At 43.4% G+C, this 119,075-nt stretch overlaps 1 protein-coding gene across 1 annotated transcript; it reads right to left on the reverse strand.

The window, feature by feature from the left end:
• Positions 1-48,587: 48,587 nt before the first annotated feature.
• ESRRB (estrogen related receptor beta) lies at positions 48,588-118,643 on the reverse strand. Its single transcript, XM_033952697.1, has 7 exons — positions 118,529-118,643; positions 90,401-90,798; positions 64,482-64,598; positions 60,676-60,789; positions 57,152-57,313; positions 49,341-49,610; positions 48,588-48,832 (listed from the first exon to the last, which is right to left on the reverse strand). Exons 1-7 carry the CDS (start codon positions 118,576-118,578, stop codon positions 48,588-48,590), a joined length of 1,356 nt encoding a protein of 451 aa, XP_033808588.1. The 5' UTR covers positions 118,579-118,643.
• Between the last annotated feature and the right edge of the window lie 432 nt (positions 118,644-119,075).

Here is a 119,075-nt window from a genome sequence, read left to right on the forward strand (position 1 = left end):
TTGTTGTTGAAACATGGTTCCACCACTATAATCCTGAGACAAAACAACAGTCCATGCAATGGCGGCAGTCAGGTTCTCCAAGGCCAAGGAAATTCAAGACCCAAAAGTCAGCAGGAAAGGTCATGGCCACAGTGTTTTGGGATCAGGAAGGTGTTGTAATGACTGACTATCTGCCAAGATAATGCAGAATACTACTGTAACTTGCTGTGCTAATGAACGAAGACAATGAAAGAAAACAAGGAGAAGGAAGTTGCAGAAAGGAGTTCTCTTTTTGCAAGACAATGCATTTGCTCATAAAGTTGGCAAAACGATGGATGTTTTGATGCAGTTGGACCATCCACTCTACTCACCAGATCCTGCTCCATCTATTTTCTGTTCCAAACCTTAAAAAGTTTGAAAGGGTGACAATTTTGAAGTGATTCGGCAGCAGCGGAGCAATATTTCAGTGACCAGGTATCAGAATATTTTTTGGAAGTGTTACAGAAACTTCAGACACAATGTGCCAAGTATGTTGAACTTAGGGGTGTGTTGAACTAAGCTTCATGGCTTCACATCATTCCCTTCTTGGTTGGGCTGAGAACTTTTCAGCAGCCCCTCGTAGGTCTGTGTCTATCACTCCAAATCTTCATCAAATCATGAGCTTGCCTCTGGTCTGTCTCTTTGGGCAGCCCCAGTCCTTGAAAGTTGATATCACAGGTTGATTTACAACAAATATCCATACCTTACTATAAAAACTCCACTTAATTTACCTAATGGGACTCATTAATGAGTCTGGGATTCGAGCGAGCAGAGTTGCCTAATTTTGACTTTGGTTCCTGGTGATCTTGCAAGTTTGAGGCTTTGATTGTCACACATCATTTCCACCTCTCCCTTTTCTCTCTCCCAATGTACCCCTCCATCATTTAAGATCCTAATTGAAAAGGTTTGACTCATTATTTTGATTAATCATATTAATTTGTACTAATTAAGAGATGGGTTTAAACCATGCCAGTGAGATTAATGGCATTTGTTTCTTGGTTTGCCCAGGAGCAGAGGTGGGGGCACAGTGGGTTCAGGAGAACTTAGTGGAAGAACCTGCATAGGCTGCGAGGGAGCAATCAGAACTTTGCTAATAATTAAATGTCTAATGTTATTAATGACAGAATTTACTGAGCTTTTGAGTTCTGCCTCTTCAGCGGAAAAAGGAACAGAGTGTGAATAGAGTCCTTCAGCTGGAAACATCCAGCGTCCATCCACCACCACCGGAGCTATCAAAGCAGGGGTCGTCGTCGTCCAGAAAACCAGCCCCAGCTCTCCAAACCCTCCAGGGTCAAAGGTTCCTTTGCTTTTATCACCTGGACTCTCCAACAGGCCAATAGTGAGACAGAGATGCCATTGGGCATCATCCTTCTAACCCTGTCAGTCTTCTTAAGAGATGACAACATTACGACTTTGGATCTAGCTAAGTACTCGGGACCTGGGTTGGCCACGTTTGGAAACAGGATTCTGGACTTGATGGACCTTCGGTCTAATGGAATCTAATCTAACTCTTAGATTCATATATCGTATCATCTCCTGAAGTTTACATAAGACTTCAATAAACAGGGAATCAGTTTAACTAACATGAATTACTAAACAAAAGACAAATTAACAGTACCATTTCCACGATGGAGATATACTAGGAATTTCATTCCAGTTCGTTGTAAACCTTTATGAAAAGGAGCGAGAGATATTACCATCAAGTTCTGTCCCAGTACTGTAATTCTTATGTTCTTAAGTTCATTTAGGAGTGGACGGAGTATGTACAGCCTCTTCTTCATTCTTCAGTGTGTGTGTATCCCTATCCTTGTTCTCTTTTTTCTTTGCACACCTCCCCTCTCGCCCCATTGTCTGCTTTGCATTCTCTTTCATGGTCTCATTCATTTTCATAACGGCTTTTTGTCGCGGTACAATATTAATGGGAATATCAGTGGCAGAAGACAGGAGGAGCTTTTTGAATATTTATCTGACAGGTGCAAATTTCTCTTCAGGTTGATTACTGGGCTCTGATAGTTGCTGGAGAGGCGGCAGGCGAGGCTGAGAGATTAATGGGGGCCAGGGTTGGCAGCTTGCTTCCTCAGGCTCCTACTACCCCCTCTCCAGAGAAGTCTCAAACTTTTGAACAGATTTCTTTAAGAAGGTAGGACGCAGAGCTTCTAATGCCAGTGGGGGTGTGCTTCTCTTGTTGTCCAGGCTCTGAAATTCTGTGGAGTTTTTTCCCGGTGAGAGGAAGGAATTGAGTCCTGGGATGGAAGCCGGGGCGTCACTAATTACTCACATTGCCACATGAGACATTCTCCAGCATTAAAACGCAGCGAGGCCAGGATTCAGAGATTAGCCTTGGAAACCTACAGATTAAAAGTTCTGTGAAGGGCCCATCAGACTAATGTGGTTAGAATTAAACTTCAAATAACACTTACTTCTATTCACTCAAAACATGCAATAAAGGAGTGATTAAACATACTATTATATTACCTAGAAGACCAGTAATACAATTGCATTGTGCATCGCTTGTAAAAATCAAAAGTGGGAGGAAAAACCCCCAGATCCCAGGTAGCTTTGGAGTGCAGGAACCTCATGGACATAAAAAACCTCCACACTTATAAATTCTCAAGCCTTATGCAATGCATTTGAACTTGACCTTAGTTTTAATTTAGTTTCAAAACACTTTCTCAGTCTTGAAGACAGCCAACACCAATGGTGGCCAGCATTTCGCCATCAAGGCTACCTCAGGGTGCGCCAAAGTCGATCCAATTCTGGGAACAAGTAAAAGGAGAAAAAAATTGTCTCAAAGATCTGCTCCACAAAGAAAAATACTGAACCAAACTTCAAAAAATCACACCTAATACATTTCATCCAGACCACTAGCAGCGTTTCTGTGTCACAAAGATGGCCGCGGTACTTTGCTCCCCACTTATAGGCAATCACAAATGTACGTGATGATATTATTGTGATGTGAGAGGCTCCATGGTAACTTCAAGCTCTCTTACATATTAAACGCTTTGGCACGTTGTCCTGAAAAGCTCATCATTACTGATGTCACGAACCGTTACTTGAATTGATTCCATTCCAACTGTACGGATTAAGGACTGAATCCAAAAGGTCTCACATTGTAATAGAAGTTGTTGGCGATTATGTAACGTTGTTGGAACAACATCTTAGATCACTAAACATATGATCACATTCTAATATTCTTTCTCACCACATTCTATTGAGTGGTCTTCCCTCCTTTTTACATAGTCTCCTGGTTCCATACTCGTCACAAAGAACCCTACGCTCTTCACAACAGTTATTCGTCATTCCTTCATTCTGACAACTTTTCCTTGATTTTCATAGGAATTCTTCATTTTCTGTCATGGCTTCTACTCTCTGGAATTCTTTCTTTTTATCTCTGTTCAGAAAAATCATTTACGACCATCAAGATACAATTAAAGGCCTATTATTTCTCTTGGCCTTCTGCTCTGAATTTACCTTTCCTAAAAGTTGCCTTCCTGGCTTTATCAAATCAGTGTGGGCAGAACCAATTCTCTGTTTCCTCCCATACCATATTGTTCATCCCTTTCACCAATCTTTTTATTTTTATTGTAACCACTGATTCCTTCTTTCTTCATGTTCTGAATTATTTTTTACGTTTTGTTTAATTTTTTTATCTCCTTCCCTATTTCATTTTTACCTTGTTTATTTTAAATTTTTATTGTAAACTGCTTAGATTTACATTTGGTTTTATATTTGCGGTATATTAAATAAATAGAACTTGAACTTGAGCTCTATTAGACGTGTCTTCAACGGGCGGGTAGTTTGTCCTAGATAGATTTTTAAACATGGACATGCAATCATATATGATTACGATTATGTTTATTGAGAGTCAATTCAGAGTGGTCTACATGAGCCTCTGCAAAGGCACTACAATACAGGAGCTTCTGTAGAGATGTTACAATACATAGGCTTCATAGAGTTGCCTTGAGCTTCTGTGAGGTGTTACAATGCATGGGCGCTATACTGAAATACACGGAGCTCTGTGGTGGTATTACAGAGTTATTAATACCGGCATGATTATGCCATAATCCATCATCCTACTTATATGCACGTTTATACCAACTCAGTTGTCCTCTGTATGTACACATGTAATACTCGGTTTCCTATTGCTGCTACACTTTCACATACCTCTTAAGGAGGTTGGCCATTTCATACTCTAAATGCTGCACATCTTATTTTATACCTATGAGCCAAGTGGCACAGGACTTTAACATCCATAAGCATGCACTATGCTTTAGCAAAGGATCCAAGATGGTGCCTCTGCCAGGATCCAAAGCAACTCCTTTGTCTTCTAGCACAGAGGCATCCTCTTAGCACCTCCACAGGCAGCAGCAGTGCCATGACCCTGTTACAACTTAGGTAGGTCTTGGCTGTTGGGAGAGGGGATTGAGGATTATGAAATGGTAGGATATTAAATAGGGTTAAATAATCTATTTACATGCATCCCTCAAAGATCTGGTTTCCTCTCTCTGTCAACTTCATAGTTTTAGTTGAAGTAGTTTGAGGAAAGGATCATCTTTATCCCTTTCTTCACTACAAATGAAGTTGTCCATGTAGCTTTATAGTGAGAACAATACCTTCTGCCCATCAAAGGATCTATAAAGTATCCTTCAAACTCAATAGGAACCTCACAAACTGAACACGCATGATCGCCTTGATTGTCAATCCCCTCGCTCGTTCTACCGACATCAGGAGGGCTGATCAATTCTTTAAGGTTCTGTTGTCTTGTAAAAAGGTGGTTAGAATTCAAACCACAGAAGTTCATCTGAGTACTGAAGTACATTCCTGAGGCCAGGGTTCAAAAGCTTTCAGTGCTATGGATCCCTTGAAAGTCTGACGAAACCCTGCAGCCTCGGTCTCAACACTTCAAATAAATTACTTAAGGTGTAGATTGTATTAGAAAGGAAGCCAATTATGCTCAAATACAATTATCAAAATATATTTAAAACCCAACAAATATGTGTTCATTATTAGGAATTATACACATTTGGAGAAAAATATACTCTATATGCCATCAATAATGTAATTTGGTTTCACTTTTTTAGGGTAAAACAATTTTAGGGAGTGAGATGCATTGAACTTAACCAACATTTTTGGAGTCTGCAGTCCTAAAATTCTTTGTTGTACACATTCATTAATGAATGAAGAGCTATATTTCAGTTAGAGGTCAGCGAAAATAAAGTTGTAATTTGTTGATGAGTTATCCAAATGTGTCCCTCAATAAGAAGGGTTTTAGTGTTGTCTTAAATTTGTAGAGGAAGTTCTTCCAAAGTGTGAACATAAGAACATAAGCAATGCCTCTGCTGGGTCAGACCTGAGGTCCATCATGCCCAGCAGTCTGCTCACGCGGCGGCCCAACAGGTCCAGGACCTGTGCAGTAATCCTCTATCTATACCCCTCTATCCCCTTTTCCAGCAGGAAATTGTCCAATCCTTTCTTGAACCCCAGTACCGTACTCTGTCCTATTACGCCCTCTGGAAGCACATTCCAGGTGTCCACCACACGCTGGGTAAAGAAGAACTTCCTAGCATTCGTTTTGAATCTGTCCCTTCAACTTTTCCGAATGCCCTCTTGTTCTTTTATTATTCGAAAGTTTGAAGAATCTGTCCCTCTCTACTCTCTCTATGCCCTTCATGATCTTATAAGTCTCTATCATATCCCCTCTAAGTCTCCTCTTCTCCAGGGAAAAGAGCCCCAATTTCTCCAATCTTTCTCTATCTATCTCTCTCTCTCGTTCTTTCTCTCCCTTTCTCTCTCTCTCCCTTTCTCTCTGTCTCACTTTCTCTCTCTCTTTCTGTCCCTCTCTACTCTCTCTATGCCCTTCATGATCTTATAAGTCTCTATCATATCCCCTCTAAGTCTCCTCTTCTCCAGGGAAAAGAGCCCCAATTTCTCCAATCTTTCTCTATCTATCTATCTCTCTCGTTCTTTCTCTCCCTTTCTCTCTGTCTCACTTTCTCTCTCTCTTTCTGTCCCTCTCTACTTTCTCTATGCCCTTCATGATCTTATAAGTTTCTATCATATCCCCTCTAAATCTCCTCTTCTCCAGGGAAAAGAGACCCAGTTTCTCCAGTCTCTCAGCGTATGAAAGGTTTTCCATCCCCTTTATCAAATGCGTCGCTCTCCTCTGAACCCTCTCGAGTAACGCCATGTCCTTCTTAAGGTACGGCGACCAATATTGGACGCAGCATTCCAGATGCGGACGCACCATCGCCCGATACAAGGGCAGGATAACTTCTTTTGTTCTGGTTGTAATACCCTTCTTGATTATGCCTAGCATTCTGTTTTCCTTCTTAGTGGCCGCTGCGCACTGTGCCGTCGGCTGCATTGTCATGTCCACCATTACCCCCAAGTCCCTTTCTTGGGTACTCTCATTCAATAACATCCCTCCCATCGTATAGTTGTACTTCGGGTTTCTGCTTCCCACATGCAATACTTTACACTTCTCAACGTTGAACTTCATCTGCCATCTCGTCGCCCATTCCCCCAGTTTGTTCAAATCCCTTTGTAATTCTTCGCTCTTTGTGGTGTGCAGTGCAAGTCGTAGATTTTAAATCCGTGTGTACTGGGAGGCGACTGCAGGTGGAGCTGGACTCAGAACATGAAGAGAATCTATATGTGGTTTTCTTGTGATTGCAATTATTGTGTTATATTTAATTATCTATATTTTTGAAATCAATATTTACTTCTTCTTGTATTAGATATGGGGGGGAGGGGGGAGGAAATTATTGTATTCTGAATTGTTTGAGTATTTAAAGTGCTTTTCTCTAGTGTTTATATTTAAATTATTTGCATTGCACTATTAACGTTTGAAAATCAATAAAGAATTTTTTTTTAAAAAGGGTTTGATCTACCGCTTACCAGTCCTAAGCGGTTTACAAAAACCAACTTTTCAAAATAATTGGGGGTACTGATCCCAACATAAATTACCCCTCCCTTGACACTGTCAGACTTTGCTCAATATTGGGGATGCTCAAGCACCCACAGAGCTGGTTTCTATGAATCTAGTGATTTCATTGGTTGAAAGATGCTCAGTGCAGGGGTCTGGCAGAGAATCTAGTGATTTCATTGGTTGAAAGTGGCTCTGCAGGGGTGTGGCAGAGAATCTAGTGATTTCATTGGTAGACAGTGGCTCAGTGCAGGGAGATGGCAGAGAATCTAGTGATTTCATTGGTTGAAAGTGGCAGTGCAGGGATGTGGCATAGAATCTAATGATTTTATTAGTTGAAACTGACTCAGTACAGAGGTGTGGCAGAGAATTTAGTGATTCCATTGGTTGAAAGTGGCTCAGTGAAGGGTGTGGCAGATAGTGACTGGTGCAGATAGGTGTCAGCCGTCTGGTATGTCAGCCAAAGGGTAAGTTGGTGCAGCCACTGGCTTTCTCCCATCGTTCTCTAATATTGTGGCTTTCGGGTCATTGCCCAGACTACCGGTAAGTATTTATGGTGAGTCTGTCTGATGTTCTGGATACAGCAAGTAAAAGGATGTCCACCTAGAGGGCAGCTTCTGGGCTTAGCTTTGCCTAAGTGCTCTCAGTCAGGACTTCAGAGGCTCTGGCTCTGTTCTCAATCAAGGTCCTGAGGACCTGAGGGCCCACCTATTCTGAGGGGCTGTAGTTAAACAGTGCTACAGTATATTTACATACACACAGGGGGACGCTTATACTTCCTGTCCTACCTCTGAAAGGGAAGTCTCCTGTGCTGCTCTTTATTCATCAATCAGCCTGCTCTAGGCTCCCTAGCACAGGGCCTAGGACCTTCTCCTCCTGCCAAGGCCTAGAAGAGTAATCACCAGCACCCAACCCTCTTCCCCTCTAGCGCTGATGAATGGACAGAGCGAGGTGACTCCCTCAGACTGGCACCTGATAATCTCCCCGGGAAGCATAAGGCTGCCTCTGTCCACCTATGACAAATGAATGAGATAGAGACCCAGATACAGGGCCAGGCTTTTCTCTGTATGCGTAGAATAGATATCTGATTGCATAGAAATGATCACTTAGTAGTGAAGAATTAGGTCTCTGCTGGCTGGCTCTCTCCCAGACACAGATGTCAGCATCAAAACTTTCTCACAAAGAGGTATTTAGTGCAAGTCCAAGACTTGCTATGATGTGTATGTGTTTGTGTGTGTGTGTGTGGGGTAATCTCCCCTAGTGCTATTACCCGGGGGGGGGGTGATAATTTCTCCTACTGTTATTACACAGTGGGAGGGGGTGATAATTTCTCCTACTGTTATTACACAGTGGGGGTGGGGATGTATAATCTTCCCTAGTGCTATTACACAGTGGGGGGGGGGGAGTGATAATTTCTCCTACTGTCATTACACAGTGGGGGTGGGGGTGTATAATCTCCCTTTGTGCTATGACACAGTGGGGGGGGTGATAATTTCTTCTACTATTATTACACAGTAGGGGTGTGGGTGTATAATCTCCCCTAATGTTATTACACAGTTGGGGGGGTGATAATTTCTCCTACTATTATTACACAGTGGGGGTGGGGGTGTATAATCTCCCCTAATTCTATTACACAGTGGGGGGGTGATAATTTCTCCTACTGTTATTACACAGTGGGGGGGGGGGTGATAATTTCTCCTACTGTTATTACACAGTGGGGGTGGGGATGTATAATCTTTGCTAGTGCTATTACACAGTGGGGGGGGGGGGTGATAATTTCTTCTACTATTATTACACAGTAGGGGGGGTGTATAATCTCCCCTAATGTTATTACACAGTTGGGGGGTGATAATTTCTTCTACTATTATTACACAGTAGGGGGGGTGTATAATCTCCCCTAATGTTATTACACAGTTGGGGGGGGGTGATAATTTCTCTTACTATTATTACACAGTGGGGGTGGGGATGTATAATCTCCCCTAGTGCTATTACACAGTGGGGGTGTGTGATAATTTCTCCTACTGTTATTACACAGTAGGGGTGCGGGTGTATAATCTCCCCTAATGTTATTACACAGTTGGGGGGTAATAATTTCTCCTACTGTCATTACACAGTGGGGGTGGGGGTGTATAATCTCCCCTAATTCTATTACACTGGGGGGTGATAATTTCTCCTACTGTTATTACACAGTGGGGTGGGGATGTATAATCTTCCCTAGTGCTATTACACAGTGGGGGGGGAGTGATAATTTCTCCTACTGTCTTTACACAGTGGGGGTGGGGGTGTATAATCTCCCCTAATGCTATTACACAGTGGGGGTGTGTGATAATTTCTCCTACTGTTATTACACAGTGGTGGGGGGTGATAATTTTTCCTACTGTTATTATACAGTGGGGGGGGGGGTGATAATTTCTCCTACTGTCATTACACAGTGGGGGTGGGGGTGTATAATCTCCCCTAATGTTATTACACAGTTGGGGGGGGTGATAATTTTTCCTACTGTTATTACACAGTTGGGGGGGGGTGATAATTTTTCCTACTGTTATTACACAGTGGGGGGGTGTATAATCTCCCCTAGTGCTATTACACAGTGGGGGGGGGTGTGTGATAATTTCTCCTACTGTTATTACACAGTGGGGGGGTGATAATTTCTCCTACTGTCATTACACAGTGGGGGTGGAGGTGTATAATCTCCCCTTGTGCTATGACACAGTGGGGGGGGGGTGATAATTTTTTCTACTATTATTACACAGTAGGGGTGGAGGTGTATAATCTCCCCTAATGTTATTACACAGTTGGGGGGGTGATAATTTCTCCTACTGTTATTACACAGTGGGGGGGTGATAATTTCTCCTACTGTCATTACACAGTGGGGGTGGGGGTGTATAATCTCCCCTTGTGCTATGACACAGTGGGGGGGGGTGATAATTTTTTCTACTATTATTACACAGTAGGGGTGGAGGTGTATAATCTCCCCTAATGCTATTACACAGTGGGGGTGTGTGATAATTTCTCCTACTGTTATTACACAGTGGTGGGGGGTGATAATTTTTCCTACTGTTATTATACAGTGGGGGGGTGATAATTTCTCCTACTGTCATTACACAGTGGGGGTGGGGGTGTATAATCTCCCCTTGTGCTATGACACAGTGGGGGGGGGGTGATAATTTTTTCTACTATTATTACACAGTAGGGGTGGAGGTGTATAATCTCCCCTAATGTTATTACACAGTTGGGGGGGGGGGTGATAATTTCTCCTGCTGTTATTACACAGTAGGGGTGGAGGTGTATAATCTCCCCTACTGTTATTACACAGTTGGGGGGGGGTGATAATTTTTCCTACTGTTATTACACAGTTGGGGGGGATGATAATTTTTCCTACTGTTATTACACAGTGGGGGGGTGTATAATCTCCCCTAGTGCTATTACACAGTGGGGGGGGGTGTGATAATTTCTCCTACTGTTATTACACAGTGGGGGGGTGTATAATCTCCCCTAGTGCTATTACACAGTGGGGGGGGGTGATAATTTCTCCTACTGTTATTACACAGTGGGGGTGTGGGGGTAGAAACAGGATGTTGGGCTTGATGGACCTTTGGTCTGTCCCAGTATGGCATTAAGCTTTAGGATTACTTTGGAGGTTTTAGCCTTTGAGATCAAGATTAGAGTTTAGTTAGTATTCAAGGGTCGATATTCAGCCAGCAACACTCAGGCTCTATCATTGAACTTCTGGGTGTCCAGAGCCACTTAAGTTGGATGTTCAGCACTTAAACCTGCTATGAGTTACTGCATAAAGTTAAGACTTCTATGCAATTAACCTGGCTACTTAAGTCCATGGAACGGCCCCCATATAGCTGGTTTCAATTTAGCGCTCAGTGATTATTTTCAGCAGCTTTAGCCCCAAACAGGCGATTCTGGTTAGGATTCACTCTTTACCTCTCAGCAGACGTTGAATCCGTCTGTGTTGAGATCGTCTACTCATGTCATTGTGTTCTCTTTCCTATATGTTATTGGATGTATGTTAGTGATTTACAGTTTTTTGCTTTGAACTTTTTCACAAGTCAAGGTGGTATATAAAGATCTAATGAACATAAACATATGCCACCTCTCCCCCCCCCCCCTTCAATAAGGGACTTAAAATGCCTACGATATAGAGAAAATGGAAATACATCAACAAATACAATATTGTCCATTAGAATAGAAGGCCAGAAGCCATTCAGCAGCTCTTTCCCTGCTCCCGGTGGGCTCAGGTTTGGAAAATGTAAGAGGTGATGTCTTGAGAGAGAGGCAGAAGCTTTTGCTGTCCTCCAAAACCTGGACATTTAAAACATTGGCGGCAGGGTCAATATTTCATACAGAGAAAAGCAAAGCAGCCGTCCCACCACGCAAACAACCTTCTCTTAACAGGGTGAGTTCAGCTGGATTACGGGGATGGGAACCTTCTTCATTTGGTAGTGGTATATTTCTTTCTTTCTTTTTAGTCTAAGTGCTCAAACAACTTAAGCCTGACCCAAACCCTACAGCTATATGGGGTGGGAAGGAACTGCAATTTCCAGGCATATGGGTGATCTCTTCCTTTGCCCTACAGACCACGTGTCCACTTGGAGATTTCTATCTCTCTGTATTAGATTTTATATAAACTGCCTTATTCCAAGGTGGCATACGTGCTGTATATACATCCATAATTAAAACTGGTAGCACAAAACGTACTTCCTTCCTTAACAAGCAGGTCAATGGCTCAACCCTTCCTCTGTATTCGGAGGATTTCTGGTCCTGGGCACCCTATTTGTCACTTAGTGCAAGAGATTTTGTTCCTACATCAAGGAAGCCATGAATTCCCCCCTCACTCCCCCCCCCCTGTCACTTTACTTCTCCCTTCTATCCATACAAGATTGATAATGGGAGAAATACCTTTTACTAGTGTAATTTTCATATTTAACGAGCGTGACTTAGAAACTGTTCTATTAATTAGTCATATTCCCACAAACCGTTTGTGGTCTAGGGGTAATTATTATGCTATTCAATTAAGAGAGTGTATGTTTTCAGGAGCTATTCCTGACTTTGACCTGTCCTCGGCTTCTGATCTGGGGGGGGGGGGCTATTTTAAGAGGGCTGAGCTGGGGGACCTAGGCTTTTTTCCTCCCTTGTGACACATGTCACACTCTCTTTTATTCGCAGTGTAACAAGCTGTTGGCCGTGATTTATGGGTTACCCAGTGCTGGGCTCATGGACTGGAAAATTTCCAGTTTACTCAAGAACTCCCTCAAAAATGAGCTCAGCTCATTCATTTTTTCCCAATTGTGAGCAAGAATCTCGCTGTGCTGCTCGGTCCCTTCGCCTGCCTTTGCGATAGATGGGAAGATGCGCTGATTGGGCTAGAGTGGGCAGGCCAGTGTCTGGATGGATGGAGATGAGCTGTGATCCACTAAAGACCCTTTGAATAGGAAGGCAGCCCTGACATGGGAGCAGTGGGGCTGTCACTTGAAATCAATGTCAGCCAATAGGGCACCCTATTGGGAAAGACGGCAATCTGTCTGCTGGTTCTATAAATGGCATCGAATGGCACTTAGATTGTACCACTGAGACAGAATCCGATCAATTGGGGAAAACATTTGAATATATATCTAACTTAGGGACTCATCAAAGGCATCAGAACTTCAATGGACTAGTGGATCACAGGGGCTCTTATAAGGCACTTATTTTAGGTCCTGGTCAAAGTGTTCCCAGCCATTCATCATTTTATGTATTCAAGGTTTTTTCTATACTATTCTCCCAATAGTTTACATGAATCTATTCAGGTGCTCACGCATTTTTCCCTGTCTGTCCTGGGGGACTCACAATCTATCTAATGTATCGGGGGCAATGGGGGGATTAAGTGACTTGCCCAGGGTCACAAGGAGCAGTGTGGGATTTGAACCCACAACCTCAGGGTGCTGAGGCTGTAGCTTTAACCACTGCACCACTCTAAAAACCATAATGTAGTAAAAGTGAGTCAAATCTAGAACAATGAAGCCATTGTGACATCACTGATGATGTTGGCTCTTAGGCATTGGTGGAATGAGGCATTATGATGTCACAATACCAGATCTGGTTATCAGAGGCTGACACTTTTCACACTATCTATCTATTCAATTTTCTATACCATTCTCCCAGAGGAGCTCAGAACGGTTTACATGAATTTATTCAGGTACTCAAGCTTTTTTCCCTGTCTGTCCCAGTGGGCTCACAATCTATCTAATGTACCTGGGGGCAATGGGGGGATTGCCCAGGGTCACAAGGTCACAAGGAGCCGAACGGGATTTAAACCCACAACCTCAGGGTGCTGAGGCTGCAGCTTTAACCACTGCACCACACTGTCCTCCAAGGATCCCTGCAGACTCCATGCCATGGCCACTTCCTTTTATAAAATTATATGGAAGACATCCACTAGGTCCATGGGGTCTATGGGACCCTCGTTTAGAGGTCTGTCAGAGATAAACTGAAATCACAAACCACAGCTGTCAAAGTTGAGGTAAGCAGATTTTTAAGGCTGTGCAGTTGAGATCCACATTTTACCCTCTCCCCTATAAGCTCAGACAACAGTGTCACTGACAGGGAGTGTTCACTGATGATTTGGGAATTCAGGGGACAGACACAAGGATGCAGAGCCTGTCACCTTTAGGACTGGGGGAGTCAGGAAATGGGCACAGAAATGGAGATCCTGCCAGGAAGTTATGTGACAGGGTCAGGGAGTCTGTAAATGGGCCTTTTGTCCCTTGAAAAGAGGAGACTGAGAGGGGACATGATCGAAACATTCAAAATACTGAAGGGAATAGGCTTAGCAGATAAAGACAGGTTGCTCACACTCTCTAAAGTTAAAAGGGGAACGTAAGGAAGTTCTTCTTCACCCAGAGAGTGGTGGAAAACTGGAACTCTCTTCCGGAGGCTGTTATAGAAGAAAACACCCTCCAGGGATTCAAGACAAAGTTGGAGTGGTTCATGCAGGTGAGGCTGGGCTCATTTAGAGCACTGGTCTTTGACCTGGGGGCCGCCTGAGCGGGCTGCTGGGCACGATGGACCACTGGCCTGACCCAGATGTTCTTATGCAGTGATATCCTGCACCCAAAGGATTCTCTTCAGATGCAGGCATGGATGAGAGTCTGGCTTGCTTTTGTTCCCCCAGTGCAGAGTCCATAATGATATTTCATAGATTGAGGGGGTGATCGGAGGAGCGGCTCTCTTGGTGGTGATAGTGGACTTGTGCTGGAAGCAGTGAAGTACATAATTGGCAAAGTGAGAAATTATCGGGAAGCCAGGCTGCTCCCTGTCTGCCGACATCCACTTCTCCCCCTTCTTCTCGCTGCCATCTGTCACCATCTAATGTGACAAAGATTTTATCAGCCACTGATGCAGAGGAGATGAAAAGTAAATAGCGCAGCTGGGGGTAAAGTGTAGCAGATTTCACCGCAAGAGCCAGGGAAGAGGGTGGTGTAGGCAGTGCCGCACTTGGGCCTGGGAATGTGGCAGGGATTCTGGGGACTGCTCAGTCTAAAAGCACGCCAAGAGCTTTCGCCCAGGTCCTGGAATGAAGATGAGCACGAAAGATTCTCCACTAAAGGGGAAATAAAGAGTTTAATATCAGCAGCATTGTCTGACTTGGCAAATGCGAACGCAATGTGCATCGCCAACGGTTTTCCATGCTAAAACTGTTACCACAGCAGGAGTAAGAATATTTATTTTAAAAATTTCTGTACCGTTTCTAACAGAGTTACATGAATAATTTAAAAGCAAAATCATCATTACATACAAAAAATCCTAAAATGTATTTATTCATTCAATTTTCTCTACCGTTCTCCCAGCGGGCTCACAATCTGGGGCAATGAGGGGATTAAGTGACTTGCCCAGGGTCACAAGGAGCAGCATGGGATTTGAACCCACAACTTCAGGGTGCTGAGGCCGGAGCTCTAATCACGACACCACTCTAGGAATCAAAATGTAGTAAAAGTGAGCCATGTATAGGACAACAAGCCATTGTGACATCACTGATGAGGTTGGCTCTTATTGGTGGAATGAGGCATTATGACGTCACAATACCAGCTCTGGTTTTCTCTACCTTTCTCCCAGAGGAGCCCAGAACGGTTTACATGAATTTATTCAGATACTCGAGCATTTTTCCCTTTCTGTCCTTGGGGGGGGGGGCTCACAATCTATCTAACGTACCTGGGGCAATGGGGGGATTAAGTGACTTGCTCAGTGTCACAAGGAGCAGCATAGGTTTGAACCCACAACCTCAGGGTGCTGAGGCTGTAGCTTTAACCACTGTGCCATACACTTCCCTGTCATGGTAAAACATTATTAAAAACTAAAACCATAATAAGAATGATTGTGAACAGTTCATCAGCTTGGCCAAAAAAGGCAATTATTAACTGGAAGAGTCATTTCCTGAACATGCCTTTTACATGGCAGTTTCGTATCTGGCCCACACGGGAGTCCCATTTTTTGACTCCTGCACAGCAAAAAAACATTGTGCCAGTCTCCACAAGCCTTGGGTTTACATTCGTCTTCAGTAAAGCTGAATTTTCCGAACGTAATGATCTGTTTGGGTGGGTAACTGGATATATTAGTTTTAAACAATTCTGGGATGTTTCCATAACTGTTTTGTATTGTATTCTGAAGGCGACTGGATATGGCAAAATATGATCATATTTGGACAGTCCCATAATCAATCTTGCCGCTGAAGGATAGTGCGGCAGACATGAGACGAGAGGTGCCGTTCTCTTCTGCCGATGGGGCCAGGCCCGGCCCTGCAACCCAACAGGAGCGCCTGCGGTTCACTGGGAAATACCTCTGAGTGCAGCAAAGTGACTCCCCACCCTCCCCTGTACATCACCAACTCTTCCCTAGGATATGAAACTGAATAATATAGGACAACGCAGAAGCTAAGCCAGAGTGGTCAACCTTTATACACAGAAGGCCGCACGAAGTACAATCCCTAGCAGGCCACATAGAGAAAATGAACAAATGCACCACATAATTCGCTGTGAACGAAGCTCAAAGCAATTTCTGAATGAACATAAATTGTTGCAAGAAAGAGCTGTTACCGTATTCTTGTGTCCTTCCAAAGCGTTGCTGACACACTCAAACAAGTCTTGACCCGTTGTGTTATCCTTCGATGGTTCCGATGATGACACAACTCTAATGGATGACGTTTGAATGGCTTTTCTGTATATTTTAATTACATATGTAGATATTATATTTGCGTTTTGGGATATAATGTTTTTTTATGCGTATAAAATGGGATGTATCTGTGTGTGTGTGTATGTATGCTCCATCATATCTCTGAAACGCATGGAGAGATTTCATCCAAACTTGGTATACATATGACTTACTATCTGGGAAAAAATACTGTGGGGGTAGGAAGAGAGTGACGTAAAACTTATCGAAAACGACAGATGATTGGGATAAATAAATATCCTGGCAACACCGGGTAATAAATTTCTCTGTAGACTGTGGAGGAAAATGCGTCGAAACAATGTCAGTGTTGGGTCTTGTGAAAGTGATGTCATCACGAATAAAGCATCTCAGTTTCTTCCACTTCCTTTTGACTGTATTTCTTGCCTTTGTCGCTACTTCTTGTGGGCTCATGAGCTGTAGGTTGCCCAAACCTGAGCTAATGTGTTCACTTTCACAAAGAGATCCAGCATGCTCTATGAGCAGTAAAGGATAATCGAAGTATGGAGCAAACAAAGAGGGAAAGAAACTGAAACTCCCTCAGTTAACCTCTGGAGGGCTTAAGCTCGCGGCTGCTTCTGTTCCACTTTCAGAAACGCCTCTCCCTCTTTTAGTGGATCACAGAGTCCTCTCATAAATTTGGGTTGTCACTAACAGAAATGCGTCTCTGAATGAATCAGTAGCAGTAATAGATGCAAATGAAGGGAGCAGCGGCAGATTCCTCTGTGTTGGGATTCCTGTAAACAGAATGGACATTGGACACCAAAGAGATGCTTCACTCACCAGAAAGAGCCCCTGCCAACTCTTCACCAGCACCAGGAGTTTATAGAAACTTGATGGCAGATAAAGGCCAAATATCCCAACCAGTCTGCCCATCCCCAGCATCCACTATCTCCTCTCTCTAAGAGATCCTACGTGCTTATCCCAGGCCCTCTTGAACTCAGACACAGTCTCTGTCACCACTTCTTCCGGGAGACTGTTCCATGCATCTACCACCCTTTGTGTAAAAAAGTATTTCCTTAGATTACTCCGGAGCCTATCATCTCTTAACTTCATCCTAAGCCCTCTCATTGCAGACTTTCCTTTCAAACGACAGAGATTCGACTCATGCGCATTTACATTATGTAGGTATTTAAACATCTCTATCATATCTCCCCTCTCCCGCTTTTCCTCCTAAGTATAGAGATTGAGATCTTTAAGTCTGTCCCCATACGCCTTATGATGAAGACCACGCACCATTTTTGTAGCCTTCCTCTGGACCGAATCCATCCTTTTTATATCTTTTGGAAGGTGCGGCCTCCAGAATTGTACACAATATTTTAAATGAGGTCTCATCAAAGTCTTATACAGGGGCATCAATACCTCCTTTTTCCTACTGGCCATACCTCTCCCTATGCAACCTAGCATCCTTCCAGCTTTCGCTGTCACCTTTTCAACCTATTTGGCCACCTTAAGATCATCACATACAATCACACCCAAGTCCCACTCTTCTGTCGTGCACATAAGTTCTTCACCCCCTCTGGTTTTTGCATACCAAATACATGACCTTGCATTTCTTAGCATTAAATTTTAGCTACCAAATTCCAGACCATTCTTCTAGCTTTGCCAGGTCTTTCTTCATGTTATTCACACCATCCGGCTTGTCTACTGTATTGCAGATTTTGGTATCATCCGCAAAAAGGCAAATCTTACCCGACAGCCCTTCAGAAATGTCATTTATAAAAATGTTAACAAGAACAGGCCCAACAACAGAACCTTGAGGTACACCACTGCTAACATCCCTTTCCTCTGAGCAATCTCCATTGATCACTACCTTCTGTCGCCTTCCACTCAACCAGTTCTTGACCCAGCCCGTCACTGTTCAAAATTCTGCTGCATCCCTCATATTCTTCCAGGTTCATTATGCTCATGTTATCCCTCTACTCAAATCGCTTCACTGGCTCCCTGTCCATTTCCAAATACAGTTCAAACTCCTTTTACTCACAAGTGTATTCATTTTGCAACTACTCAGTATCTCTCCTCTCTTGTCTCTCCCTATACTCCACCCTGAAGTTCTGTTCATTGGGTGAATCTCTCTTGTCGTTGCCCTTCTCCTCCATTGCCAACTCCCAACTCTATTCCTTCTGCCTTGCTGCGCCATATGCCTGGAATATCCTACCTGGCTCTTTGCGTCATGCCCCGTCTCTGGTGGTGTTCAAATCCAGACTTAAAACCCAATTTTTTGAAACCTCGTTTATATCCGACCCTACCAACTTGTAAAGGCACCCATATCTGTTTTTTTCAAATTAATCTTTATTCATTTTTAAAACTCATAATAAGTGTAACATAAAATACAATCATTTTTATATTTTAACATCAATTAATATATTATCAAATTCTAACTCTCATCAAATATTCCTCCTCCTTTATACCCAACAATTATTCATAAGCAAAAGAAATCATGAAATATTTCCACACACCCCACCCCACCCTGGATGTGTATGAATAAAAGGGAAAAAATTAATATTTATTCTATGCAGTAATTTCAATCTTTACAGTATTTTGTTAATGGCTCCCAAATAACCTGAAATTTCTTAAAATTTCCCTGCTGCATGGCAATTACCCTTTCCATTTTGAATATGTGACACAAAGAGTTCCACCAAATTCAGCCTATCCCAATTTTTCCAATTATTCGTAATCTGTTGTATGGCAACCCCTGTCATAATGAGTAGAAGCTTATTGTTATTAGAGGATATTTGGCTTTTTGCCCTCATTGACATGCCAAACAATATGGTGTCATAGGATAATGCTACCGGATTATTTAGCAAACTATTTATTTGACCCCATATTGATTTCCAAAAAGCAAGTATTAATGAGTTTCAAGTTTATTCAAGTTTATTCAAAATTTGTTGAATCGCTTATTTAAATTTACTAAGCGATTTACAAAAACAAGAAAAATAATACAAATACAAGGTTAGTTAAACTTTAATACAATGTTAAAAAACATAAAATTGAAATTATACAGACTAACGGAAATATAAGGAAGGAAGGGTAAAATTACATATGTATAAAAAAAAAAAACAAAAAGGTATGAGGTAAGAAACATGAGGTAAGGGAAGGTAATGAGGAAAAATATAAGTTAAGGAAGGAGTAGGAAAATTGGTTTCATACGTTAAATGCGTCCTTAAAAAGGAAACTTTTTAAGCTACTTTTAAACTGCTTTAAATCTTTTTCAGTTCTAAGATACAGGGGTAAGTTATTCCACAATTGTGGGGCTATGACAGAAAAAATATCAGTACGACGGGTTCCAATAATTTTTAATGAAGGAACCGTTAAGAGATTTTGGTTGGTTGATCTTAATGTGCGAGAGGTACAGTAGGGGATAAGTAGTCTGTTAATGAATTGAGGTTCGTTTGTGCTTAATGTTTTAAAAACTAAAAGTAGTATTTTAAAAGTAAAACGATGAGAGATAGGGAGCCAATGAGATTTAATAAAAAGCGGTGTGACATGGTCAAATTTTTTACAGTTATGTATTAATTTAATTGCTGTATTTTGGACTATCTGGACAATAGAATAACAAATGATCTAATGTCCCAGCTCCCATATCTGTTGTCATTCTCTCTTTACTCCCCTACCTCTAAGTCCTTTGTGTTTTCCCACCTGAGTTGCATGTTTAAATCACTTGTCACCTGTTTTGTAATATGATATATGGGAATTGACGTTCTGTATGGATATAAGCACTGGTTGTTTGTCTGTTTATGTTTTAAATGTATATAATTTGTATTGTGTATGAGTAAGCTCTTTGAGCAGGGACTGTCTCTTGCATGTTCGTTGTAGCTGCTTCCCAGGCTCTGTCCATGGTGCTGAGACAGTGTGTAGGGTATTCAGCGATGCTCGTGCCATGGACACTTCAGCCAGTGCTAATATTTGGATCTTGTTTGTAGAAAGAGAGAAAAGAGGGAGATACACTGGAAGGGGGATGAGAGAGAGAGACATGCAGAAAGAGGGACAGTGCGGCTGCAGGAAGTCTCTCTTAGACCTGCTCTTTAATGGGAGCTGCTGAAGAGCATGAAATATTGAAGTGGGAGCGAGCCTTCATCCATCTCCAGGGCTCGGATCCCTCCTATCTTAGCTCTGCACAAAGCTATTACACTTTGATGAATTATTTGGGCTAATAGCCAAGATATTACACTTTTTTGAGTGAAGGGAGAATCTTTGCCTGACATGGGCATTCATCACGCAGTCGCCTTTCGGCTGCGTCCTCTTGGGTGAGTGGGCACAGGTACCGCCTGCGCTGAGACCCGCTGACCACAGGGTTCTGATGGACCGTGTGACAAGTTCATTTTTCAGAAAAGATATTCACTCACCTGTGCCTGGAAGGGGCAGGGTAAAAGACAGAGATAGGAGGAACTGCGAACGCTTAAAAAATAGATCAATCATGGAGCTCTTTATCGCCTCCTTGTTCGTCACTTGAATACAATATGAACGGCCAGGAAGGAACACCGCTATGAAGTGGGAAAAGCACAAGAGTTGGGCCCTGAACTTCTCATCCCAGCTTCCAGCCCCTGAATGCCATGCTATATAGAACGATAACACAAGAGCTCATGAGTGCCTGCTTCAAAGAGCTTACATTCTATCCCTTGCATCTAGAACGTTAGCCACCCAATTTCTAACTAGTTTACAAATTTGGATGCATCACTTCCTTGCCTAACTTGTTAAATTAGGTGTCATTAATTGGTGCCGAGTGGCCGTATTTTACCCCTGAACACCCCCAGCACAGATGGCTTCAAGAGCAGTACTAACTGGTCATTTTAAGTGCTGCGGAAAGTGACCTTCTGGGCTGTACTTGGGCCACTGGCCCGTTCACTTTGACCGTGAATTTGATAAGTGTGAGTGGCGAGTGTGGACCTAGTCCAGAACCAAACATCCTAGCAGCTGATACTTTTGCACAAATGTATTTTCTTTTAGTTCAATCAATAATTTAACTGCATATCCAATACTCCGTATTGTATATGTGGATATTCAATTAGGTTTTGTAATGGATTGCCATTTCTACAGAATGCAGCAAGGTTGATGCCTGAAAATTGGATCGAACAACCCTGAAGATGTTGAAATTACGTACAATGGTTCTCAGGAGAAAAAGACTTCAGAGAATATCTAGAAATGAGCCAACAAATTAGCTATAATAGACCATGAAATATTTTCCAAAATGTATCGAATTTCCCAATTTATATAAAGTGTTTTGCAAAATGTATAAAGAAGCGAGACTGTCACCACTGAATCCAGATATTCAGTGCTGGACCTTTCCAGATACAGGTGATAAATATCTGGATTTATTTCAGCTGCAATGGCTTCTTTGCCACTGAGAGGCCTGGTCACCTCCTCATGATGTCATTCGCTGTCCCTGGTTAAGGATGGAGTGGCTTGGACTTCTGTATAATGAGAGATTGTCATCATTCAGTGATTCCCCCCCCCGTCTCTGGTTCAGGGCTTTCAGTTTGGGCTAAAGATTTAGAAACGATTCCTGTGGTGACAGGCCATGCTGTAGAGCAGGGCTGCCCAAGTCCGGTCCTCGAGATGTACTGGCAGGCCAGGTTTTCAGGATATCCAGAATGAATATGCATGAGAGAGATTTGCATACCAAGAAGGCAGTGCAGGCAAATCTCTCTCATGCATATTCATTGTGGATATCCAGAAAACCTGGCCTGCCAGTAGATCTCAAGGACCGGACTTGGGCAGCCCTGCTGTAGAGACTGGTCCTGGGAACTCATTGCTCTATATTAATTGGGATGTAAAATTATTTCCATATTTCACAGTTTTTGTTGGGGCCAGTCACAGGGCCTGAAATTTACAGAAACTGTTCCCTTGAAAAGAAGTTCTAGAAGCTATTACCAAATTAGCCCCACCCCCTCCCTTTTTTTTTTTTTTTTTTTTAGAAAACCGTTGCATATTTATAAAATGGAGAGACTTATTGCAATACAACAGGGTTGTTTCAAGAAATTTCAAGCTATTTGGGAGCCATTAACAAAGTATTGTAATGATTAGAAAAATCTTGTTTCCCTTAAATTTACAAGTTCAATTATGGGGTGGGAGGGAGGGTATTTTTATTATTACATGTTGTATAAGTATTGATTATATGATAAATAAGGGTGGGGGGAGATAAGAGAATATTATATGTATCATTGTTGATTATTAAATGATATATTTATGGTTATTTGTATGGATATGTTATCACACTTATTATAAGTTTAAAAATGAATAAAGATTTTTTTTTTAAAAAGAAAACCATTGCACGGTTTTTAATGCTGGCTGCGGCGGTATCACTCCGATGCTCATGGGTTTTTCCAGTGCTGAAAAACACACTATGGTTTTGTAAAAAAGGGGGGAGGGTAGATTTGGATAATTTCTTTAAAAAGTTCCTAAGCTGTTCTTAAGATGGACTTGGGGAAACCCGTTGCTTAGTCCTAGGAGAAGCAGCCTAAAATCTGCTTTTTTCTCAGATGAGAGGAGTCCGGTATAAACGAAAGCTGCCATTACAATTTGGAATCATCTACCTCTTTACATTAGGACTTAAGTGTTCGTAAAAATTTGAAAACTTGTTATATGAATCTTATGATGATATTTTAATTTTTGATTCCTTTTGTATTTTCCCATCGATTTTATGGCCTCTTTGAATGTAAATTACCTTGAACCTTTTTGCTATAGTCTGATTAATCAATTGTGGATTAGATTAGATTTTACTACTCGGGATCTAGTTAGGTACTTGGGACCTGGGATGGCCACTGTTGGAAACAGGATACTGGGTTTGATGGACCTTTGATCTGTCCCAGTAAGGCAATTCTTATGTGAGCTGAGTATAGGAAAATGAAGCCATTGTGACATCACAGCTCTTAGGCATTGGTGGAATGAGGCATTATGACATCACAATCTCAGCTCTGGAATGTTGCTACTCTTTGGGTTTCTGTCTGGTACTTGGGACCTGGGTTGGCCACTGTTGGAAACAGGAGACTGGACATGATGTCCCATTATGGCAACTCTTAGGACAATGAAGCCATTGTGACATCACTGATGAGGTTAACTCTTATTGGTGGAATGAGGCATTATGACATCACAATCTCAGCTCTGGAATGTTGCTATTCTTTGGGTTTCTGCCAGGTACTTGGGACCTGGGTTGGCCACTGTTGGAAACAGGTTACTGGACATGATGGACCTGCTATCTGTCCCATTATGGCTACTCTTATGTTCTTATGTTCTAATGTAAGCCAAGCATAGGGCAGTCAAGCCATTGAGACATCACTGGTGAGGTTGGCTCTTACAGAATGGTGGAATGAGGCATTATGACATCACTATCTTTGCTCTGGAATGTTGCTACTCTTTGAGTTTCTGCCAGGTACTTGGGACCTGGGTTGACCACTGTTGGAAACAGGATACTGGGCTTGATGGACCTTCTGTCTGTCCCAGTAAGGCAATTCTTATGTTCTTATGTGAGCTGAGTATAGGACAATGAAGCCATTGTGACATCACCGCTGAGGTTGGCTCTTAGGCATTGGTGGAATGAGGCTTTATGACATCACAATCTCAGCTCTGGAATGTTGCTACTCTTTGGGTTTCTGTCTGGTACTTGGAACTTGGGTTGGCCATTGTTGGAAACAGGATACTAGACATGATGGCCCTGCTGTCTGTCCCATTATGGCAACTCTTATGTTCTAAAATCCAGGAAAATGCCAAGCCGAGATAAAATCCCTAGTGAATTCGGTAAATTATTTAAGTCTGAGCTGTTACCTCATTTATCAAAACTTTACTTAACACTTAATCCAGATAAAAATAATATCAGAAAATTTTCAGAAGATCCAAAAATAGAAAATTTTTGACCTCCTTCTCTACAGAATGTAGATGATAAAATTTATGCTAAGATTTCTATCCCATTTTCTAATCCAGTCAAGTGAGCTTCATGCCTGGCAGATTCATAGCAGATAAGGCCCTTATATTTGACTCCACCCTGTCATGGCTTGGACATTGATGTTGAGGAGGCTTTTGACAGGGTGGAATGGAATTATCTTTTTCGTGCCAACCTAATACTTATATAGCCAGTAAAAATAATGTGTGCTAATCATTCTGCATATGACTAAGATATGCTAAACAATTAAGCATGTAGTAAATGCTGGTTGGTTTTTTTTATTTTTATCTTTGTCTGTTTTATGAAATTTTATCTATTTTCCCCTTTCTTCTCCACCCTGAATTGTAATAATAAAACCCTAAGTTCGCATGCGTACTTCTCCCTGCGCGATCCCTGCTTCTGTGATCCGTAGCTCCATGGCCAAGAAATGTTAAAGCGTGCGTTGCGTGTTCGTGCGGTGCGTTCAGCACATGTGGCCCGTGGCAGTTTGCAGTGCATGTGGCGCTGTTCTCACCTTCCTCCAGGCTGCTGGGATGCCTCTTCTTCCATCCCCGATGCCAGCTGACTTCCTGCCACTGCCACTGCCAGGATGCCTCTTCTTATCACTCCTGGACCAGCAGCGGCAGCAGCCATGATCTCCTCAAGCAGCCACGGAACATTTACTAGGCCAGCCCACTTCCATATTGTGAGTTGGACCAGCCTAGCAAAAGGCCCAAGGCTGCACGGCCTAGCAGATGCTGGACAGGGGGAGCAGGTAAGGAAAAAAGTGTACTACAAGGCTATTGCTGCACAGGGAGAGCAGGGAAGGGGTGCTGCTAGACAGGGGGGAGGTAAAAGGAAGGGAGAAGGGTTGCTGCTGGACAGGGGGAGCAGGCAAGGAGTGGTGGTGGACAGCCGAGGACAGAGACAGAAAGAAAGACAGACAGGCACACAGCGGCCAAGGAGGAAGAGAGACAGAAAGACAGACAAACAGCGGCCAAGGAGGGAGAGAGACAGAAAGAAAGAAAGACAGACAGACAGCGGCCAAGGAGGGAGAGAGACAGAAAGAAAGACAGACAGAAAGCAGCCAAGGAGAGAGAGAGAAAGAAGAAAGACAGCGGCCAAGGAGGGAGAGAGACAGAAAGAAAGAAAGATAGACAGACAGCGGCCAAGGAGGGAAAGAGACAGAAAGAAAGACAGACAGAAAGCAGCCAAGGAGAGAGAGAGAAAGAAGAAAGACAGACAGAAAGCAGTCAAGGAGAGAGAGAGAAAGACAGACACATCTATTCTAGCACCCGTTAATGTAACGGGCTTAAAGACTAGTATTTTTAATAAATACATCATGCTATTTCTTTTTAACTCAGTCTTTACTTCCTGTTGTTTTCATTTCATTGATATTTTCACTGGATTTTCTGGATATAAAATTAATAAGCAAAATCCAGAGTGCTGCCTATGAATCTTCATGCCACCCCGGAAGTAATCTTACCATTCCAATTGGTCTGGTCTCCTTTGACTAAAACTGTGGCCTTAACGTGCCCCTTAAGTGGGTCTTTCTCGCGTGCCATGGGTGGAGAATGACCGATGTTCCCATTTTCTGAATTAATGGCCACATGTTAATTTTGCCATTAGTGCAGGGCCATTAATAAACTTTATCGTGTGAATTCCTACAGACACCTATTTTGTAAGCGGTAAGGAAGCCCCTGTTAACCCCTTGCAAGTGTGATCTGATTAATGCTGTCAAACTCACTCCACCCCTTTACAAGCTCTTCCAAGAGAATGAAAAATATTTTTTAGCACCCGGCGTGTGTGCACAGATTGGCCATTTCAGTGCGCGATGCCAGCCCACACCCGGCCTTAAGCTTTTCTGATATGTGGTAAGTGCGTTCTAGTGCTATCTGCAGTTGAATTGACATCCTAAAATGACAACGAGAGCACTAAAAGGACAGGATTTTGTTTTAAGCATGATCCCTGTCATTTTAAAAAAAAAAATCATTTTATTAACAGATAGATAATCTCTTAACCCACCTTCTTTGAATCAATAAAACTCTTGCGCAGGGCAGGATTAATTTGTCAAGGGCCCCTAGGCCACCTACCCCACCCCACCCTGTGCCCAGGCGGAAACAGGAAGCTGCGTCAGAGGGAAGCTTTGGACAAGCAGTACCGTTGCCTTTCTTACCCCCATTGCTTGCTTCCGTCGATGGGGGGGCCGCATTGTTGATCGGGGAGGGGAGCCCGCGTTGCCAATCGATGCTGGAGGGGCCCATCGCCGTTTGGAAAAAACAATGTTGATGCCCTCCTTCATCTGGCCCCCTGACCATTTCGGGCCCTAGGCACGTGCCTACTGCCCTGCTCCCGCGATTGCTTTAAAGATCCTGAAATCTGGAAAAGGAAATTGAGAAGTCGTGTTTCCAGATGCTTATTTCTCTCCTGAAACTTTTATTTTGTAGCAGGGCTGTAAGTGGTTACACTCTGATACATAATATTGTCCAATGTTGAGCAAGAAATATTAAATCCAGTTTTTACATTATTACTGCCACAAATAAAGTCAAATTCTATATTTGCTCCCCTCCTCCCTTTATATAAAGCCGCAGTAGTGATTTCCGTTTGACAAATGCTCGAACCCTGTGGGCGTCAGAGCGATTACCACATCTTTGCAAAAGGAGCCCTTAAATCTTTGCATGATTGCTCCTTAGAAATTGATAAGAAGATGGACAGTCCCTGGACAGAGTCTAAGGATAAACCCACAAGGAATTGGATGGACTGTGAGCCAAAGGAATCTAGACACTGAGTGGAGGAGGGGCCTAGTGGCAAGAGGGCGTGGCCTGGGAGCTGGATTCAATACCCACAGTAGCTCCTTTTAACTCTGGGCAAGTCACTTAACTCTTCATTGCCCCAGATATAAAATTACCACTTGGCTGTAACCATAGCAAGTCCTATCTAGAGAATGACACAGGACAAATTTGTCCCTGCCCCATTCCTGTAAACTCTGCCTTAACCACTTGTGAGTTTTAAGTGTTTGAGGCTTGTGCAGATGAGGACAGAGCTTGCAGGAAAAGAACTTGCTGGGACAGGATGGGAAAACTTTGTCCCTGTGTCGTTCTCTAGTCTTAGCCCCTGTCCCTAGATTCGAACCCTCTTCATTCACTTCATCTCCATTTCTTCCACAATTCTCCTGACCCCCCAATCCATTTTTTCATTGCCTTCAGTTAAAGCTCAGGAAAAATACACCACACGCTTTCATGTAACACTGTAACCAAAATTCAAAACAGGTTTCTACTACATACTCTCATATGTGGAAAGGTTGTTCTCAGAGACCTGGAGGAAACCCCCCAAAACCTCACATAGAAACATAGAAATAGACGGCAGATAAGGGCCACGGCCCATCTAGTCTGCCCACCTCAATGACCCACCCTCAACCTTTCTCTGTGAATAGATCCCACGTGTCTATCCCATTTGGCCTTAAAATCAGGCACGCTGCTGGCCTCAATAACCTGAAGTGGAAGACTATTCCAGCGATCAGCCACCCTTTCAGTGAAAAAGAATTTCCTGGTGTCCCCGTGCAGTTTCCCACCCCTGATTTTCCACGGATGCCACCTTGTTGCCGCGAGACCCTTCCGTCTGTCCCAGTATGGTAATTCTTATGTGAGCCAGGTATAAGACAGTCAAGCCATTGAGACATCACTGATGAGGTTAGCTCTTATTGGTGGAATGAGGCATTATGACATCACAATCTGAGTTCTGGAATGTTGCTGCTCTTTGGGTTTCTGTCTGGTTGGCCACTGAGGAAAGAGGATACTGGTCTTGATGGACCTTCGGTCTGTCCCAGTATGATAATTCTTATGCGAGCCAGGTATAAGACAGTCAAGCCATTGTGACATCACTAATGAGGTTAGCTCTTATTGGTGGAATGAGGCATTATGACATCACAATCTCAGCTCTGGAATGTTGCTGCTCTTTGGGTTTCTGTCTGGTTGGCCACTGAGGAAAGAGGATACTGGTCTTGATGGACCTTCGGTCTGTCCCAGTATGGTAATTCTTATATGAGCCAGGAATAAGACAGTCAAGCCATTGTGACATCACTGATGAGGTTAGCTCTTATTGGTGGAATGAGGCATTATGACATCACAATCTCAGCTCTGGAATGTTGCTGCTCTTTGGGTTTCTGTCTGGTTGGCCACTGAGGAAAGAGGATACTGGTCTTGATGGACCTTCGGTCTGTCCCAGTATGGTAATTCTTATGTGAGCCAGGTATAAGACAGTCAATCAAGCCATTGTGACATCACTGATGAGGTTAGCTCTTATTGGTGGAATGAGGCATTATGACATCACAATCTCAGCTCTGGAATGTTGCTGCTCTTTGGGTTTCTGTCTGGTTGGCCACTGAGGAAAGAGGATACTGGTCTTGATGGACCTTCGGTCTGTCCCAGTATGATAATTCTTATGCGAGCCAGGTATAAGACAGTCAAGCCATTGTGACATCACTGATGAGGTTAGCTCTTATTGGTGGTATGAGGCATTATGACATCACAATCTCAGCTCTGGAATGTTGCTGCTCTTTGGGTTTCTGTCTGGTTGGCCACTGAGGAAAGAGGATACTGGTCTTGATGGACCTTCGGTCTGTCCCAGTATGATAATTCTTATGCGAGCCAGGTATAAGACAGTCAATCAAGCCATTGTGACATCACTGATGAGGTTAGCTCTTATTGGTGGAATGAGGCATTATGACATCACAATCTCAGCTCTGGAATGTTGCTGCTCTTTGGGTTTCTGTCTGGTTGGCCACTGAGGAAAGAGGATACTGATCTTGATGGACCTTCGGTCTGTCCCAGTATGATAATTCTTATGTGAGCCAGGTATAAGACAGTCAAGCCATTGTGACATCACTGATGAGGTTAGCTCTTATTTGTGGAATGAGGCATTATGACATCACAATCTCAGCTCTGGAATGTTGCTTTTCTTTGGGTTTCTGTCTGGTTGGCCACTGAGGAAAGAGGATACTGATCTTGATGGACCTTCGGTCTGTCCCAGTATGATAATTCTTATGTGAGCCAGGTATAAGACAGTCAAGCCATTGTGACATCACTGATGAGGTTAGCTCTTATTTGTGGAATGAGGCATTATGACATCACAATCTCAGCTCTGGAATGTTGCTTTTCTTTGGGTTTCTGTCTGGTTGGCCACTGAGGAAAGAGGATACTGGTCTTGATGGACCTTCGGTCTGTCCCAGTATGGTAATTCTTATGTGAGCCAGGTATAAGACAGTCAATCAAGCCATTGTGACATCACTGATGAGGTTAGCTCTTATTGGTGGAATGAGGCATTATGACATCACAATCTCAGCTCTGGAATGTTGCTGCTCTTTGGGTTTCTGTCTGGTTGGCCACTGAGGAAAGAGGATACTGGTCTTGATGGACCTTCGGTCTGTCCCAGTATGATAATTCTTATGCGAGCCAGGTATAAGACAGTCAAGCCATTGTGACATCACTGATGAGGTTAGCTCTTATTGGTGGTATGAGGCATTATGACATCACAATCTCAGCTCTGGAATGTTGCTGCTCTTTGGGTTTCTGTCTGGTTGGCCACTGAGGAAAGAGGATACTGGTCTTGATGGACCTTCGGTCTGTCCCAGTATGATAATTCTTATGCGAGCCAGGTATAAGACAGTCAATCAAGCCATTGTGACATCACTGATGAGGTTAGCTCTTATTGGTGGAATGAGGCATTATGACATCACAATCTCAGCTCTGGAATGTTGCTGCTCTTTGGGTTTCTGTCTGGTTGGCCACTGAGGAAAGAGGATACTGATCTTGATGGACCTTCGGTCTGTCCCAGTATGATAATTCTTATGTGAGCCAGGTATAAGACAGTCAAGCCATTGTGACATCACTGATGAGGTTAGCTCTTATTTGTGGAATGAGGCATTATGACATCACAATCTCAGCTCTGGAATGTTGCTTTTCTTTGGGTTTCTGTCTGGTTGGCCACTGAGGAAAGAGGATACTGATCTTGATGGACCTTCGGTCTGTCCCAGTATGATAATTCTTATGTGAGCCAGGTATAAGACAGTCAAGCCATTGTGACATCACTGATGAGGTTAGCTCTTATTGGTGGAATGAGGCATTATGACATCACAATCTCAGCTCTGGAATGTTGCTGCTCTTTGGGTTTCTGTCTGGTTGGCCACTGAGGAAAGAGGATACTGATCTTGATGGACCTTCGGTCTGTCCCAGTATGATAATTCTTATGTGAGCCAGGTATAAGACAGTCAAGCCATTGTGACATCACTGATGAGGTTAGCTCTTATTTGTGGAATGAGGCATTATGACATCACAATCTCAGCTCTGGAATGTTGCTTTTCTTTGGGTTTCTGTCTGGTTGGCCACTGAGGAAAGAGGATACTGGTCTTGATGGACCTTCGGTCTGTCCCAGTATGATAATTGTACTTGGTACTATGGTACTTGGGTTGGCTACTGTGGAAAGCGGATATTGGGCTTGATAGACATAGAAACATAGAAATAGACGGCAGATAAGGGCCACGGCCCATCTAGTCTGCCCACCCCAATAACCCTCCCCTACCTTTCTCTGTGAATAGATCCCACATGTCTATCCCATTTGGTCTTAAAATCAGGCACGCTGCTGGCCTCAATCACCTGAAGTGGAAAACTATTCCAGCGATCAACCACTCTTTCATTGTAATCTTCCACTTGACAAGACAGCAATATAGCACAAAGCATCAAAACTTAATGTCACTTCGCATGTTAAATACAATTCTTTGGCCCAACATTTCTTCGTTTCTTCAGGAAGCCAAATGAAGCATTCAAAAGAGAAAAGTCTCTGAAACACAAACTTTGTTTTCCTTTTTCCTCCATGTCTCTGAGCACATATGAGAGTTACATGAAAGCGTGTGGTGTATTTTTCACGCTTCCTTTCTGTTTTTGATTCAGATGAGCTTCCCACAATTAGACATTTCCCACAATCACTGCTTTCACGCTTTGATGAATTTTTTTTACTAGCAAGTAGGAGAGTGAAGACAAAGGCCTCCATCGTCTGTTTCTTCCGTGAGCTGAATCCAGTCAATGGACTTCACAAGGAATGCAACTGGCTGGACGACTGTCACCCTCTGACATATGCTGGTCTTGCAAAATGCTTATGATACCTCAATGTGCATGGTCAAATACTTTTTGGAGAGATGGTTGGTCTGTAATAACAAGAATTTTTCCAATCACTGTAAATCTGGAATCAGCTGCTTTTGCTAAGGTGAGCAAACAGATTTAGACCCCCTTATAGGAAGCCGTGTTGGGCTTTTTGATTGCCGGCCATAGCGGTATTAGCTCTGACACAGGAAGTCTATGAGCGTCACAGCTTATACTGCCATGGCCCATGATTTTAAAAAAGCCGAATGGGGGGGGGGGGGGGTAGTGTGCACTGAAGACCATACAACCCGCTGTACGCCTGTGGACTGCAGGGCACTTAACACACACTCATTTATTTGCAGCCACTAAATGTGTTAGCGCAGCTTAAATATTTCCAGGTTTCTTTAGTTTTGGTATATGTCATATGAACATAAGAAATGCCGCTGCTGGGTCCATCGTGCCCAGCAGTCCACTCCCGCGGCGGCCCCTAGCTCAAGGACTTGAGCCCTAACTGAGTCTAGCCTTACCTGTGTACGTTCTGATCTAGCAGGAACTTGTCTGACTTTGTCTTGAATCCCTGGAGGGTGTTTTCCCCTATGACAGCCTCCGGAAGAGCGTTCCAGCTTTCTACCACTCTCTGGGTGAAGAAGAACTTTGTACAGAATCCATCCCCTTTCAACTTTAGAGAGTGTCCTCTCGTTCTCCCTACCTTGGAGAGGGTGAACAACCTGTCCTTTTCCACCAAGTCTATTCCCTTCAGTACCTTGAATGTTTCAATCATGTCCCCTCTCAATCTCCTCTGTTCGAGAGAGAAGAGGCCCAGTACGGCAGCTCCTTCAACAGCAAAAGATTAGAGAAACTGGACCTCTTCTCCCTCGAACAGAGGAGACTGGTCTTGTTAATGTTTGTTGGATTTTGTTAACTTGTTTTTGAAACTAAAATTCAATAAAGTATTTTGGGCAAAAATCAAACGACCAAATAAAACCCCCAAATGCCTTCTTCATGGAATAGGTGGTGATTCTGTAGAATGGCACTAGAGAGAAATATTGTCCCATCTTTTCACCCCCTCCCCCTCCCCCTCAGGGTTACCAGTCAGAGAGATCACCTCCTCTTCTGCCCCCCTCAGGGTCACTAGTGAGAGACGTCACCTCTTCTTCCCCCCCCCCCCCCTTGTCAGTTGTGAGGGAGATTATCCCTCCCCCTCTAAGTGTGGCATTAGTGCCTATATAAAGCTATCCAGCGGAAGGGAACTTATTTTCATACCAGAAAAAGAAATTATTGAAATAATGGAGTGGAGGGGAGGGGGGGGAGCCTACGAATAGCCTTACTGGGTCAGACCAATGGTCCATCAAGCCAAGTAGCCCATTCTCACAGTGGCCAATCCAGGTCCCTAGTACCTGACTAAAACCCAAAGAGTAACAGCAAGATTCCAGAATCCCAAAGAGTAACAAAAGATTCCGGAACCCCAAGGAGTAACAACATTCCATGCTACCGATCCAGGGCAACCAGTGGCTTCCCCGTGTCTTTCTCAATAACAGACTATGGACTTTTCCTCCAGGAACTTGTCTAAACCTTTCTTAAAACCAGCAAATAAGAAAGTGACGGATAATGAGGTTGGGTTTGGGGCTGAAAACACTGCACCAATTTCTGCTGCGCTGGAGGGGACCAGAGTTCTGATGCATTTCTCCTGAAAGTGATTGCTTAACATTTCTTTTCATAGCTTTTTAATTGATTTTTCAGTCTTGTAATTAGAAACTGTCAGTGACTGGATAAAAGGAAATGGATAATGTGTCAAGAAATCTGATTGAAAAGTGAATCACTTTACACATGCCTGAGAAGCTTAGAGATCAGGGTGTGGAAGGTGAGAGACCAAGGGTGGGGTTCAGGAGGCAGGACAGGTGCAACCATCAATCGTGATCACCCCCAACTCTGTCCTTCCCTTTGCACCTAAATAAAGATGTTTAGAAGCTTCCGGTGTCTCTCCTGTATAGTGTCGCAGGTTAGAGATGTGGAGGAGTGGCCTAGTGGTCAGAGCGGCTGCCTCAACACCCTGAGGTTGTGGGTTCAATCCCAGCACTGCTCCTTGTGACCTTGGGCAAGTCCTTCAACCCTCGATTGCCCCTGCCACAAAATAAGTCCCTACATACAATATGTAAACCTCTTTGTTACCACAGAAAAGTAGAATATCAAATCCCATCCCCTATAATTTAGGAGCAGGTATTGCCATTGAGCGGCACAAAGTGTAAATGTCATGCAGACAGCTCCTGCGTGCCTGATGACCTCTCAGATACATATTAGGTATGATACGCACATATTTACAGAATAGCTCAGAGACAGAATTCTGGCATTACATCCATATTTGCACACACAAGTAACTGCCATTACTCAAGTGAAAGTAAACCAGAGAAACTATTTCTTCACTCAATGTGTAATTAAACTCTGGAATTGGCTTGGCAGGGTTTAAAAAGGTTTTGGATAGTTTCCTAAATGGAAGGACCATGGGCTGTTGTTGAGATGGGCTTGGGGAGATCCACTGGTTGTTTTGGTGATAAGCAGCATGGAATCTGTTTGACTCTTTTGGGATCTTGCCAAGTATTTGCGACTGGTATGGCCAATGTTGGAGGCAGGATACTGAGGTTGATGGACCTTCAGTCTGTCTCAGAATGGTAACTCTTATGAGGGGCATTCAATATTTACCTGAGTATGAAAGAAAGTAGCAAACGTGTTGAAATAAGTCTTGCACAGCTGTGGCTCAGTGTGAGTCTGACATTCCAAGAGACAGGATCTCAGGAGAGTCCTCGTGTGAATCAAGTAAGAAACTGCTAGATATGGAGCACCATTCAGTGATAAAATTTCTCAAAAAAGAAGGGGAAAAGCCAAAGGAGATCCATGAACACATGATTGCAGTTTATGGTGAGTCTGCCCCTCATCCTACAAAGTAAAATTCTGGAGCAAGTCGTTTAAGTGGGGTAGAGAGTCCATTGAAGATGACCCTCACACTGGATGGCCTGTAGAAGCAACTTCCACAGAAACGTGCAACAAAAACAAGGATTTAAATGTTGTCAGACAGGCAAATTAGGGTATCCTGAATAGCAGAAGAAATGGGCTTCTCGGTAGGTACAGTTTGGAAAATAATTCATGAAAAGTTGGGCATGTGCAAGATGGGTTCCAGGAATGCTGATGCCATGTTAGAAAGCCACAAGGCTTGGAGATGCTCTGTGAAGACCAAGTGAGGTTTTTTTCATCGTTTGGTGACTGGAGATGAGACTTGGGTCTATCACAGAGATCCTGAGTCCAAAATGAAGTCATTGCAGTGGAAGCACAAGTCATCCCCCACCCAAAAACAATTCGACAGAAAAATCTGCAGGTAAAGTCATGGCAATTGTCTTCTGGGATGATGAAGGACTTTTGCTTCTGGAGTTCATGCCACACAAGACAACCATAACCGAGGAGAAATACACCAACACAATAACTGCTTTGCGGGAGTCAATCAAGGAGAAAAGATGAGGAAAACTCACAGCAGGCATGCTGCTTCTTCACAACAATACACCAGTGCACATGTCACGACAATCACAGGCTGCCATCCGAAAATGTGGCTTTCAGCAGCTGAACCATCTACCCTGTAGTCCTGACCTGGCTTCCTCATATTATTTCCTGTTCTGAGTTTTGAAGAAATCTCTCCATGGTTTTCAAGTGGTGAAGACGTCCTGGTTTGAGGGTCAAACAGAAGAATTCTTTTCAAAGGGGTTAAGGTCATTGCAGGAAAAGTAGATGAAGTGTATGGAGCTATCAGAGGACTATATTGATAAATGAAACTTTTTTTTTAAACTCTTTTCTTTCCTACTGAGGTAAATAAATTCTTGAAAACCCCTCATATGTTCTTATTTCATTTATAGATGTGGTTTGCAAGTTTTATGCACAAATACTTTCAATGCAGCTTTCAAAATTTCTACCCCTTCTCAATGTGGATCAGAATGGATTTACTCAGGAAAAGCATACTAGTGATAACTCATGTCGATTTTGGATGGTACTTTCACTTGCTCTTGGTTTGCCTGATCCTTTGATGGCTTTGTCGTTGGACGCGGAAAAAGCTTTTGATTGAACAGAGTAGAGTTATTTGTTTAAAGGGTTGAAGTAGTTTGCCGTAGGGATGTTTGTGTTTGTGAATGACATTTTGTCGGAGGCTTTCTGTCTTTGCCATGGCACGAAGCAGAGTTACCCTTTGTCGCTCTTGTTTAATCTAGCCCTGGAACCTTTGGCTTTCGCTGTTTGGGGTAATGATCTGATTGAGGGTTTGTGGTGTGGATTGTAAGTTGCCCACTTATGTGGATGGTTTGATGTTTTACTTGGAGACTGAGTCCTTGCCTTATTCTCCTTGGAGAAGTTTTCAGCTGTGTTAGGATATAAAGTGAACTGAAGAAAGTCAGAAGTGATGCCACTTAATGTCCATACTCATCGGTAACATGTTGCTAGACTTCCTAAGTTGAAGTGTTTGGGAGTTTGGTTTGGTAGTACAGTAGAGAGTTCTTTAGAATTAAACCGAGAGGCTTTGAATTCCGCTGTGGATAAGGTAGTTACAGATTGGTTGGACCCTGTTATATTTGTCATGGAGGAGCAGATTGGAAGCTGTAAAAATTGAAATGGTCCCTCAAATTAGTTATACAGTATTTTGATTATGGTACTGATACCATTTTCTAATTCTATGAGGATCTAGAGGTTAAGATTTTGTGTTTTCTTTGGATTGCCTATAGAAACTGAAGCTAGGTTTATTGAGAGCTTCTATACCGCTACCAATGGCTATTGAGTCAATCCAGAGTGGTTTACATGAGCTTCTGTAGAGGTGTTACAATGCAATGGCTCTACACAGAGTTACAAGGGCCTTCTATAGAGGTATTATGATACAGAGTTATTGGTTTGTTTGTTTTTAATGCTGGCATAATTATGCCATAATCAATCTTCCTACTTATGTGTAATCTTCCCTGATTTTCGGTTATATCATGTCTGTTTGGCGGCAGCAGTTGTGGCCTGGTTTTTGCCCGAGGGGGATGGGCATAGTCCTCGGTGGTTGCAGTTGGAGCTGATTTTGGTGTCTCCATTTCCCTTAGGTGGATTGTTGGTGATGAGGGTGGAGAGTATGGTCCCTTCTAATGTGGTGATGGATGCAGTTGTGTGGATGCTTAAATTTGTAGAAGAGAGTCTAGATTTGGTGTGGCCAATTTCTGATCTTGTTTGCATTTGGCACAATCCTGAAGAATTCAGGGTGCTGTGGTTAATTACATTACATTATTACATTACTGATTTCTATTCTGCCATTACCTTGCGGTTCAATGCGGATTACAAAAGACGATATCTGGCAATTTCCAGGGGAGATAAAGAATAGATTAGGTTGCTTTGGGAAAATGGGAAGGTGCTTGCGATATTAAGTCGATTTCAGGAATTTCTTGAAAAGTAGCGTCTTTATTTCTTTTCTGAATGTTTTGTATTCTGGGGTCATAATTAGTAGATTGGAGATTTGGTTGTCTAGTTTTGCTGCTTTTGTGGCTAGGAGGCCATCATACAGTTTTTTCCGTTTAACTTCTTTGATTGGAGGGTGCGTGAATGGAGTGTGGATTTTCCTATGTTTAGTTGATGTAGTTTGGATGAAGCGGTTGTTCAGGTAGGTTGGGCTGTCACCGTTTATTGTTTTAAATAGTAGACAGTAGAATTTGAATAGAATTCTTGCCGGAATTGGAAGCCAGTGTGAGTTGAGGGTATGCCTCTGTGATGTGGTCGTGTTTCCTCAATGAATAGATAAGTCTCAGTGCTGTGTTTTGGATAGTTTGTAGTTGTTTTGTCATTATTGCTGGGCAGGGGAGATAGAGAATGTTGCAATAGTCTAGAAGATTTAGGATTAGAGTTTGTACTAAGAGCTGGAAATGTGGTCAGTTGAAGAATTTTCGAACTTGTTTTAAGTTTCTCATAACCGCAAATGATTTCTGTATTGCTTTATTGATTTGTGGTTGCATGGTGCAGCATCTGTCTGTCGTCATTCCTAGTAGTTTTAGGGTTGGTTGAATGGGGTAATTGATTGAGTTAATTTCTATATTGGTTATGGTTGGGACTTTATTATTTTCGAGGAGAATGAATTTTGTTTTGTCTGGGTTTAGTTTCAGTTTGTGATCTTTCATCCATGTTGCTACTGTTTCTAGTGTTCGGTGTAGTGTGTCTGTCATGGAGGGTTTTGGTTGATCAAAAGGTATGAGAATGGTGATGTCGTCTGCATAGCTATAGGAAGTTAGGCCTAGTTTGTCCAGGCAGGTGCCGAGGGAGGCAGTGTAGAGATTGAAAAGAGCAGGGGATAGTGGGGAACCCTGGGGTATGCCACAGGGGTTGGACCAGGGTTCTGATTTTTCTTTGTTCGACTTTTTCTCTATAGGTTCTGGATTTTAGGAATCCTTCAAACCATGAGTATACCTTATCAGTGATTCCTATTGTGTCCAAAATTTTTAGTAGGATGTTATGGTCCACTAGGTCAAATGCTGCGGTAAGATCCAGTTGTATGAGCAACATTTTTTTGCCTGTGCTGAGGTGTTGTCTAGCTGTGTCAATAACGGAGCCTATTAGTGTCTCTGTGCTGAAGTTGGTTCTGAAGCCCGATTGCATGGAGTGGTTGTATGTTGTGGTCTTCCAGATAGTTGGTGAGGAGTTTGGCTACAAGCCCTTCTGTTAGTTTGACATAGAGAGGTATTGAGGCGATGGGTCTGTAGTTGGATGGTTGATCTGTTGCTCCTGTAGGGTGTTTTAGGATCGGGGTGACGATGATTTTGCTGAGGTCAGTTGGGAAGAGGCCGTCTGTAAGCATGGTTTGTATCCATTGTAGGAGTAGGGCACGGAAATTTGTGCTGGAGGTTTTTAAGAGATATGATGGGCAGTGGTTGAGGTCACATGATCCGTGGCTGTACTTTCTATAGAGTTTGTTAAGGTCGGACCATTGTATAGTGGGGAAGTGGGACCAAGTTCTGTCTGCTGCAGTTGAGCAGTGGTGTACCAAGGGGGGGCGGTCCGCCCCAGGTGAAAGGCCCGAGGGGGTGTTCAGCTGGCCACTTTCCGGGGAATAGGCTGCCGCCGGGGAAAGAAAGAAGCCGGCGCCAAATTCTCCCTCCCTGCTGCTTCTCTTCCCTGAGCCAAGCAACTCTAGCTGTCCGACGTCAATTCTGACGTCGGAGAGGACATTCTGGGCGCCAGCTGGCTGGCCCGGAACGTCCTCTCCGACGTTAGAATTGACGTCGGACAGCCAGAGTTGGTCGGCCCGCAGAAAAAGAAGGAGGGCGAATTCGGCGCCGGCCTGTTTCCGATGGCCAGTGGCAGCCTTTCCCTGGCGGTGGTGGCAGCATGGTGGTGGTAGTGGCGGTGGCATGGGGAAGGGAAGGTAGAAAGAAAGAAGGGGGGGAGCCAGAAAGAAAGCAAGGGGGGGACAGGGATCCAGAAAGAAAGGGGGCAGGGTGAAAGAAAGAAAAAAATGGGGCATGGGGAAAGAGAGAGAAAGACAGACATAGAGAAAGAAATGGGGCATGGAGAGAGAAAGAAAGAAGGGGCAGGATGAAACAAAGAAAAAGTTGGGGGAGGGAATGAAGTCTGGAGGAGAGGAAGCATACAGGAGGCTGAAAGAAGGGAAGAAATATTGGATGCACAGTCAGAAGAATAAAGTGCAACAAGAGACTGATGAAATTACCAAACATAAAGGTAGGAAAAATGATTTTATTTTCAATTTAGTGATCAAAATGTGTCTGTGTTGAGAATTTATATATGCTGTCTATATTTTGCACTATGGGCCCCTTTTATTAAACTGCAATATCAGTTTTTAGCGCAGGGAGCGTCAAGAGCAGCGTGGGGCATTCAGCGCAGCTCCCTGCACTAAAAAACGCTATCGCGGTTTAATAAAAAGGGAGGGGGTATATTTGTCTATTTTTGTATAGTTGTTACTGAGGTGACATTGCATAAAGTCATCTGCCTTAACCTCTTTGAAAACCCGCGGAATATAAATGATAATTAACATTTTCTCTGCGTACAATGTGCTTTGTGTTTTTAAATTTTTATTGTTGGTAGATCATTTTGACATGGCCACGAAGGTAACAGGGAGGGAGGGAGGGGAGCTGCTGAAAGACATCTAGTAATCCTTGCAGGCTTGACTGCAGGGAATTATTTTTGTAAAATCATGTTTTGTTATGACTGGCATTATTTAGACTTTAATTTCTATGAATGAATAGAATGAAAATGATATAAAATTACTTGCTTGTTTTTATGTGTGTGCGCTGAAGGAAAGTGGAGAGAGAGTGGGCTGAGGACGCTGAAGGGAAATGGAGAAGAGAGAGTGGGGAGAAGACGCTGATTTATAAATTGACAATTGTACAGAATATTGTTTCTTTTCATACTTTAATATAATAAGTTCAATATAAAACAATTCAAGGCTTGTGTGGATGGAATCAGGTGGTTTGTGGGGATGAGGACCGAGCTTACGGGGATTAGTCCAATAAAATGGTATTTTCATATTTCTCATTATTTGTTTTATTTTTATTTGTTAATTTGTAAAGTGGTGATTGTTATATATCAGTTTTTCAAATTTACATCTACTGTCTTTATATTTTGCACAGTATTAGAGGACATGTATTACTGTTTTTGTGGTGTTGTGGTGTTGCATTGTATGCAGAGTCTGGTTTCTTGGCAGTTCAGTTTAACTTTTGTCTACATATTTCTATTTTTAGTTTGTGATTATTCCATATTGGGCAAAGGTGTATCTTCTGTGTGTATGAAAGGGGCATGGCTTTCTGATAGCATCGACTGTACTGGATCAATTGACTGTGCAGGATCTGGTTTGTTTAGTTTTACAATGTATGTGTTGGTGTTCTAGTGCTCACTGCAGTGTTTAAGATGCTGCCTTTTCCTAGGTACACTCTTGTTGTGCGATATGTAGATTGTTACTAAAAATCATATTTTTCATATAGATGGGGGTGTCAAAAAATGATGTCACATATGCTAGGTACGCCACTGCAGTTGAATCTTTTTCGGGGGGGGGGGGTATTGTGATTTCTTATAGGTGGGTTGGGGTACCGTTGAGAGTAGCTCTGGTATTTGTAATTTTGTCCTTGAAGTGTTCTGCTAAGAGGGTGGCTGGGGGGGTTATCGTTAGTGGTCAGGTAGGGTTTGGTGTCAGTTAGATCTTTTAGTATTTGAAATAGTTTTTTGGTGTCTTGGGTTTCTGTGCCTATTAGGTTGGTGTAATGTGCTTTTTTCTTATCCTATAATTGTAGCTTGTATTGTTTGTTTAGTTTTTTCCAGGCGGTTTTCGTATGTTCTAGGTTAGTATTTCTCTATTTTCTTTCTAGTTGTCTACATTGTCTTGTGAGTAGAAGCAGTTCGTTGTCAAACCATTTGTCTGATTGTCTGCTGGTTTTGGTTTTGGTTTGTAAGTCAAGAGTATTTGGTTTGTTTCTCAGCTTCTGACTAGGGATGAGTTTAAGGCGTTTGAGGAGTTGAAAATGGAGTTTGGATTAGGGGTGTCTCAATTTTACCATTGGTTGCAGCTTCGGCATTGTTAAGGCTTGTTCAGAGGGGTGATACTGGTTTGTGAGATTTCTGTGAGAGGTTAATTGGGCAGTGAAAAAAAAATATCCTCAACTGTGTATCGCGAGTTTAAGTTCAAGGAGGCTAATCGGTGTGTGACTTTAGAATAAACCTGGGAGCATGATTATGGGGAATCAGTGGGAGAGGATGAATGGGTAAGGGTCTGTAGATCTACCATTTCAGCCTCAGTGACACATGTGGCTCATCGGGCCCTTTGGACACCTTATAAGGTTGTTGAGGGGGGAGGTCGGATGTCTGTTGGCCATGTCCCTTGGATGTGGGAATTTTTCAACATATGTTATTTGCATGTTCATGTGTGCAATTGCTTTGGATGCCAGTATGGGGAAAATTCTAGCCATTTTTAATTTTCATGTTCCACTAACTTATAGATTGTTTGTTTTGCAGTCTGTAGAAGCCAAGTTATTTGATGCATTAACGGGGTTAGCAATCCAACAAAGTTTGGCTTGCTAGAATAGTTCTGCTGATTCAGAATGTGGAGGTGGAGGTTGCTGGTATGAACATAGTAACATAACATAGTAGATGACGGCAGATAAAGACCCGAATGGTCCATCCAGTCTGCCGAGGCGTTTACCATATTTTCAAAAGTCGGGGGTTTGTTGGATTCCTATTGCCTAATGTTTTACCACTCCCCATTTACCTTCCTTTTTTACTAATTTTACTTTGATATATTTTAAACAACATTTCCCTCCCCAACTTCCCTTTTGTTCCATGGACGTCAATGTGAATCCATCTAGTATTTTTAATATTTGATAAAATATTGCTTTTATTTACCTATTTTAATTGTTTTCTTCAATCTTTTTATATTGTACACCTTTTAGACATGTGTTTTGATAGATGGTATATCAAAAATAAAGAAACTTGAAACTTGGCTCTTGGTGGTGCCTTGGTGGGTGGGGATGTTTCCGTTCTTTGTAATTTAAATGTCAATAAACATTCTTGAACTATAAAAAATTGGAACAGGATTTTGTTAATGCAAATTGAATCAGTTCATCTTAAATTATGCTGTTCAGGGAACTCAACCTATAAGAAAACAAGATTGCCAATGTTTGTTCAACTGGTTACTGATCTCCAAACAGACAACAGTGATGTTGGGTCACTTTGAAGCTGAGATTTGGTTGAAGCTGATTGCAATTCTTAATGAACAGACATATTGTAAGTCTTCTACCACAAAAGATTTCTGGTCATTTTACAATGGGTGACTGTCCACCGGATTAATAGCGTCTCCTTGACTGGCCTTAAGAAGACTGAAGAGTTCCCGCACATTTGACGTTCTTACTTCAGTTCTCAAAGACATTCAGCTGAAAAATTATTAGAACGATAACAGACAATGATTTCAACTTTGTGAAAACCTTCTCTGTAATTGGACAGCCTGACAAAGATGAAGATGAAACTAAATACGCAAGGGAGGAACTAGAATGCATGACTTCTAATGCAGATGACAATGCTGAAGTATCCTTTGCTATAAGGAAGTCAAGACTTCCCTCAGTTGTATTGCAGCCTGGTCTAATCTGAAGGAACTTTTTGTCAGACTGAACTCTCCACTTCCTGCCAGAGCAGGTTTTGAACATGTTTTATAATGACTTACAAGTTCACTTGCACGAATGACAGCCATTTTGAAGATTTAAGGAGGCCAGTTATCATCGTGGGCTGCCATTAAGATGGGTTATTGTACCATGAGTTATCTTAGCACAGGGTCTCATTGCATAAACTGGTAAATGTGGTACAATAACCCACCCTCGTTGATAGCTTCCCCCTTAGTTTTTCTAAAAGCAAAGGATTTATGATTCTAACTTTGAGGCCCTTTTACTAGAGCTTAGCTCGTGCTAATGGATTTTCTACCCATGAGCTTCTCAGCATTTAGCAAAGCCTAAAGGGCCTCTGTGAAAATGTACTAGGGTCGAGGCATATTTTATTCAAAATTTCACTTCACTCTTAAATTTAGTGGGTGGTAACGGGGTTAGATTTAGGGCAGGGAAAATAAGTTATAAGATTAATACTGTTTTCAGTACTAGGCTCATAAATCTAGGCAAATGAATGGCAGGCCTAAATTTGCGAACATGATTTTCAGCTGAGAGTTTATGCTTCTAAATTTGGATGGAAATAGGATACAAATCTATCAGCCTCACTTGAGAGCATATGTGTAGGAGCTCAGCATTTTCTGAATGTTGGACCCTATATTCTTCAGACAATTGAAAATGAAAAATGAACCCGAGCGGAGTGTGAAGACTTTTGAAGGCACTGTAAATCTCAAAGTAGGTTCCAGAAAAAGGAGGATGGATTGAGACATCCAGGCTTTACTTCCATTGCTTTTCAAAGGAAGTAAAACCCGGATATCTTGGTCCGTGCTCCTTTTTCTGGAGCCATATGGTAACCCTAGCTCAAAGGGAAGAAGACACACCTTTCCCTTTTGATTGACAGAAATATCAGCCAGTAACATCAGCACATTCGCCTGATTGGTTGAAGTTCATATATCTTTACTTTAAAATTCAGTTTGACTTCTAGAATCCAGATATATTGCATCTTCATGTACATTTAATACACACAGTGGAAGGTGCATCAGTCAGGTATTTCCATCCTATCTCTAAACAGAGAGCAGGGAGTCCCATGTTCACAGTGGTGTGTTGAGAAAAGAACAGAAAAAGCTCGTTCGGAAGGACAAACGTTGATCTTCCCAGTTGCACACAAAGAGGAGCTGGGAACCTCACAAGTTGCTTCAAGTGCATAGATACTTGACATTTCAAGTCAGTCATCTCTGAGAACGTGTGAGGAGAGTCTCTGTAACCTGTAGCTTTCTTTTAATTGGTTCACTTTTAGCTGGAATAGTCCAGTGGTTAGGGCATGGGCTTGACATCCAGGGGTGCCTGCTTCAAAGCCCACTGCCACCCCTTGTGATCTCAGGCAAGTCACTCAGTCTTCAGATACAAAAGTTAGATTATGAGACCAACAGCAAGAGAGAAATACCTACAGAACCTAAATGTCAGCCCAGCCTTACATTACTAGCTGTCAGCAAAGGCCTATGGGCCATCATATCAATCTGACTCTGGAATGTTAATGCAGATAGACCCTCAAAGCTCCTGCACTGAATCCACATACATTAAACATTCAGCCAGACTGGATTGTTTATCAAGAAGGTAAGCTACTTGAATGGGACAAAGAAGCCAGACAGACTAATTCCATCTACCATTCCTGCAAGTGTCACACCTTCCTTATCAATTAAGCTTACCATTGTTTCAAATAGTTTCCAAATGATGAACAGAAAGATACTAGAAAATACAATAGATGCTATTTTTAGAATAAGACTTCAACCTATAAAGCCTCCTCTCTCTCTCTGTCTCCTCTCTTTGCCCTCACAGCACCTATTCCAGAACCTGACATTTCTCTCCTATTCACAAGAGCACAGAAGCAGCTGCATAATAGAATATCTTTATGTACCTTTTTTATAAGCATTGCATATCTATAATATTAAGCCTATTTTTATATAATATATTCTTTATGCAATCACTCTTGTCATCAGTTTCACTTCCTGTTGAACCTCTCTGAGGGTACTGAACCCGGGACCTGTGGCAGATTATAAGGCTGCCACCTCACCTATTGGGGGCTTGTCTGCTGCAACACTCCCCTGCAAAACCTTACATAACTCACCTTCAACTACTACTGAGAAAGGCAAGAGCAAAGGCCATTTTAAGTAATAATTAAGAAACAAAATGGAAAACCCAGAGGTCTGTATTGGATACAGTGGAGGATGTTGTCTCCTGTGCCTAGAATCTAGCTTAGATGCAATGGTGAACATTGACTCCCAAGCCTTGACCATTTTTTAGGAAGACTGAGGGAATCCAGGAAACCCTACATTGGGCCATTACTCAAGGATTCATAGAAATGGACCTAGAATATATCACAGTATGGAGTCACCCTGGGAGACAGAGCAAGTACAGATAATGGTACAACCACCCAGGAAGAAGGAGCAGAGTAGCAACCTGTCAGAAGGATTATAATGCGTAGGCAAAGAGAGGATAAAGTGTCTTTAGCAGCAGACTGGCTGAGCCACTGAAGAGAGTTTTGAACTAGCATCATTGGAGATGGGTGAGATCCCTCTGGTAAGTGCTAGTGCAAGCTTACTTCAGTTTCAAAGGGCTTACTGTGGGACACACTGAGGTGTTCTGTGGTAAAATCTTACACGCTAAAAAAATGGACTTATTTTCAGATGGGGGATTGGCTGGAGGCAGAGAGAGGCCATGACAGTGAGACAGCCACATGACCGAAAGCTAACTGATACGCGTGGGATCAGCTTGTGAGCCCCATCACCTATAAAAGGGCTTACAGGCCTTGGAACAGGCGGTGATCACTGAAAAGGAATACAAGTTCATGCAGCAGGATTTTCCTGTAATGCCTGTCATATATTTTATCCCCCAAATTCATAAGAGTCTTACAACCCCTCCTGGGTGCCCAATAGTGTCAGGCATTGGCTCCTTGTCTAATTTTGTGGATTTTCATCTGAAGGGGGAGGTCCCCAAGGCAAGATCTTATATCAGAGACACCACAGACATGTTGGTACTTCTGCAATCACTGGAGGAGGTGCCGGGAGATGCCATGATGGCCACTCTGGATATAACCGCTCTGCACACGAACATCTCCCAGCAAGCAGCCCTAGAAGTTATCTGGAAACATCTCCTTACCCTGTCTCTACAGCTCCTAGGGTAGAGTTTTTATGTACTATTACAAACATAGCCCTTGGAGAGAATTATTTTAAATTTGATGACAAATTTTTATGTAGATAAAGGGAATGACAATGGTGGCGATGATGGCACCTACAATGACCTGCTTATATATAATATATAACCACCTAGAAATAAATGATAAGGTGGTATATCAAAATTTTAATAAACTTGAAACTTGTATATGGCACTGATTTTGAGGAGAAGTTTGTGTACACCGCATAAGATCTGGTGTGGACATGCATAGAGGAACATCTTTCCAGGTTCGTGCGGTGGTTGAACACCTGTCATCTGAATTTGACCCACATGATGTCTCCTTAATGGACATTTCTAATCATTTGGAACATGGGGAATTTTCCACCACGATACCCAGAAAGAGCACGGATCACAATAACTTGTTGTGTTTGATAGTTATCATCCTAAACATCTTAGAACTAATTTACCTAAGGGGCAGTTGTTGTGGTTGCAGTGTCTCTTCTGTGGAAGAATACGAAATGCGAGCAGAAGATACGAAACAGAGATTTACAGAGCGGGGATATCCTGCGGGTATCATTAAGAAAGCATATGAACATGCATTGTGTGCGCAGAAGGAACATTTACTACAGAAGCGTGAAGCGGAAATCAGGTCACCATTAGTATGTGTTTTGCCTTATTCATATTTAGCATGTCAACTCAAGAAGATCATTCAGAAATTATTGGTTTATATTGCGGATATATGAGGTCTTTAGTGACCCACCAAGATTTGCTTATTTCAGAGGCGTGACCTAGTGACCTGATCGCACTTCCTTACTCAATCAGATGTACGAAACCATCAAAGAAGGGGGTACGATCAGTGCGGATATTACAGTGTATGTAAGCATGCAATCATCACAGAGGAGGTCACATATCCATGCACAGGACGCATGCATAAGTTAAGCAGAGAGACCATTTGTGCAACAGTGGGGGCAGTGCATCTAATTACTTGTCCATGCCAATTATTTTACATTGGACACACCACAAGAAGTGTTCGGGTAAGGATCATAGAACATTTAAGCACGATTTGTGAGGGGAAATTTTGGCACCAATAACGGAGCACTGACAAGGAAAACAGCATGACTTGGATGATTTGAGGTTTCTAGTACTGGAGTCCCCAGTGTTTTTGCAAGGGGGGGAGGCAATTTGCAGGCACATCTACGGAAGAGGGAACAATCCTGGATTTATCATTGGCAAACAATGTTCCCACATGGCCTCAATAGGGAGGTGGAGTGGTGGGCGAATTGGGGATCGAACAGGACATAAACATTCATTTGGAAAATGGAAAATCAACTATTTTCTGGCTATGGCAAGAATGGCCTTAGCGGGTGGGAAAGATGGTTTTACCACAACTTAGTAAAAGGACTGCTAACTATCTCTAGAAAAGGAGCTCTTGAAAAGGTTGCACTGCAGAGAGACATTGACGGATATCAGCTTCTATGGTCGACAGGTCAACAATGCTCCATGCCAAGTTTCTTAGACAACTTTTTGTAACAGGGCTCGACAAATCCTCTGTTTTATATCTGATACATATATATACGTATGTATCAACAGGTTAACTTTGAAAAAGTTTTGTTTGCCCACTTTTGTTGTAGATATTTTGAACATGGGATAATTCAGTGTTTACTTTTGTTTTCATTAATTCTAGTCAGGATCTGAACTTCCTGGAGAAAATGGAACGATGACGTGATATTTTTTGGTCAGATAACTCTTTATGAAGAAAGAGGCCACTAAAAGTTTCCTAGGGTCCCAATGCTCAACTGCTTGCTGTGGAAGTAAGACTGGTTGTAGCCACTTCTGTGCAAGCTAGCTCAGCCTCTGATGCACAAACCAGTTCTTGGGTGCTTCTACCAGTTCTACCATCTCCTACTGTGCAGAATTAAACTCTGGAATTTGTTGACAGAGAATGAGGTGAAAGCAGTTAGCTTAGCAGGGTTTCAAACAGTTTGGATAATTTCCCAAAAGTCCATAAGTCGTTATTAAAATGAACTTTGGAAAATTCTCTAGTTACTCCTAAAATAAGCAGCATAAAATCTGCTTTACTACTTGGGATCTAGCTAGGTACTAGGGACCTGGGTTGGCCACCGTGAGAATGGGCTACTGGGCTTGATGGACCTTTGGTCTGACCCAGGAAGGCTATTCTTAGGTTCTTGTTTTCGGCGTGAGCAGCCATGAACTTGCTTCTCGTGTCCGCTTCAGCGCTCTCTCTGGGCATGGGTCCCGGATGTGATGTCAGAGAGAGCGCCGAAGCCAACACGAGCAGCATGTTTGTGGCTGCTCATGCCAAAGTTAAAAAGGTGAGCGCCTGGCAGGGGGAGGAGTGGGAAGGGGAGGCAGAGAGCAGGAGGAGTGCCAGCACCCCGAGGAAGACAGCTCACCACCACCCCTCTAACTAGTCCCAACTCAGATCTCAGCCTAAGTGAGAGCGTTCCTGGCTTCTTTGTAAGGCTGAGGATTGCTTTTTGGAAGGGTGTTTGTGTTGTTCAGAGCATGTCATAGAGGGTTTGGGCAGCCTGGAATAAAAACGTTATACGTCCCCCACATTTCCTTACGATGCAGCTGATTGCCAGAACAGGAAACCACAGCCAGCACCAGAGACCGGAGGCGGGCTTCAGCTCTACAAGCTTTCTAGAGATACCTCCTCACCCTGGGTCAGTCAAACACACAGATCCAGCCCGAATCATGCCTCAGGGTAGGCCTGGACTTGTTGAACACATTTTGTTATTGAATGCAGGGGACACAGTGGGTGACAGGAGGAAGCTGATGACCCTGTGGTCCAAAGAGGTGCTGGAGTGGGGCAGAAACAGATTTTTACTGCTAACTTCATATCTGGGTCTTGCTCACATATTTACATTATTCTCATCCATTTAATGAATCTATAGCACTGATTGTAAGACACTGACTGGCCTCTTCAGATTGTCCCATTGCACTTCTCTAGCCCAAAGCTGGAGGGCCACGAGGAAACATCTGTTTCTATCTGATGCAGGACAGCTGGAGGCTGGATTGCACCTAAAGCTCCCCTTTCTCATCCTCTGTTCTAGGTAGACCATCTCTTGGCCCTGGGAAGTTGGGGAGGAGGGGGGGAAGTTCTTCCTTCAGGCTCACACCTTCGCCTCCAGCATCTCGAGGAAGAGTTTGTGCATGGGCACCTTCCCTTGCAATTTGACGCTGTAAAAGTGTTGCACAGCTTTGGTGGCTGACTGGCGCAGCAGGGGCAAGCTCAACAGTAGCTTGCCGGCCCGTCGTGGCTCATCCTGGTGCTGGCTGAATTCATAGTCCTGAAGAGCCTCGTGGAGCAGGTCCTGAAGCTTCTGCACAGCCTCCACATCCTCTATGTTCATGGAATCTGTGGGGAGAGTTGAGGGGTAGAGGTGAGTGTGCTGAAAAGAGGCCTGCCATACCATGCTCAAGGCCGAAGCTTTGTAGAGAGATTTAGGCCCTCCCCAAATGTCTCTCAAAGCGCCATATAGAAAAAGACCCCATCTAGCCCCTCAGCAAATGGTTTCTCAGAAAGGCTACAAGGAAAGATCAGAATTCTCATCGACTGATTATTTGTTTTGTCTGTCCAAGACAAGCCGACAGGAGAATTCCTTCAGGGGTGCAGTACAGAGCATGCGGGTGCCAGCTACTTCCAGGGCATCTGCTGCTTCAGCTAATATACCCATAGCCCTAAGGGGACTTTTAGGCAGTGTTTGAACTTCTGTAGTATGGGGGGTGGAATTTCCCTTGTAGGCCATAAAAGAGTGGGAACCCCCTGGGGACTGAATAGGAGACCCTGAATTAAGCAGGAGTTATCACATAGCTTAAGAGCTGCTGTACTGAGTGATGCTCCTCACTGAAGTCAGATGAATTACCTGAGTTGGTGAGGACGAGGGCCTTGAGCGTGACAAACTCTTCCTTGTCCACTTTGAGTTTCTTGTATTTGCGCACGAGCTGAAGGATGGCGACATAGAGCTCCAGCAGACCCGTGAGGCGGGAGTGTTCCTCATCCATCACGTAATCTTCTGCATACACCAGCTCATCTTCATAGGGCAGGGAGCGGTACGCAATGCCCAGGATAAGAATCTCCATCCAGGAACTCTGCAGCAGACTCATCTGGTCCCCCAGCGACAGGTGGGAAAAACCTGAGAGAAAAGGTCAAAAGAGACAAGGTGACCACGAGACGGTCCACAGTGTGTGTGAGAGAGAGGGAGTTGCTTAAATGGTCAATTTTCTCAGTGGAGAGCCCCAGGCAGTGGTGTATGGTGACATTTACACTAGGGGATTCAATATGAGCACATTTGTGATCCAACAATATACCTTTTACACCGAGAAAAACAATAAGAGGGGCTCAACAACCTCCAAAATATCAGCTGTCACTCTAAGAAAAACTAGAGGGGCTCAGCAACCTCAGTAAGAACATAAGACTAGCCTTACTGGGTCAGACCAATGGCCCATCAAGCCCAGTAGCCCGTTCTCACAGTGGCCAATCCAGGTCCCTAGTACCTGGCCAAAACCCAAAGAGTAGCAACATTCCAAACTACCAATACATGGCAAGCAGAGGCTGGTCTTAATAACAGACTATGGACTTTTCCTCCAGGATCTTGTCCAAACCTTTCTTAAAACTAGCTACGCTATCCACTCTTACCACATCCTCTGGCAATGCGTTCCACAGCTTAACTATTCTCTGAGTGAAAAAAAATGGCCTCCTATTGGTTTTAAAAGTATTTCCTTGCAAATTCATCGAGTGTCTCCTAGTCTGTAATTTTTGACAGTGAAAAATCAATCCACTTGTACCCGTTCTACTCCACTCAGGATTTTGTAGACTTCAATCCTATCTCCCCTCAGCCATCTCTTTTCCAAGCTGAAGAGCCCTTACTGTTTTAGTCTTTCCTCATACGAAAGGAGTTCCATCTCCTTTGCCATCTAGATGCTTCTTCTTTGAACCTTTTCTAGTGCCACTATATCTTTCTTGAGATAAGGACCCAGAATTGAACGCAATACTCAAGGTGAGCTCATACCATTCTTAGTCTTGTTAACTATCCCTTTTTAAATAATTCCTAGCATCTCCCACCAATACAGATATAATAAGGACTTGGAGGCCCCAAAAGAACAGTTCAGAAACACCACCTCTAGCACTTCCTAATCTTTTTTGCCCCTACACTTTGTGCCCAACTACTTCTTCCTCTCTCTGCCACCCTCGGTGCTTGGATCCGCCCACTCTTGACTACCATCCCTGCACCCCCACCACCCCCTACTCCCCTTTCTCTTATCCTCTACAAATAGGTAAAGACTTTGATTTTATGCATTTGTTAAAACTTGACTAATCGCCTTTCTTCAAAAAGATAGCAAGGTGATGTACAAATTCAGGAAAATAATTTCAACTGGGGAGTGTCAGACAGCCCAGACAGTAGGGGGTCCAATAGCTACCCCTCCACTGAGCTTGTTTTAGACATGCTGGGGCCCAGGGCAGAAATTAAGGAGGGAGCCCCTGTTCTACCTGCACAACTCCCAATTCCCCCACCCACTTTTAAATGACTTCTTCACACACAAAACAGACAGACAGATCTTCACCAAATATAGAACAATGGATCACAAATTTGAAACAGAAATACCAAAGCTGAACTGGAAATCCCAAAAAGTTAAACTCGGCAAGTATTGTAATGTAATGTAAAGGTATGTAAAGTAATGTAATGTATTGTAATGTTATCGCCTGGAAATGTCCAGCTATCTTCTAATGTACAAGCGGAATAGAAATCACTTATGTAATGTAATGTAATGTAATATACTGTATTTCATTTTGAACACAATCAGTGGCAAAACCATGAGAGGGGGCTGGACCTTCCACTTTGAGCTTAGGCCACCTCAAAATGAATATCTCCCTTGCTGTAGCTGGTGGGGGTCCCCAAGCCTCACCAACTGATGCCCACCTTAGGCGGGGGATAGAGAAGCTCTGAACTATGGGAGGCAAGGAGAGAAGAGAGATAGAGACATGTTGGTCCCAGGAAGGGAGAGAAAAGTGATGGAGAGATATTGGACCACTGGAGCATGTAGGAGGATTAAGAACATGACAGGAGCTGTTGATGCCCCTGTACAGATTGTTAGATAAGCCCCACTTGGAGTAATATGTCCAGTTTTGGAGGACATGTCTCTTCAAGAACATAACAAGAATTGAAGCAATTCAGAAGAAGGCAACAAAAATGGTACAGAAAGACATGAAAAGAGACTGGAAGACTTGAATATGTATACGCTAGAGAAAGATGCAGACGGTAATAGTCAAATAGACCTCTTCCAGAAAGGTAGGGGCAGTAGAATGGACATGAATGGAGTTTGCAAGGAGGTATAGTATGTTATGTTAATCAGGCTTTCTAATCTGCTTTTATCTATACAGTTCAAATGGACAGATTGACATGGACATTCAGTAGGGTTGCTAGTAGAGGTAGATCAGTCCAGTTAGGTCGTAGTTACAAATCCATAGTTGCAAGCAGGTCATTGCTCGCTCTTTGCTTTGTCCCAGGAGTTGCATTAGACAGGTTAGGTACACGTTAAACATAAGAATAGCCATACTGGGTCAGACCAATGGTCCTTCTAACCCACTATCCTGTTTCCATAGTGGTCAATCCAGCTCACTAGTGCTTGGTAGAAACCCAAATAAGAACAACGTTCCATGCTATCGATCCCAGAGCAAACAGTGGCTTCCCCCATGTCTGTCTCAATAGCAGACTATGGGCTTTTCCTCCAGGAACTTGTCCAAACCTTTTTAAAACCAGTTACACTAACCACTGTTACCACATCCTCTGTCAATGAGTTCCAGAGCTTAACTATTTATGGAGTGAAAAAAATATTTTCCCCTATTTGTTTTTCTCTGTGTTCAATCATTTTTATTCTTTAAGATTGTTTCCACAGTTTTGCGCAGACTTAGGAATAATGTTAGGAGATGCTTTTTCACAGAGAGGGTACTGAATACCTGTAACGCCCTTCCAGGGAAGGTGATGGAGTCAAAAACAGTGAGTGAATCCAAAAATGCAGTTGACAGACACAGTTAATGCCTAAATATAAAGAGGATGGAAACACAACATGTCTGGTGAGGTGTTATGTTGGGCAAGTGTAGTGGGAAATAAGGCTGAAGCCAGATCGACTTCTCTGATGTGTCCCCTAAATGGCAAAAGACTGAAGATTTGTCAAATCCAGCATGAGAAAATTAAAATCAATGCTGTACAGACTTCTACCCCGCAAAAGACTGGTGAAGATTCAGCACATAGTAACATAGTAGATGACGGCAGATAAAGACTCGAATGGTCCATCCAGTCTGCCCAACCTGATTCAATTTAAAATTTTTTTTTTTCTTCTTAGCTATTTCTGGGCAAGAATCCAAAGCTTTACCCGGTACTGTGCTTGGGTTCCAACTGCCGAAATCTCTGTCAAAACCGACTCCAGCCCATCTACACCCTCCCAGCCATTGAAGCCCTCCCCAGCTCATCCTCCCACAAACGGCCATGCACAGACACAGACCGTACAAGTCTGCCCAGTACTGGCCTAGTTCATTATTTAATATTATTTTCTGATTCTAGATCCTCTGTGTTCATCCCATGCTTTTTTGAACTCAGTCACAGTTTTCCTCTCCACCACCTCTCTCGGGAGCGCATTCCAGGCATCCACCACCCTCTCCGTAAAGTAGAATTTCCTAACATTGCTCTTGAATCTACCACCCCTCAACCTCAAATTATGTCCTCTGGTTTTACCATTTTCCTTTCTCTGGGAAAGATTTTGTTCTACGTTAATACCCTTTAAGTATTTGAACGTCTGAATCATATCTCCCCTGTCTCTCCTTTCCTCTAGGGTATACATATTCAGGGCTTCCAGTCTTTCCTCATACGTCTTCTGGCGCAAGCCTGCTATCATTTTTGTCACCCTCCTCTGGACCGCTTCAAGTCTTCTTATGTCTTTCGCCAGATACGATCTCCAAAACTGAACACAATACTCCAAGTGGGGCCTTACCAATGACCTGTACAGGGGCATCAACACCTTCTTCCTTCTACTGACTACGCCTCTCTTTATACAGCCCAGCATCCTTCTGGCAACAGCCACTGCCTTGTCACACTGTTTTTTCACCTTTAGATCTTCGGACACTATAACCCCAAGGTCCCTCTCGCCGTCCGTGCATATCAGCTTCTCTCCTCCCAGCATATACAGTTCCTTCCTATTATTAATCCCCAAATGCATTACTCTGCATTTCTTTGCATTGAATTTTAGTTGCCAGACATTAGACCATTCCTCTAACTTTTGCAGATCCTTTTTCATATTTTCCACTCCCTCTTCGGTGTCTAATTTGTTACAAATCTTGGTATCATCTGCAAAAAGGCACACTTTTCCTTCTAACCCTTCAGCATTGTCACTCACAAACATATTGAACAGGATTGGCCCCAGCACCGAACCCTGAGGGACTCCACTAGTCACCTTTCCTTCCTTCGAGCGACTTCCATTAACCACCACCCTCTGGCGTCTGTCCGACAGCCAGTTTCTGACCCAGTTCACCACTTTGGGTCCTAACTTCAGCCCTTCAAGTTTGTTCAACAGCCTCTTATGAGGAACTGTATCAAAGGCTTTGCTGAAATCCAAGTAAATTACATCTAGCATATGTCCTCGATCCAGCTCTCTGGTCACCCAATCAAAAAATTCAATCAGGTTCGTTTGGCACGATTTACCTTTTGTAAAGCCATGTTGCCATGTTGTAAAGCACCTCCAGCACTGGGGGAACCAAGGCTAATGCCAGACAGGGGTCCCGCAAATGGTAAAAGCCAGGTGAAGTTTAGGCAATTCCAATATTGTAGATCTCTTTATTGTCCATTGCTGTGCAGTTCAGGGGAGGGGAAGACATCTTGACTGGTACATAAGAACATAAGAATAGCCTTACTGGGTCAGACCAATGGTCCATCAAGCCCAGTAGCCCATTCTCATGGTAGCCAATCCAGGTCCCTAGTACCTGGCTAAAACCCAAGGAGTAGCAACATTCCATGCTACCGATCCAGGGCAAACAGTGGCTTCCCCCTTGTCTTTGTCAATAACAGACTATGGACTTTTCCTCCAGGAACTTGTCCAAACCTTTCTTAAAACCAGCTACGCTATCTGCTCTTACCACATACTCTGGCAACGCGTTCCAGAGCTTAACTATTCTGAGTGGAAAAAAAATTTCATCCTGTTGGTTTTAAGAGTATGTCCCTGTAATTTCGAGTGTCTCCTAGTCTTTGTAATTTTTGACGGTTTGAAAAATCGATCCACTTACTCCACTCAGGATTTTGTAGACTTGAATCCTATCTCCCCTCAGCCGTCTCTTTTCCAAGCTGAAGAGCCCTAACCATTTTAGTCTTTCCTCATACAAGAGGAGTTCCATCTCCTTTACCATCTTGGTCGCTCTTCTTGGAACCTTTTCTAGCGCCCCTATATCTTTCTTGAGATAAGGAGACCAGAATTGAACGCAATACTCCAGGTGAGGTAAGTTGAATACCGTCAGCAATACATTGGTAGAACCAAGACTCCATCATGTGTGGCTGCCTATATGTGACTGGCAAGGTGGAGACTTGCCAACCATTGTTTAAGATGGGTGGTTTTGGCTCATACAGATTGGCAGGTGTGGTTCAGGCTAGATGGACTGTGAAGGTCTTTATCTGTTGTCATTTTCTCTGCTTAAGAACATAAGAATTGCCACTGCTGAGTCAGACCAGTGGTCCATCATGCCCAGCAGTCCGCTCACGCGGCGGCCCTCTGGTCTAAGACCAGCACCCTAACTGAGACTAGCCCTACAAGCGCACGTTCTTCTTCAACAGAAACTTGTCTAACTTTGTCTTGAATCCTTGGAGGGTGTTTTCCCCTATAACAGCCTCTGGAAGGCCGTTCCAGCTTTCTACCACTCTCTGGGTGAAGAAGAACTTCCTTACGTTTGTACAGAATCTATCCCCTTTCAACTTTAGAGAGTTCCCTCTTGTTCTCCCTACCTTGGAGAGGGTGAACAACCTGTCCTTATCTACTAAGTCTATCCCCTTCAGTACCTTGAATGTTTCGATCATGTCCCCTCTCAACCTCCTCTGTTCGAGAGAGAAGAGGCCCAGTTTCTCTAATCTTTCGCTATACGGCAGCTCCTCCAGCCCCTTAACCATCTTAGTCACTCTTCTCTGGACCCTTTTGAGTAGTACCGTGTCCTTCTTCAGGTACGGTGACCAGTGTTGGATGCAGTACTCCAGGTGAGGGCGTACCATGGCCCGGTACAGCGGCATGATAACCTTCTCTGATCTGTTCATGATCCCCTTCTTTATCATTCCTAGCATTCTGTTTGCCCTTTTTGCTGCCGCCGCACATTGTGTGGATGGCTTCATCAACTTGTCGATCAGAACTCCCAAGTCCCTTTCCTGGGAGGTCTCTCCAAGTACCGCCCCAGACATCCTGTATTCGTGCATGAGATTTTTGTTACCGACAAGGAGATCTGGAATGAGGGAGATAAGATGAAGGTGAAAGAGGAACTTCGGAAATATTTCTTCATAGAATTGGTGGTGAATTAATGGACTGACCTTCCTGATGGAGGTGGTAGAGATAAAGACTGTATCAGAAGATTCTTGCTGACAGGATCTCAAAGGCAGAGGAAGGGATAGTAGATGGGATGAATGAACAGACTGGATAAGCATTACAATAACATAGTAAATGATGGCAGATAAAGACCTGAACGGTCCTCCATGATTAAATTGTCTTTCTTTGGTAATTCTGGGACATAGACCATAGAAGTCGGTCTGGCATTATCTTTAGGTTCCAACTACACTCTTTATCTGCCTTCACTTTTTTTTTCCTACGACCTGAATGTTCTCGTTGTTTCTAATGCTCCTCTAGGATCTGTACAGTCTCACCTTCTTACCCATGCTTGCATGATTCATATGCTCTGCATTATCTCTTTTCTACAGCTCTGGGTTACAACAAGGCTGCTGAGGGTGGTATGCAGGGGGGGACATATTCCAGCTCAGTACCTTCACCACAAACATCTCCCCTGATGCCTTAAAAGGACTGAGCTGTCTGGGCTTCCCTGCTCTCAGACCTTCACATGCTGGAGTCCCACCACCCTGAAGTTCAGGACAGAAGAAAAGATGCAGCAAACTTAACCATGGAGCAGACTCAGGAGACAGCTACAAATCCAAAGTAGTGGAGCCCAGTGGCATAGCCACGAGTTTGGACTCAGGCCCACCCACAATTCTGGCTAGTAGAGATACTCAAGCCCTGCCAGCTGACGATATCCTCTGACTGCTGGAACAAGTGATTTCCCTACCTGCTACAGCTGGCTGTGCTTTCCACCTGTTGTCACTTGGTTTTCATGGATTAAAAACCAAGTGTGTGCAGGAGGTGAGAAGCTAGTGCAGTGGAAAGGGTGGAGAGCACTGGTGGCTGTAACACATAGAGAAATCATTTGTTTTGGCGACCAGAGGACATCTTCAGCTGACAAGGCTTGGGGATCCCCATCAGGTCAAGGTCCACCTAAAATACTGTCTGCAGTAAAATATGCAGGAAAGAGGAGAGCAAAGAGAAAGAGAGATGGAGGGGAGGGATGTTGAAGAGCAAAGAGATCAGAAAGAGAAAGAAAGAGGGCAGGGTGGGGGGGGGGAGTCTGATAAGCAGGCAGCAACAAGGGCTCTGAGCTCTTCTCTCTTACCTGGGATGTGTTTTGCCCATCCTATGATCACTACAAGCTCACGATCTGCCAGGTCACACAAGGTTGTCAGTGCTTTGATGTCACTCTCTGGCATGCTTGGGTCGGCCATGGCGTAAATCTTCTCTGGCTCAGCCACCAGCAGGTGGGAGACAATCTTGGTCACTGCAAAATGGGAAGAAGAGTTTTCTAGATGCTAGGGACCCTCTCCTAGGGCATCATTTGTACCACACATGCAGAGCAGGCATCTATCTATGCAAATATTAGTAAGGGAGTGTTTATATATCACTGTCAGCACTTGGCTCTATTTCAAATGGAGTTCCTGATAGAATAGGTACTGGTTGTAGACCGCTCAGAAGGCTCTCAATGAGCAATACAGTAAATAATGAATAAACTTGGAACTTGGATGTGTTTGGTTAGGTAGGATGTATTTGGGGGCATCTGGGTGTATCCTAGAAACCCCAGTGTACAGAAACCAGAGGGGGCAGCTGAGGAACGTGTTTGCTTGAGGAGCTTTACTGACTGATGTCATGCCAGCCCACCATCCAAGCAGGGACAAGACTGGTTACTCTGACCATTGTCCCTGAAGAACTCAGTGCATGGACCTTAGCGCGCTTTCATCGTTTCAGCTGGGTTGATACATTTTTAGTGAATTTGGCTGGTGGAAACAAAGCAAACTGAATGGGGGATTAAGGACAGATACATCCTAAAATATTAAGCAGCTCAGAGTGGTTCTGGAAGGTCAATTGATGATAATGTTCAGACTTTGGAAACTGGACAGGTTGTAGAGGTCGGCCTTTTGCCAATCAGTACTTCAAGGGAAAGGATAGGGGAGGATATTCATCCAGGAAACGACATGATGCCGAGCAATCTGGCATTACCAAAAGGAGATCATAGCAAAACGCATTCAGCATCTCTGACTGGATGGCCAGAGGATCAGCTCATTGGTGAGCACTGGAGATGAATTTCAGCAGAGGAGGCTCATCACCACCAGTAAATGGTGGCAAATAATAATAATAACAACTTTATTTTTATATACCGCCATACCACAAATTGGCTTACAAGGGAAGAGACTGTGTACAGACAGCGACATTACAGAGAACTTTCAAAATTACATTGACATGCTAAGTTTAGTCAGGGTTTATCTGGAAGTGGTTTGCAAGTACATCAGGCTGAAGTAGGGTCAGAGAAATTTGTGAAAGAGATAAGTTTTTATTGACTTCCTAAACGTTTGGTACGAAAGTGCATTTGAAATGAAGTTGGTTAACCATTTTTTCCATTTGCCTGCTTGGAATGATAGTGTTCTATCGAGGTATCTCTTGTAGGTGCAGCCCTTTAGGGATGGAAAAGCGAACAAGTAGGTACTGCGTGTATTAGTTGTGCCTGGGAATTAAATGACTTTAAGTGATTACTGGAAAGACCCAGAATCGGTCCTGGGGCTGGTTCTGTTCAGTATCTTTGTAGACAATATTTGTAGGAGACAGAAGGAGAAGCTTGCTGAGGGATGTTGAGAGTTTGTCAGCTGAGGTGTAATGCAGAAATGCTCAGTAATACCTTTGGACCAGAGAAATTCAAAGAAGGAGCTATGCCAAAACAAGAGACAGCCTCCAGGGTGATCATGGCTGATGATCTGAAGGTAGAAAGACAGTGTCATAGGACAATGTTCAGAGCCAGAGAGATGCTGGGATGGATAGCCAGCAGAACCACAGAAGTGATAATATACATCATTGGTGAGATCTCACTTAGAAAATGGTGTACAAGTTTGGAGAAGGTACTTCTGAAAGGAGCTAGATTAAAGAGAGCAGTATCTCCTGGCTGGAGTCCAGTCCCAGGATTATTATTGCCACTTATGCCTGCCTTGATTCTGCCAGTTTGATCCCTTTCTACCCTGTAGCCCTTTGCTTCCAGCACAGTCCATTCCTAAAGTCTTACCTCCCAACCTGCTCCCTTCCCTCTTGGTCCCTTCTTCTGTAACTTCTTTTCTGCCTTCTGCAGCCTCTTCTCTGGATCTCACCATCCTACCTTCTCCCTCATAGCTGCTTCTCAGTTACCTACCCTCTTCCCCTTACAGTTCCTTCCTGGATGAATTCTCTCCTACACTTCTTTCTCCCTCCTCTCCCTAGCGTAGCTCCTTCCCAGGTGTTTTCTCTCCTCTGCTCCTTTTTCTCTCATGCCCTATCCCTGGTGGCCTCTTCTGTCTTCCTTCTCTCCCTTCCCCACAACCATACCACTCAATGCAGCTTTTCTCCCTCACTGTCAAGTCAGAAGAATAACTGGAGTATATGCAAGAGTAATCAGAAATACTCTCAGGGTCACTGCATTGCCTGCCTCCTCTTCCAGCCATTTGAAGAGACAGTTAAAGGCAGGTTCTCATGGTAGTTTCCCTTTATCCTGTTGGTGCATCTTCAGCTCCTGGTCTTCCTCACCTGCTCTTCATGTTGGCCACACTCTTTCTTGTTTCCTCTCTGTGCTGTTTTGATTCCAGTGGCTGTCACCTATACTTTTTCCTTTCTTCTTTTGGGGTTACTTGAGACCATGATCTTCTCTTGGCCTGGCCAGCATGGGATTAGGCAGTCTGATCATATAGTAGTAGTTTAGAGCAGATCTCCTCAGAGAGGAACCAACCTGTTCTTATTTTCAGTAGAAGGGTTGCCTCCCTTCTGGTGGAAGCCCTTGCATTGGTCTCATGGGACTCTAGGTTGGGAGGCACTGCTCTGTGTGGCAGCCACTGGTATTGATGCCCTACCTGGGTTCTTAATTATCCCTTCTTTATGTAGCAGATATTGGCAATTAATATTCTGTCAGGAACTGATTTACTGTATGTCAATGGGGGTTTACTATATTGTACCTGACCAAGATGATGAAACATTGTGAAATGCTAAGAGCAATTAGACAGGCCAGTTAGGGCATCTCAAAAGGGTTAAATTTCTAGATGCAATGAATAACTGCTTCATGGACCAAGTGGCCTTAGAACTGACAAATGTGGGTGGGAGGGCAGGGGGAGGGGGGGCCACTTTATATCTAATTCCCATTAGAATGCAGGATCTTGTGCAGAGTAACAGTGGTGGAGCTGTTTGGAAATAGTCATCCTAATGCCATTAAATTTGAGATACTTATAGAAGAATAATAATAGATAATTCTACCAAAGAAGGGCTGGGAGGGGGTCATCGATCTTTACATATGTTAAGAATATGAAGGGAAGGTGGCGGAAGCATAGACCAGCCTACCAGATAGAATGATGGATATTAAACCAGCAATCAAAAATATTTTTTTTTAAACCCCAACAAGATAATATCAGACTGACTGTAGGTCCGAGGAACAGAGGGGTAAACTAGAGATCAGCTATGTTGTAAGACAATGTGACATGAGGGAATGGGAGCAGATTAGGTGGATCTTACAGTCTTTATCTGGTATCATATTCTAGGCTTCTGTAAGCATGATGGGGATGGAAGGAGAAAGGAGGCAAAGACAGATGCAGTGGAACTGTGAGCTGATAGGAGAACTTTGAAATTAGAGCTGGGACTCACAAGGTTTTTTGGAGGGAGGTGGGAGCTGTAAGCTCAAATATGCTGCACTGTTCTCAGAATCCAGCCTCCTCTTGTACTTCTGACGTCCACCACGAACCCGATCTAGACGCACCCCTACGGAGGAAGAGAAAGACAGGCACTGAGGACTGCCAGCATCATCTCAGCCATCCCTACCAAAAAAGGCCAAGAGGGTCTCCTCCTCTGGCCTTTCTTTCTGTACTGCCCCCTGTCTACTATATGTGGCTCAAACATCCCCTTGGGACCTGGGGCTACTGAACAGATGAAGGAGCACCACAGGAACCCAAGCAGAGGTGCATGTAGAGAGCCTTATCTGAGTGTATTAGCCCAGGGATTCCTAAATACATCTCTCCCTTAACTTTGAACATGGAAATTCCTTTCCTTTTCTATCCTTTTTATTTAATTGTAGCCCACCTTGCTTTGGGTTGCATGAAATATGGTATATAACATTAAATAAAGCGTAAATGATCGAGTGGTTACTAATTTCTTGCAGGCTGCCCAGCCCCTGATGCACTGGGGCTCAGCCTTGCTCTTGGGTATGGGATCTTGCTGTTTCTGCTTTCAGTGTCTACGGCCTTCACTCCAGATTAGTGTCAACTGTGTCTAGTTGCTTTTGTGCCAGTTTGATCCAGTGGATTCTGCCCACTTTATGACCTGCTTTTCTTAGCTATTCTGAGATCCTGACTTCATGTTTTTGAGATAAGGCCCTAGTGGTAAAGACTTGAGAAAGTGGTGAGCAAATGAGGACATGGAAGTCTAGCACTTTACATGGTGGAGAAAGCTTGAGATGGACTTCTTCTGCCTAGAACTGGTCCTTCAGCTTTGGCTCCTTCCCACTCAGGTGCTCTACTTGCCCTTCTACTCTAATGAACTGCTTAGTGGCTCTCAGACAAGTTTCTGTTCTCTTCTGCTGCTTACTGGGCATTTGGGGTTGTGGACTATGATAGGCCAGTTCTGTGTAGGTTAACCATCACCCACAGTCCTGGTCTGAATCTGCCCCTGGAGTTTGAACATTCGTAAGAACATAAGAGTTGCCATAGTGGGACAGACCGAAGGTTCATCAAGCCCTGTATCCTGTTTACAACAGTGGCCAACCCAGGTCCCAAGTACTTAGCTAGATCCCATGTAGTAAAACAGATTCTATGCGGCTTATCCTGGGAATAAGCAGTGGATTTCCCTGAGTCCATCTTAATAATGGCTTATGGACTTTTCTTTTAAGAAATTATCCAGACATTTTGTAGACCCTGAGTACAGTACAGACAGACCCATTAGAGATACCATCTTTAAAACCTATCCATATAGAACTAGATCTAGGGATTGCACGCTTTCTAGTGCAGGACCTGTTCTTTGGAATTGATTTCTTTGGAGGGCAATGTCTCCAAGTGAGTTAGTTTTGCACATTAACTTATAAGAGTAACAATATATTCAAAAATACATGAAATAAATCTTATTCTTATGTAGTGTCAAATGGAAGGCAGCTCATTCGAGACTCAATAATACACGTAAATAAAGTAGAGAAAAAAGTCTCAAAACCTTTCTGACAGCGCCAAACACACAGTACTTCAAAGTTGTCTCCTATTCTCATCGGCATTAAAAAAAAACTCCATAAGAAATTGTTAACTCAGTCTCAGAATGATGAATTAGAGCACAATCAAGGGAACTTATCTGATGACGAAAATCCATTGTAGCTCATTTCCGACAATCTTCATCAACTGCCATCATCACAGAGCCCTGAATCTCAACCCAACAAGGGTGCTTGTTTTGCAGAATTCTCGGCTGCTTCAGGGGTGTGAACTTGCATAATCCAAAACATTGTGCATCCACAACTATGATAATTCATGCTGGCTAGGAACAGTGTGAACGCCCCAGATAGCGTTCTTTATTCCATTCTCAATGTTCAACTTCCAATGTCAGGATGTAACACTTCCTCCAAGAAGAATTGTTCACAAGGATGTTCAAAAGAAGCTCACAAAAAATAAAAAACCCTCAATAATAGTCATAAAAAAGCGTGTCGTTCGATTCTATAATTAAGCCCCTTCAGCCAAACAGTGTTCGGCCAGTAAATCCATTGTTGCTCTTTCTGATGAAGTTATTGCTTAACATTGGGGGTAGAATAATGAACACTGTCTGGGGTGTTCACACTGTTCCTAGCCACCATTAATTAGTTTTGGATGCACAGTGTTTTGGGCTATGCAAATTTACACCCCTGAAACAGCCGAGAAATCTGCAAAACAAGAGTTATTTGTTTAAAGTTCTTTAAGCTATGTATGGGCAATTTTAACAATGGCGAAACTAAAGTTGATAGAATAGAATTGCTAATCAATGTGATAGAGGTACTTGTTTTTGAGTGCAAATTAACTCAAAACATGATTCGTTGACAAGCAAACACACATTTCATCATCCACCATCTGCAGTTCTCTTTTTTTAATTTAATTTTTGTCACAGCTGAAGATCCAAACAGTAACAAAGTCTTGATTGTTTTGTTGCTCAAGTTCGGATAAGTACTACATAAAAAATAAAATACTTGTCGTTAGGTTTCAAGGACCAATCACGTCAAAGAATGATGCTTGTCTGGGCGGTTGTATCCTTACGCACACAGACGCTCATAACATTGACAGACTCTTGCGTATACGATGTACATGTCATCTAGTCTAGTGTAGACTTATGAAGGGAATTTTTTTAAAATAAATTTAAATTCTGGAATCTCTTTGGGGCCACAGTTTGAGAGACACTGCCCTAAAGGTTTGGAAAGTTGTAAAAGGCGTTTTTTTTCCTAAGAATGTGTTTTGCATTTTTATATTTTACTTTGTTTTTATACTTTTCAAAAATTTATGGAATTTTTTTATATTCAGTACTACCTATTTTCTGATGTTTGTTTATTACTCACAAATTCTATGATAAGCAGGTTAGAAACCTGTACATATCAACAAATACATTAAAACTATATCCCTTCAATCTACTTTCCACCCCCACTGTGAAGAGGACGGATGCCTGGCATTGTGCTTGATGTGAGCTGGGTCCAAATCCCAGCCTCCTTCATCTATCTGGCTGTCTTACTCTACCCAGCATGTATGCTGTCCCTACATGCAGTCTTCCACCAATTCTTTGGCTGATTCTTTGCTTCCCTAGAACCAGGAAGAACCTCCAGGAATGAATTTTCCAGGTGACCCATATCAGCTTGTTTAATTGTCACTGGATTCTACTTGAAAGATACAATAATTTAGTATAGAGTGAGGAAGAGCTGTCTTCTCAGATGGAGTTAGCTCTGGTGATTGTCTCAGAGTCAGTGTTGTTCCCCGCCATCACTCTCTCTCTCTCTCTGTCAAGATTTCATAACAGCTGGAGTTTTTCTTGGGGATTGTGGTGTCCATGACTTAGACTGACCATGGTAAGGGTTTCAGGGTTGTATGATCTCTTGTTAGAGCTGTCTTCAGGGAAGTGGCATGGAGGATTTGATGGCACTGGCTGGAACTAGTTCTGATGAGTGTTTTGGGGGCTCTGGTGTTCCAGCTGGGCTAGGCCTGGTGAATATTTGGTGGGTTTGGTGCCCATGACAGATTGACCCCGGTGAGTGTTTCTGGAGTTGAGGCATCTCTTGCTGGGGTCAGCTTTGGAGAGTATTTGTTCTGAATACCTGCCTACTCAGCTCTGGTTCTGCTGAATGTTTTGGGACTGACTGTAAGGAGTGTTTGGGAGATATGAAGTCCCTAGTTGGAGCTGTTACTGGTGAGGGTCTGCAATCGGACTAGCTGTCTCAAGGATGTTGTGATTTCACTGTATATTCTCACCTTCTTTTAACATGCCAACTTTCAGACATTTTGTGAAGCGACAGGCCTGGCAGGACTTGCGTCTGCGTTTTGTGATCTCACACTCATTGGTGGCAGGACAGCTGTACTCGATGTTCCCTGTAGTGAATCAAGAGCACAGACAGGACAAAGGTAAGGACAAAAAGCAAAATCCAGTACCACAGTACCATCTTCAACTGTTCTTCAGTACCAGGATGGGAAAAGGAAGGGGGAGGATCTAGTTCCACTCTAATCTGAGATTTGTATATATAGACTGAGAAATAAACAGCTCCCTTGTCTCTTCTGTAGCTAAAGAGGTTTATAGCTATGGGCAGGAGAATGAGAGATGAGATTAAAAGGCTTTATATTCAAGTGTGTGAAGAAATTAGCATGTGAAATAGGCCAGAAGCATGGTTACAATTACCACTGAACTGGTTGTGTCAGGGCTCCAAGTTATGCCTTATGTAATTCAGCAACTTCTCAGAACTCTATTGCTATAGCTACTTCGTGCCAGGATTTGTGAGCCAGGCATTGTGGGCAATGTAGTCTCATACATACTGCAGCCGCCCCTGCTCACCCCGTAAAAGTTGTGTTTCTAGTGACCTTTCTCCTTCAAGACCTCCCCTTTCCTCTAAACTAAGCTTGTACTCCTTTGTCTCACTGCTCACTTCCTAGTTATTTCTATATCTTTGCACAGACAAGGTTAGCAAAGTGTGACCTTTCTTTTGCTACCTGGTGCTAAGTTCTGTTCCTATTGGTCTCTCTTTTGTACCCCCTCACCTTGCCTTTGGTGCTCCTCTAGGTTCCTTTGTTCAGGGTCACTCGTGCTCCAGCCTGCATCAGCTACACATGGCTAACCCCTCCTTTGATTAGAGGATCATCTATTCACCACATCACATTCTATAAGCATCTGACCTCACGGAAGAATAATTCTGCATTTCTTTCCTGGCACCTGGAATATTTCATTGTTCTGCCCTTTCCTCATTCCTGCTCTTCAAACCTCCTCCTATTTCTACATCAGATTGAAACCAAGAAGCCTGTGCACAGAAGCTGCCAACCTCTGAGAAACCTGCTAATTGAGAGTACATTCACTATATTTACTCAATAAAGTATAATTTAGAAAATTATAAGGACTTCCCATGTGTGTGTTAGCATACTGATGGTTTAACTTTCTGATAAGTATATCATTACATCTGGGACATGGCTATACAAGATCAGTAAATTGATTTGCTAACTGCATAACCTGTTAAGAAACAGGAAATGGGTGAGGGCTGGGCAAGAAATGGGCATGGCTTGCACCTTGCAGTTTGTGTGCAGTATTTTACTGTAGTTAGTATGAATACACTTAGTGGGAAATTCTATAAATCACATCAAGAAAATAGGCACAGAAAATAGTTGGTGCCATCACTAAAATCCATCCTTTAACAGCCTATCACAGCAGAAAAGGGAAATGCTGGCCACCGTTGTGTTTATTGCATAAATTTCATCTACTGGACAGATAAAAGTTGAAATTTAAACACCTGGAGATTCTTGCAGGCTTAGGAACGTGGTAGCGTTCTTTGAGTGAAGCAACAGATTTGCAAGCAGGATACCAGCATGAGAATTTCAAAACAATAAACTTTCTTTATTCTCCATTAACATCTGGGATAGGACTGATTGTTACTGCTGTCTATGTTTCCAGATGTGGTAGGAGAAAATATTTTTTCACTCAAAGATAGTTAAGCTCTGGAACTTGTTGCCAGAAGATGTGATAACAGCAATTAATGTAAATGGGTTTAAGAAAAGTTCACATGAATTCCTGAAGGAAAAGGTGCATAGCCTGCTTTTGAGACAGACATGGGGGAAGTCACTGCTTGTCCTGGATTGGTTGCAAGGAATGTTGCTACTATTTGGGTTTCTGCCAAGTGTGACCTGGATTGGCCACTGTTGGAAAAAGGAAACTGGGCTAGATGAACCATTGGTCTGACCCAGTATGGCTATTCGTATGTTCTTATGGGGGACTGCTGAAACGCAGCCTGTGTCAAGTCCTAGGTAGCTTCTGTGAACAGCTTTGTTTTTGAATAAATGTTTTCTTTGTGATTTTTGAGTTCCACGCTGCTAGATTTTTTTTAACCAACTATTTGGTTATCTCCAGTGTTTGACTTCTCTTGTACACAGATATCAACACTTCCTGTCTTCTGCTGGCTGTTTGTCATTTGTTTTGCTACCTTGAGATCCTCAGACATGATCAGGGTCCCTCTCACCTCTAACACTCCCCAGAGTCAATCCTTTGGATTTCTACACCTCAATTTCATCACTCTGCATTAGATTTTATTTTACATTTTTAAATTATTCACTCATATTTACAATATTCTTCAAGTAATGCCATTTGAAAAGAAGAGACCACTCATCAAACTCCTAACCAAAGCATGGTCCACCTCACGTAGAATTCTCAATAGGATTCAACTGAACTTCCCCTCGACAAAAAACCTCAAATACAGAAGAACCTTCCAGACCAAATTTACCTTCCTCGGAGACAAAATCTGGAATGATCTCGCAGAGACTATAAGAATTGAAGTCAACCATGCCCTATTCCGGAAGAAACTGAAAACCTCACTGTTCGGCAACTAATTCTTCTAAGATCGCCATATGCACATCTAGGATCTTCATTCCCTGTCCCCCTTCCTCTCTATCCTCCCTCCTTACCCTTGCTTCCCTTCCTTCCTCAAGTCGCCTAGAGCCTGTTTAGGTGTGCGTGACACACAAATGTTAGATTAGATTAGATATAAACAAAGAAAAACAGAAAAATAAAAACCATCCCTTTTAGTCCCTAATAATCCCCTCCTTTCACAAAATCATAGTGTGGCTTTTAGCACAGGCCATGGCGGTAACAGCTCTGAAGCTCATAGAATTCCTATGAGCATCAGAGCTATGGTTTTGTAAAAGTGGGGGAAAGTAAGAACAGTTACAAGAAATTAAACCAATGCAAATCCCATCCAAGGAAACTTGATTCAATGGCAGAAAAGTAATTGTGGCTGGTACCTGTCTGACTCCAGAGGGGCTTATCAGACCACTAAAGAATCCAGCAATTACTTAGACTCAAAGAAAATGTAACATTTACTAAAAGACTGAAAGAAGCCTTATAAATGGCAACAGAGGAAAAGGAAACTGATAAGGGATGATTGAGGTCTATAAAATCCTGAGTGGTGTCGAATGGGCAAAAGTGAATGGATTTTTCACTCTTTGAAAAAGTAGAAAGAAATAGCAGGAAATATTTTTTTCACTCAAACAATACTTAGGCTCTGGAACTCATTGCCAAAGAATGTGGTAACAGCAGTTAGCATAGCTAGGTTTAAAAAAGGTTTGGACAAGTTCCTGGAGGAAAAGTCCATAGTCTGCTATTGAGACAAACTTGGGTGAAGTCGCTGCTTGCCCTGGATCAGTAGCATGGAATGGTGCTACTCTCTGGGTTTTTGCCAGGTACTTGTGACCTGGAATGGCCACTGTGGAAACAGGAAAGTGGGCTAGATGGACCATTAGTCTGACCCAGTATGGCTATTCACCAAACAAGTGTCTGAAGGAATGAAAGCAAAAGAGGTGGCATTAATGAAATACAGAAGAATGGAAAAAGAACACAGAAAAGAATAATGCATAAAACTCAAAAAATGGAAAGAGCACAGGCAGAAGAAAGAAATGGCTAGAGACATAAAAGAGAGGTGACAAGACATTTTCAGGTGTATTGGAGGAAAGGAGGAAGGCTAGAAATGGAACTGTGAGGCTGAAAGTGACTGAGAACAGATTTGTGGAGAGTGATAAGGAAAAGGTGGACATACTAAAGAAATTCTTCAGTTCTGTGATCACAGACTAAAATCCTGGAGGAGGACCTCGGTTGCCTGACAAGGCATGCAGATATCAGACCATTCCAAAAAGAAAGTGTTGATGAACGTGGACAAAGCCATGGGGCCAGGCGAGATCCATCCTTGCATTTTCAGGGAGCTCAAGGAGGTTGTGAAGAACAAGTGGGATAAACACAGATGGGAAAAGGATGGAATCAAAACACTTTAATGATCTCATCGGTGGAGTGAGTCTTGACAGCAGCTTCAGAGGTTGGGAAGAAGGAGCACTGTCAAACAGACGTCTGCAACCTGCGCTCTTGAACTGGCAGAAAAGAAAATCTGTGTGGATCACATCTCATTCCAAGCACATGCTATGACTGCAGGTGCTAGAAGAGGAATGGAGGTGAAGTTATACCATATCAAATACAAAGAAAGCCTGTGATGTTCGGGAGGTAGAGAGTGGATTCACCTTGCCAACAATCTGAGGCTTTTTCTTTCGCTTTGTCAGGTGCTTCGTATCAGTGAATAAATGATGGTAGTCAGCAGTGGGGGAGGGGAAGACATTCTTAGGGTTGAAAGCAATGTATGGCCAGAGAAACGGTTGCATTGGGATATGCTCGTCAGTCTTCTAAAGCTAATGTCTCCAAGCAGGGATGATGACAACCAATATGATGACTCCAAGGGACAACCAGAGTTGCAGAGTAGATGTCTACATCATGGGATGGCATAGAGAGCTCTAGATGAGTGCTGAAGACTATCAGCGTTTACTGCGTCTATGTCTAAACGCAATCCTCGATGCTGTTGAAACAAACATTATGTTTTGTCTCATTGTGATATTACATTTTGTATGTATTTTGTGAACCGCTTAGGTATAAGAGGGTTAAAGGGTTTTTGATTAATTAATTAATTAATTAATTAAACACCCGGGTATATGACAAGTTTCTTCAATGAGCTTGGTAAATTGGATAAGCAGCTGCACTTAGAAGTAGACTCAGCTGTTCGACTTGTCCAGGCACCTTTGCGACATCTGCCAATCATTATCAAGGAGAAAGTAAAAGCAGAGTTACAAGAGTTAGAGGATCATGGGAGTTTGGTTAAGATGCAGAAGCCGTCTCAGTGGAGATCAGAAAACCTAATGGGAAGATCAGATTATATACAAGGGGGTGCTGAAGAGTTCTCAGCCCAAGCAAGAAGAGAATGAAGGGGATATGGTTCAATCAATGATTTGAAACAATGTCAAAACGTAGAATTTTATTTCTGCAAATTGGCACTTAATGAAATAAGATAATACTCTTTTCAGCTACAGATTTGCATAATGCTATAGTAATTTTCTCCTTTCACACTACAATTGGGTTTGGCACGTGGTCCTAGATGAGCAGAATAGCAAATAAAATCTCACAATTTCTCTTATTAGTATCCGTGACACCAGATGAATTTCAGAGGTGTTTTAACGATGCAGCGTCTGGCCTGCGGATGATCTGCTGGTCTGTGGCTGTGGAGATACCATCAGGTAGACTCAAGCAGACCACGATCATAACCTCAAAGGCATCTCAGTCAGATGCAGACCAAAATGTATTTGCAGAAACCAACAGAAGTTATGCCTGAACTGCACCGTCTCTAGAATTTATGGGCCATGTGAAGTCAGTGGAAAGACTGCAGCCAGATCCCTTGAAGGTCAAAGTAATAGACATATGGGATGATGACCTATGTAGCATAATTAAAGAACTGCTCTTAATTAGTTTGGACTGGATTACACTTCTCTACAGGAACCTTGATTCCAGAATAAGATGAATGACCTCATATCCGATACCATTTTACCAACCAAGGGAACTAAGCAAGGTTGTCCATTATCTCCTTCACTCTTCATTATAGCTTTGGAACCACTTTTAATTGCTATCAGACATTCACCTGTCATTTTTCATTTACAACTTAGCAAATATCAACATAAAACATTAGCATATGCTGATGACTTTCAGATTTTCACTTCTCAACCACATAGCTCTAGTCCAGCCTATTGTTCTATCTTTGCTGGTTATCATATCAAGTGGGATAAATCCAAAGCAATACCACGTAACAATATTACAACCTCATCTGATTTTGTTCAAACTAATTTTAGATGTCTCCTTCCCAATTACAATATTTAGGAAATCCTTTTCACAAGGATAGAGACAATCTCTTTGCAAAAAAACCCCCAAAAAACAACCAATATTAGTGCACTTTGATAAATTAATAACTCAAAGGACACCAATGAGGTAGTATGCCACCCGAATAGAGCCCAATATACAAAGTGTTTCTACTTTGGAAATATTTGGGTGATCCATCAGGGCCTAAATGCAGCCAGTAGACAAGATCATAAGTGCATCCAATATAAAAATGCTGAACTAGGTAAATTATATTTCTCCATAAGCTGATAAAAAGGCAAAAGGGAGCCCTTACGACAAATATGCTCCAACTTCCATATGTCACTTTGCTGCCATGATGGCCAAAAGATATTCTGGCTCTGTAGCGTGAGTCTTTTTCAAATAAAGGAACACTCTGGAAGAAGAGGGCATAGCATGAAGTTAAGAGGTGGTAGGCTCAGGAGTAATGTAAGAAAATACTTCTATACAGATGCATGGAACAGTCTTCCAGTTGAGGTGGTGGAGATGAAGACTCTTTCTGAATTTAAGATAGCGTGGGACAGGCATATGGGATCTTTTAGGGAGAGGGGGAGATAGCGGATACTGTGGATGGGCAGACTGGATAGGCCATTTGGCCTTTATCTGCTGTCATGTTTCTGTAACCATAATGATCTCTGACCTCACAGTATAAGCGTTAAGAGCCTTAGCTTATAACCATAATGCTCTATGACCTCACAATGCAGGTGTAAAGAGCCTTAGCCAATAGGGAGCGGAGGAGATAGTGGATGCTGCAGGTGGACAGACTGAATGGGCCGTCATGTTTCTAAGTTAAAACAAGGAAATAATGCTAGTTGTTGATGGCTAGAAGCTGGACAATCTTGGAGGAATGTAATATCATTTTATTGGTTAAGGATAACACTGGGAAAACCCTTCTGAAGGCAACAGATCTCAGGGAGTATCATGTGGAACTATACTCTCTGGGAAATGATCCCTCAGTAAGGAACTAGAACACTATTTAGAGGATCTTCAGCTCCCCAGGTTGGAAAGAGAAAGGCTCGAACCCCCAAATCTCCTAAAGAGAAGTGACAGAAGCTGTTAAAGGCCTCCCCTAAGTGAAAGCGCCTGGGCTAGATGAGTTTTCTTTCTTTTTCGTCCAAGAATGTTTATTAAATTTTGTTAAAGTAATGATATAAACACATCATAGAAAAGGAACACAGGATGCTTCTATAAAAAGTGAACTGTACAATCAAAGGAGAAGCCGTAATTTTAGCTATCAGCACTACGAAAGGTTTCAAGATTTATTAAATATTTGATGAATCGCTAAATCTGATTACAAAGCGATGTACATAATTATAAAATTGGATAGAATTAAAAATAAATACAAAATAAATAAACATTAAGATTAAGACAGGACAGACATTAGTTGGAGGGGAAGGAGGGTAAAAAGTTACAACTGTTATATTAAAAAAACATATAAGGGAAAAACAAAAGGAAACTAGGTATTTATAAAAGGAAAAATCATAAAATCAAGAAAGTTTAAATGTTAAAAGCATCTTTAAAAAGGTATATTTTCAGGGATTTTTTAAAAGAAGGGATATCTTTTTCGTTTTTGATATGTTGGGGCAAAGAGTTCTACCACTGGGGACCAATTACAGAGAACATGTCTGATCTTCGTCTGCCTATTATTTTTAAAGAGGGAACAACTAGTAAATTTTGAGAGGATGACCTGAGTGCACGCGCGGAACTGTGGGGAATTAGCATTTTTGATATAAACTGAGGTATGCGATGGCTAATAGGGAGCCAATGAGCGTCAATAAATAATGGTGTTACGTGATCATATTTCCTGGCGTTATAAATCAATTTGATAGCAGTGTTTTGAATAATTTGCAAACGTTTTTCTTTTTGAGTAATGTTAAGCAGTAAAGAATTACAATAATCCATTTTGGCTATTACTAATGAATGAATCAAAATATTGCGTGATTTGGGCTCAAGAAATTTGGAAAAGGATCGTATTAAGCGTAGTTTATAAAAGCATATTTTAACTATATTGTTGATATGGTCTTTGAATTCTAGTTTGTCATCGATTATAACTCCTAAGATTTTTAATTTGGGAACGATTTCAATTGGAGTATTGTTAAGAATAAATGATGACTACAGGCCGATGTCTTTTTTCCAGGTAAAGATCATTGCCTTTGTTTTATTTATGTTTAAAGCTAATTTATTTTTGTTGAGCCAATTTTGAACTAATTCAAGTTTTTTATTTAATGATTTAATGTCTTCAAGATTTTCAGGATTAAATGGATGAATCAGTTGAATCATCTGCGTATGAGAAAGCAGTAAAGCCAACAGACTGGCAAAGATTCAGTAGCGGTGAGAGAAAGATGTTAAACAAGAGGGGTGATAAGATAGATCCTTGAGGAATCCCATAAGACGTTGAGTTTGCATTGGAGTATTCATTATTAAATTTAACACAAGAAGTACGATTAGTGAGATATGATGTGAACCAATTAAGAACTTGGTCACAAATGCCAATTGATTCTAGTCGATTGAGAAGGAGGTCATGGTCAATTGTATCAAATGCTGCGGAAATATCTAAGGAAAAAAGAGCAACAGATTTATGATGGTCCAGGAAATAATGAATATTATTCGTTAGGCCGATCAGTGAATGTTCCGTATTATGATATTTGCGAAAACCTGTTTGATTAGGATGCATAACATTGGTTGATTCAAGCAGAATAGCAATAAAAGTACAAGCGGATCAAACTCTCTGTGTGTAGGCCAGTGTTCCCATCTTACATTTCAGACTTACAAGTCTGTAGAATAGAGTTCCATCAGAAATGTACGTTATGAAGACAGTTTCCTGTGCAGTTTGATAAAATACACTTAATTGTAACTGAGATTAGACTATCACAAAGTTTAGATTGTGACAGAGAAAATTCTTTGCTGAAATTTTGAGATCCAAAACCAATTAACACCGGTATTACTGTAATTCCTTTGTAATAGGCAAAATTTGTTTGACAGTGTTCCAAACTTCTCTCCAGAAATGTAAGGTCAGTTGGAATTTGTCTAACAGATGTCATAAAGTACCTTGCTTCCGATTGCAAGACTAAGAAGGATGAGAAGGTGCTAGTTTAGCTACATACTGAAGGGACACGTATCAGAACTTTAGTAAGTGTCCTTAGGCATATGTTGTTTAAAGATGCAAAGGTAGGCCCTGTTTATCTTTCCCTTCTTTGAAGATGGTATAAGGACATCTATGTTTGTCTTTCTTTCTTTGACATGAATGTTTAAACAGAGTTGTAGTGAAGTGAATTCAATTGTTTTGTTAAGCCGTATTTACAGACAGCTTTAGTTAAGAAGCTCTGCTGGTCAAGGCTTTTTCTTACCTTTTGGACTTCAATCTCTAGCTAGGAAAAATGCTGATGTGTTTAAAGTTTCATGTGACCTTACGTCACATGCCATCACATGCTGGCAAACCTGATTCGTATAAATATGTGAAACTCATAATAAAAGACGGACATATTTGAAAGATGGTTTCTGGTCTTTAAGATGTGTCCCCAGGTACCTGACTTACATATGACAGAGACAGAGAAAGTATGGGGCAGGAATTGGGACCTGAATCCTTTTCAGTTGGGGGCACGTCCGCGATGGGCAGATGATATCACCGGTATTTTGTGAGTATTTCTGAATTTTTTCTGTTCTTTAATACTCACTGGGTAGTGGTGACCTGTACCCAACCCTTTATTTTAAGTTCAAGCTTTGGGTTCTATTATGGAGTTTTTTTGGGGAAAAATCACGGGGTACTTTCGGTAAGCACCCCTCATATATATAAGCAGCTGCCATTCTTTCGGAAAGAATGAAATTATTTATAGAACCCCCCTGCCCACTCTGTCATTTGTAAGGTTTTTTATAGAGTATAAGATTTTATTGTCTCTTATTACTGTACCTCGCTTATAAGGTAAGATAAGCGAATATTTTTGCATTGTTATATTGGGTTTTGTAATGAGTCATAAAGGCACTTACTCCTAGACAAATGAGACTTGTACGGCTGTGTGTGTGTATGACATTTTTGCTCCCATCTTTCTGTGTCACCAATGTTTACTACTGAGGTAGGACATGCTGTTATGTGGAATGAATTGAAAGCGCTGTTTGAATCAGTCTAAGATCTTTCCCTTGTAGTTTGTACACAAGCCCTAATTTTGTGCGTTTTTTCTACCGGCTGCTTTCTTTGTGTTCTGTGCTGGATCATAAAAAAAAAAAAGAAACAAGAAAAAGAAAAATTCCGTTTTAAAGGTTTTCTTTCTTGTGCAGAGCAAAGCTAATCTGTTCTTTGCTTTCATTATCAGGGTCTGTGCATGAATGTTTTTGTCCCTTCCCCCAGACTTCTCTGTTTGGGCTTCCACTGACCCCCTATAGTGCTTCTTTGAAGTTACTCATTCTTGGTTTTATAAAGCAGTAAGGTGAGATTCCACTGCTTGTCTCTTGACTTTTCTCCGGCATTATCAAAACCACCATCTCTTCTTATAATACGCCCATCGCTCTTGTTGTCAAAGCTCATGGCATTCCTCGTTTCGTCCTAGATTTAGGGCTGTTAATGTTTTGGTAATTCTCATTGCACTTATGTTTCTTCCACCATTCCACCGGCAGCCAATGATTTTTTTCTGTCATTGTCCTAAAGAATGTTTTATTTTTAATCCCTTTGGTGAGGCTGCCTTCACCTTTAAGCAACAGTATACCTAATGTGGAATGTCCTTCGGGCTATTCTACAAGTCATGCACTGCCCCTCATGGTCCTATTCTTATTTTGTACAACTTTTGTGTTCCATAATTCTAGAGACCTGTCAGGCTGATAGTTTGTACCTTTTATAATGATTGTCTGTGTGTGGTCACAAGGTGTCATGAAATAAACTGCACTGGTGTACATCTGAAGTGAAATACCTGGGTTTTGTCCTGTCTCATGGTCAGAGGAAAATCTGCACTTTCTGCATTGCTGCTGTTCTGCCCCGCCCAGCTAACAAGAAAGACATGCTTACTTTTCTTGCTATGATTGGTCACTGCCGCCAATGGATCTCTGCTTGTTCCTTCTATGACCAGATTTTGAGACAGACCCTGGTTTCTGAAATGACTGCTCTTATCAGATGGACTTATGAAATGTCGGACATTTAAGATGTGCTTTGGTTTCTAGCTCAAGTTTGGGTTTCCCTGTTTATGCCCACATGTTTTATCTCTTTGTTTGGGACTATTGTAACACCATGAAGGGAGAACATGGCGGTAAATTACGCTCTGTTGCCTTTTTTTATAGTCACTCCTGTTCAAGAAAGCCCTGGCTGCTTGTGCTATTGTGGTAGAGATGGTTACTTTTCTGATCCTAGGTCACCCCATTACCCTTCATACTTTTCACGATGTTCAAGCCCTTCTTTTAAATAGGCTTCTGGGTCTCAAGGGTGAACAGGATTCTCTTCCTCTCTTTTTTCACAGCTTCCTCTGAATTTGATGCCTGGTATTTGGCAGGTGCCCAAAGCCGCCCTTCTGGACGGACTTTGGTGCAAAGAGGGGAAACCCTGGATACCAGCTGCTAGCTCTCCCTTATTCATTGCCCAATATCATGGTATTGGTTATCGTAGTGCTCGCTCGACATTTTAACTTCTTGCTAGTGATATTTTCATTCTTGACCTTTTGCTCCTTGATACAGAGATATATAGCTCAATAATTACAGCTGGCACGGTTGTGAATTGAAAATAAATTGGAAAATACAATTCCTTTCTATTGTTTTAGCTGAAGTTAGGATGTTGCTAATTTAAAATGTTTTTGTCCGGATGTATACATAGCCATCCCAGATCAGTTTTGGCACAGATATTTCTAATGTTTTCCACGGGTCCTCTTTATCACTGCAGAGATAGAGACGCTCCAAAGAGACATTAGCTTTATGCCTTTTTTCAAATATGAGATGGTTATGATATACATTATTTGTTGTTTTGGTTTTTTTTATATCAATGTGTTTATTTGCAGAGTTAAATTCAGCCCTGCACACTTGACAGATGGAGAAATAGCTCCACGTTTAAAAACTTTATGTTTTGTCTGTGTCATGTCTACTTGTCTTAGTTTAGTGGGTACCCCAGGATACATAATATTGGCCATTTCTAGAGCTCTTTTTCCACTTCTTACTAGCCTAACTGCGCAATGTTCTTTTACTTTTAGCTTTTATATTCTGAATGAAGTTTAGTTAAGGGTTATATGTTTAAGAAAAAAGCTTTACTTTATACAGCGTTTATTTCGTGGTGTTCCTTACATATGATCCATTCAGTATACATTTCTGAATACATTCAGTACATCAGTATGGTCTCTCTGAGGTGCATAATAAGTTATATGCAGCACGATAAAAACATATCCTTTTGGATTGTTCAATTAAGAACCTTAAGTAAGTGAGTATTGTCTCTCTTTTGCCATGGCTATGCCAAGTAAATGAATTGGTATTGTTGCATGTTGCCACGTTCAGTGCAGGCAACATGGTTTCTCTTGTTTTCTATCTCTTATTTGGATCACATTGGAGTACAGCTGCTGAATGATATTTGGAATGCTTTTCAAGCATTTCTTTTCAAGTATCTCTTTCTGTATGCACAGACATCTGGCTGTTCTCCCTTTGAGGTTCTCACGGGATGACCTTTCCCCGCCCCATGGGTAGATTTTCCCTTGATACAGGAGGAATACGTCCAAAAGCTAATTGAAATATTAGGGCTTGTTCAAAGAAACGTGTCTTGCACTTCTCCTTTCTCTCCACAGATTCCTACCCATTTTTTCCAGCCTGGTGATTGTCCAGCAGCTTTCCAAGGATCGGAAGCAGACGGATTTCCCCTTTGGCCTTCCCACTACTGTGATCGCTGTGACCAGGCCCGCTGCACTCACTGAGGAGTTTCCTGTTTGGATCCACGCAAGTCGCTTGAAGAGGGTTAACCTAAAACCCCAGAAGCAAGTCTTCCCTGCGCAGATTTCACCTCCTCCAGTGGAACAACATAATGATCTCATTGCAGCATTCTACCAACTTTATCATTCTCTTACTGGCACTGCTGCTGCTAGTTTTTCTCCCTGTATGGATCATTTCTAACTGGGTCTACAGGGATGATGTGTTCTGGGTCCACGACACTTTCTGCCCATACCCATCTGTAAATGACACTCCTATTGTAAACAGCACCCCCGACACCTCTTTGCGAACACGACGTCAAGCTGGACTACTCCCTCGCAAAGGCTGTCCTTCAATTGGAATCCAGAAAAGACCGATAGTATGCTACCCTTTGGTATAATTCCAGCAGTGTGCAAGTTGCCACCTTCTCCTTTGAGTATTGTGACATTGTGGACTGTTCATCAATTGATATCCCAAGGCTGTGCCATTGGTCCTCAGAGATTCCTAAAACTAAGGACATATATGTATATGTTACTGACTTACGTTGGGGGGATAAGTGTGCATTCTGGGGAGTGGTAGGGTGGAATATTAATACTGACTGGGTTTATAAACTAGAAAATACTCTGAAAAACAGTGGACCAAAATGGTAAATCACTGCTTACTTGTATGACCCTTCATAAGGTTGGACACTGTTATAGGAAAAGTGTTCCTGCACAAATTATTAAGCTTTCTCTTACTATTGACAACCCTAGACCTACTGATGAAGGTATGTACATTATGGACATGTGGTTTAAGGGTGGGTCTAGCTATCATCAGTTTTTCTTATGGGATCTATCTACCTCCACTCATCTTCTCCCGCCATTTTGTGGGGGCCCCAAAAAATGCTAACCCACTGGCCCCTACATTCAATAAACTTACTGACATGATGGCTATTGCCAATCCCACTTTTGAAGATATTGTGGCTGTTGAGGTAGGGTTTTCAGAACGTAACCTTTGGTTAGAATGGATGAAATTCACTGCTGATCAACATAATAAGAGTAATTGTTACATATGTGCTCAAGCTAGACCCCATCTAGGAACCGTACATCTGGACCTCCCTCCTGGTATCCAACCATGCCTTTTTGGGTTATTTACCTATCCCCTTTGTGCACTGTAGTGTTCTAAATACCCTTTGTTGCCAGGACAACAAAAGCTTGATATTGCCGTTATCATCTATAAGGGCAATTACACATGTCATGTTTCTAATTTGACACAGAGTAGTTTTGTAGGTAATTTACCCCCAGGTTATTGTTCTGTCTTGGCTCATAGGTATGCCCCATTGGTACTACATTAGATTTGATATTTACTGGCTTTATGGAGACTTTTGGCTCCCTGTTAAGCTACCCAGCCAGTGGATAGGCCAGTGCACTTTAGTTAAGGTTACCATGCTCCTGCATATTTTTCTGAAAGGCATCCTTCCTATTCACATGGTTTTTCCTTTTATTTGTCTTGATATAAATCTGATCAGATGTATACATAGATGCTATAGGGGTCCCAAGAGGGGTCCCAGATGAATTTAAGGCCCGAGCTCAGGTTAAGGCTGGGTTTGAGTTCCTTATTCCCTTTATTACTATTAATAAGAATGTTGATCGGATTAGTTAAAATTATTATAATCAGCAACGCTTTGTGAACTATTCTAGGGACGCCTTGCAAAGTATTACTGATCAATTAGGCTCCACTTCTCAGATGGTTCTCAAAATCGTATGGCCCTAGCTAGGATTCTAGCTGAAAAATTCTCCTCAGTACTTTATGCTGTTGTACTTTTCTTTCTGACAATATAGGTCCTCCTATGGACATTCAGAAATTAGCAGACCTCTTTGCTGAGTTCAAATGTAACTCTGATTTATCTAATTTTTGGGATCAGCACTTTAGTTGAATGCATAATCTCTTATTATTTGCACTCTTATCTTGACTGCTCATGTACTGTGTTATTCGTATTACAGCTCCTAAAAAAACCCCTCCTTGAGAGACATACCTAGAGTATCACTCCCTTCCAGCTCATGCTGTGTATTTGTGACGTCATTTACATGTCGTAAGAGGGGATTTGAAGGGACACGTATCAGAACTTTAGTAAGTGTCCTTAGGCATATGTTGTTTAAAGATGCAAAGGTAGGCCCTGTTTATCTTTCCCTTCTTTGAAGATGGTATAAGGACATCTATGTTTGTCTTTCTTTCTTTGACATGAATGTTTAAACAGAGTTGTAGTGAAGTGAATTCAATTGTTTTGTTAAGCCGTATTTACAGACAGCTTTAGTTAAGAAGCTCTGCTGGTCAAGGCTTTTTCTTACCTTTTGGACTTCAATCTCTAGCTAGGAAAAATGCTGATGTGTTTAAAGTTTCATGTGACCTTACGTCACATGCCATCACATGCTGGCAAACCTGATTCGTATAAATATGTGAAACTCATAATAAAAGACGGACATATTTGAAAGATGGTTTCTGGTCTTTAAGATGTGTCCCCAGGTACCTGACTTACATATGACAGAGACAGAGAAAGTATGGGGCAGGAATTGGGACCTGAATCCTTTTCACATACAAGCGTTGTGAAGTCTAAATTGACTTATAATGGAGAAGACAGAGTGATGGTATCAAGTTAGTCAAAGCTAAGTTTTGACTAACACAACCATTAATCTGAAGATAAAGTTTGTTGTAAATCTATTACCCAGACTTTAGTTAGTTAGTTAGGCATACATAGGAGGAAGGATATATAGAGGAGTCTATCTGCTGGTGTCCGTTTAGCTGAAGAGGAGGGTCTTCACTGCTCTTTGGACAGCCATCAGTGAGTTTGGTGATCTTATCTGTGCAGGCAGCTGGTTCCATAGTTGAGGGAGACAGTGGCTGTAGGAGCGTTTATGTGCAATTTCCTTCTGGAGAGTCTTCCTAGGGGGGTGCTTAGTCATCTCTCTGCTTCAGAGTGGAGGGGGCGGTTAGGGATGTACTGATACAGCTTGGATGTAATGTAGGTTGGGGTTATGTTGTGGAATCTTTTGTGAGCTATTACAACAGCCTTGAATATGTAGCATTTGTTGACAGGTAGCCAGTGTTCCATGTGGAGAGCTGGTGAGTTGGGATCGTGATAGTTGAGGCTGTTTAGAAGGTGGATCACTGAGTTTTGTGGAGGGGGATTTATTTAAACTTATACACAAGATAACCTCTTGTTATAGAAAATCAGAACATTACATTACATTATATTACATTAGGGACTTCTATTCCGCCTATACCTTGCAGTTCAAGGCGGATTACAAAAGAGCTAACTGGACATTTCCAGTGAAGTTACAACAGTTTTGGGGGGTTTTTTTTTTTTGGGGGGGGGTTTGGTTACAAGGGAGGAGAGGTACCTGGATTAATTCTGGAAGAACTTGCAAATTGTATAATAATAAGAGAATAAATTAAATTTTTCCCCCAAGCTCAAAGAAAATTTCCAAATTTAAACATCAAAATTCTATTTATCAAAGGTATTTCTTTCAAAATTCAAACATAACTAATCCATTATATAATTACCAAATGGTAAATTCAGTAGATTACTTGAGTTGGAAAGTCTTAAACATCATTTTACGTTCTTATTTGACCTCAATAAAGTAGAAAAACACAAACGATAGAGATAAGGAGCTCTAAATTTTAAACATCATTATAAAGAATAAGGCTTAACGTGGACACAACCCGGCACATTCTCTTTGATGCAGCCTATATGATTTTCTTCATGTCCAGGAAGCTACGAAGTTGTATATCTAATAGTAAATCGTATAATATATTTGCATGGGTAACTCAGTAAAAACGTGGCCCCCATTTTTCTTACTACTTCCCTCACACTCAAAAAAATTTTTCTCCATTCTTGAGTTGACTTAGCAATGTTCGGAAAAATCCAGATCTTCTGACCAAAGAATAGAGTATGTAAGTGACGAAAGAAGCCTCTCATTAAGGAATTTAGGTCTTGCTCAAATACAAATTATATCAGCAAGGTCCCTCTATATTCAATGGCCTCTTGTGAACTCTCCAATATCTCTGTTATATTATTAAAGTCAAACAATTGTGGTTTGTCAGCCTGATTACTCTCTAGAGGTAAATCACCTTTTTTATTATTAGGAAGGTAATAAATCCTATTTATCGGTGGTGTAGTCTCTGTTGTATATTTCAGATTTTCCATAAGAAATTTTTTGAACATGTCTAATGGAGTTGAAACCGTAGACTTTGGAAAGTTCAAAACTCTTAAGTGTAACCTTCTATTGTAATTTTCTAGTTGTTCGATTTTCCAATGAAGGAACCTGAGAGTTTCTGTATAAAGGCAATTTCAGTATCAATTTGAGTAAATTTAGCAGTAGTTTCAGTTTGAAAATTTTGCACTGAAGTTGTTAACACATCTATTTTGGCAAATATAGCAGAAGTATCACCTGCAGACTTCGTAGCGGCCACTTCAAGCTTCTGTAGGACCCCGCCAAACATTTTCCAAGGTGACCTGGGAAATGCAGGCCTCTTCCCCCATCTGTGCTGGAGACTCGGCGTCTGTGAGAACGTGAGACCCCTCACTTCGCGAGGGTGTCAGACTCTGTCGATCGTTCACGCCTGCACTCATCACGTCCTCTGATGCCGGATTTGGTGGAAGTCGGGCTGCGGGAGGGGATAGCGATGTCTCCAATCCCAAAACCTCGGCGGCACCCTCCGCCAAACTTAACACTGGGAAACCTCCTCCCTCCAATTCAGCCGGTGAGCTTATGAGAAATCTGTCCAGCGTGGCTTGCCGGGACGAGGAAGGGTCCACCTGTAGAAAGCCCTTGCTTTTGGTATGGGGCATGTCAGAACTGGAAGGTCCTGGATAAAAGGTAATATTGTCAAATAACAAGGTAGAGCGGAGCACATCCATCTCACTGCTACCACACCGCCGCCATTTTGATTCTCCTACAGATCACTGAGTTTTGGACTCACTGTAGACATTTGAGTTTCTTTGTGGTTATTCCATTAAATAGGGAGTTGCAGTAGTCCATCCTAGAGAGTACATAGGCGTAGAGGAGTTGAGCTAGGTCAGGTTTAGAGATGTAAGGTCTGATCCTCCGTAGTTGACGCAAGTAATAGAAGGAAGTGGAGACTACCTGCAAAATGTGGGCGGAGAGGGACAGGTGACCAAGCAATATCACTCCAAGGCTGCGCACCTGGTCCTTTGCTGTTAGGGAGGTGGATTCCCAAGATAGTGTCAGGTGGGTGAAACTGGTGTTTTTCTTTCTGATTCAGAGGATTTATGTCTTAGAGGCATTCAGCTGGAGTTTATTGTCCGTCATTCAGTTCTTCATGTCTGAGAGGCAGTGTTGGAGGCTAGCAAGTTGGGCAGATTGGTTCTCACCTAGCAGGAGCAATAGTTGTATGTCATCAGCATAGGAGTAGATTTTGATGCTGTATTTATGGGCAAAATCAATGACTGGTCTGATATGCAGGTTGAATAGGAGTGGGGACAGCAAAGCACCCTGGGGAACTCCATATTTCATGGGTTTGGATTCTGATTTGTTTGGGCCTAGCAGCAAAGTTTGTGTTCACTGATTTAGGAAAGAGGCGAACCATTGAATAACAGAGTTCTTGATTCCAAGGTCAGTGAATCTGTTCAGTAGGAGCTGATGATTAATGGTGTCAAAGGCAGCGCTTAAGTCTAGTAGTACTAGACTTTATTGAGCATTGACCAGCTGTCATCAATGATGTCTATGAGAACTGACTCTGTGTTATGGCCTGCTCGAAAACCAGATTGAAAAGGGGGTGGGGCTCCTTGCTCTCTATGAATGGTTGTGGTCAGTGGAGCACTATCCCTTCCAAGAGTTTAGAGATAAAAGTTGGTAGTTGCTTGGGTCGTTTGGGTTGAGGGTTGGTTTCATCAGGGTGGGCTTAATAAGGGCAGATTTCCAGCTGAGTGGAACCTTAGAACATAAGAACATAAGAAGTGCCTCTGCTGGGTCAGACCAGAGGTCCATCGTGCCCAGCAGTCCACTCACGTGGCGGCCCATCAGGTCTAGGACCTGCGTAGTAGTCATCTATATGTACCCCTTTATCCATTCAATCCCTCTTTTTATTTTATTTTATTTTTTAACCTTATCTATATCCTTCTAACTGTACCCTTCTTACATAAGAACATAAGAAACGCCTTCATCGGTCTATCAATTCCGGTGACCAGTTGATAGGGAGGCGTTTATGATAGGAAGGATGGATTCTGCCAAGGCGTCTTCAGTGAAATAACAACTCTTGCCAATTTTACGGCGAAGTTAAAGACATTTTTATTCCTTGATGCTTTTGAACTTAAACCGTCCTTCTAAGGACGACTTAGATTCAGGAAAGGTTTCTATCTTCAGTTTCCTTCTCCCTTTATTCTTTCCTTTGAATGTTCTCTTTCTTTCTATCAATTGCAGTTCCAACCCTTCTTCCCTTTTGTTCCAGTCCGTCAATATCTTTATAAATTGTCATTTCCCTTGGTTTGTCTTTGTTCATATTGTATTTTAATTGGCGCATTGTTTTGGCATTTTTTGTACACCGCCTAGAAGACTTGATTAGGCGATATAAGAAATTTTAAATAAACTTGAAACTTGAGGCTGGATGGGCAAGAGTCAAGGATTGTATTAGAGGGTCTGAACTCTTTCAGTGTTTCAAAAAGCTCATTGTGCATGACCATTAATAAATATAAAATAGAAGGAGGTTGTAAAATCGCATCTGAAAGACAATAGCTTTAATTGCATCCAATGATAATACTGGCTTGGATGAAGGGCGAATTGCATTTGTTAAGTCTTGAAAGGATTTCAGTTGATTAGTAATTTTGTCAATTAATTAATCCAGAAATCACATTTATTAAATAGTCCATTCTTTCCTGAAAAATGTGTTATTGTTAATTTTTTAATCTAGGATTATTCTAAATGAGGGCAGAACTCGATTTAGAAGAAGGAAGGTCCATGTTCTTATCAAGTTCTAATAGACATTGCTGAGATGATAAAAATAAATTGTTCCATTTCAAGGATTTTGGAAGAAGGGGATGTAAGAAAAAAATGCAATGGAAGAGATCTGCTTAGCTCTTTACCAGAGCCAGCCACATAAGGATGTATTCTGAGGATAAAAGAGATGCTTTTATGATATGTGAGAAAATCTGGAAAAGAGACTCCGGAGTTAGCTTTGGAATTGTTAAAGAGTTCCTAATGCTATTTTAGATGTTTTGGAGACCCTTAAAAGTTGGGAAGAGGGTGAAGTCTGGAAAAGAGTGGGGCTCATGCAAAGAATGAGCAGAATGGTTCCTCTTAACTCTTTACTTAAAAGAAGTCTCAACAGTGTAGTTTAACTAGTTACAGTTCCACCAAGTTCATCCATGTACAATTGTCACAGCTCACAGTCAAGATCTTGTTCCCCCTTTTCACGCAGTCTTTGCTAATCCCAGACCAGGCAATCCAATGTCAGATTTGTTCCTTTAGAGTGCTTTCCCTCTCCTTGCAACAGGTTCTCCCAGGAGTGAGGCTCCCCTTCCCCACTCCCAACCTCTGGGGGACTATCCCTTCTTCCACTTCCCTGAAAGTCTCTCCTTTTCATCATAACTTCTTTGTCCCACCACTTACAGCCTGCAAACTCCCTCTTCAATCTACCTTCTTCCTTACTCAGTTGCCTGAGTCCTGGGTTTCCTCCATGACAGGGGACAGGCAACCAAAGAACCAGATCCTTCCCACTCACACACTTTTATTTCCCATACTCCACCTCATTGGGTGGGACTATCAAACCTCTCATAATTCTCCTCCCACCACAAGGTGATAACAACCCCCTGGTGCTAGTCGTGCCAGCAGCATCCTGATTTCCTAAGGGGGTCACATTCTCCCTGGGGTCAATCAAAAAATGATTTTTCATCATTTCTGAGAATCATTTTTTCTCTGTCCTCAAAGGGGATTCATTCATCCTCAGCATAATTAACCCAACTTTGAATACACACACTGATGTATATATTAATTAAACAATGCAGCCATACATAACTCTTCATTGGTCTGTATTATGATTTTCTAGTTCTTTCCTTCCTGAAAGAGGGAAAATTATTACTATAATCCTTCCATCAAACATCTTAAACAAACTTCACATCATGGTCACAGTTCTTCTAGGTATATTTTATTAGGTTGTTTTTTTTTTACAGGCAGCTATTTCACTCCCCAGTATAAACTTATCCTTGCATTTCCCAAGTTACCCTTCAACAATACTGTTTCCATCTCCCTCCATCCTGACTTTTTCTCTTTTTTTTTTTAAGCATACCAATCAAGGTTGATTTTCTTAACCAAGGCTCTTTCTAATACAAAACGAGTAACACTGTAGTATTTTCGGGAGTAGTATCAATCCACCACTTCCACAAAGTGTTTATGCATGGAACATCCAACCTGCCAATCCAAATACTGTTGGTATACTTCCGGGGTCCTCTGAAGGTGGGATCTAATCGCATCCGATCAAAGAACTCACTTTTGATCCAGGTTTCTTGCTGGGCTTCCAACACACTCATCACCTAGAGCAGGATGTATGGATACCAGACCTGCTATAGGTCCCATGCCAGGTGTCTGATATAGCAATCAGCCCAACTCAACGTCTCATTTGTAGCCTGACCTGGCTCTGTCCAAGAGTCCTGAAGGTGATTCATGGGGATGGGAACAGTCAACATAGGAATCCAATTTCCTCAGCAGCAGATCAGGATGTGCATGCTCAGTCTTCAAGCATATGTACCTTAGGTCTGCCCACTCAAATTGATCCATCTCCTGACTCTGAACTACCCACTCCACCACTACACCCCCCTTTTTCCTTGATTAGCTACCTGGTTGGTCTTCACTCTGTGGTGGAGGTGGGAAATGAACCCTCAGAGGTCCACCTGTCCTCAGCCCACTCCTACCAATTTCTTGGGACACAAGAAACCCCATTCTGAATGTTGGGTTTACTTGGATGAGGTCTGACTTTTCCAGAATTCAGGGGAAGGTCCTACTTTTCTCCCATTTTAGCTTTCCCCTGGGTCAGTTCCTCCAGTTGTTGAGTGGAAGTTGTTCATAATCCATTCTTCCTGGGATAACTGCTCTTGGACAGTCCTAATCTGAAGCAGTCGCCCCTGGAATCAGTTGCTGCTTCTGCACTCTCCCCACACAGGTACGTTAAATAGATTGTGAGCCCACTGGGACAGATAGGGAAAATGCTTGAGTACCTGATTGTAAACCGCTTAGATAACCTTGATAGATGGTATATAAATACCTCGTAAATCAATCCACAAGTGTGGCACTGCAATTGCAAAGGCATTGAGCACCTTCTGACTGCCCCACCACACCCCTACCATCAGCAGCAAATGTGGTCTGAGCCAAAGTACCTAATGACATTGGGGTTGGGGGCCCTCTGACACACTCTTGCCACTCTCCAACCATTGTCTCCCACCATCATTATCCTCCTTGCCTCACTGTCTCCTTGTGGGAACCAGGATGTGGTTATTATTTATCTCCTCCTCCTCTTCCACGGAAATCTCATCAGAGAACGTAATGATGTTCCTGAGAGCCTACCTTCTGCAGCATTACCTGCTTGGGAAACTTCTCCTCTGCTGGTGTTCCTTCTCACCTGCGCGAACCACCGCCATGGCGCTCAGCCTAGGGCTACCATAGGGCTCCAGAAAATGGAAGTAAAACCCAGATGTCTAAATCCATCCTCCTTTTTCTGGGGACATATAGTAACCCTAATTCAGCTGCCTCTCCTATCCTAAGCAGCTTCACATCCTGGCCTGGGTCCTCAAACAACCCTCATTTGTTGATGAAATTGCACTTGCTTTGGTAATATGCCCAGATATGTGTGTAGTCCTCAGTAATCAGGACTGATATATTTTTTTTCAAAATGGATCAAAATAATATTCCAATATATTTTCTCAACAGAAATGAAACCTTTCACTCCATGTTGGGCACCGCTGTTGTAACCCTGGTCTTTCTGGGATCAACGTAAAGCGCTGGGTAAGCTTTTCAGGGCAAAAGCTGCCACTGGGGTTCACGAAAAAAAGGTAAATTTCATACCACACCAGGTATCAGAGAGACCCCATGCTAGAGAAATCACCACCCTGGATTTCAAAGAGCCCCACCCCAAAGAACTGGCAAGTCTTGATACTATACTAGGTATCAGGGAGGTCCCACACTGCATCAGTTATCAAATGGGGCCCCCACCCAGAGAAATAGAAGTCTTGCAGTCCATTGAAGAGCAGTGGAACAAAGAAACCTAAATGGACTATGACTTTTTTGGAAAGAAATTATAGCTGAGGTGTAACAACACTTTGAAACTGAACCGTACAAAGACAAAGGTAATTTGGTTTGGCAACTATTGGTTGTTACTGGACAAAGAGTTGAGATTATTGTCTGGCGAAGCTTTAAAGATAGAAGATAGATCGACAATTCTTGGGATTATAGTAGACGCCAAACTAACTTTTGAAAATCAGATTCAGGCTTTCTTTAGACTGAGCAGTTACATAATACATTTCAAGGTTTTTATATTTCATGTTTCAGCACAATAAGATTTGTATCTGCATAAGATTATTGTATTTCTCATCATTTTTCATAACATTGCTTTTTTCATACAAATTTAGTATGTTTTTAAACCTTTGATTTTAATCAACAAGTTCCATAATAAGGCCTAACTATGTTTGTGGAAATGTTCATAGACGGAATTTTGCTTTTTTGTTGTTTTCGGAGATTTCTAAAATTTAATTTACTGCTTAGGGCTCTGACGTTCTTCTTCTTGATATATTTATTTATTTTAAAATGGATATACCGCATAAAAACTATGCGGTTTACAAAATTACATGCATACAAATGAAAAATGCTAAACATGTTTAAACAAGACAAACACAATAAAACATTAACTGATGATATCATTATTAAAACCATCTTTTAAATTCATCCTACAAGATGGAAAGACAAAATACCATAAAAACATTTACAGGACGGGAAAGCATTAACAGCAAATAGCATTAGCACATGAAGGCGTTGACAAATAATTGCGTTTTCCCCATTTTCTTCAAATTCAGTTTCATAAGAACATAAGAATTGCCACTGCTGAGTCAGACCAGTGGTCCATCATGCCCAGCAGTCCGCTCACACGGCGGCCCTCTGGTCTAAGACCAGCACCCTAACTGAGACTAGCCCTACCAGCGCACGTCCTTGTTCAGCAGAAACTTTGTCTTGAATCCTTGGAGGGTGTTTTCCCCTATAATAGCCTCTGGAAGAGCGTTCCAGCTTTCCACCACTCTCTGGGTGAAGAAGAACTTCCTTACATTCGTACGGAATCTATCCCCTTTCAACTTCAGAGAGTGCCCTCTCGTTCTCCCTACCTTGGAGAGGGTGAACAGCCTGTCCTTAACTACTAAGTCTATTCCCTTCAGTACCTTGAATGTTTCAGTCATGTCCCCTCTCAATCTCCTCTGTTTGAGGAGAAAAGGCCCATTTTCTGGGTTGATAGATTCACAAAACCCCTTTAGTGATATAAGATTTGCTGTATAATTGAGGGAATCTTAAACTGTACTCTCTGCTGCAGTTGTTTCAACACTGGGGTTATATGAGTCATTCTTGAAACCCCAGTAATCAGTCTTGCGGCAGAGTTAATTAACATTTGCAGTGCCCTCATCTTCACTTCAGTAACTCCCAAATAAAGAGAATTGCAGTAGTCCACTCTACTTGCACCACACTACGGAAATCATATACTATTTACAATGTCACATTCCTTGTTCAGTCTCATAATGGTTCTTTTATGTTTTTAAACGTTATGTTATTTTTAGTTTTCAGATACTTTTGATTTTAATGTAATGGTTCCTGTATTGATGACATGTGTATTTACTTTTCACGTATTATTTTATATTATATATTTCTTCATTTGTTATTTTGGTTGGTTTATAGACTCCTGAGGCAGCCCTTTGGTCGAAACACATACGTGTCGAGTCTTGACTTTAATAAAAGAATTGAGTACCACCTAGTTGCCTTCTCTGTTTTTTTGGGTTTCTTTAGACTAAGACAGCTGAGATTTGTTCTCTTGGATTCAGAATTATTGCATAATCTGTTGTACTTCCTTACCTGGACAATTGTAATTCAATATATAACAGTATTGCTGAAAAATTGTTGAATAAACTACAGTTATTACAAAACACTGTAGAGAGATTAATTTTTTATTTGGGGAACTTTGAGAGAGCCTCTCCATTTATGAGATTGTATTGGTTACCAGCGAAGTCTAGGATCAAATTTAAAGTTTAATGTTTAGTATTTCAATCAATTTATGGCGTTACTTCGGAGAGGCTAGCTCATTGCTTAAGAATTCCTAAGCATTTTTTAGCTGAAAAAGATTGTCATTTACTTTTGCTTATCAGGAGTCTCAGTTTGGAATCAGCTTTCTCATAAGGCATATGGGAGACAGACTTAAAGATCTCAATCTGTAGACTTTGGAGGAAAGGCAGGAGAGGGGAGATGTGATAGAGACATTTAAATACCTACGTGATGTAAATGTGCATGAGTCGAGTCTCTTTCATATGAAAGGAAACTCTGCAATGAGAGGGCATAGGATGAAGTTAAGAGGTGATAGGCTCCGGAGTAATCTGAGGAAATACTTTTTTACAGAAAGCGTGGTAGATGCGTGGGGGGGAAACAAAGTGTGTCGGAGTTCTAGAAAGCATGGAACAGGTAGAGGGAGAGATAGTGGATGCTGCGGATGGACCATTTGGCTTTTATCTGCCATCATGTTTCTCTGTTTCTCTTCAAATTAGGCAATTTGATACCTCTTTGTGTTTTCAAAAAGTTCTTAAAACATACGTGCTTAATGTATTCTTGAATTTTATCTATTTGTAAGTTCCCTCATTTGTTGAGGTTATCTCGATTGTAATCTGCACTTAATCGAAAAGAAATTCATCCAAGTGACACACCCTATACCTTCTCTCAGTAAGGCTCCCCATTAGACAAATGGTAGGTCTCACACTATACCAGGTATCAGATGTGCCTCCCACCCCAGGAAAATGGCAATCACTAGATGTTGGAGGGTCTCCAGGAATTTGAGAAATGGTAACACTCACGCTGGACTCTACCTTGGATGGTTCTCTTGAAGAAGGCTTTGCAAGCCTCACAGGAGGCCACACCGTAGTGATATCCAGACGCAATATCTCCACATACTAAGCAGAGACGCTTAGGAATGGCATTTAACATGTATTCACACTTAGTTGGAGAATCCTCCATGACAACACTACTACAGTCCCCATAGCGTTTGTGACAGGAGCCCACACCAAGCCCCGTACTTGTGAACATGGGCGGTGAATCCAAGCCTCCTAGGGCAAGTCCGTAGCCCCCACTGGCATCGGAAGAGCCACTAGGGCTGTGGTGGCTGGCTGTATCGATAACTGACGAAGGACTCAACCGCTCTGTCTTGATGAAGGATCCACAGCGGGAGGACAGGCGCCGGTCATCTGTAGACACTCTGCTTAATAGCCTAGAGAAGAGAAGAAGAGACCAGATGAGACGTCATCACATCAGAATGATGGAGAAGGTACATAGTTTGTAAATTTCACAATTTCCTGCTTCATACCCCAAAGCATCATCACCTTCTCCCTCAGAATTCCAACCATGCCAATCCTCATGAGACTCTGGAGATTAGAGAGATCTGTATCCTGTGTATTGATACTTAGGGGGAGTAGAAAGATTTTTGTGGGAGAGTAGAGAAGTCTGTGTCATAGAAATTGAATGTTGGGGGGGAGCAGAAAGATCTGTGTCCTGGGTATTGAATTGAAGAGGTGAGGGGAGTGAGACTACAAAGATCTCTCTATTACAAAAAGGACAGGGAATGTGTCATGTTCTTGCTTCCAGTATCTATTTCCTCCCTATGTCCTTGGACAGTTCACACTAATTATCACACGCCTATTAATCTGATGCCTAAACAGCTGCTCACACAATCAAAACCTTATTCTGAATTCTATTTACTGCTCATTAATGCAAACTTCCAGCACAGAGGAGCTCTAAGTGTGGCACAGGGAAAGCGGGGACCTCAAGCAATCAGATCCCAACCTTCCCTATCCTCTGCCCTTACTTAACCTCTGCAGAGTGGCAGTCAGAATCCTAAATTTATTACTGGGCAGACTAGATGGGCCTTTTGGGTCTTTAACTGCCAATACTTATTATTCTACTGGGGGAGGGAGCATAGGGCACACACTTAGGGACAGGGGTTGAGAGAACAGCTCTGAAACACGTAAAAGAGACTAGGAGAGAGGAATCCTAGGAAACACAGCCTGGGAGTTAAATCATTCCTAATTTTAAAAGACAGAGGTGGAGAGAGGGGACACAAGAGAGAATGAAACCCTATAGCACCTGATGTTCCACCATGGCCGAGACAGAGCTCCTTATATTTCCTCCAAAATCAAGTTGCCCTCTTCCCTCTCGTTCTCTGCTCCTTCCAATTCCATAACCTCATGATCATCCTTGATGCCTGTCTCTGCTTCTCTACATACTGCTATAGTGGATCAGTTCTTCCTTTCAAAATGACTCTGTCCATCTCTGAACATGCTACCAAAATTCTCATCCACTCCTTGTCTCCCCCTTATTCTACTGCAACTCACCCCTTCAGGGTCTTGTGTAGAACCATCTATTCAAGCTTCGTATCACAACCACTGAATCCCTCTTCTGCTTCTGCCTTCTTTACCAGTCAGTCCCAACCACTTCTGAATACAGTTCAGGCTTTATTGCTCACATCCAAAAGTAATCATATTGGCACATCACTCCCATTTATTCTTATTTCTCCACTGCTAATTCCTGCTTCAAGTCTTGCAACCAGAGCTTACTACCCAATATCCCACAGATGATCAACCTTCAACAACTATTAACGAGGTATGTTTGAATGTAACGTAGGCTTTAATCACTGCACACTTCAAACCGTGGCCATTGGTCAGAACAGACATCCTAAGTCAGTGCATTATCCTCCCTCTCTGGTTGTAAAACCTCACCTGTTGGAGTTTGCTTTCACATCTTTGCTATAATAAGAAAATTCTTCTAAAATCTCTTGTCATGTATGCTTGCATTGACTATAAGGCAAGCTCACTGGAGAAGAGACTGCTTCTCCTATAGATGTCAATACAGTGCTGCATGGGTCTGCTAGTCTGTTAGAAATGATAAGAAGGAGAAGCAAGAGGGAGCGTAGAGAAAGTCCCATGAGAGGGATTGGGAGAACCAACATATCTTGGCTTAGGAGTGAGGTTTGTTCATGTCATGAAATAATCAAACAAACCCATTTGGAGTCTTTGTCCTGCAGGGGAATTGAGAATGGATCTGCAGGCTACAAACAAGAACGGAAGAAAACTTCTGCTGAATTAAGAGGATGAGAAGGGAGAATCGTAGACCTGGTCCCTAGGCCACACTCATAGGTAAGGGGAAAGAAACGGAAGCTGATGCTGAAGAACGGGGGATAGTCAAGAGAGACAATCTAAGGCACAAACACAGAGCTAGGAGGAGCGAGAGGGACAGTCTAGAGGAGAAGCTCAGAGACAGCAGAAGAGAGAGACAGTCTAGGGGAGAACCACAGGGACAGCAGAAGAGAGAGAGACAGACTAGGGGAGAAGCACAGAGACAGCAGAAGAGAGAGAGAGAGAGTCTAGGGGAGAAACACAGGGACAGCAGAAGAGAGAGAGACAGTCTAGAGGAGAAACACAGGGACAGCAGAAGAGAGAGGAACAGTCTAGGGGAGAAACACGGAGACAGCAGAAGAGAGAGAGACAGTCTAGGGGAGAAACATAGAGACAGCAGACGAGAGAGAGACAGTCTAGGGGAGAAACACAGGGACAGCAGACGAGAGAGAGACAGTCTAGGGAAGAAACACAGGGACAGCAGAAGAGAGAGGGACAGTCTAGGGGAGAAGCACAGGGACAGCAGAAGAGAGAGGGACAGTCTAGGGGAGAAACACAGGGACAGCAGAAGAGAGAGGGACAGTCTAGGGAAGAAGCATGGAGACAGCAGAAGAGAAAGGGACAGTCTAGGGGAGAAACACAGAGACAGCAGAAGAGAGAGAGATAGACTAGGGGAGAAGCTCAGAGACAGCAGAAGAGAGAGACAGTCTAGGGGAGAACCACAGGGACAGCAGAAGAGAGAGAGACAGACTAGGGGAGAAGCACAGAGACAGCAGAAGAGAGAGAGAGACAGTCTAGGGGAGAAACACAGGGACAGCAGAAGAGAGAGAGACAGTCTAGAGGAGAAACACAGGGACAGCAGAAGAGAGAGAGACAGACTAGGGGAGAAGCACAGAGACAGCAGAAGAGAGAGAGAGACAGTCTAGGGGAGAAACACAGGGACAGCAGAAGAGAGAGAGACAGTCTAGAGGAGAAACACAGGGACAGCAGAAGAGAGAGGGACAGTCTAGGGGAGAAACACAGGGACAGCAGAAGAGAGAGGGACAGTCTAGAGGAGAAACACAGAGACAGCAGAAGAGAGAGAGAGACAGTCTAGGCCTAGGGGATAAACACAGGGACACAAGAAGAGAGAGGGACAGTCTAGGGGAGAAACACAGGGACAGCAGAAGAGAAAGGGACAGTCTAGAGGAGAAACACAGGGACAGCAGAAGAGAGAGAGAGACAGTCTAGGGGATAAACACAGGGACAGCAGAAGAGAGAGAGACAGTCTAGGGGAGAAGCATGGAGACAGCAGAAGAGAAAGGGACAGTCTAGGGGAGAAACACAGAGACAGCAGAAGAGAGATAGATAGACTAGGGGAGAAGCACAGAGATAGCAGAAGAGAGAGGGACAGTATAGGGGAGAGAAACACAGGGACAGCAGGAGAGAGAGAGACAATTTAGGGGAGAACCACAGGGACAGCAGAAGAGAGAGAGACAGTCTAGGGGAGAAGCATGGAGACAGTTGAAGAAAGAGAGGGACAGTCTAGGGGAGAAACACAGAGACAGCAGAAGAGAGAGAGACAGTCTAGGGGAGAAACACAGAGACAGCAGAAGAGAGAGAGATAGACTAGGGGAGAAGCACAGAGACAGCAGAAGAGAGAGAGAGACAGTCTAGGGGAGAAACACAGGGACAGCAGAAGAGAGAGAGACAGTCTAGAGGAGAAACACAGGGACAGCAGAAGAGAGAGGGACAGTCTAGGGGAGAAACACAGGGACAGCAGAAGAGAGAGGGACAGTCTAGAGGAGAAACACAGAGACAGCAGAAGAGAGAGAGAGACAGTCTAGGCCTAGGGGATAAACACAGGGACAGCAGAAGAGAGAGGGACAGTCTAGGGGAGAAACACAGGGACAGCAGAAGAGAAAGGGACAGTCTAGAGGAGAAACACAGGGACAGCAGAAGAGAGAGAGAGACAGTCTAGGGGATAAACACAGGGACAGCAGAAGAGAGAGAGACAGTCTAGGGGAGAAGCATGGAGACAGCAGAAGAGAAAGGGACAGTCTAGGGAAGAAACACAGAGACAGCAGAAGAGAGATAGATAGACTAGGGGAGAAGCACAGAGATAGCAGAAGAGAGAGGGACAGTATAGGGGAGAGAAACACAGGGACAGCAGGAGAGAGAGAGACAATTTAGGGGAGAACCACAGGGACAGCAGAAGAGAGAGAGACAGTCTAGGGGAGAAGCATGGAGACAGTTGAAGAAAGAGAGGGACAGTCTAGGGGAGAAACACAGAGACAGCAGAAGAGAGAGAGACAGTCTAGGGGAGAAACACAGAGACAGCAGAAGAGAGAGAGATAGACTAGGGGAGAAGCACAGAGATAGCAGAAGAGAGAGGGACAGTCTAGGGGAGAAACACAGGGACAGCAGAAGAGAGAGAGACAGTCTAGGGGAGAACCACAGGGACAGCAGAAGAGAAAGGGACAGTCTAGGGGAGAAACACAGAGACAGCAGAAGAGAGATAGATAGACTAGGGGAGAAGCACAGAGATAGCAGAAGAGAGAGGGACAGTATAGGGGAGAGAAACACAGGGACAGCAGGAGAGAGAGAGACAATTTAGGGGAGAACCACAGGGACAGCAGAAGAGAGAGAGACAGTCTAGGGGAGAAGCATGGAGACAGTTGAAGAAAGAGAGGGACAGTCTAGGGGAGAAACACAGAGACAGCAGAAGAGAGAGAGACAGTCTAGGGGAGAAACACAGAGACAGCAGAAGAGAGAGAGATAGACTAGGGGAGAAGCACAGAGATAGCAGAAGAGAGAGGGACAGTCTAGGGGAGAAACACAGGGACAGCAGAAGAGAGAGAGACAGTCTAGGGGAGAACCACAGGGACAGCAGAAGAGAGAGAGACAGTCTAGGGGAGAAGCATGGAGACAGTTGAAGAAAGAGAGGGACAGTCTAGGGGAGAAACACAGAGACAGCAGAAGAGAGAGAGACAGTCTAGGGGAGAACCACAGGGACAGCAGAAGAGAGAGAGACAGACTAGGGGAGAAGCACAGAGACAGCAGAAGAGAGAGAGAGACAGTCTAGGGGAGAAACACAGGGACAGCAGAAGAGAGAGAGACAGTCTAGAGGAGAAACACAGGGACAGCAGAAGAGAGAGAGACAGACTAGGGGAGAAGCACAGAGACAGCAGAAGAGAGAGAGAGACAGTCTAGGGGAGAAACACAGGGACAGCAGAAGAGAGAGAGACAGTCTAGAGGAGAAACACAGGGACAGCAGAAGAGAGAGGGACAGTCTAGGGGAGAAACACAGGGACAGCAGAAGAGAGAGGGACAGTCTAGAGGAGAAACACAGAGACAGCAGAAGAGAGAGAGAGACAGTCTAGGCCTAGGGGATAAACACAGGGACACAAGAAGAGAGAGGGACAGTCTAGGGGAGAAACACAGGGACAGCAGAAGAGAAAGGGACAGTCTAGAGGAGAAACACAGGGACAGCAGAAGAGAGAGAGAGACAGTCTAGGGGATAAACACAGGGACAGCAGAAGAGAGAGAGACAGTCTAGGGGAGAAGCATGGAGACAGCAGAAGAGAAAGGGACAGTCTAGGGGAGAAACACAGAGACAGCAGAAGAGAGATAGATAGACTAGGGGAGAAGCACAGAGATAGCAGAAGAGAGAGGGACAGTATAGGGGAGAGAAACACAGGGACAGCAGGAGAGAGAGAGACAATTTAGGGGAGAACCACAGGGACAGCAGAAGAGAGAGAGACAGTCTAGGGGAGAAGCATGGAGACAGTTGAAGAAAGAGAGGGACAGTCTAGGGGAGAAACACAGAGACAGCAGAAGAGAGAGAGACAGTCTAGGGGAGAAACACAGAGACAGCAGAAGAGAGAGAGATAGACTAGGGGAGAAGCACAGAGACAGCAGAAGAGAGAGAGAGACAGTCTAGGGGAGAAACACAGGGACAGCAGAAGAGAGAGAGACAGTCTAGGGGAGAAACACAGGGACAGCAGAAGAGAGAGGGACAGTCTAGGGGAGAAACACAGGGACAGCAGAAGAGAGAGGGACAGTCTAGAGGAGAAACACAGAGACAGCAGAAGAGAGAGAGAGACAGTCTAGGCCTAGGGGATAAACACAGGGACAGCAGAAGAGAGAGGGACAGTCTAGGGGAGAAACACAGGGACAGCAGAAGAGAAAGGGACAGTCTAGAGGAGAAACACAGGGACAGCAGAAGAGAGAGAGAGACAGTCTAGGGGATAAACACAGGGACAGCAGAAGAGAGAGAGACAGTCTAGGGGAGAAGCATGGAGACAGCAGAAGAGAAAGGGACAGTCTAGGGAAGAAACACAGAGACAGCAGAAGAGAGATAGATAGACTAGGGGAGAAGCACAGAGATAGCAGAAGAGAGAGGGACAGTATAGGGGAGAGAAACACAGGGACAGCAGGAGAGAGAGAGACAATTTAGGGGAGAACCACAGGGACAGCAGAAGAGAGAGAGACAGTCTAGGGGAGAAGCATGGAGACAGTTGAAGAAAGAGAGGGACAGTCTAGGGGAGAAACACAGAGACAGCAGAAGAGAGAGAGACAGTCTAGGGGAGAAACACAGAGACAGCAGAAGAGAGAGAGATAGACTAGGGGAGAAGCACAGAGATAGCAGAAGAGAGAGGGACAGTCTAGGGGAGAAACACAGGGACAGCAGAAGAGAGAGAGACAGTCTAGGGGAGAAACACAGGGACAGCAGAAGAGAGAGGGACAGTCTAGGGGAGAAACACAGAGACAGCAGAAGAGAGATAGATAGACTAGGGGAGAAGCACAGAGATAGCAGAAGAGAGAGGGACAGTATAGGGGAGAGAAACACAGGGACAGCAGGAGAGAGAGAGACAATTTAGGGGAGAACCACAGGGACAGCAGAAGAGAGAGAGACAGTCTAGGGGAGAAGCATGGAGACAGTTGAAGAAAGAGAGGGACAGTCTAGGGGAGAAACACAGAGACAGCAGAAGAGAGAGAGACAGTCTAGGGGAGAAACACAGAGACAGCAGAAGAGAGAGAGATAGACTAGGGGAGAAGCACAGAGATAGCAGAAGAGAGAGGGACAGTCTAGGGGAGAAACACAGGGACAGCAGAAGAGAGAGAGACAGTCTAGGGGAGAACCACAGGGACAGCAGAAGAGAGAGAGACAGTCTAGGGGAGAAGCATGGAGACAGTTGAAGAAAGAGAGGGACAGTCTAGGGGAGAAACACAGAGACAGCAGAAGAGAGAGAGACAGTCTAGGGGAGAAACACAGAGACAGCAGAAGAGAGAGAGATAGACTAGGGGAGAAGCACAGAGACAGCAGAAGAGAGAGAGAGACAGTCTAGGGGAGAAACACAGGGACAGCAGAAGAGAGAGAGACAGTCTAGAGGAGAAACACAGGGACAGCAGAAGAGAGAGGGACAGTCTAGGGGAGAAACACAGGGACAGCAGAAGAGAGAGGGACAGTCTAGAGGAGAAACACAGAGACAGCAGAAGAGAGAGAGAGACAGTCTAGGCCTAGGGGATAAACACAGGGACAGCAGAAGAGAGAGGGACAGTCTAGGGGAGAAACACAGGGACAGCAGAAGAGAAAGGGACAGTCTAGAGGAGAAACACAGGGACAGCAGAAGAGAGAGAGAGACAGTCTAGGGGAGAAACACAGGGACAGCAGAAGAGAGAGAGACAGTCTAGGGGAGAAGCATGGAGACAGCAGAAGAGAAAGGGACAGTCTAGGGAAGAAACACAGAGACAGCAGAAGAGAGATAGATAGACTAGGGGAGAAGCACAGAGATAGCAGAAGAGAGAGGGACAGTATAGGGGAGAGAAACACAGGGACAGCAGGAGAGAGAGAGACAATTTAGGGGAGAACCACAGGGACAGCAGAAGAGAGAGAGACAGTCTAGGGGAGAAGCATGGAGACAGTTGAAGAAAGAGAGGGACAGTCTAGGGGAGAAACACAGAGACAGCAGAAGAGAGAGAGACAGTCTAGGGGAGAAACACAGAGACAGCAGAAGAGAGAGAGATAGACTAGGGGAGAAGCACAGAGATAGCAGAAGAGAGAGGGACAGTCTAGGGGAGAAACACAGGGACAGCAGAAGAGAGAGAGACAGTCTAGGGGAGAACCACAGGGACAGCAGAAGAGAGAGGGACAGTCTAGGGGAGAAACACAGAGACAGCAGAAGAGAGATAGATAGACTAGGGGAGAAGCACAGAGATAGCAGAAGAGAGAGGGACAGTATAGGGGAGAGAAACACAGGGACAGCAGGAGAGAGAGAGACAATTTAGGGGAGAACCACAGGGACAGCAGAAGAGAGAGAGACAGTCTAGGGGAGAAGCATGGAGACAGTTGAAGAAAGAGAGGGACAGTCTAGGGGAGAAACACAGAGACAGCAGAAGAGAGAGAGACAGTCTAGGGGAGAAACACAGAGACAGCAGAAGAGAGAGAGATAGACTAGGGGAGAAGCACAGAGACAGCAGAAGAGAGAGAGAGACAGTCTAGGGGAGAAACACAGGGACAGCAGAAGAGAGAGAGACAGTCTAGAGGAGAAACACAGGGACAGCAGAAGAGAGAGGGACAGTCTAGGGGAGAAACACAGGGACAGCAGAAGAGAGAGGGACAGTCTAGAGGAGAAACACAGAGACAGCAGAAGAGAGAGAGAGACAGTCTAGGCCTAGGGGATAAACACAGGGACAGCAGAAGAGAGAGGGACAGTCTAGGGGAGAAACACAGGGACAGCAGAAGAGAAAGGGACAGTCTAGAGGAGAAACACAGGGACAGCAGAAGAGAGAGAGAGACAGTCTAGGGGATAAACACAGGGACAGCAGAAGAGAGAGAGACAGTCTAGGGGAGAAGCATGGAGACAGCAGAAGAGAAAGGGACAGTATAGGGGAGAGAAACACAGGGACAGCAGGAGAGAGAGAGACAATTTAGGGGAGAACCACAGGGACAGCAGAAGAGAGAGAGACAGTCTAGGGGAGAAGCACAGAGATAGCAGAAGAGAGAGGGACAGTCTAGGGGAGAAACACAGGGACAGCAGAAGAGAGAGAGACAGTCTAGGGGAGAACCACAGGGACAGCAGAAGAGAAAGGGACAGTCTAGGGGAGAAACACAGAGACAGCAGAAGAGAGATAGATAGACTAGGGGAGAAGCACAGAGATAGCAGAAGAGAGAGGGACAGTATAGGGGAGAGAAACACAGGGACAGCAGGAGAGAGAGAGACAATTTAGGGGAGAACCACAGGGACAGCAGAAGAGAGAGAGACAGTCTAGGGGAGAAGCATGGAGACAGTTGAAGAAAGAGAGGGACAGTCTAGGGGAGAAACACAGAGACAGCAGAAGAGAGAGAGACAGTCTAGGGGAGAACCACAGGGACAGCAGAAGAGAGAGAGACAGTCTAGGGGAGAAGCATGGAGACAGTTGAAGAAAGAGAGGGACAGTCTAGGGGAGAAACACAGAGACAGCAGAAGAGAGAGAGACAGTCTAGTGGAGAAACACAGGGACAGCAGAAGAGAGAGTGTTAGAGAGTCTAGGGGTAAAGCACAGAGCTGAAGAGAAAGGGATAGTCTAAGGCAGAAGCACAGGGATAGTGGAAGAGAGAGAGACAGTCTAGGGGAGAAGCATGGAGACAGCAGAAGAGAAAGGGACAGTCTAGAGGAGAAACACAGGGACAGCAGAAGAGAGAGGGACAGTCTAGGGGAGAAACACAGGGACAGCAGAAGAGAAAGGGACAGTCTAGAGGAGAAACACAGGGACAGCAGAAGAGAGAGAGAGACAGTCTAGGGGATAAACACAGGGACAGCAGAAGAGAGAGAGACAGTCTAGGGGAGAAGCATGGAGACAGCAGAAGAGAAAGGGACAGTATAGGGGAGAGAAACACAGGGACAGCAGGAGAGAGAGAGACAATTTAGGGGAGAACCACAGGGACAGCAGAAGAGAGAGAGACAGTCTAGGGGAGAAGCACAGAGACAGCAGAAGAGAGAGGGACAGTCTAGGGGAGAAACACAGGGACAGCAGAAGAGAGAGAGACAGTCTAGGGGAGAACCACAGGGACAGCAGAAGAGAAAGGGACAGTCTAGGGGAGAAACACAGAGACAGCAGAAGAGAGATAGATAGACTAGGGGAGAAGCACAGAGATAGCAGAAGAGAGAGGGACAGTATAGGGGAGAGAAACACAGGGACAGCAGGAGAGAGAGAGACAATTTAGGGGAGAACCACAGGGACAGCAGAAGAGAGAGAGACAGTCTAGGGGAGAAGCATGGAGACAGTTGAAGAAAGAGAGGGACAGTCTAGGGGAGAAACACAGAGACAGCAGAAGAGAGAGAGACAGTCTAGGGGAGAACCACAGGGACAGCAGAAGAGAGAGAGACAGTCTAGGGGAGAAGCATGGAGACAGTTGAAGAAAGAGAGGGACAGTCTAGGGGAGAAACACAGAGACAGCAGAAGAGAGAGAGACAGTCTAGTGGAGAAACACAGGGACAGCAGAAGAGAGAGTGTTAGAGAGTCTAGGGGTAAAGCACAGAGCTGAAGAGAAAGGGATAGTCTAAGGCAGAAGCACAGGGATAGTGGAAGAGAGAGAGCACACTCACTGAACAGTGGAATTGCTTTTTTGACTTTAAAACACAGTGAAGCCAGATTACCGATGTGACATTTCTCCTTTAATATTGCACAGACAGATCAGTCATAAGAATAAATCTGTTTTATTCCCAAAAGAGCTGTTGTAGGTCTAAAGCTAAACCCTTTCAGTCTGGATCAGCCCTTCAGGAATCCCAGAAATCCAATTTGCCAATTATGTGATAAATGATTCCTGAGAGGACACACACCAGAAAGCGAGCTACAAACTGCGGCCTTACCAGGCGTGAGACGTGGATTCTGCCTTTCAGCTGGAAGTGGGAGAGGAGGGGACCCCAGTTCCGTCGGAGAGGAGAATTCAGGAGTGTGGGGAGAGGGGACAGCATGGCTATAATATGGGACTTGATGCCATCTAGTGAATGGTGAGCTGCCAAACAGTCATTTTGATCTTTCCCCTTTGCACTGGATAGATTCTGAATGCGATTAGGGGTTCTTAGGGTCGTAACAAGAGGGATCTTCAAGGCTTTCAGGTGAAAGGTCCCAAGGAATCCACAGGAATGTGAATAAAGAGATCCCCAGAGCTAGGGGATGGAATATGAGGGACCCTCAAGGCTAGGATTTGAAAGGTCTCCAGGACTGGAAAGTGGGAGGGACCCCAGAGCTATGAAGGGAAGGTACCGAGGCTGTTCTAAGTCCCCAGGGCTGATACACTCCAAGCTTGGAAATGTATTTGGTGGAATCATTAGATGAGTGGCAGTGCGCAGCCCAGCATCGGGTCTCTCACACTGACCAATCTGGGTCACTTGGACTTCCAGATTAGGACTGGGATACTAATTCTGTGCATGTTAGATGTTTGTATGGTTTTTTTTATGTTATATGATAATTTTGTAAACTGCTTAGGTTTAAGCAGGTTAGAAATCTTTTAAATAAATAAACTAACCTAAACTATGTTTTCTTAGGCTTCCACGGCTGGCGTCATGATTGTTGCAGTTGTTCAGGTCTTGCCGTGTCTGGGTAGGTAGAACTGATGTTTCAGCCATCACACTGTGACTTTCTTCATGGGGAGCTGTAAGGCCTGCACTTTGTCTTTATACATAGTGGATCCTCAAACCTGAGTGCTGTTGCGGCCAATCATACTTTGATGAAACTGGTCACACTGTAGAGGAAAGGCCGCAAGGGCCCAAGAGATCCCACAAGCTCTACAACATGGAAAAATCATAGTAGCCCTGGAGAAGGCTCAAAGAGGTGAGAGAGATAGCAGACACCCCAATAACTTCACTGGAGATAAAGGGCTCTCCATAAACAAAGCAGGGCAACCACTCATCCAAAAGAAACTTGGGACAAATGTCTTCTCCAGCCACCTCAATTTCTGACAGAATTTTAAAATGTGACCAACAGACTTTCCCGCCAGAATTTAAAATTGCGTCTAATGGACTTTCCCTCCACAATTCAAATTCATGACCAATAGATTTTCCTGCCTCAATCAACTCATACTTCAGCCAGTCAGGTTAGAGGAACCACAGCATGATGGCTGCAATGTCGGTTCTACGTACCCAGACGTGGCAAGACCCGGACAATAGCCCAAACTATTTAACCACTTAGCTATAACCATAGTCCATCTTTACCCAGATTAAAACATACAAAATGAATTATAAAACCAAATAACCACAACCATATTATCAGCTATCAGTTACTCAGTTAAAAATCCGATCAATCACTTAATGTAAAGCAAAGTCCTATTTGACGAATAATTGTTTAGGACCTGCTCAAATGGAACCATCAATTTAGCTGTTCTCAAAGATGAAAACCCAAGCCCGTCCTGAGGTGGGCAGGCTTCTTTCGCAATCAAAGTTACCCTCTCCCATCATTTACTGCCAACGATTAAGTTAGCCACAATGTCATGGATTCGTTGCAACTTGTGAAATTGCTGAGCCCCTCACTTAAATAGGGATTATAGCAATCCACCGCTGCTGCCTGGACTTTCTGTCATCCCCAGCTATTTTTGAGGCTTTTGCCCCCTGTCCTGGCCAAATCCAAAGGCCTCTGTTCTGTCCCTGTCAAACTGTCCAACCTCTTGGAATGTAATTCGACCTTCAACTGAATAGATAAAGGCGGAATAGAAAATCTGATTAACATAACGCAGACGAGGCACTAGTGGAATGAGGCATTATAGCATCACAATCTCAGCTCTGATTACCAGAAGCTGAAACTCAGAAAATGGAAAAAGGACCAAACAAAAGAAAACCAGAAGGAGCACAAAAGGCACCAAAAAGACTGTCACCAAGTGGTCAGGAAAGCGAAAAGAGAATATGAGGAGAGACTGGCGGGGGAAGCAAGAAACTTCAAACTATTCTTCAGGTATGTGAAGGGGAAACAACCAGCCAGGGAGGAAGTGGGACCATTGGTCGATGGAGACAGGAAGGGAGTGGTAAAGGAGGAAAAAGAGATAGCTGACAGGTTAAACAAGTTCTTCTCGTCAGTCTTCATGAGAGAGGACACATCCAATATCCCAGAACCCGAGGAGATCATAAACGGAGTCCATGATGAAAAGCTGGTCCAACTAGAGGTAAGCCAAGAGGATGTCCTCCGACAGATAGACAGACTGAAGAGCGACAAATCACCAGGTCCGGATGGCATCCACCCGAGGGTACTAAAAGAGCTGAGAAACGAAATAGCTGAAACACTTCGCCAAATATGTAACCTATCCTTAAAATCTGGGGAGATCCCAGAGGACTGGAAAATAGCAAATGTTACGCCCATCTTTAAGAAGGGATCAAGGGGGGACCCGGGAAACTTCAGGCCGGTGAGCTTGACCTCGGTCCTGGGAAAGATGATGGAAGCACTGGTCAAGGACACAATCTGCGAACACATAGACACAATCTGCGAACACATAGAAAGCAAGGGACAACTGAAGGCGAGCCAGCTTGGCTTCTGCAAGGGAAGGTCATGCCTCACGAACTTACTGTACTTCTTTGAGGGTAAACAGCCAGATGGATAAGGGGGAATCCATAGACATCATTTACCTTGACTTCCAAAAAGCCTTCGACAAGGTACCTCACGAACGGCTACTTAAGAAGCTGTGGAGCCACGGGGTGCAAGGAGATATCTACCGATGGATCAAACACTGGTTGGCAGGCAGGAAGCAGAGGGTTGGAGTAAAGGGCCATTACTCAGACTGGAAATGGTTCACGAGCGGAGTTCCACAGGGGTCGGTGCTGGGACCTCTATTGTTTAATATATTTATTAACGACCTGGAGACGGGGGACGAAATGTGAGGTTATTAAATTTGCTGATGACACCAAACTCTGCAGCAGGGTTAGAAGCACAGAAGACTGTGAAGACCTGCAAAGGGACCTAACGAGACTGGAAGACTGGGCAAAAAAAGTGGCAAATGAGTTTTAACATAGAGAAATGCAAGGTCATGCATGTAGGGAAAAAGAACCCGATGTTCAGCTACAAAATGGGGGGATCATTGCTAGGGGTGAGCTACCTTGAAAGAGACCTGGGGGTGATGGTGGACTCAACATTGAAAGCATCGGCACAATGTGCGACAGCCTCAAAGAAAGCGAACAGAATGTTGGGTATCACAACCAGGACGAAGGAAGTCATCATGCCGTTGTATCATGCAATGGTTCGCCCACATCTGGAATACTGTGTCCAGTACTGGTCGCCGCACCTCAAGAAGGACATGACAGTACTTGAGGGGGTCCAGAGAAGAGCGACTAAACTGATAAAAGGTATAGAAAACTTTTCATACGCTGACAGGTTGAAAATGCTGGGGTTGTTCTCCCTGGAAAAGCGGAGACTTAGAGGAGACATGATAGAAACCTTCAAAATCCTGAAGGGCATAGAGAAGGTAGACAGGGACAGATTCTTCAGACTGTGGGGAACCACAAGTACAAGGGCTCACTCAGAGAAACTGAAAGGGGACAAGTTTAAAACAAATGCCAGGAAGTTCTTTTTTACCCAGAGGGTGGTGGACACATGGAACGCGCTTCCGGAGGTTGTGATAGGCCAGAGCACATTACAGGGGTTCAAGGAAGGTTTGGATAGGTCGCTTGTTTGGGGCTAGCCAAAGAGTGTCGCTCAAAATGGCCACTTAGTGCCTAATGCAAAATCAGCTATTTTGGGAATGTTCTGAATTTCCACACAGAACCCCAGCAGAGGCAGGAAAATGCTGATCACTGTTGGCTGAAAATCAAGTCCCAGGTTTCATAAGATCTCTTCTGGTCTAACAGAGCAGCCGCTGAGCACCAGTACCTGGGAGGGAAAACCACCCTTAAAAAACCCCTGGAAAATAAAACCTGAGAGATTCAAAGGAGTAATTAATACTTCTGAACTGACCTCTCCAAAAATTTACTACAGCTGAGATTCCTCTAAATGTAGATGCATAAAAACTGGTTGGCCAAAAAAGCCGATTGAGGGTGGCAGCTTTGCCCTGATTTTCAGCATCAGGCTCGTAAATTAAGCTCATAACTCTAGGTGAGTGAACGGCAGGTCTAGATGTAGACATTGGGCCTTACGTATGCGTTCCCTTTACGAAAAGAGAGCCAGCCAAAGTACCTCACCCCCTTGATCCTGTGTATGTGGCTGAACCTCTTCAGAAAGGTGGTTATGGTAATAAATTCCAAGAAGTAAATAAATCAATTAATCACTACTAGGGCTTAGGCTTCTAAGTTTGGCTCCAAAGGTGCTTGTTTAGTTTTCAAATTTTGTTTGGGGAAAGTGGTTAAAGCTCCAGCCTCAGCACCCTCAGGTTGTGGGTTCAAACCCACGCTGCTCCTTGTGACCCTGGGCAAGTCACTTAATCTCCCATTGCCCCAGGTACATTAGATAGATTGTGAGCCCCCCCTCCCCCCCCAGGACAGGGAAAAAATGCTTGAGTACCTGGATAAATTCATGTAAACCATTCTGATCTCCCTGGGGGAGAACCATATAGAAAATTGACTTAATAGTGTGAAAGGTTTCAGCCACTGATAACCAGAGCTGGTATTGTGATGTCATAATGCCTCAATCCACCAATAAGAGCCAACTTCATCTGTGATGTCACAATGGCTGAATTGTCCTCTACTTGGCTCACTTGAACTACATTTGATTTCTAGGGTGGTGCAGTGCTTAAAGCTCCAGCCTGGGCAAGTCACTTACCGTATTTTCACGTAGATAACGCGTACCCGTGTAAAACGCACACACGGGTATAGCGCGCAGGAAACACACATTTATGTAAAGAAATTTTTATATACCGCGCTCACGGGTATACCGCGCATGCCGCCCCGACTCTCCTTTCACCCGCCCCGACTTTCCGTTCGCTGCCCCGACTCTCCTCTGGCTGCCCCCCCTTGAAGTCCTGTCCCCCCTTGAAGGTCTGCCTGTCCCCCCTTGAAGTACTGTCCCCATCCTGAAAGCCTGATGCCCCCCCCCGACACCCGAGAAAGGGCGGGACCGCCGGAAGAGGAAGCAGCGCAACAGGGCTCAGAGAAGGGGCAGGACCACCAGCAGAGGAAGCAGCTGGGCTCACTGGCATCCGGAAACAAGGTAGACAGCTTCTACATGGGGGAGGGGGGAGGCTGTGGGAGTGCGAGCGGTCCATCGGGGTGGGAGTGCGAGTGGTGGGGGTGCGAGCGGTCCTTCCGGATGATGAATCGGGCGTCGGGCGGGGTGGGAACTATGTAAAAAAAATTTTATATAGCGCGCTCAGGCGTATAACACGCAAGGTTATGCACGGTTTGTAAAATCGTGTATAACGCGCGCGTTATATGCGTGAAAATACGGTAATCCCCCCATTGCCCCTGGTCCATTAGATAGACTGTGAGCCCCCCCTCCCCCCCAGGACAGACAGGGAAAAAATGCTTGAGTAACTGAATAAACTCATTGTAAACCGTTCTGAGCTCCCCTGGGAGAAAGGTATAGAAAACGGAAGAAATAAATCAAAACCTCAATTTACAATGTATAAACCCTAAGAACAGAAGCTATTTCGCACGTTAACGAGGGCTAAAGCCCACTATTTTCCCATAATAATAAACTTCTCTTTATTATCATTTTGAGGAACTGGAAAAACTGGGACTGGTTAAGTTATAATTTCTGGTGGGAATCTTTATGCCACATTTTTTTAAATGGAACATATGATTGCTATACAGCAGGGACATTATAGGAAATTTAAGGATATTTGGGAGCCATTGACAAAATTCTGTAAGGAGTGATTATAGATTTTGCCCTTTGAACCTACATGTCCAGGGTGGGGAAATACTTTTCATTTAATTATGGTTGAGTGCAGTTGTTGGGTATATAGAAGGGGGGGGGAGGATACATGTATTTGTTATGAAAATATAATTGGATTGAATTTAAGTGCTGTTAACCCTTTCAGGACCATAAGGATCGTAGGCCAATTTTTGTGGTTTTGACGACATTTTTATGGTAAAAAGGGCTTGCAGATGCCAAAAAATTGATTTTTTTTGTGAAATATCATTATTTTTTTTTTTTTTAAATCAAACTTCTGGCTTATGGACAGTGTGGCAAGTGAATCTTCTCGTCAATCTGGCAACGACGCTAATGAATGAATGTCGGAACCAGTTTGTTTACATAAAGGCAGTATCATATGGAATCCGTACATATCAAATTTAGAACTGTAGACTATCCCAATCAAAATTTATAGGATTTTAAAGTTAGGGGACAAATATGTCCCTTGGTCCTGAAAGGGCTAAAGGGTAAAATGTCTGTATAATATGTTGCACTTATTTTTAGCTTTCAAATGAATATTTAAAAAAGTACAGTTGGAGCATAAAATTTGTATCCAAGAAAATGAAATGAAGAATATTCAAGTTGACTTGCAAGATTTAAAAACTTCAAGAATGAATTCTTCCCAGAAATGAAAGTTTCTAAACAAATAACTGAAACACTGATGAAAGATAATATCAATTGAAGGAGAAAATTGGAGTCTCTAGAAAACTTTTCCCGTAATAATAATCTTAGATTAATTAATTTTCCCAGCGTTGTGGAGGTAAGTCCTAGAGACATCTTAAAACGTTACTTAAAGGAAGTCCTAGAAATTACTGAGCCATTCACTCGAGTGGACTATTTGCCTATTAAAAGGGAAGAAAAATGAAAGGAAGATGGTCAACAGTCGCTTAATATTTCTACGGTCTTGGAGCTTTCGGATCGGGAGGTAGCAATGCCCACAACACTGAGACTTTTCTTTAAAAACAAACAGAAAGAATTTCTTGGGTATAAGATACAAATGTTCCCAGATCTGTGACGTGAATTTTTGTTCTTATAGCCAGGAGTTATTGCTCTTGGGGCGATCTTTTTTCTTTGTCACCCATGTAAATGTGCGATAATCTATCAAACGCAAAAATATGTCTTCTTTGATCCCAGCCAACTTACAACCTTCTTGTCAATGGCGTCTCTGAAAAAAGGAGAGGGAATTTGAGGACTCGGATTGATTGTTGATCACTTTTCTCCGTCTTCATTTTTTTTAATTTTCTAATATTATATTGTATATTCTCGCTGATGCTACATCTTGGTTTCTTTATTTGACTTAAAGTTAAGCTATATATACATTTTCTTATTAAGATAGCAGATAATCTGTTTAGTATTGTATTTTGCATTATATTTACTTTTGGCTTGACTTTACCTTTCTGTACAAGTGGATACTTGATATGTCATTGAAAAATGAAATAAAATAATTGAAACGGAAAAAAAAAAAAAAGGGAGAGGTGCCTGTCTGCAGGATCGCCAGGCCTTGTCCAGCCGGTGAACTGAAATGGGACGGTCTGGTCCCAAAAGAGGAGCTATGGATCGAATAGAAAGAGATGACATCCTGCGTAAAGGATTGTCCTCAAAAACTACTGAAGTAGAGGGGGAGGGGGAATGAAGTTCTTTAAATGGCTGGATTTGGAAACCCCGAAATCAGAGAACACCAGAAGATCAAAACCTGGCATGTGAACGGTTAAGGAGGGCTGATTTTCAATAACAAGACAAGAGACTGATCACTAGTGCATTGTGGACTGCTTGGTTCACAACCCCCCCCCCCCCCTCCTCCCATTATAAAACAGACCTTGAAGGGAAGAACTGGAAACAGTCGTACATTTCACTACTGGCTGTGACATGGTGTTGCGTCTCTTCCACTGGAAACGTCAGGGGAGAAGGAAGCAGAACCCCCAGAACCCCTAGCAAACAAAACCTCCCCGGGCCCAAGTGTGCATTTCTACAGGATTATTCTAGGAGTGCTGGTGTTAAGCTTTTTCCTGCCACTCCATGTAGGTAACACCGGTGAGAAATTCCTTAACCCCTATTTGTCTTGTTTCTCTGTTTTAATTAGCTTCCAAGATCTATTGAGAGTGTGGCGCAGTGGTTGAAACTACAGCCTCAGTACCCTGGGGTTATGGGTTCAAAGCTACGCTGCTCCTTGTGACCCTGGGCAAGTCACTTCATCCCCCCTTTGCCCAGGTACATTAGAACCCACCAGGACAGACAGGAAAAAATGCTTAATGTAGGAATGCTAAGTAGTAGTAATTCCCTCTATGCCTTTTGTTAGGGTTGTATCTGTCACTCCAAGTAGGTTACACTTCTCCGTGCCTTTTTCAAAATGCAAATTCTGTGCTGTAAATGCTGGCGGGATGCCACACAGATGTGACGCTTTCCACACAGGCCCCATCAAGGGTGCGCCTGTGTTACTGAACCAACAGATCAACCCTAACCCCAACTGCAATCCCGTCCCTTGAGTCAAGCACTTTCCACCCAGTCAGGACTCTCCCCTGGTCAGCTTAGTAGATGAAAAAATACAATATAGGTGAAAAGCACAAAATACCTGGAGTAAATACGAAGATTCTGTAATAAACCCTCATCAATGGCCAACTCTGCAAAAATCTAAGATAAGATTTGCCCTACTGGGTCAGACCAAAGATCCCTCTAGCCTGGCAAGATCTCCTGCTCCTGAACCTCACCATTCATCTGTCCAAACCTTTTGGAAGCCCAGCTACGAGAACTGCTCGCTCGTTTGCTGGGCAATGAGCTTAACTATGCGTTGATTGAAAAGCAGAGGTTCACCTGCTTGTTTTAAATGTGCTACATTATATTTAGAAGGATCGGAGAGGGAGAGTCATTTAGGAATTCAGGTGTCAAGTGATCTCCCATTACTTTTTAACCACTTATCAAGAAACTCCAGGAAGATCTGAGGGCGTAGAACAGAAGGTCAGTGTTCTTTTGGATGAGCTGTCTCCAAGCTCTCCTCATTCATATTCCCTGGAACACCTTGGACAGATGGCGAGGCTTGATTTGGGCCTATATTGGAGAAGTCTTGCTAAGTCATAAAGAGTTGGGCATAGTTATTATACAGCATCGCAAAGGGACCGGAAGGAGGATGATAGTGTTAAACCTTAAGCTGGGCTTACCATTCACCTTCACTTCAGAGACCGCTTTGGTCTCCAGGAATGAAAACAGGGCAATTAAGCATAATTAACCTATTTGCACAACATAGTTTGCCAATTTGGAGACTGGTGAGCCACAAACTGTGTGTGTGTGGTGGGTTTCAACACTGAATTCTGTGACTGTTTCATTCTCTTGCTCAAAGGTGAAATCTGGGGTTTTAGCTGGTAAATGGAGGACTTACGGTTTATACAAATATCTGTCAACTGAAACTTTTGACACCAAACAAACGGCGTTTAACTTACCCCACTCACTTTTATTTGTATTTACGGTGCATTTAAGTGATTTTACTCCATTGTGTCTTTCATAATTAGATTGCAGTGGTTGATGTACGGCGCTGCGTGCATCTGTTAGCACTATAGAAGTAATAAATAGTAGTAGAAAGTGAGAATAACGAGACCTTAGAATGGAATGGAAACGCTCTGGCTTTAGAGGCCTTCAGTTCGTTATTGTGTAATTACTGTTCTGGGAAATTTAAATACATTCAATACTGGAAACAGGATCTGCCGAAAGAATTAATAGATACTCAGTGGCAGGATGTTATTACGGTAGCTAATACAGCAAATATTTTGATGCAACTTAAAGAAAATAATTAGACAGTGCCGATGAGATGGTATATGTGCCTGGAACGCCTTCCCAAAATTAACTGCATGCCCTGGATCGGTAGCATGGAACATTACTACCCCTTGGGTTTTGGCCAGGTACTAGGGACCTTGATTAGCCACGGTGAGAATGGGCTTCTGGGCTTGATGGACCATTGGTCTGTCCCAGTAAGGCTATTCTTATACTTATAACATGCTAGAGAGGGTCTGTCCCAGTAAGGCTATTCTTATACTTATAACATGCTAGAGAGGGTGAGGACATACAGGGGCCTATCTTCATAATCAAATCTAATATTTGTGTGTCGCGCACACCTAAGCAGAGTCTAGGCGACTTGAGGAAGGAAAAGAAGCAAGGGTAAGGAGGGAGGCTGGAGAGGAAGGGGGACAGGGAATGAAGATCCTAGATGTATTAAGTATGGCGATCTTAGAAGAATTAGAGTGAGGTTTTCAGTTTCTTCTGGAATAGGGCATGGTTGGCTTCAGTTCTTATAGTCTCTGCGAGATCATTCCAGATTTTGACTCCAAGGAAGGTGAACATGGCCTGGAAGGTTCTTCTGTATTTCAGGTTTTTTGTCGAGGGGAGATTCAGTTGAATTCTGGTGAGGTGGACCATGCATTGGTCAGGAACATAAGAACATAAGAAGTTGCCTCCACTGGGTCAGACCAGAGGTCCATCCTGCCCAGCGGTCCGCTCCCGCAGCGGCCCATCAGGTTCGCGACCTGTGAAGTGGTTTCTGACCACTTCTATAACCTACCTCAAGTTCTATCTGTACCCCTCTATCCCCTTATCCTCCAGGAACCTATCCAAACCTTCCTTGAACCCCTGTACAGAGTTCTGGCTTATCACCTCCTCCGGAAGCTTGTTCCATGTGTCCACCATCCCTCTGGGTAATGGACACATGGAACAAGCTTCCGGAGGAGGTGATAAGCCAGAACTCTGTACAGGGGTTCAAGGAAGGTTTGGATAGGTTCCTGGAGTTTGATGAGTGATGGGATTGTCCATATGTGGCATCATTTTGGACTAGTCAAATGGTCAGTGTGCAAATTCAGCCCTCTCTGGCTTTTTGTTTGATTTCTCTAGAACTTTCTGTGTTTTTGAACAGTCACAGGAAAATTCTAGCTGTTTGATGGCAGTAACATACTATATATCATAGCTTCTGAATGGAAAATCTCTTCAAAGCTGACACTGAATGCCTGGCACCATGAGTTGTGATTTCATCTGCAGATGGAGCAATTAATAGTGAGAAGGATCAACACCACCTCTAAATATGAGAAGAAATGGAGTTTACTTAAGTCCTATCTAAATGTACAGTATAGAACTTATGTCAGATGTGTTTCACATGGGGCACTTATGAAGGGGAGCTGAAAGCTTCTCAGCCCAAGAAGAGAATGACGTGAATATGGTTCAATCAATGATCTGAAACAATGTCAAAACAGAATTTCGTTTCTGCAAATTGGCACTCAATGAAATAAGATAACACTTTTCAGCTATAGTGGCAATTTAGGAAGCTGGTTGGTTGAGCTGAGAACTTTTCAGCACCTCTTCTTTCAGTTTCTGGTAACCAGAGCTGATACTGTGATGTCATAATGCCTCATTCCACCAATAAGAGCCAATCTCATCAGTGATGTCACAATGTCTTGATTGTCCTATACTTAGCTCACTTTTATGATATACCAGGGGGTGCTGAAAAGTTCTCAGCTCAACCAACCAGCTTCCTAAATTGCCACTATAGCTGAAAAGTGTTATCTTATTTCATTGAGTGCCAATTTGCAGAAACAAAATTCTGTTTTGACATTGTTTCAGATCATTGATTGAACCATATTCACGTCATTCTCTTCTTGCTTGAGCTGAGAATTTTTCAGTACCCCCTTATATGGTTAGAAGCTGCAAAGTGAAAAAACACCACGAACACCTTCTCTCTCACCAAGCAATCCTATGGGGCAAAGACCTAGACCAACTGCTTTCGCCCACTACATACGGGGAATTCAGGAAACGCCTAAAAACATACCTGTTCCAGAAATACCTAAACAACTGACCCGCTCTCCCTCTCCTTCCCCCCTCCCTATTCCACCTGAACTTACAGCACTGTTATAAATATAATCTGTTATCTTCATCTTATCGTAACTTTACGTTGCTATTTATTCCCTGTCGGACATTACCTACTAAAATGTACATCTTACATTTTCGCTCGGCAAATTGTATTTCTATACTATTGCCTCCTGAGGTCTCTGATCTCTGTATTTCCTCTGAATATCTACTTATTGTATTTTGCTGAATGTCCAGCACTCTTGATTGTAAACCGCCTAGAAGTCGCAAGATTGTGGCGGTATAGAAGAATAAAGTTATTATTATTATTATTATATGGGTCCTTAGTTTGATGTAGCCCACCACAGGGGAGGGGGGATTCTGTTCAGTTCTTATGCTTGGGGGGGGGAATGCACCAGTGTACTTCATTGATGACTGGTTGCTTCTATGTTGTGTTGCTTTGTATATGTCGGTTTACCATGCTCTGAATTTGAATAAAAAAATTAAAGTTTAAAAGAAAAATAAATGTGCTACAAAACATGTCTGAAAACCTTTCCTGCTCATTTCAATGGGTCCCTGGTTTGGGTAGGATTTGGTCTCTTTTGCAAGCTGAGAAGCCCCAACCTCTTTAGTGAGACCCAGTTTTGCCCTCTTTTTACTTCCATGCAGATGTTGAGTTGCAGAGAATTTTTATTGATTTATTTATTCAGGGGAGCTGAGAACGGTTTCCATGCATTTATTCAGGTCCTCAAGCAGTTTTCCCTGGCTGTCCCGGGGGGCTCACAATCTGGGGCAATGAGGGGATTAAGTGACTTGCCCAGGGTCACAAGGAGCAGCGTGGGATTTGAGCCCACAACCTCAGGGTGCTGCGCTGTGTCTGGTGCTGATAACAGCTGTAGAGCTATTTCTGTGTCTGTATCTCTTTACCACACTGGATATTCTTTTGGGGGAGGGGAGAGAGCATTTGAATATTATCTATTGCGCATTGATCTTTTCTGATTATTGACCTTTATTTTGTTAATAGTTAAATATTTTTAATTTTTTTTTAAAGTCAATATTCTGGTTGCTGTAGGCAACCAAATCCCTTCCTCAGGACCACAAAATGATCTCATGCTGCTGATCAGAAAAAGGAATCAGCTTGAGAGAGACGCGAAATTCCTTGTAACCCTCTCTCCTTTCCCTTGAACTCTGGTGCCAGGCTCAGCTCTTCTCTCCCCCCCCCCCCCCCCACACCATTGGCTGGGGAATTCTGGAAGGACCCAGAAATTCTCCTATAGCTCACCTCCAGCTGAATCATCCTGATAATTTGACAGCAATGCCGGGTTCAGGCTAAGTCCTAAGCTTCAGGGTGAACCTCAAATTCTCCAGTGAAATGCACCATGTATGAAATAATCATCAATTGCCCCCCAGCACATATCAAGACTCAAAATGTTTCTAGTGACTGGAGCTGAGAGGCGACACTCTATTATAACATTTTGGGAGCAATCTGTATTTCCATGGTTGATTGATTCACTTTTTAAATCCAATCCAGGGGGGGGGGGGGGGGGAAACAGTGCCAGCTTGTATTAAATAGACGTTTCCCTTATTAAAGCATGTGTGGTACATTCAGAATAAAAATGAAATATATAAATGATTAAAATTGCAATTGAATTGTTTGGTTTGGTTTTCTTTTATTTAAAGGTGAGAGAAAAGTTCCTGAGCTTTGAGTCCTACGACTGTCTCTGTTGAAGCCACTGAACTGATGGGATCCAACGGATTTGGGCTTAGAGACCGTCTAACCCTACAGAAGAGCAGAGCAGTACCGCAGAGCTCTTGGGGGAAGGGGGGAAGGGATTGGTCATTCTCTAGCCCAGTGGTCTGAAACTTGCGGCCCGCCAGGTCCTATTTTGAGGCCCACGGTATGTTTATCATAATCCCAAAAGTAAAATAAAACCGTTTCTTGATCATATGTCTCTTTAATAATAATATAAATGACAATATTATTATTAAGACTTAGCCATATAAATTGTCATTTCTTTAATAAGACATGAACTCTTTTTTCTACCTACAAATCCAAAATGTGGCCCTGCAGAGGGTTTGAGTTGGAGACCAGGTTGTCTCTGTCTTTCCAGGGAGCTCTACCTCACTCACTGCTTTATATTTTCGCGATGAAAGGTTTTTCTAAAGCAAAATGAAAGACGCTAGGGGCAAAGAGGGAGAAAATGCATTCAAGAAAATCCCCCCTGGGTGGAGAGAGACTTTCGCCTGCTGCAATCCGACAGTCCAGAAAGTGAAAGCCATTTGCATCTCTCTGCAGGAGGATGTCTCTCCTCTCCCAGACCAGCTCCCGTTGGAGGGGGGGACACAGAGCTCGGCTTCGGACTGTGGATGGGGAGAAGAGACCCAGAGTCAGGAATGCCTGGGGGGGGGTCAGTACTTGCAGCAGCCGAAGCCAATACACCGGAATCAGAGCTCACAAATCACAGGGGGGGACACACGAAGGTCAAGGAGTGGGGCTGGGGAAGGAAGGAGGGAAAGACCTTCACTCAGCCCCATCACTGCATGCGAAGAGACAGCCAAAATCCCATCTGCGAAGAACGATTTCAAAAGACATCCAGCCTCGAGTCTGCATTCCCTAATTCTCTCTCAAGTCACACAGGAAACTTTTCTGAGAAGAATAAAACTTAGAATTTCTTGCACACTTTTTCGTTTCAGTGACGCAGTATGAAACGAAACGAAAAGCGTGCAAGAAGTTGGACGTTTCGTGGCTCCACATCAGAACTTTCCATCAATTGCAAAATCTAAACATTAAAAGAAAGACGAATGGTTCTTAATCAAATGAATGCAATTCCTTGCTCACTAGACTTGGACTGCAGGTCGGTATCCCACACGCTTTGCACGACATCCTGATTGTCAGCTCTTTCGAGCAGGGACTGTCTTCTTCCTTGTGGCTCAGTCTGTACAGCGCTGCGTACGTCTGGTAGCACTATAGAAATACTTCATAGTCGTAGTAGGAAAAGGTTGCAAACGAAGTCCAGGTGTCTTCAGACCCTCTGCTGAATTGGCTACAAAACCCGACACTAGACCAAGTCTCCTCCAGCAAAGTCTAGCCTAATTCTAATCTGGTCTAAACTCGGACTGTATCTGTTAGCAAATGTCACATAACTGCAGGACTTTGGCTTCGCTCACTTAAATCCCAGAGGTCATAGGCAGTCCTTTGCCCTTTTGTGGCACTGGAGATTTGGGACTTGTATCTGCACTGGCAAATCACACCTGCCCCTCCCTGTCATGGGCAGACAGAAATGGAGAGGAGGCAGCCCCCAGAACCAGGTCTCTGAACCCCTCCCCCCTTAACATCTCGGTGCTGTCTCCTTCCTAGTGCAAGGAAAGTGAAAGAGAGAAGAAATGGCAAATCATAAAATGTAAGAAACTGGAAAAGAGTAAAGCTCCAGAGTACCAACCTCCCATCTCAGAGGACACTGCACGGTCAGGGGGGAAACAAGACAAAAGGTCACGCAGAAGGGGGACAACTGACAGCAAGGATGCCCAAGGAGACTTACCAAAGGGTAGAAAGGTGGACACAAAGCAGACCTGGATATGTCTCCAGACTCTGCAGGAGTCTTGAGGGCACCCGGGAGGCGTTCCAGAGAGCTTGTCAACAGGAGCATCTTCCAGTGGCATTTTAGCTTTCATCCCATCCCAGCAAACGAATAACGAGTCAGAGAGAGAGAGCCTTCAAGTCCAGGCCAGGTTTTCAAGATGTCCCTAATGAATATCCATGAGATGCAAAGCTCTCACATGCATATTCATTAGGGTACCCCTAAAACCTGACCCGAAAGCAGCCCTTGATGGGGTATGAAGACCAAAGCCTGGGGTGGGTTCGTGTTCCACTTTCTGGGGGGAACCAAGGACTCCTTAATGCACGGAATAGCGCATGCTAATTTGCCGAGTCTTCTCCACACTCTCGGCACACAGGGGGTGTGGAGAGTTCCTCAGCAAGAGTTTGCGAGCATAATTCGTTCCGAAAACATGCTTGTAATCCAAAACACTCATAGATCAAAGCAAATTTTCCCATAAGAAATAATGGAAACTCCAAAACTTTAATACAAAATACTGGATGTACTCGTATTGCAAGACCTTGCTTGTATATCAAGTTAAAATTGAATCAAATGTTTTTGACACTTGCTTGTATATGGGGATGGGGATGGGACTTGCATTGGCCATGGATGGAGCCAACATGCTCTGACCCAGTCTGGCTTCTTATGTTCTCAGGTCCCCAATGGAGTCAGTTCCAAAGGGAAGAGGGGTTAGACGATGTTTAAAGGGAGGTCCTGACATGAAGGGGGTCCACAAATGCATTCGTTGATCTACATGTCCTACCTGGATTTCCTTGTTGAATGTCTCTCTCATCTCTGAATTGGAATTACAAATCACAGCTCCGTGTGACACTACACAACCACTGCCTCTGGGGCTCTCTACAAACACTAAATCATGTGGGGGGGGTGTGGAATATAAATCTTATAGTTTCCAAACAACTTACAAAAACATAGCAAAAAATAGAGAACAATCACACCCTCTTCACACAGATTCAGCTGTGCTTGTGTGTCGGTGTACTCTTTACGCTGGGTTGGTGCCTCTGGAGAGTGTTTGAAATTAGGATAAAGCACAATAAAATTGACATGCAGAGCTTATACAGGGGGGCCCCATGTGAGGGGTATTTCCATGCACTTTATACTGGGGGGATGCATTTGGGAAGATGCATATTTGGCTGTAGATGGACGTCTCAGGGTGGGCTCCTTTCCCTGCTCCGGCTGCCCCCCAGTCTCTGTCCATGTCTTTTCTCCCCCTGTATGGGATTCTTCCATCTGCTACAGCAACAGCAGAAAGAAACTTTTTGCCCAAGTGAGCAAAGCAGCAAGCAGGGGTTGAAACTCTCTAGAAACAGAAAACCTCTTAAACACCGCCCTCCTCTGCCCCCCCCAACACACACACAATGCAAATCCACACACTCCCTGCCCCCCCCCCCAATGCCCCAACACACACTTACACCCGAACAGGCGCTTTAAGGCCAGAGCCGGGAATGGAACCCCTCTCCTCCTCCCATCACACAGAACCCTTGTTTGCAGGACGGCACATGTCAGAAACTGCAGTGCAGCGCAATGAGAAGCAGCCAAGGAAGGGGACCCAATCGGGATCTCCACCCCCCTCCACCAACCCCACCACCACCACCACCACACAAAGGGCACTTACTGGCTGTGGTAACTGAGAGGCTCCGAGAGGCAGAGTCCAGATAAGTCCATCAGTCCAGCTTTAGCTCCCGCAGAGAGACCGAGGCAGTCACAGCGGTGACCGCAGCTTAAGAGGCAGATGCTGAAAGAGACAGGCAGACAGCTATTGGTCACAGAGGAGGAGGAGGCTGGGAGAGCAACACATACCCACACCTGGGCACAGAGGGACTCCCATCTCTAACACAGCCAGGGACAAAAGGGGGCTGAGAGATGAGGCTGCGAGAGGAGAACACCAGCTCCAGGGAAACTAATTCCCCCCACCACCACCACCACTGACAGGCACAGAGTGGACTCCTCCCCCGAGAGACAAGCAGGGGTTTGGAGAGAGGGAACCTCCCCCAAGGAGAGCTGACACTCAGGGGGCTGAGAGGGTGTGAGGGGAAATGCACTTCAGAAAAAACCAGACGAATACAAGAACTGCATAGTGGGTCAGACCAATGGTCCATTTCATCCAGCAACATTCCTTGCAACCGATCCAGAACAAGCAGTGCTTTCCCTTCCCCTATGTC

Source organism: Geotrypetes seraphini, chromosome 7 (genome assembly GCF_902459505.1).
Source record: "Geotrypetes seraphini chromosome 7, aGeoSer1.1, whole genome shotgun sequence".
In the NCBI taxonomy this organism is placed as follows: domain Eukaryota; kingdom Metazoa; phylum Chordata; class Amphibia; order Gymnophiona; family Dermophiidae; genus Geotrypetes; species Geotrypetes seraphini.

What these genes read in the sequence shown, in the direction of transcription:
- ESRRB (XM_033952697.1), bottom strand. Translation starts at nt 118,578, where the DNA reads ATGGACTTATCTGGACTCTGCCTCTCGGAGCCTCTCAGTTACCACAGC. An exon ending in AGTTGGCATGTTAAAAGAAG is followed by an intron (nt 60,790 to 64,481) that starts GTGAGAATATAC and finishes CTTCCTCCGTAG; the next exon opens with GGGTGCGTCTAGATCGGGTT. An exon ending in ATGGGCAAAACACATCCCAG is followed by an intron (nt 49,611 to 57,151) that starts GTAAGAGAGAAG and finishes CTTTTCTCTCAG; the next exon opens with GTTTTTCCCACCTGTCGCTG.